Source organism: Diceros bicornis, chromosome 13, assembly GCF_020826845.1.
Source record: "Diceros bicornis minor isolate mBicDic1 chromosome 13, mDicBic1.mat.cur, whole genome shotgun sequence".
Taxonomy (NCBI): Eukaryota; Metazoa; Chordata; class Mammalia; order Perissodactyla; family Rhinocerotidae; genus Diceros; species Diceros bicornis.
This window is the reverse complement of record NC_080752.1, coordinates 54,090,627-54,234,805: the sequence shown is the minus strand read 5'-3', so window position 1 is coordinate 54,234,805 and position 144,179 is coordinate 54,090,627. Positions and strand designations below refer to the sequence as shown.

Sequence of the window (144,179 nt, the reverse complement as noted above, 5' to 3'; positions counted from 1 at the left end):
TACCATCTGACGTTCCTGGATCTGGTCCAGGGTGGGGCGGGGGTACCGCGGTGCCAGTGAGGTCCTGGGAGGTGCCCCCAAAGAGAAGGAAGGATGAGAAAGAACAGACAGAGACGGTGGTGTAGACAGGGACCAGGCATGAGGCAGCAGCGTTCTAGGAACGTGGAGAGGCTTGAGGCGTCCTCTAGACCCCGGCCTCTAGGTCGCCCCCTACCAGGCAAACCCAGACTCTCCCAATTCCCTAGGCCCCGCCCACCACCCACAGCCCTGCCCCGACTGGCCCCGCCCCTTTCATGGCCCCGCCCAGCCGGCCGAGGCCCCCGCCCCCAGCAGGCCCCGCCTCCCTCTTCGCCTCCCGCCAGCCGCGGCTTGGGCTTTGCAGCCGGCGGCGGCTGAGAACCGTGGCGGCTGCGGAGCCGGCAGCGCAGGCGGGCGGAGCAGAGCTGCCCGGCCTGGCGGCGGGCGATGCCCCCGTGAGCCTCACTCGTCGCCCCTCCCCGCCCCGCGTCCCTACCCCCTCGGAGTCCGCCGCCCGCCTGGGACCGGGCCGCGCCTACCGCCGGGTCCGCGGGGCGGGGTCCCGGGGCGCACCTGCCCCGCCTTGCGGAGCCACCTCGGCCAGCGGAGACTCCTCCCTGTCTGGACCCCGGCCCCACCTCTGGGTAAGTCAGTAGGCCTTGCTCGCCTGGGAGTGGACGTGGGGAGGGGGTTGCGGAGGTCTGGGAGACCACTGGCGGGGGGAGGGGGGCTCCAGCCGTGAGGCGCCACGTAGGGATCTGAGTGTGCAGGGTCTAGGGGGCGGGGGCCCGGAGGATGTGCACAGTGTGTATGATGGCTCTGGGTTGGGGGCTGAGGTATGAGAGGGGAGCATGGGGTGTTTGAGGAAGCCTGGAAAATGGGGTAGGGGACCCCAGAGTCTTGAGTTTCTTGCTGATGCTCAGAGCACCTGGGGCCCTGTGCTTCAGCAGCATTGCCTGGCATGGAATTTTTGGAAAGTGCTTAAAATCTCTCCTGGAAAGGGAGCTGGAAGGCAGCCTGCCTTTCTCCCTCCTGCCCGTGCCCTGGTTGAGAAGCAGCCACTCTTTCCTCCCAATATGACACCACTGTGGTGCCCAGAGGACCTCCCCACCCCATGAAAGAAAAGGAGTGGTGCTCACTCCAGCGCTAGGGTGGGAAAAGGGGGCTTCTGGGAAGCTGGGAAAGGCAGTTGGTCAATGCACAGTGGGGAGTCCAAGGTTCAGGAGGACTTGGCAAGACCCTTGCGGGGGGAACCTGGGCACCCTCTCTTTCAGGGGGAGGGTATCTTCACTGGCTGGCCTCCAGGCTGCTTGGACCCATGCTCACATCACCTTGTCTGGACAACCCAGGACTGAGGAGTGGGTTTCTTCCCAGTATCCTGGGCGTCGAAACCCAGGGAGGGCCCATAGCTCCTGTGATCCTGGGTGGGGTGTGCAATGCCATACCCAAGACCAGAGAACAAGGCACTGGGTGGCACTGCCACCTGGGGGCTGTTTGGATGTGGCCCTTCGGAGCTGGGGAGCCTGGGTGAATGCCAGCGTCCAACCCCAGCCCCAGGAGTGTTGTCTGGGTGTGGAGAGGAAGGCTGCTCTCTCTTTGGTCCTGTCGTCTGCCCATGATGACTTCTTAAGTCTAGGGTCCCTGGGTTTGGGCCTGAAGTCGTGGGGAGAGGGCCTTTCTGGGCCAGGCCTGATCACCAAGGGGTTAACTAGCCAGCCCCACAGTTGCTGCCAGCCCCCAATTAGTCTGTAATCAGGCAGCTGCCAACTGTCCCCAGGGGCATGTGGGCAGCCTAATGGGGCATTCTCTTTTGGGGTGGGGTTGGGGAAGGGGTCTGTGAAACCTGTGCTTAAACCAAGCACCATGCCCTTCAGAGCCTGTTTAGGGCCCACAGACCCCTTCCCTGCCCTCTGTGCCAGGCTGCCTGGCGTAGGGACCTCCAGCCCTGGGGTTCGACACCCACCCAACCCTCTGCAGGGTATGAAGCCCAGAGTCGGGCAAACTTGGCTTGAAACCCAGGCGCTGCCACTTTCCAGCTGTGTGCTATTGAGGAAATCACTTGCCCTCTCTGAGCCTCCTGCAGTAAAACAGACCTACCTTCTAGGTCTGCTGGAAGGAGTAAATGAAATGGTGGATTTGAGCTGCTTAGCACAGTGCCTGGTACTCAGGGGAGCGCAGTAGATAACTGCTGAACTCACAAGCAACCCCTGTGCCAAGGACTTGACGGGACAGGCAGGTAGGAGCCAGGTGCTGAGGATGCAGCAGGGACCAAGGTCCCTTCCCTCAGGGCGTGTGGTCTCCTGGGCCAGGCCCTGTCTCTGTCTTAACCATTATCTCTCCCTCCCTCCTTGCTCACAGACACTTTTGGTCTCTGGACATTAATTGGATTTTACTCTGCAGATCCCAGGGCTGAACTGCTACTTTCTGGGCTCCCTCTATCCCTAACCAAGTGCTAAGCTCTGTGGGGTCTCTCAGGGGTCTGGGTGATGTCTGCAGCTGCAACAGCAGCTGGCCCTTTAAGGAGGGAAGAAAACAATTATCCAGCCTGGGCATTGCATCAGCTGGAGCCTGGAGGGTCCCTGGGGAGGGGGTGGGGGGGGGCAGGCTAGTGGTTGATTTCATTAGTGCCATGTGAGAACTCTCACCCGAGTCTGCCCCCCTCCCCAGCCACAGCCTTCTCCCCCAGGCCACAGCAGCAGCCCCAGCCCCAGTGCCTCCCCCGCCCCTACACCGGGAGCACCACCTTGGAGGACTTTGTGCACCCCAGCCCAGTCATGGGCCTGGGCAGAGGGGTGTGTCTCTTACACAGGCCTTTTGCTGACTTGGGGTGCAGGATATGCCTCCTGTACCTGCATTTTGCTGACAATGGGGGTATCTCCCCCATTAGTGTTTGGCTGACTTGGGGAGTATCTCTCCCACACTGGCATTTCGTTGAGCCAGGGGAGGGGTGACTTCTGCACTGGCCTCTTGCTGACAGTGGAGCCGTTTCCTACACTGGTGGTTTGCTGACCCAACAGGAGCTGTGCCGCCTGGGGTGTGTGTGAACTGAGGGCATGGGGTAGAAACAATTGCTGTCTGGTTGGAGGTGAGCTAGCTTGGAACAGTGAGTCATGGGGTAGAGAGGAGACCAGGTACTTGGGCATCAGGCAGACCTGGGTTCAAATCCCACTTCCTCCACTTCCAGGCTCTGTTACCGCTTCAGCAGGTAGCCTCAACTCCTCTGGAAAATAGGAATAATTTATACCCATACTGGCCCACTGCATCTGGAAGGTGCCTTGGGGATTAAATGTAGTAACTGGATGTACAGCACCCAGCCCAGGGCTGGCAGGTGGAGGGCACATATGCTGTGATGATTCTCTTCCCTTTGCAAGTTTGGGCTCCTCACACTTTGAGCTCAAAATGTCTGGACAAGAAAAGGAGGGTTGGGAAGGAGTGGAGTGAAGGGGAGAGAGAGTGCAGGGCCCTCCTGCCTCTGTTGCAGGAGGGTGCATTCAGACACCTGATGTACCAAGATCTATGAGCCAGGCAGCACTGCCTCCATGGAGCCTCCATTCTAGCCAGGAGACGGCCCACAGCAGGTAATTACACGCGTGACGTGTGTTGAAAGGAGGGATTCAGGGAGCCACAGGTGACAGGGAGTTGAGGATGCAAAGAAGAGATGAGGGAAGGGAAACTGTGTGCTAAGGCTTGGTGATGATGGGAACAGGCCTGGTGTGGTCGAGGAGGGCAGCAGTGGTGGAGAGACGGTAGAGAGTGGGCAGGTGTCAGCACACCCAGGTCGGACCTCCCTGGTCTAGCAAGATATTAGACTTGGGAATTATTCTGAGGCCAATGGCAGCCCCTAAAAGGTTTTCAGCAGAGGAGGCAGGGTCTGATTTCCAGAGAGGGTGGGCTAGGGTCTATGGCCCTCAGCCAGAGCCTTTTCTGGAGTGACCTTTTGCCCTCTCCTACCCCCTTCCCTGTGTGCAGCGCTGGTGCCCAGGGAGCAAGTTGTTTATGTGGCTTGCCCCAGGAGGGAGGGGGCCGGTCCCAGTCTCTCCAGTTCCCTCTCTCTGGGCTGAGGTGCATCTCAGCCTTGTTGATGTAGATCATCCCTTGGGGCCAGGTTCTCCCAACCTCCCCAAGGAGCCAGAGGGCAAGAGGCAGGGCTTTGGCACCAGGCTGGCCTATGTTCACCTCCTAGCTCTGCAGTTCATGAGGTGTGTGACCTCTGGGAAGGCACACCCATCTCTGAACCTCAGTGTCCTTGACACTGAGGGTTGATGTCATCTCTCTGTGGGAAAGATAAAATGAAATTCCAGATGGAAATTGCAAAGTTCTATCTCAGTGTCGGTTGGCATTTTTATTGTATCATATGGGGGCTGACACCTCCTCTGAGCCAGGCCCAGGGTTGGCTGGGGGTAGGGGCAGGGCTGGTCCATGAGTCTATGGTTGCACAGGGCCCTGCACTTAGAAGGACCTCACACTTGGTTTAATGTTCTTCTGTCACCATCTTGAAATTCTCAATGATTTTGAACAAGGGGTCCTGCATTTTCATCTTGCACTGGGCCCTGCATATTATATAGTCCTGCCAATTGGGTAGGGATAGGAAGAGCCAGGGAGGGACACAGACCTGCAAATAGTTCCCAGGTGGAGGAGGAGGAAGATGGAGGGCATGACTAACTGTCCCAAGGTGGGTGGGATGTTAATAATAGTAACGTTTATTTAGTGCTTACTGTGTGCTAGGTTCTCTGCTCAGCACTTTACAGACTCATCTTCAAACAGCCCTATGAGGTAGGTACTGTTATTATTTCTGTTGTATGTATGAGACAAGTGAGGTTAAGTGTTTTGGCCATAGTCACACAGCTGTCAAGTGGCAGAGCTGGGGTTCAAACCCAGGTTGTCGGACTGCAGAGCACCTGGGACTTGGACAAGGGAAGTTTTCACAGGAGGAGGGGCCTCCTGAGCTGGTCAGAAGGATAACTCTGGAGTTTGCCAGGAGGAAGAAGGTGTTGTGGGGAAAGGAGGGCTCTCAGCTGGGAAGTGCCTGTGTCAAGGCGTGATGCCTCCCAGGGCTGAGAGAAGTAACCCTTGGCTTTCATGGCTCTGGTTTTCCAAGCTCAGAGCTCCTGGTCACGCTGCCCTCAGCCCCTGCTGCTGCCGTGATTCCTCAGAGCCGCTGGGCCCCCCTTCTCACTGACTGGCCCACTCCTCCCTCACTCCCAGGTCATCTCATTTACTCTCTAAACTTCAGTGATCTCTTCTGGGCTCAAGACCTGCAGATCTCAGTGCTTCCTGGACCATATTTAGATGTGTCACAATCAGCCTCAGGTCCAAACCCAGGTCTCCAGCTCTGCCTGCCAGCACCTGCTCTGCCTCCAGTGTGCCCAGCTCATCTCTGCCACCACCACCCACCCACTTGCTCAAGATGGAAAGCTGGAAGTTCGCCTGGACACCTCCCTCTCCCTCACCCCCACATGCCACAGCCAGTCTTCAGCAAGTCCTGTTGGTTCTGAATACCTCTCTGAGTCCGTCGTCTCTCTCCCTGCCCACCGCCCCATGCCAGGCCACCATCAGCTCTCACCGGGACCACTGCGACAGCCTCCTAAACTGGTCTCCTTATGCTTCTGTTCTTGGCCCACTTCATTTCACTTCTCACACTGCAGCCAGAGCGAACTTCTAAAGATAAATATTTCATTGTATCATTTCCCTGCTTAAGACCTTTCCAAGACTTCTTGGAATAAAAGCCAGACTCTGACGTGTTCTCAGAGGCTCTGTGGGATCTGGAACTTGCCTACCTTTTTGTATCATCTTGGACCATGCTCCCTCTCCCTCAGCTGCAGGACCTGCACACGTGTTCCCTCATCCTGGAATGCACTCCTCCTCCTGGAGCCCTGTTAACTCCTGCTTATCCTTCAGATAGATACTAGCTCGCACATCATTTCCACAGCGAAGTCTAAAAACCAGACACTAAACACCGCTCGCCTCCATAGGACCTCGTACTTCTTCATGACGCTCATCATGCTTGAATTGCTTTCTCCTCGTCTCTCTTTCTCGCTAGACTGTGAACTCTGTGGGGTCAGGAATCTTGTTTTGCCCCAGCACATAGTAGGTACACAGCGAGTTGTTCAGTGAATGAAAGGAACAGATGAATCATTGCTGCAGCATCCTAAATGGCCTCCCTGCCTCCAGGCCTGCCTTCTCCAGTCCTTTCTCCCTGCAGCCCCAGAGCGATCTTTCTAAAACATAAAACTGACCCTGTCACCCCCTGCTACTTAAAATACTTCAATAGCTCCCCATTGCTGACAGGAAAGGCCTCAGCTTCTTAGCGTGGTATTCAAAGCCCTTTGTGATCTGCGCCCGGCTGCCTCTCCAGCCTCGTCTCCCCTGCTCCCCACCACACTTTGAACTCCCGGCAGTTCCTCTAACACGTCAGGCTGTTTTGTGCCTCTGTGCCTCTGCACTTGCTGTTCTCTCCGTCTGTAATGCCTCCCCACTCCTGCTTTGTCCCCCTGGAGAACGTCCATCATTCTTCAAAGCCGGCTCAGCTGCCACCTTTGCTGTGAAGCCTCTGAGGAACCCTTCGGGCCTTCCCTGGACAGAGTTCGCCCACCCTCTCTTGGCTCCGTCTTGATGGAGGCCACAGCTCTTGCTCCTTATCTCCTGTTAAACTGAGCTCCTCCAGTGCAGGCAGAGTGATTATTTTTTCAGGATTGTTCATCTCTGTGCCTCCGGCTCCTGGCTTCTCCCTTGTCTTAATGAGGTCTTTGCTTATATACAGAAACCCACTCAAGCTGGTTTCAGTCATAAAGAAGGGCTTATTATGAGGACACAAGGGATTCCTGGGAACTGAGGGGCAGAAAAGTCATTAGCCTCTGGGAGGTGGGACCTGTAGGCCAGGAGAAATTGAAGCAGCCGTTCTCTGCGCCTCCCTGGCTGCCTTCACCTTTCTATCTCCACAGACTGGGGTTTCTCTGCTTTTCCGGATGCTGGGCCACCTCTAGTTTCTGTATTGTGTCCCTCAGTTCCAGCCACATTCAGAGATAGAACCCAGGGTTTGGCAGATCCAAACTTCCAGGATCTGCTCTGAGTGGGTCAAGTGCCCACCCTGGTCCAATCAACTGCAGCCTCTGGGAAGGAGCACAAAGTTAGACATGCAAACAGGGCTCTTGACCCCCTCAGAGAAAGGGAGGGTCTTTGTTATCTGGGCAAGTCCTTTAAAAGACATCTGTTAGAATCCTAAGAGTGCCAGAGTGGGCCTGGTCCCCTATCCTCCATCTGGACAGCACCTGGAGAGAATGGACCTGGCATTGTGACTTAAAAGGGAGTCTTTCCTGGGGCAGCAATGCCCAGGGCAGCTCTGAAGAACCTCTCAAATATCATTCAGGGGACTGAGTAGAGAGAAAGGGAGATGAGACCCCGAATGTTCTCCCCTCTCTTTGGAGTGGGGACAGAGAGAAGAGGAGGGCATGAACAGGCAAGACAGTTCTCCCTCCCAAAATCATTCTCATCCTCGAAGACTTGACTCATTTCCTTTCCTCAGTGAAGAACCATGCCATGCCTACCACCCCCTTTCCCCAATCAGCCGTTCTTTACCTGCATTAATTCTATTTTTTGTACTTGTAATAAACATTTTTGAGCACTTACTCTGTGCCAGACACTATGAGCATGCATTATTTCATTTAATCGTCACATCCTATAAGATAGGTGCTGTTATTATCCCCATTTTGCCGACAAGAAAACAGGCTCAGAGAGGTGTCATTTACAGGCTAGGGACACAGAGCGGTGTGACTCCGGAGTAAAAGCTCTTAACCTCTCTTAATCTCAGCTGCTTACTCACTGGCCCGTTTGCCTTTCAGGATTGTGAAGGCCTCACAGGCAGAGTCTAGGTTACCATCCTCCCTCTGCTCCCCACTGCCCAGCACAGGGCCAGCCCAGAGCAAGGGCCCCCGACTATGCAACGGATGGATGCAGGCAGAGTAAAAAAGGCATCCCAGGGGGGAGTTGAGGGTCTCCTCTTCATGGACCTAGCCTGTGTTAGCTGTGTGAGTCTGGACAAGTCTCTGAACATTTGAGATCCTCAGTTTTCTGGTTCAGACAGATGATGGGGATGATAATTCCTGCTGTGAGGCTTGTATTAGATGGTGGGTGTGAGGACAATTTGTAGATAAGAAAGAACTGAGGAATTTCTAAGGATTCTTGTTACTGAAATGGACTGTGGCCACAGGGCGCCAGCTGGCCACTGTGTCCAAGCTCCTGCAGGAAATGGGCAAGCCTAAAGCTGCCCAATGTGGAGACAGATACCTTCTGTGAGACCCGAGGTGACTTTCAGTGGCCCATGGACCTGCCATTACCTAGCATTGGCTCACATAGTGGGAAAGTTGGTTCCCTTTCAGCTCTATCAAGTCCAAGGTTATCCCAGGGAGAAGGTGTGAGTGCAGGGCTAGTGTGTCCTTAACAACTGTCCAACCTTGCTGCCCTCCCCTTCTTAGCAAAGAGATCTTAACTGGCAACTCCATGTTGCCAAATTTAATAATACAGCTGCTAAAATTTAATAATATAGCTTTGTTTTTACTGTATTTATTTTACTCTCATTTTCTATTTGTTAAAAGTGATTTTGGCTTTCCGTTTATAATAGTAACACAGAGTTTCTATTTAAAATAAATGCGTTTAAGTTAAAGGTGCCAATTTCAAGAAAGTAACAAGCAGGACAGGAGTATGGAGATTTGGCAGAAATCGTTGAGGGGGCACACGGTGTTATGTGGATAATGCAAAATTAGGAAGTTGTATGGGGATGTCACACATGGGGACCATTGGCCTAGATAATCTTGAAGATCCCTTCCACCTACCTGGAAAATTTGGGGGTCTCTTCCTGCTGTGCCAGCCTACTCCCCTCTTCTTACCTCATGCCCTTGCTTAGGTTTCTATCAGAGAATCCTGCCATGATTGTCCTGCAGACAGAAGAATTTGTGCCACTGTTGCCTCAGCCTGCTTGAGACGGGGGCTTTGCACTTGGAGTGTCTGGATGGGGGTAGGATGCCCCCTCGTCTCTGAGGCAGGCCTTGGGCACTCCTGGGGGGAGCAGGAGCTGTAGACTACACAGTTCTCCTGCTTGCCATGCACAACACAGGCCTCAGGACCTCCTGGAGGGCTGGAGTCCTGGGGAGCACTGAGGCTGTGGGAGCCACAGGTGAGGGCAAGGCTGTCCCTGGAGCCTCATGCCCCAGAGCTTTGGGGTCTCAAAGCTCCCCTTTCCCCTGCCCCACCCCACCTCTTTGTGCCACTGACTGCCTGCCCCTGGGGATTGGGCAGCTACGCCAGGAGGCCTCAGAGGATGCAGAGGATTTATCCACAGAGCCTGAGAACAGGGCAGCCAGGAGGGAGGGAAGTCCTGCCTGCCTACTCCCTGGTGCCACATCCACAGTGGGAGGGCAAGCCTGGGCTCCAGGAGAGCGGGGGGTGGGGGAGGCCTAGATAGCATGGGGTGTGTGCTTGTGTATCTATGGTGAATGTTTGAGGGTCTCTGTGAAGGCATATTGTGTATGAGTGTGTGTGTGAGCGAGTTTAAGTTTGTATGTATGCGTGTGTCTGTAGTGAATGTAGTTCTGAGTGGTATGTCTGAGGGTCTCTGTGAGGGAGTTTTTGTGCAGCATGTGAGTTTGTGCATGTGGCAGGGTGTCTCGTGTGTCTGTGTGTGATATGCATGTGGGTCTGTGGTGAATGCATCTCCATGTAATGTGTGTCTGTGAGGCATATTTTGTGTGTGTGTGTGTGTGTGTGTGTGTGTGTGTGTGTGTGTGTGCTGTGTGTCTAGGTGGCCTGCGTGCTGGGTGTGGTGTGTCCCTGTTGTTTTGTGTATGTCATCATCTTTGTGCAGCGCTTGATGACTATGTGGTGTGTCTGAGTGGCCATGTGAAGGTGTGTGGTGTGCACGCGGGTCCTGGTGCCCCAGAAAGGGTCTGTGGGGGGGTGGGGTGTGCCGGGAGTGCGGTGCTCCTCTGAGGGCGGTGTCTGTCTGGGCTGGAGCCGTGAGTGTGCTGCGTTCCCGGGGAGGGTCCCCAGGGTGGGCGGTGGGCGCGGGCGGCGCCTTCCGGCTTGGCGCGGGCCTGGTAACCGGAGCCCCTTCCCCCATGAAATATTGATCCGGCCGGCGGGGCCCTGGAGGAGGAGGGCCGAGAGCGAGCGCGGCCGGCCGCTGTCCGTGGTGCTGCCGCGTCTCTCCCGGCTGGGGCGTAGGCACTCAGGCTGGGCCGGGGCTGGGAGGAGGAGAGACTACTCCGTCCACCAACACCCTCAGCCCATTCCTCCGAGGATGAGCTAGCCTGTCCCTACCGCCTGTCTGTCAGTTCCGCCACCCCATCTAGGAAGGGGCAACAGGAACGAAATGAGTATTTGGGGATCCAGAATGCCCCAGGGCTGGGGTAACCATACTGCTGGGTTTACCTGGGACAGTCCTAATTTATACCTGTGGTCCTGGTGTGATTGTTAGTGTCTCTGCTCACTCTCGAAAGACTCCTAGTTGGATGATAAGTTATGTGCCCCCCAGCAATAAGGCTTTGCTCCAAAGGCCTCTTCTCCCACCTTCTGGGCTCCGCCCTGGGGGTTCTGTAGCCACATGGGTGTTCAAGTGCTGTCTGTGTTTGCAGGTGGGAGGATTATCTTTCCTGAGCCAGCACTGTAACAAGTGCTTCGGAGCCCTGGCCCCCTTGGGATCCTGCTGCAGCCCAGACCCTCCCCTGTGGATCCAGCCCCCTTCTCCCCCGGTCCAAATTCTGCTTTCCATTCAAGCTGTGCTCTTTTTCAGGCCTGGGCCTCCTTGCCCTCCTGCATCCTGAGCTGGGCAGGCCTCTCTTTGGTCTCCATGTCAGGATGTGCTAGGGCCACCGGATTGGCTGTTTGTGTACTCATGGCATCTTCTCTGAGTTCTCCTGCTTTTAGCTGCTGACTCTCCCTCCTTCAGTGGATTCCATTTTCCTCCTATCCCTAACTCTGGGTATTACCTCTTGCCCTTTCATCACTCTGTCCTCTCCTCTGGTCATTCTTCTTCCTTTTAATACCCTACTTTTCCCTCTGGAGAACACACCTAAATCCTGCCCACTCACATGGCTCTCCTGAGCTCCAGTAAATCTGCTTACCTGCCCAACGCCTCCAGGTGGGAGCTGCAGTATCATCTCAGACTCATCACATCTAAAGTGGGGACTCATCTTCCCTTTAAGCTACTCTGGGACCTCAGGCTCTGCTGATGGCACCATTCAGCCCCCACTCTTCCTGTAAATCACCTTGGATTCTGTTTTTTTCCTCTCCCCAACTTTGTCCCATCACTAACTCTAGGTAACCCCCCAAGCCCTCCCATGACTCCTGGCCCCCCTTTCCTCTGTCCACTTGCACTCTCTGAAGCAGTGCGGCCCTTCCACCTGCCTCCTGAGTGCTCTTCCTGCTGTCAGGCTTTCTTCTGATTCTATACTCAGTGTCAGATTGATCTCTGTAAAACATTACATCTAAGTCATGTCAGATTTCACTCCCTTCAGGATTAAAGCCAAGCTTCTTAGCCTTGCCTTCAGAGCCCTTCATTGGCTGTTGCAAGCCTACCTTTCAGCCCTCTCTTCCACAGTTGTACTTACCTCCTGCTCAAACTGCACTGCTCTATTCACTATCCTCTGAACATAACATTTTCTCTCTGCACCTTCCCAGGTACTTCCCACATCTTACCTCCACCTCTACCACTCCAAATCCCACCTATCTTTTGAAATGCTCAGCAGTGCACTTCCCGGTAATGTCTTCTCTGGTCTCCCCATCCTGAAGTGTTCACTTCTTCAGAACAACCAGAGTATTTTATTTTTACCTTTTAGTGCTTTGGGTGGCCCATGGACCAGCAATGTGGGTATCACCTAGGAGCCTGTTAGAAATACAGACTCTCAGGCTCCACCTGGGGCCCCTGGAACCAGAATCTGCATTTCAACAAGATCCCCAGGTGATTCTTGTGCACATTTAAGTTTGAGAAGCACTGGACAATGCATTCATTGAGTGCAGGATCTTGCTTCTGTTTGGGAGTGGCCTTTGGCCCAGGCTGGGGGTATTCTCAAGTACCAAGTCTAGCAGCTCCTGTTAGGTGACAGGTGCCACATCTGGCCAGATCCCACAAGGTGTGGGAGGGGGTGGATGGTGGAGATGGCCAAGAAGCATGCGTACTCTGCCCGGACCCTTCCCACCTGGAATCTATGCCCCACAAGGCCCCAGGGCTCAAGCTCTGAGTATCTGACTCTGGAAAGCACTCCAGTGACACAGGAGGAATCAATTAATCAATAAAAAAGCAGTTGTTAAGCATATAGCAGAACTTTTCCCTCTTCACAAAACACACAGTGGTGGAAATGTCTATCATTTTAAAGTATGTTTTGAAAAGAAAAATATGTATTTTAGTTTTTTCTTTGTGATAACATTAATACAGTTTCTAAAGTGGTAACTTTAGAAAACACAATATGTCACATGAAGAAAATAAAAGTGACTCACAATTCTACTATCCAGCTATAAATACTGTTGATTTAATGTTTATTTAAGATCACCATTCATTCATTCAATAAATATTTACAGAGCCCTACTATGTGCCAGACACTGGGGACTCAGCGTGAAGATAACAACATGGTTCCTGTTTTTAAGCAGCTCATAGCCAGGAGGTGGGGGGTGGGAGATAAGCACTGAACAAGTTAGGGACAGCAGCGTGTTAGTTTCCTAGGGCAACTGTGACAAAGTACGGTAAACTAGATGGCTTAAACAACAGGAACTTATTTGCTCACAGTTCTGGAGGCTAGAAGTCCCAAATCAAGGTGTTGGCAAGGTTGGTTCCTTCTGAGGGCTCTGAGGGAGACTCTGTTCCATGACTTTTGGTGACAGCTGGCAATCCTTGGCTTGTTGCTGCATCACTCCAATCTCTGCCTCCATCATCACGTGGTGTTCTCCCTGTGTCTCTGTCTTCACATGGCTGTCTTCTTATAAGGACATCAGTCATAGTGGTTTAGGGACCCACCCTACCTCGGGTACGGCCTCAACTAATCTCATCTGCAATGACCCTATTTCCAAACAAGGTCATATTCCGAGGTACTGAGGTTAGGACCTCAACATATCTTTTTGGGGGGACACAATTCAACCCATAACAGGCAGGGATAGTACCAAGTCTGGGGGAGCACAACAGGGAAGACTCATCTGGGAAGACTCTCCTAGGAAGTGACATTCAAACTGGGACTGAGCAATGTGAAGGGATTAGCCAGGCAAAGGTGGCACCACAGACAAATCGGGTTCTCAGAACATGAGGGTGGGGGCGGGCTGGAGAGGAGCATTCCAGGCAGACAGGAGACAGAGTGGCACTTTTGAGGAATGGAGAGAAGGCACGTGGTGCTGGAATACAGAGGAGGGGCAAGAGCATGGGAGGAGCAGGGTAACTGGCTTGTGGGCCTTGGTGAGGAGTTTGACTTTCTCCTGAAGGAAATGGGGAGCTATGGGAGGCTGTCACGCAGGAGTGATTCGTTCTGCTTTGTGAACTGTCTGCTCACAAGACTGAGCTGTCTGAAGGCTCTGTTGTCCCCAGTTCTGAGGGAAAATGTATGGCCATGCCCTCAGGAGCCCCATGGCTGAGAGAAGACACATAGGAGCCCTGATCAAGGAAAGAAGACACGTCCATGCCCCCAGCAGCCCTTTGTCCAAGAGAGGACAAGCCTTGCCCTCAGGAGCTTGTTCTGAACAGGACACAGGGCACACCCAGCTCTGGTCTGCCTCGACCCTTGGGTATACTGAGTCTTTGGAGTGTGGGGGACACAGGCTTGGTTCTGGCTACCCCACTCCCTGCCCTGCCTTGAGGACTTGGTCTGAGAGTGTGTCCAGGGCAAGTGCGTGACCCATGTGGGTCCCTGAGGCGACAGGCCCCAATGCTGGGGGAGACCAAAGGCTAGGTCTTGCAGAGGCCATATCCTCAGCACCCTGTTCTCCCCAAGAGATGTCTGGATATTGCTTTCCTGTGCAAGACCCACCCTCTCTGGTGCTCAACCTGTCCGTTACCACAACCTCAGAGGGCCACCCCTTTACTATGTGTGATAGGAGAGCACCCCCCTGCCCAGAGCTTCCTGTCCCCTCTTGTCTGGGCTGGGCAGGCCAGACTGGGTGGAGGAGAAGTGGGTCAGCTTGGTAGCCATGGTGACAGCAGCTGCTCCCTGCCAGCCTTCTCATCTCCTCACCACAGACCTCACTGATGAGCTCCTTTGTCCGGCCTGCAGAGATAGGGGCCAGGAGGGTGAGATGGGGGGCTGGAGTGTATATGAGTGTGTGTGTTCAAGCTCACACAAGTGCCTGCTCAGAGCTGGTGTGTGTGCCGCATCCAAGGGAACCCACAGATCCCGGTAAGACACTGCCACTTCCCTGCCCACCGAAGGGATGGGGCTTCCTGCCTCTCTGGGCTGGGCAGGGGCCAAGGGGAGGGTGTGTGTGTGAGTGTGTGGGGTGTGTACACACATGTGAGTCTGTGAACACCTGTGGCTGTCAGTGTGGCTGCTTCTGTGTGCCTTTGTGTGGATGAGTATCTTGGGAGGGGGGTGAGTATATCTGTGTACACATGTGATTGTGTCTTTAAGTGTGTATCATCTGTGTGGGACTGTATGGTGTGTAATCACACATTTGAAATTCTGTGCCCTGTGTCTCTTCCTGTGTGTGTGTAGTGTGTGTGTGAGCCTGGTTTGGGGGAGATAAAGGTCACACAACCAGGAGAGGAGCTGGCATAGTGCTCCCCACTTGGGCCAGCCTACTTCCCCCACCACGTACCAGCCCTGTCACCCACCCGTCTCTCCCTGAGGGGGAAAAGGAAAGGCTAGAAATGAGGGAACTCCTCTCCCCTCATGTGGATGCAAGTACTGGCCTCTGACATGGGTGAAGATTGGCACAGGCCATGTGGTAGGCAGCCCTGGTGCTGGAGCAGGGTCAGGGCAGGGGTCTCAAGTGCCAGACCCTGCATCCAGGGAGGGGCCAGGAGCTGAGATGCTGGCAGGGAAGAACACAGCCTCGCGTGCCAGCTCCTATCTCAACTGAGAGGTGCAGGGACTCAGATCCCACACTTATCCTGGGCTCTGGGTGGAAGCATCTAGAGCTGGAGTGGGAGGTGATCCTCTTAGTCTCTGGGGCTCCCATGAAGTGGTTGCACCTGGTGTGCAATCCAGATCAAGAGGACAAACACCTGTGCAGTCCTTTACCTTTGACAAAGGCACCGTTATGAGTGCTAGTAATGTCATTGCCCAAATGAGCATTTAGCATGTACCAATCCTTATTTTGTAATATTTCTTCTAAGATGCTTGAGGCAGGCATTATTAACCCCGCTCTAGAGATGAGGAGTGATAGGCTCAGGGAGTTTGTTAAGGAAATTGCCCTGCGTCATCCGGCAGATCTAGGTTTTGAGCTAAGTCTGCCTGCCTCCAAAGCCTGTGCTTTTAATCACTGTGCTTTCCTGATCCTCATTATCTCAGCTGACCCCTAGTCCAGCCTGCAAAGTCGGGCTGGGTCCAGGTGGCGAGTAGACTCATGTTATAGAAGAGGAGATGGAGGTTCAGAGAAGCTGAGTGACTTGCTCAGGGTCACGTGACTGAGGGTGGAGCCAGGAGTGCCCCCCCACCCCCCTTCACTGCTGGACATGTCACAGTGTCTGCAGAGGGACACAGACCCCGTTGGTCAGGGGGAGGACCAAGGAAGGAAGAATGGGGTCTAGAGCTCCTTAGCAATTGGACCTGGATGAGTCCCTATGTGTTAAAAGTCTTAAAGTTGTGAGTGAGGCTTCAACACCAGCAGTTTGACATTAAAGAGCCTAAAGGCAGTTTAAGGGACCCAGGAGTTTGGACAATTTTACAAACGAGGAAGCAGAGAATCAGACAGTTTAAGAGATTTACTCAAGTCACACAGTTATCTCCAAAGTCGGTCTTTTCACTCCACAAGCTGCTGGAAGACTTTGAGGACAGATGTCTTTGCTAGCCCTTCCTCTAAGCTCCCCTCTTTCCTTCCAGACTCTTATCACATCACCTTCTCCTGGGAGCTACCCTGATTGCCTTCACCTTCTTTCTTGAAAACTGGTGTCTCAGCAGAAGTTAATTGAAGCCTGTGTAAATGCCCTAGGGGTGTGCTGTTGGCAGGGGCACAGCCCCCTGTGATGCAGAACACCACGCTGGGATTCATCAGTTTGGTGAGTTGGAGTTTTCTTCAAGGTGAGAGGTGGGGAGGAAGCACCTGGCAGGTGATGTGGGACCTGGGAGTTAGGAGACTTGGGTTGGAGCTCTGGTTTTGTCACCAACTTTCTGTGTGACCCTGGGTGTCATACAGTTGTGACACCCTGTGTCACATAGAACCCTGGGTGTCATACAGTTGTGACACCCTGTGTCACATAGAACCCTGGGTGTCCCATTTGGGCCCTGATTTCCGTCTGCAAAATGAAAGGCTCAGGCTGGAACAAGGATGGCAGATCACTTTTAACTCATGAGCTGGCTCTCATCAGTTGGTGCTGGAGCACAGTGTGGAGAGGCATTCTGAAGTTAAATCTGCCTTGACGGGAAAGGGATGGATTAGTGATGTCTGCTGTGGGTGGAGGATGGGGAGAGGTGGTAAGAGCCTCAGTTATTTGCCATCCCTTCCAACCTAATAGTCCATCACCCGGTGACAGATTCCTCAGTCTTTCCTTTGGAAAGGGTGGGTAGCTAGGTTCATCTTGGGCTTTTGGATGGCCTCACTGACTCTCAAAAAAGGCTCATTGTCTCGTTAGACACATGGTCAAATGGACCGAGGGGCCCAGGGTGGCCTGGCAGAGCCCTGAGACCTGCTGTCATCAGGATTGAGGAGAGGGTTTGGGGAGCTCTTAGTGTACTGAGACCCCAGGGTAGAGACCAATCATCAAGGGCCGGGAAGAAAACACTGGGCTTATCCTTTGGGGAGCTTTGACAGGAGGGGGGCAGTAGCCCTCCTCCCTGGAGGGTAAATCCGAGCCGTAGTAGTAAATGCTGCTGGAGCAGCAGATGGGAGTCAGCAGGGAGAACTTCACAGTGAGGGCCCCATGACCCAGCGAGGTTCTGGGAGGGTTCCCTTCCTTGGGGTGCCATGAACTGGGCTGGGAAAGGGACAGTCCTGCTCAGAGGCAGGGAATTGTTGAAGTGACTTTTGTGGAAAAGATGTAGTTCATTTAGCCATCTTTTAGAACCACCAGAATATGAGGTGCTGTGTTCTGTGTCCTGCCGGTCCCTCACCGCTCTGGCCCCATCTCTGCCTGCTGCTCCTTTCCCATCCCTGTGGTCTGATAGCTCGGGGCTTGCTGTGCAGTAGGACTTCCATCCTCAAAGGAGCCAGGTGGCCGGCTCTGTCTGTCTCTGTCTTGCCCTTGTTGAGCTAGACTGGCTGCCAGAGAAGCAGCTGGACCCCCAGTTCTGAGCCTGCCACTGCAGTGCGTGTTCACAGACTCTGCTCTCCCAGTCAAAGGACGTTTAGAGACCATCTAATCCGACCCCTTCATTTTACACACGGAGGAGGAAACCGAGGCCCAGAGACGGTGACACAAGGAATCTGTATACATTCAGATTTCACCTCCTGATTCTTAACTGTCCCAGGCTGCCCTACCCAGACTCCTGCACCAAGGGGTCAGGCCCTAAGACCTTGGGTCCAGGGCTTTGCGTCTGGCTCCTCCCATCCTCTTGGGGACGTCCTGCCGGGCTGGGCCCTCCCAGGCATTCGTCAGCTCGCCAGGCCCCCTAGGTGACCTCTGGGTGGTTAAAGATGAGAAAGTGGCTCTGGATGGTGCAGAGCCCTGGATGTCAAGCCATCCGCTTGTCAGTGTCATTCATTATTCATGAGGAAACATGAGCCCCTGGGTTGGCAGGGTCAGGAATTTTGTCCCTTACCCTCTTCCCTTCATTCTCACCCCCTGGGAGTGGTGCTCTACAGCTTCCTGTAGGCTGCACCGGGAAGCGCTCGCTTTTCCAGCCGTGGTCTGGGTGGGGTTTCTGCCGCCCCTTAGATCCTTGTGCCAGCTGTGGGCACCTGGGCCAGAGGGGTTTTTCTTCTCATAGATAATTTCCTGGCAGTTTTTTCAAAGAGCCCAGAGACCCAGGGCAAAGCCTGAGTGGGAGGGATGGGCCCACATCTTTGGGTGAGCTCTGGGTTGAAGGGGCAGGGGCTGCTGAGTGTGTCTATCTCTTTGTGGAAATAGGAGACCTGGGTTCGTGTCCAGGCACTGCCACTTATTAGCTGAGGAGGACGGGCAAGGTCTTAACTTTTCTGAGACTCAACTTTCTCATCTGCGACATAGAGATTACTACATGCCTACCAGAAATACTTTAAAGAGTAAATTAGGCTTATACTGTAGCAGATTCAAAGTATCAGATGAGCCCTGGCCCACCATCCACCAAAAGACCATACAGAGGCCCAAAAAACACATGAACTGGCACTGGAATTGGAAACTGCAGAGAAGAGGTCATCACAGGCCCAAGTCCAGCGGGACTTTACATTAGCTGCCAGGTTGATAGGGGGTGCAGGAGAAATACAATCTGGGGCTCTGCACACGCCACAGGGCAAGCAAGAACAGTTCAGACAACCATAAAGAAAGCAGAACATGGCTTTGACTCATCCCCATGGTCAGTCCTAATTTACCAGCCGGCAGCAGCCGTGCTAGCCAAGACACCAGGCGGCCATTCTCAGCTGTCTGGGGACTGTCTTCCTGGTCAGCTGGAGGGGTGCCTTCCCTTCCCCACCCCCATTTTCCCTCCCCTTTCTACGTCCTTTTGAAAAGCCAGATTCCCTCAGGGTCACAGGCCTGAGGGCAGAGGGTCAAGCAAAGTGCCCTGAGCCCTGGAATGGGGACCTGCCCTCAGAAAAGCACTGTGGGCTGGGACAGAGCTGGGAAGGGCTGGGTGCAGAGCCTGCCGGAGTGGCCATCTTCCCTGTACTCTGCCTGAGCAGAGGAGACCAACGCAGCATCGGACTTTCAGCCAAGTTGTAGAGGCCGACAGAGGAGATCCCACTTCTGTGCAAAACAGAACCCTAGACGCCTGCTGCCCCTCCCCCAGAGTGGCTCCCCGGCGCCCTCTGTCCTCTTCCCTAGCCCTCATCGGAACCGTCATTAAATATTTATTTGCATAATTAGTTATTTACTGTCTGTCTCTCCTCCTGGACTGGAGGCTGTGGGAGGGTAGGACCCAGTGGGCCTAGATCACTGCTGTATTCTTGGCACTCAGCGTAGGCCTGGGAATTTCAGGGGCTTAAATATTTGTTGAAAGTAGCTAATGGGGAGAGAAAATTTATATACTCTGGAAAGGAATTTGGCAATATATTCCAAGAATCAAAAAAAAAGTTGATGCCTTCAGTATCAGGTAGGATGCTTCTGCATGTAACAGAGACCCCTGATCCAAACTGGCGTGAGTGCTGGAAAATACGTTCTCTCCCGTAACTGGAAGAGCAGAGAAGCTAGGCTCAGCGTGGCCCCAGGTCCTTTCTGTCTCCGCTGTGCTGCTCTCAGCAACACTGGTTTCCTTTTAGAGCTGGACCCTCACTAGAGGGAGAGGTTTTGAGGGAAGAAGAGGAGGGAGAGAGACAGAGGGAGAGAGACTCCCACCTCTCTTGTAAGCACGGAATCTAAATCTCCCCCTTAAGTCGGATTGGGCCAACTGAGTCATATGCCCACCCTTGGACCAGTAAGAGTTACCAAGGCGAATGCCACTTACTGGCTTAAACTAATCAGGGTCTGCCTCTAAAACCACGGATGAGGTGGGACCTGGACAAAACCAGCACTCTGTCAGGAAACAGGAAGGGAGAGTGGATGTTGGGGAAGCTGTCAGCAGTGTCCACATTCCCTAAGCCAGACACTCCATTTCTGGGAATCAATCCTAAGGAAATAAGCAGATAAAATCAGTGTAGAAAGATGTTTATTGCAGTGTTGTTTGAAAGAAAGGAGAGAGAGAGGGAGGAGGGGGGAAGGAGAAAGTTGGGCTTGATCTAAGAGGTGGCTGTACTGAAATATTGAAGTCAATGATGCTACCTCCATACAGTGGAATATTACAGTGGCATTAAAACATTTATACAAAGTGTTAATGACATTGAGAAATGCTTGTAAAATGAAAAATACCAGGATATAAAATTGTATTTGTAGTATGAGTTCAGTTATTTTTAAAAATGCGTAGAAAAGAGACTGGGAGGAAATGGGTTAAAATGCTTATAGTGGCTGCCTCTCCGTAGTGCACTTAAAGGTGACTTTTGCCTGCTTCTTTATCCTTTTCTGTACCATCCCTTTCAAGCAGGAGGACCCCCTGCCGTGGTCCACACCAGCTGGAGCCAGCTTTGTTCTCCCTGTTCTTATTATTGGCTGTGAAAATAACAATCGCTAACAGTTACTGAATGTTTACTCTGTGCCTGCCCCTGTTCCAGGCACTTTCACATGCACTAATTCAATCCTTACAACAGTCCTATGGGGTAAGTGCTTTTACTCCTCATTTTGCTGAGGTGTTCCCTGAAACCCCAAGATGTGCCGTCACAAGGTCACATAGCTAGGTTTTACTGCCAAACCAGGTCACTTGCCAGGGTAGCCATGTGCTAATGAGAATAGTTCCATTTATTGAGCCAGACTCTGTGCATGCTCTTTATATTTATTTGTTCGTTTAATCCTTACAACCTCAGAGAGGCCAAGTGACTTGCCCAAGGTCACACAGCTAGGAAGTGGTAGGGTTGCGGTAGAGTAGCCCGGGGTCTGATATGGGACCCTTTTGTCTCTCCCCTTCCCCCACAGGGTTGCCTGAGGCCCTGCTGCCCCGTGGACCATGTTTAACGGGGAGCCGGGTCCGGCCTCGGCCGCAGCCTCCAGGAACGTGGTTCGGAGCTCCAGCATCAGTGGCGAAATCTGCGGATCCCAGCAGGCTGGGGGTGGGACCGGGACCACCACAGCCAAGAAGCGGCGCAGCAGCCTTGGGGCCAAGATGGTGGCCATCGTGGGCCTGACCCAGTGGAGCAAGAGCACGCTGCAGCTCCCCCAGCCTGGTGAGGGGGCATGGGACCCCCAGGGTCTGGGGTGGAGCACCTTGCAATGACTGGGCACCCACGGACTGTCCTCATGCGTGCACACTCCCACACCCACAAACACTAATGTAGTGCTTACCATATACATGTGCTTTTCTGGGTCCAGTATGTGTCCTGACTCATTGAATCCTCATATAACTCTATGACACAGGTGGCGAACACAGAGAAGGGAAGTAAGATGCTCCAAATTACATAGCTAGTAGGTGGTGGAGCCTGAATTCAAACCCTAGCAGTTGGGCTTCCAAGGTCATGCTCCTAACCTTTACACTCTGCTGCCTCCATGCACAGGCTTACATATTAATCAGCGATTATTTATTAAACTGCCACCATGTTCCTGGCACTGTGCTAGATGACACCACAACTTCACAGACACACATCCACAAGATTGTCTCACCTGTAATCTCTGAGTTTCTTAAGTACAAAGAGCCATACAAATGTAGTTAGGTAGTCACAGATATATGTTACAAAGTCACAAGAGAGACGTACACACGCAAAGATGCACGTCTTGCACAGTCGCATAAATAGGGTGCTCAGGTCAGCCGCCCCTATCACCAGGGAAGCACAATACAGTCATTCCTACTGCGTATGGTCACAGATAAAACCAGTCATGCAAATATCACACATCCACAGTCCTGAGTGCAGATGCACAGACCCAGATCACAGAAGCACAGTTACACATGTGCACACACCATGGTCACAGAAACTCGTCACATATGTGTAGGCATGGACCTCACGAAGCCATATTCACACACACCTTAACAGCTACATCCTCATAAATACATTATACTTTCTCAGACACCTAGTTATGGAATCCCAGTCGTGCTCATTCTGGTGGGTGACCCACTTTGTCACACACAGTCGCACCTGGACCCCACATCACAGAGGAGCCAGCAAGACCTCCTTCCTTTGTGGCATCAGCCCAGACACCAGCTGGTTTTGTTTTAAATCTCTTCCTGCTTATTTTGCTCAGAGTAACAACTTCCCCAAGAAACCTTCAAATAGGCAGCTGGATGGGGGTGGTGAGGGGGTGGGGGTGCCAGAGGATCCAGGGAGAATGCTCATCAAGACTCCCAGTTGGGGCTGGGGGTGGAGGACTTTTCCAGGCCTTAAAATAGATTTTTACAAAGCCCTCCACAGGAGCATGTGAGATGGTCTTTTCCAGCAACCAAGCTGCGATGTGGTTTCTGGCTCAGGGAAATGCTAGATGGGGAAGGGGCTTGAGGTTATCAGTGCCCCAGGGTGGGCATGGCCTCTGTGAATATGCAGTGTAGGCTGGCACTAGGGAGTCAGGGAGATGGGGATCTGGGGGTCCAGGAGTTGGGCTGGGAGAGGACCACAGGGTAGGATTAAGGACGGGAGATTAAGATTAGGAGGTCAAGCAGGTGTTGGGCCCCCAGGAATCTGGCTTCAGGAATCCAAGCCCTGCTGATCTCTGGCTGATTCAGCTTCAGACCCAAAGTCTTCTGCATGCCCAAAGTGATTTGGAGGGACAGTCTTCCAAGGCCAGGGCAGGGGCCTGAGTCACTGGGAGACATTCCAATGATCTTCCTGGGCCTGTCCACCTACCTAGACTTCACAGCCAGCAGGCAGGGATTGGAGCAGACGCCAGAAGACCTCCAGCCTCAAGGGGAAATGAATGATGATGGGGCTTCTGGATCACTTTTCTCTGTGGTATGCAAGGGCACGGCTGATGGCCTGGGGCCTGAGCCAGGGGAACTGCCTCGATACCCTTCCAACTGAAGGTTTCTGTGAATCATCCAACCTCTGAACGTCAGAGCAGGAAGGGCCCCTTGAGATCGTCTAGTCCAGTGTACTCTTCTTATCGATGAGGCATCCAAGTCTGGAGAGGAGAAGGCACTTTCCTGGGAGTAGAACTTCAAGTTGGCCTTCAGAGCCACACCCTGTCATTTACTAGCTGGGTGACTCAGGCAACTTACTTTACCTCTCTGAGCCTGCTTCCTTGTTTGCAGAGTAAGGACAATAATACCTGCCTTACAGAGTTGTCCAGGGGATTAAATGAGATAGGATATGCAAAGGCACCCAGCCTCATGCCTGGCACATAGCAGATACTTGGTAAATTATCGGTGTTGTTATTACCCATGGTCATATGGTAGGGCCGAAAAAGAAGTGAGTTCTCTGGCCTCCACAGCTCTGCCCTTGGCTTGTAGCATACTCTTCTCCCATCTATAATTCCTTGTCCCCAATTTTTTCTCCCAGGCCTTGAGGTTGCCAGTGTCCCAGGGTGGAGCCTCATCCTGAGAGGGAGGGTCTGGCCCCAGAGGGATGTATGGGGCTGACTCACCATGGGCATTGGCCCTGAAAACTCCGTTCTGGGAAAAGATCCTAGCAGGGTGCCCCTGCTCCCCCCGGGTGGGATGGCTCAGTTCCCTGCAGTGCTGGGCTGTGTGAAGTGGGGAGGAACTCCTTTCCCAGACTCAGTCTTCTGGGCTCTGGGTCTGCCCTTCCCAGGGGCCTCCTTCCTCCCAGTTTATTGGTACCCTGCATTGGCTTAAGCCCCACCCATCCCCTCCTCTTTGTTTCAAAGCCTCTACCCTAGTTCAGGCCCCATGATATCTAACCTGGACTATTGCCCCAGCCTCCTCTCTAGTTCCTTTGCCTCCTGTCTGCCCCTTCCAGTTTATTCATCATGTTGTCCTAGCGTGGCCTTCCAAAAACTCTCCCTGAAACTTTAGAGAACCAGTCCTGGCTCTGTAACTCCTCGTGGGACCTTGGGAAAGTCTCTTTCCCACTGGGCCTCAGTTTCGTCTTCTGTGAAATGGAGCTGAAAAGACTTTCTCTCAGCTTCCATCTCGATCTAACATTCTTTAAGTTGTGGGAGCAGTTAGGAGGGTGGTGTCAGAGATTTAGGGTCCTAGGACACAGGTGGGTTCTGGCCTGGCCTTAGACTGGGTCCACACAGGGCCATCCTGGGCTGTCCTGGCCCCTGCCCAAATGGAGCTCCTCTTTTCAGTACCAAGGACAGTAGCTCTTCCCACCTTGGCTTGAGGTCAGGATGGGGAGAGAGCTCAGGATTCTTCAGGAGATGCCATGGGGAGTACTGCTGGAGGCTGTGACTCCCTCTCTCATATGTGGTGGGACAGATGGGATGGTTCTTGGAGTCTTTCAGTCTGCACAGAATTATTGCAAGCAACTTGGCCCAGTCCTCTAGAGAGAGGAGCTACATAAAGTTACTGCCCAAATCAACAGGGTTTAGAGACTGGACAGGTATGAAGCCAGCAGAGGAATTTTCTCTGAGGTGCAAGATGTCTCTCCCCATCCAGAAGACATGGAATTTAATCTCTGCTGAGTCACATCTCAAACCAGTGTGGAGTTGGTGGCAGAGAGTGAAAAGTAGCATCTCAGTAGACTAGGAGGCAGTGGGCGTGGGGTCTACCCTCAGCTCTATGAGCGCCCGGACCTCAGGCTCCCCATCCGTGAAATGGCAGAGGTGAGGGGCTAGCTGAGGTCTCTCTAACATTTCAGGATTCTGTGACTCCCTTACCCAGTGGCTCACAGTGGGTTGGGCAGGTCAAAGAAGGTAAATTTTCTCTCAAATGGGTCAAATCTTTCCAAAGCTCTAGAAGAGAGGGGATTGGGGCCATGAAGTGGTGAGAATCTGGCCTCAGCTCCAGGAGTGTATTGTAGGGGGAGATTTGAGGGGAGGGAGGGTAAAGTGCAGTCCCCACAGACCCATCTGTCTTCTAACTGGGTTAGAGAGGATGTGGCAGTTAGGAGCCAGGGACAGGGCGAGTCTCCCCACACCCACCATTAATTGCTCAGGCCTCTATGTGTGGTGGGCCACAAATCATTTGTGGGTTTGCACCGATGTGTGTGAGTGGACAGGTTCAACTCCAAGTGTTATGGTGTGAAGGTCACATGTATGTGGCAGAGTATGTCATGTGTACGTATGACTAAGACCTGATAGGACCATTTGTGACTGTCTGACTGTTGTATGCACATACACGTGACCTTGTATGTGAAATCAGTGTATTCATATATGTGATTGTTGGCACTTGTGTGTGTCTGCTTATGCCTATCTGTGTGAAAGAAATATGAGCTAATGTGACTATGTGTGTATGAGAGAGAGAGACAGATAGACAGATTGATGGTCTCATTCTTCCTGGATAGCTAGCTATTCTAATATCCCAGAAGCTGGGATGGTTTCAGAGAAGACATTCTCCTCACCACTCGCCCACTCCCAGCCCCCCATCCTGTCCCCTAGTGATGCTAGTCCTCTCAGCCTTCCCTCCCCCAGCGGGACTTCCTGAAAGATAAGTAGGACAAAGCAGGAGGAATAAAGTCCCCTTTTTCCCAGGCTGGGGTCTTGAACATCCCCTCTCTGATCCACCATTGGATGTAGGTGAGAGAAGGGGTTGCCAGGGTAACCAGCTTCTCCCTCCCCACTGCTTTCTGGGGCTGTGCTGCGTGCCCCACCCCCAGTGTCTCCCCATCTCTACAGGCAACTCCACTCTTAATTTGCCTGGGCCCCTAACTGGTGACAGCAAATGGCTCCTTTGGTACAGTCCCCATCTGAGCGCCACTTCCCTCTCCATCAAGCTCCCCAGGCAGCCAAGCTTCAGCAGGGGAAGTCCCTGCAAACCCTCAACCCGTCTTCTGCCGCCTCCCTGCCCCGCCCAGGAGGAGAGGGTGTCTAGAGGGACCACACTGCAATGCTGAGGAGGTTGCCATGGAAACCCAGGCAGGATGGTGCGCTGCTAGGAGAGGCAAAGTGCCCCATGTTCTCTGCAAGGCTGAGGAGGGGGGCTGGGGTTGGGGTAGAGGGCCCTCTGAACAGGAGGTGCAGAGACACGGCTGGGCTCTCACCACATAGCTTCTGGGGTTCTTCTGCAGACCTCTCTCTCAAAGCCAAAGTCAGTTCAGGTTAACCTAGCAGTTCCTCTCTCAGTCCTGCTTCCCTAACCACCTCTCCACGTTCAGACCCACCTTGAGAATGAGTGTTAGTTTGAGAGATGCCAGGCTTCACATGGGGTTTTCTATAGGGCCTGTGAAGGTATCAGAGAGGTAGGTTGTGAAGTCTGAGTGGGATAGGGCTCACGAGGGTACCTGGAGGAGGGAAAGCAAATCTGGGAATCCCAGAGAAGGCAAATTTTCCAGAAGAGAGAGGCAGGAACACTTAACCCTTTGGGGCAAGGGCCGAAATTGAGTGGGAGGGTGGCCGTCAGGGGAGCCTGGCAGGCATGAGGGTGAGGACTGAGGGCTGCAGGGCTGGGACTCCCCACCCCCAGCCTCACCCCCCCAACTCTGCCTCCAGCCATCTCTCTAGTCTGCTTTGTCTGCGTCACTGCCCTGAGCAGGGGCAGGGGTCGGGCTGCAGACCGGCTCTAGAGGTCATCTCAGCAATGCCCCTGCCTCCAGTCAGAGCCCTGCCCGTCCTGCCCCCTCCCAAGAGGGTGACTTTGGCAGCTCTCTCAGAGAAGCGACTTCCATGGTCTGACCTTTTTTCCTCTCTGTGCCTCGGGGGGGGTCACAGAAGGGGCCACCAAGAAGCTGCGCAGCAACATCCGGCGGAGCACGGAGACGGGCATCGCCGTGGAGATGCGGAGTCGGGTCACACGCCAGGGCAGCCGCGAGTCCACTGACGGGAGCACCAACAGCAACAGCTCCGATGGCACGTGCGTGCAGCCCACCCCACCATGTTCCCTGCCCTCCTCCTCGATCCTCTAGTCAGAGAGCCAGGGGCGGGGAAGAAAGATTTCCTGGGTTGGTTTCCAGCCTAGATATCTGGGTTCCTCTGTGTCCCTGCTTCCCTCCATCCTCCTCTCCAGGGCGTTCAGTGCCTAGGCCCCAGTCTTCCTATTGCTCCAGGCTGCTGCCTCCTATCCGATTACCCCAGTGGCCCAGGAGCCGTTCATCCCTTCTCTGTGTTTCATGTCTCCCGCCTCCCAGCACCTACACACCTAAACCCCCCTCCAGAGGAGAGGGTTTCCAAAGGAAAAAGTGATCTAAAATCCTTTTAAATCTAAAACCATTGATATGGCTCAGATGAACAGAGGTCTTACCAGTGGCCTTGCTTGGAGCTTAGGGAAGGAGGTTGGACTAGATCCGTGTTTTTCAAACTGTGGGTGGTGACTCAAATAGGCAAGAAGTAAAATCAGTTTAGTGAGTCAAAACCAGCATTAGAAGAAGAAATAGAAAATTTAAATGTATCCTATAGTAAGGATGAATTACCTTGTGAACTTTTGTTTCAGTTTTTTTAATGTATAGATGCGCATAGGTCTGTGATGTTAAATGTATTTATTACATTTGCATGTGGGTTGCAGTCAAAAATTTGAAAATCACTGGGTTAGATAGTCCCTTGGATCTCTTCTAAATCTATGAAAGTGGTTATATGACTAAGATTTTCTGATTCGGCTTCATCAAGGCCCAGGGATGTCAGGATTTTGTGGCTCTGTTATTTGAGATTCTATGATCGTGTGTCTCACTACTAAGCCTAATTCCCTGAATGTGAGTACCACTAGCATTTATTGCATCCTACCATATGCAGGGTATCATTGGGCACGTCAGATCGGTGCTCTGGGATCTACCAGCCACTATCAGACCAAAAACAGTATTTCATTTAACGCTCATTGCAACCCTGAGGGATGTTGGTACTACCATTATCTCCATTTTACAAGTGGAGAAACTGAGGCATGGGAGGAGGGTGAGGTACCTTACCCAAGGTCACAGCTGTTAAGTAGTGGTGGACTTGAATTAAGGCCATTTGACTCTATAACCTTTGTTCACAATCTCTACACTCCCTATACCAAGCTCCTGAAATTCTGTGGCCTTGAGAGTCTAAGTTTCTTTATTTAACCTTCTTAGATCCCATTGTCCTAAGAATGTGCTATTAGGCTGTTGCTGACTGTGGCCAATAAGAGTGGGTGAGCCTTAAAGCCCCTTCCTGGGGAGTAAGGGAGAGACACAGGCCCTCCCTGCAAGATATGCAGCCTGTTTCCCCTCCCTGCCTGTCACCAGCCAACAGAGACTCAAAGCCAAACTGTCCAACAGGGGGTTCATTCTGGGACAAACTTTGATCTGTTTAGCCAGGAGCCTGAGCTGTTCTAGGAGATCTTAGAACTTTATTTGGTCCCTGGTAGCTCATGAGCAGACATGGCCAGCCCTCCTTCATCTGTCTTTCTCTGCTGGCCACACCCAGAACATCTAGGCTTGAGGACATGAATGAGTAGCACATTTCCCTGGATGATAACAACAACAGCAACAATAAGTACCATTTATTGCTTCCAGTTTGGAACTTTTCACATGCCATCTGCCCTAGTCCTCACCATAACCCTACGTGAGTTGGGCATCATCTCCGTTTTGTAGGCGAGGCAAGTCTGTTACCTTGTGGAGCCTCTATTTTCTCATCTGTAAAACTGGATCACAGCTCCTGCCACACAGAGGGGTGGTAGAGATTAAATGGCATAATGCACATGGAACGTTTAGTGTGCTGTTGGCACCTGGCCAACTTTCCATCGTTGTCAGTTTTTCTTGTTACTATTTCCAGGACCCCCATAGTCGTGCACCACCCACCATCAATTGTCATTAATCTCAACCCTGTCATTGTGTTATTTTGGTCTCAGTTGTTGCTTTGGGCACCACCTCACTGTTATTGACTTGCATTTCAAACTTATGGTCAACTAAACCTCAGTTCCTGGAACTTGCTCCAGGCATTGAAATTCCAGGCCTATGTGTCTGGTTCTTGGCATTAACATCCCCTGGTGAGGACACAGGTGCCCAGCAATCCCTGCCTTTTATGAGTCACCTTAGAAATTCTGGTGCCTGAGGATTAAATACCATTACTATGTTATGTTTATTAGTCTCTTTTCTCAACTGACATCAAAGTACTTCTCTTTAATGTGCAGAGATGAACAGTCCTGTTTGTCCCCAGCCAAAGTAGTACACAGAGGCACAGAGGGGCATGCCCAGTGTCCCAGGGGCAAAGCCACCACATCCTGATGTCCAGATACCCTCACGTGCGCCTCTGCCTCATTCTCCAGGTTCATCTTCCCCACCACCCGCCTCGGGGCCGAAAGCCAGTTCAGTGATTTCCTGGATGGGCTGGGACCTGCCCAGATTGTGGGGCGACAGACGCTGGCAACACCACCAATGGGTGAGTCTTCTTGAGGGCGGAGCGAGTGGGTGATGGGTGGCCACACAGCAGAAAGGGTGAGCTCAGTGGGGTCCTGCGTGATGCAGTGCAAGCAGCAGAAAGGAGCCCTCACTCAGGCTTTTGTGCCAGCAAGGAGTCAGCACAGCACTCATCAGTCCCTCCCTCATCAGAGAGGAAAGGGGTCCAGCCCTTCTCTGCCGGCCGGGTGCCCTGCGGCAGCTTTGCAGCACATTCCCTCCCTCACTTCTCCACACTCTCCCACACTCACACCGCCTGCTGTGTGCCTGGCAGTGCTAAGTGCCACGCATAAAACGGTGAACAAAAATTGTCACGGCATTTACGTTCGTGGAGTCTGTTCTGTCACCGATTCACTGTGTGACTTTGGACAAGTCACTTCCCTCCTTTGAGCCTTGGTTTCCTCATCCGTAAGATGAGAATAATAGCACCCACCTTAGTTCTGCAATTTGGCAACAATTATCGAGTTCCTGTTTGATGCTTTGCGTGAAGCATCTCCTTGACTCCTTTAGGAACTGTGTGTTATTTGACTTGTTACTTCTAACAGTGCCTGGCACCTAGAAGCCTTTTAGTAATTTCCTCATCCCTTCCCTGCAGCTGGGAAGTACTTCCTGAAGTCTATACTTGGGCCTCTTAGCTGCAGTTCTGGCTCATTTCATGAGCTCTCAGATGGACCCCTCCCTCCCTCTCTCTGCCTCAGATATTGACTGTGTTGGTGTCAAGCAGCTCCTCCCCAGGCCTAGCTTCCCCAGAGATGCTGCCTCGCCTCTGCCCGCTTACCCATCAGTCTGGTCTGAGCAGTGTCTGACCCAGACGTCTGCACTCAGCCCTCATTTGGACAGTGCTCAACCTTTGACCTCATAGCAGATGAGGAAGCTGAGCACAGACAGTGCCCTGCTGCAGGCCGGGCAGTGGAGCTGAGCGCAGACAGTGCCCTGCTGCAGGCCATGCAGGGATTCCATTCCAGCCAGTACTCTTCCCATTGCACTGCCCTGTCTTCCACGAATGTGCTCCTCCTGGAAGAGGGGTCCATGGGGACCTCAGAGGGTGAGCATCAGCTCTCATCTGGCTCTTGGATTGGATTTGGCTGACTCCCAGCCCTTGCTTTCAGACTCTGAAGGGACTGGGGAGTCTACCTTTCCCAGCCCTAGGCCCAGCCAAGGGCTGGAGGCAGTGAGAAGAGCCAGCCACCTCCACCAGACTAATGCGCCATCATAGCCTAGCACATTTGCATGTGGTGCCCCCTGGTGTCCCAAACTGGGAAGGACAGGTTTACGTTTGCTCCTCTTGTTAGGGATGTTACACTGCGACAGGGGAGCAGATTAATTCCTGAGGCCTCACCCTCTCCCTTCCCCATGGGGAAGTCAGGAATAGCTTGAGGGTGGGGGATAAATTCTAGGATGTCTCCTGAAAGTAGTAAATCCCCATCTTCTCAAGTTTGCAAATAGAAACAATTGCATGATGGCTCAGGTAATCTAAAATGGGTGACTGAACCCAAAGTCTGGCACATTTTAATTTTTCTCCACCAGGCTTATGATTCTGCATCCCTTTGAAGGCTCTTCCCGAGTGTCTAACACCTGATTTCAAATTCTGCTAACCCATGTTGAACAAAGCTAAGACTTCTAGAAATCAGAAATCGAGAAGTCTAGAAATGCCTCCATACACAGAACTTGCCCCAGCTGGATAATCCATTCCATGGGAGCACAGTGAGGAGTTCTCAGTTCTCTGCTCCCAGGGAATCTGCCGGCTTTCCCTCCATCCTTTGGAAAGTGTGCGAGCAGGTCCTTGTTCCCAGGACAGGCCTCATGTTCTGGGCAGGCTCATCTCTCAGCATCTCTTCAAACTGATACTCTTTAAATATTTGTTTGATGTACGTTTAAGGGAGTGGCTGAGGGCTGCTCTATAGGGGAAGGTGAAGAGGAGCCGCTGAGCCCACAGCCTCCCCTCTTTCTTCCTGACAGAGGAAACTCTGTCCCCAAACTTGCCTATTCTGCTCGGTAAAACAGATGCCCAGTCAGTTAACCAGACTTACATGGGAGTTGGGCAGCTGTTTGCTGTTACCCAAGCATGCCCCTTGAGGGTCACGCCCCCACCCACCCCAAGGGACTTATCAAAGCGTTTCTCAGCCGCTTTAAAGTGGTCTCCGAAGAGCAGTTCTGGGGCATGCAGTTTCTCCATCTCATGTCCATTCCCGTGTTGTAGCATCCTCTGCAGATGGGCATTCTGCACACGGCTGTCCGGCCTGCCCCTTGGTTTGGCTCTGCCTGGACTCTCCCTCTTCTCCCTTGCAGGGGACGTGCACATTGCCATCATGGACCGGAGCGGCCAGCTGGAGGTGGAAGTGATTGAGGCTCGGGGCTTGACCCCCAAACCTAGCTCTAAATCCCTCCCAGGTGAGGCAGAGCAGCAGGGAGAGGGGTTTTGGAGAGGGGATCCTTCTAGGGAGGGGTATACAGCTGAGCTCTGGGTCTAGTGAATCCTCAGCTCCCCATTGGTCTAAATCAGTATTCTCGGCGCTGGAGTTGCGGCTTGCCTGGAAGGCCAGTGAACAGGGCTGGGCGGGGGGGTGGGGCATGGAGGAGTCAGTGTTTGAGTCAGTCTCTTCCACCTGCTGTCCACTGGCCAGCTCATCCTGCTCACCCTGCTCTCCTCCGGGATCACCTGGAGGTTAGAGGGTGGGGCAGGCCATAGTGGTCTCTCCTGGACCCCTCCCATCATGCTCTCTCCCATCCCTCAGCCACCTATATCAAGGTTTACCTGCTCGAGAACGGGGCCTGCTTGGCCAAGAAGAAGACAAAGGTGGCCAAGAAGACCTGTGACCCCCTGTACCAGCAGGCTCTGCTCTTTGACGAGGGGCCCCAGGGCAAGGTGCTACAGGTGAGTGTTACGGGCCTGTGGGGCAGGGCAGACTCTCAAAGACTGCAAGTTATCATTGAAGATTTTCTTCATTTATGATTTATCCTGTGCTGGGCACTGTACCAGGTGCATTAATATGCATTCTCCATTTATTTTCACAACCCGGTGCTGTGTTTGTTATTGCCCCCAGTCGATTCAGAAGGAAACCAAGGTTCAGAGGGATAACTCAGTTGCCCCCCAGGTTGCACAGCTGGTAGGGAGAAGCAGAGTTTGACCGCCGCCTTCTCCTTCCACCTGGTGGCTAATGTTTATTGCATATCGGGTCCTCGCCAGGCTCTGTGTTAGCTGCTTTCCAATTGTGATCTCCTTTCATCCTTGAGATGATCCTGTGAAGTAGATGTAATTGGCACCATTTTACAAATGAGGAAGCAGTCTGAGAAAGATGAATGACTTGCCTGAGGTTTCAGCTAGCGACTTGCAGAGCCGAGCTGAGCCCAGGCCAGGGTGACTTTCACCCCAACTACATGAAAGTGACAGCGCCCTTCACAGCAGTCCTGGGAGGGAGGGATCCTCACGCCCGTTTCATAGATGCAGCACCTGAGGCACAAGAGGTTAAGTGGGAACAGAGCACAGTGGAGGTCATCTCTGGGTTCAGTCCTGGGTTCACATTCCAGCTCGATCACTTACTAGCTGTGCTGGTATGTTGTGAAGATTAGACGAGAGATGCATTTGAGGGCCTCACATAGTGCCTGGCACACAGACAGCTACTCATGGAGTATCAGGAGTGATGGTGGTGGCTGCTGGCCTTGCCTGAGGCCACGTAGGTGGCAGAGGAGGGGCTGGAGCGGTGGGGGGTGTGGGGGTGTCTGGGCAGTGCGATTTCTCATTTAGGGCTGTTCCCCTGGGCTGAGGTGGTTCCATGGCAAGGGCCCTTGGAGTTGCAAATGGCAAGAACTGCAGACCCTAGGGTTCTGGGGGGAGGGGCGATCTTGGGTGTCTGTTTTTATATGGATTGGGATTCCATTTTGAAAAAAGGATTCGCCAATAAAAACACAGTTTGAAAATCACAGAGCTAATCTATTCCCCTCTCCCAGTTTTACAGATGGGAACACTGAGGTCCAGTGAGGGCAGGGGGCTTGCCAAGCCCCACGGCACTGAGCAGCGGCAGAGTAGGAGCTGTGACCCAGGTCCTGGACTCTGAGTCTGCTCCTTCCTGGGGAAGGCTGTCATCTGGGATGCTGGGAGGCTCTGGAAGTCAGACCCAGGTTCCAGTCCCAGCTCTGCCACGAATTACTGTGTATCTTTGGGTTAGTTAATTAACCTCTCTGAGCTGCAGTTTCCTCTTTGTGGAATAATAACACTCAGTACCTCTCCCTAGATGGTTGTAACAATTGGGATAATGTCTATAAAGTCCGTAGGACGGAGCCTGGCACATCTTATGTGCTCAGTAAGTTGTTGTCCAAAGTCAGTCTGAGTTCCGGCTCTCTCTGTCCCATCTGTGTCCAGGCAAAACTCGTAGGTACCTGGGCCCACTGCCGAGCCCTGGAATCGAGGAGATAGCTCAGCTCCTCTCTCTTCCTCCCCACTGGCAGGTGATTGTCTGGGGGGACTACGGCCGCATGGACCACAAGTGCTTCATGGGCATGGCCCAGATCATGCTGGACGAGCTGGACCTGAGTGCTGCCGTGGCTGGCTGGTACAAACTCTTCCCCACGTCCTCAGTGGCAGATTCTACGCTTGGATCCCTCACCAGGCGCCTGTCCCAGTCCTCCCTGGAGAGTGCCACCAGCCCCTCGTGCTCCTAAGGACCTCAGGAAGAGGCCGGGATGTGGTGTGGGAAGGGGTGCCTGCTGGCCCCCCACCTCCTCCCCTGTACATAGTCTTCACGTCTTTCTGGATCTTTTGCCCTGCTGCATGCCTGTTGGCTACTGGGCCCATCCCAGCTGGCAGTGGAGACTGTAGTGTGTGTGTGTTTGTGTGTGACCACGTTATATCTGTTTATTTGGCTGGGTATTGTCAGTCTTGGTGACTACATGGGCTGAAGTCCATGTCTTTCTGTGTCTTGTTGAAAAGAAACCCAAAGGAGTGTTGTGTGGACACAACTCCCCGAGTCCAGGGGTGGAAGTGGGGGACGTGGCCATTGGTCCATCCTGCCTGGTCCCATGTCCGGGGCAGAGCCTGTGTGTCCCTGCCTCTGCCTCCTCTTGGTGGTCCCTAGTTAGTCTCTGTCTTGTCCTTTGTCCCACCTTTGCCTCTTCCAGCACTGCTGCTCTTTTTGAGGAATGTAGCGTCCCCGTCGCTGGCCACGCTGAGGGCCCTCTGGGAACCCTGACACCCCTCCTCCCCACCCCAGCACTCTGGCCGCTCTTCCCACTGGATGCACCCGCAGCATGTAGCATGCTCATCTCGTGCCCTGCCCCGGGCCCCAGAGAGCAAAGATGCCCGGGAGCTGAGAGCTTGGGGGTCGCTGTCTCCCTCTGACTGCCTCCTTCCTACAAGCGAAATGTGAGGAGGTCTTAGTTCCCAGGGTTGCTGGCCGCGTACCTTAGAGGGAAGTGCCTGCCTGCCTTAGCATTGTTCTCCACCTCCTGCCTCCCTCCAAGCTGCCTCACCTCTGACATGCCAAAGCAGCTCTCCCAGGGGACCCCAGGAGGTGTGACTGGAGGGTCTTGACACCCAGGAGGTCGGCCTCAGAGGGGATGTTATCTGCCAAAGCAGATAATCCCTGGAGGTACCTGTGTCCTCCCCAGGCCCTGAGGGTGGCCCTGTCCCCCTCTGGGCTCCTCCTGGTGGAGCCTGGCTTGTGAGGAGGTGCTGAGGGCAGCGCTGTTTGCTGGAATTAGGAGAGTGGGGGCTGACTTGCTCTGAGCCGCTGTTGAGAATCCCGTCTAACCTTTAGGGATTAGCTGCATGAAGTCCATCATTTGGGCCTCTATTTTTTTTTTGCTCATGTCCAGACCAGGGTTTCTGTCTGGGAGCTCAGACTTACCTGGGCTCCAGCCTCCTGGCTCCACAGACAGTCTGGCTTTGGGTTCTAGACTGCCACAGTCACCAGCTCTGTACAAGCAATACTCCCCGCTCTCAGCCTCCCTGCCTCCCTGCGCTCCGCCGCTGCCCTCTGGAGACAGGCCTGGCCTGCTCTGTGCACCTCACCTGCCTCTGCTTTCTTCCCACCCTTGTCTAGTAGGAGCTTCCCAAAGCCACTCAAACCCTGACCTGATTTGACAAGGCTGGGCCCTGTTGGTGGAGACCAACGCCAGGACTGGACCTTGTGAGATGTCTGCTGGGAATCCTGAAGTCTGGCTCAGGAATGCCTACATCTGTCCCTCTCCCTCCTCAGGTCTAGGGTGGAAGGTGGGGGGTTGCCTGGGAGACAGACACAGCAGCCCTTGGGTCCATGTCTGGTGGGGAAGAAAGAGGCAGAGGAGGGGTCAGGGTATGGGGCAGGCTCTCTCTACCTCTTCCCCAGACGTCCTCCTGTAGTGCTGCAATGACTGTAAGCCACGCATGGTACTTGAGGCGGGGGAGCTAGCTGGGGGAGCAGTGGAGAGGTCTCAGGGCCTGAGTGCTGGGACTCCATTTGTAACCAAAGCTGGTGGGCATAGAGGTGGGTTCTGAGGGAGGGATGGAGGAGGAAGCTCTCTGGAGATAAAGCCATCTCCACCCAAAGGGCCTCCTTTCTGGCAGGGATCACGTTAGGCTGAAGCCAGATGCCTGTAACCTCCCTCCCAAGGAAACAAGGGGACGGAGCCAGGACCCCACCGGTCCTGCCTGCAGACAAACAGTGGGTAAAGGCAGTAAGGAAATGAACACAATGAGCTCCTGTCTTCTGCCGGAGCCTCCGTTCTTGTATTATCACAGACGGGAACGTGTGTGTGCAGGAGAGGGGGAGGCGGCTCGGTCGTTCTGCAGAAATTCTCTCCCATTGTTGGGACTATAATGCATGCATTTCTCACTTTCTAAAATGAGGCAAAGGGCTCTGTACACTGACCCTAGGGTGAGGAGAGGGAGGAAACTCACTCGCAAAAGGGCATTTTTATGTCCTGGCTATGATGTCTTCTCCTCTAGAGCAGCCACCCTCAGGATGCTGTGAAAATGCTCTACACCTGTGGAGTGGTGGGATTCTTAGTGATTGATCCCCAGGACAGTATAGACATTTGCCTATGTAGCACCGACTGGTGATACCCAGACTATGCAGTCACCCCCAGAGAGTGGGGCAATATCAATGAGGGATATCACCCTCATTCCTCCAGGGGCCCAGGGAGACAGAGAGAGGAGGCAACGAGCACCAGCAGAGAGGCTGCCATGGGGGAGCTGTAGGCTGTGTGCCCGTGCCGCTGGGGGTGGGTTAGTTAGCACAAGGGAAGCTCTAGCCAGTGGTGGGGCCTGACGTGTTGGTAACTTGTCCAACCTGCCTGCAGTCACCCGCTGCCAAAACTGCCCAGGGGTTGGGCCACTCCACTGTTCCTCCTCTCTAATGGGAAGTAATTCCCCCCCAGTTGACTTTGGGGAATTATTCTTTTTAACCCTTTGCACTAAATAAGTTACTCATCCCCACCTGGATTTTCCCCCAAGGGGGTGAAGTTGAGTGAGGCTGACATGTATGTGTGAGGGGGAATGGCTGGTTTTAGGGCCTGTTTCTCAGGATCCTGGACACAGAGGCTTGTCTGAGAAGCTGCTCTGGAGCTGGCCTGTCCAAGAGAGGAGGGAGCATGTGTGTGACTCCTGACCTTCCCTGGGTTGGGGGGCCTCTGTCCTTTGAAGAGGGGATGGTGGGAAGGGAAGGAACATGATCCCCCGCCGAGTTCTCCCTAACCTGGGACCAGCTCACTGCCAGGTACAGTATCCTGGCTCCAAATGCTCCCTTACCCCAGAGGGAACCTCGGGCTCTTTACAGGCTGGGGCTTTTTGTCATTCCAACCTCCTCTGCTCAAGCAGGATTCGTGGAAGATGTGGCAGAGATGGGAGTAGCCCTGTGGCAATGCTGGGCTGTGGGCAGGAACCGTGATGGATGATTCAGAGCACCTGTCTTCACGTTTCTGTCCTGTTCAATGTGTCTCACCTCCTTCATAGACTCCTTCCCCTCAGGGAAGTTGTGATGGGTCTTTGGTATGAATCAGCCTCCAGCAAATGGGGCCAAGTCTTGGTTTGACAAGGGGGATTTGATCCTTCAGGGAAGAATCCTCTCCAAAACTACTCCGCATCCCATTTCTTCCACCACCCAGCTCTCCTAGGAAAGGAGCGTGTGGGAGGCTCTTGGTATGCAGCAAGTCCCAGGCATTGCCAGCATTTCATGGAGCTGAGGCAGAACCTAGGAGCTCCAGAGAGAGGGCACCATGTAGCTCATCACTCTTGGGATTGGCAGTTAGAACACTGAGGTCAAGCCAGTTCTCCCAGGGGCATGACACTCCTCAGGGCAAGCATGCCTGAGCTCTTCTTTACTGCCAGCCTTGAGGAGAGCAGATACCCCCTCCCCTTTTAAAGACAATAGAGCCCTCCAAGGGTACTTCTTTGGAAATGAAATGTAGCACAATGTTAGACTGCATTACCAGGAGCCCTGACATGCAACCAGGGTTCTTGCTCCACGCCCTGCTGCCCAGGAGATGCTCCTCCTCCCCTGGGGCTCCAGAGCTCCTAATACCTCTGATTCCCCATCTTCCTTGGCCCAGAAAGCAGCAGGGCTTCAGTAAGGCTGCTCTTCTGTTTCTCTGATTGCTTCCTGCACTGTGCAAACTCTGTGCAAGACATTGCTGCCTTTGCTTGATGTTATAGACGAGTGGTCCTCCACCCGGGTGGAGGGAGATGGCACATCATTCAGGGCCAGGAGGTTGTCCAGCAGTATCTGCAGTGGCTGTGAGGAGATGGAAAAGAAGAGACCTGTTGCCCGTCGACTCCTCCCTGTCTCTTCCTCTCCTCAGCATTTTCTTCTTCAACATCCTGACACGTAAAGAGGTTCTTTAAAATGCTGCTTCCTCTACTGGATGATCGTTCCCTGAATGATCAGGGAGGAGATGGGAATGTAGACTGGTCCCCTGCCTGCTCCCTCAAGTCTGCTTTTCACTCAGGTCAGAAGAGATTGGGGCAAAACCAAACAATCATGATTGAAGGGCAGGGGAGCCCCATCCCATCAGGTGAGGCCTGATGGGGGCTGGATCAGCCGGGTCTGGCTGGGAAAGGGTTATTTTGAAAGAGTGCCTGAGCATCTCAGAGCAATGTCAGTGATGCCAAAGAGAGCAACTTGGCCTCCTTGGGCACCAACTCTACTGGCTGAGCTGCACAACCGCAGCTCAGGTGTTGGCCTGCCTGATGGTGGGACCTTGTTCTCTGACAAAGGGCTTAATTTTTCCATGTAGCAAAGCAACTCCCTCTCCCCCCAACCCTGAGCTGCGGCTTTTGTGGGCCCAGCAAGGCTGTGCCTGTGAGGGAAGCCACGCTAGTGAGAGAAACTTGCATTCCCTCAGGGGCCTGGATTGGCTTGGGATGAGTGCTCGTTGCAAAGCATGAATGTTAACTGCTTTGGGAAAACTGTCCCGGGCTCTGGCTGGAAACCTGGCCAGGAGGATGGGGGCCTTGGGCCTCCCAAGGAGTTCACGCTGGTGCCAGGAAGCATCCCTGGGACTGAGTTCCAGGGAGTTTGGCTAACAGAAATGGGCCCTGGGAATTCCCCGGGCAACAGAGCACCTGCCCCGTTGGTCAGTGGCCTGACAGCTGGCTACAGGGAATCAAAGGCTGTTATATACAGTTTTGCCAGAAACTGACTCTGCGCAAGACGACTCACTTTGCTGGGCCTCAGCTTCCTCATCTGCAAAATCAGAGCATTTGCTAGTTGCTCCATGGTTCTCTCCAGGTTTTAAAAGTCTGATCTGGAGCTGATGAGGGTTGTGAGCCTGGTGCACCTGGCACCTGGTTCCATAGGCTGGTTTCATCCAGCCCCAGGTGCCCAAGCTGGGTGCAGATCCTCCTTGTCCACGCCCAGATGCTGCCTCTGACAAGAACTCTGGGAATCCTAACAGACTGCTTCCACCTCTGTGATTTGTTCTCCCTCTTTTCTTCTTGTGTAATGATGAGAAATACTTAAGGGTTGTCTACAATGGACAATTTTCAAGGTGCTGATGTGATGTCACAACCTCAGCTGCATCCTGCGTATCCTCACCCGCAGATGAGGCTGGGTCGGTCCTCATTTCTGCTTCTAGACTGACATCAGTGGGAGAGTTGAACATCTGAGAATTTTAAAGGAAATGCTCTCTGATGGGAGGAGGAAGGGAACTTATTTCCCTTCAAAGCATTTTGCTTCTTAAAACCACTCCTCTCCCCAGAATGTCTTTTACCAGACATCATCTCAGCAGGCAGAGTGGCTGCTTCCTTAGGAAAAGTTGGCCTGATTGTCCTATCCACTCCTTTAGAATGTAAATTCACAGGAGGCAGGAACCCCTTTTTTAGAATTTCCAAATACATCCTGCAAAGAAAGAGATAGCTGATAGGGACTGACAAGCACACTGTTTAGATGAGAAGCAATTAGCCTTTTATATCTGTGCTCTATACATTTTCTATGTGCAGCATCTTTCCAAACATTGTTGCTCCTGGGTGGCAGGTGAACAGCTGAGAAGCACTGCCGGCTGTTTCCTACGTTCTTGCCAATTCCCTTGACGAGAAAATTCTTCACATGGCTTCTGCATGTACAGTATTTGAGCAGCAAAAAATGATTAAAATCAGTTTGAAAATGGTCTCGTGTGTCGCTTTCTGTAGACGGTTCTTAATTCTAGGAGAGAGAAAACAGGGTTCCAGATGACTAAAACAGGAGGAGGAGGATGCCTTGGCTGAGAGGCAGAAGAGAGCAGTACATCTCAGAAAAAGCCCTGAAAGATCTGACCTGGGCCTCTCCCTTCTGTTCAGGAACTCTTGCCACAGCGATCTCCTTGGGCCATGGAATCTGACTGGTCCAGGCAGCTTCCCAGCTCTGTCTCCCAGGGTCCCTGCTTATAGGCCGCAAAGCCTTCTATCCCCACACATGAGACAAAGGATGCCCAGAGCCAAAGAGAGGGGAAGGTAAGATGGAGCTAAAGCCACTGCTTTCGACCCACTGTTCATTTCTTTCTGAGCTCTTGGGTCCAGCAGCTCCGCTCAGGCGTATGGCTGGAGCAACCTTGCTTATTTCAGCCACACCTGATATTGGCAGTAAATATTGACTTCCAGTGCTGTGAATTACAGCAGCCATTGACCCCTGCAGCACCGCTTCCCCTCCCTGCCTCAGGGAGGGACAGAAAGGTATGTTAACATTTAGTCACTTCTGGGCAAAGCCATTGTCCCCCCAGGGCTGGGTCTAGGGATGCAGAATATTGATAAAGGAAGTGTAGCAATGTCGTAGCCCTTGCTTGCTGTGGGAAAGGCTGGCATTGTGCATTCTGAGAGCCTTCTGGGGTGACTGCCACTGCTTTGGCTCTGGCCCTTGGCCTTGTGGTTCCAGTGGGCACCATCTCTTGAGAGAAGGCTCATGAGGCCAATATATGAACTCGGGCCCCCCCCCCCCCGGCCCTGAGTTCTTTAACTTCCTTTCCACTTCTGCTCCCTGAGGCATCCCACACACTCGCATGAATTTAAGGACTTCTAAGCTTCTAGCCGGCAAAAATCTTTCAAAAAAAAAAGGACAAAAGAGACAGACAACAAAAACTGAGACCCAGAGAAAGAAATTCTAAAGGATGTTCTTCAGATGGAAGGAATATAGCACATACCTCACAGGGTTATTGGAGGGTTAAGATGAGGTAATATTTTGAAGTGCTCAGAACAGTGCCTGGCACATAGTGATGCTGTGTTTGCTATTATTAAGGAAAATGTTTCTAGGTGGAAGGGCTGAGATGCAAAAAGAAAAAGTGAGCAAAGAAATAGGTTTTAAAAATTACTAAATGTTAACATACACAGATGGTAAAACTATAACTGCTTAATTTGTGAAATTTAAAAATATAATCATGAACTAAAGTATCAGACAATGGAACGTTCTTGAGGAGGCTAAAGACATTGAATAACCTCAGTCTTCCTTAAGTATCCATTCTAAAATCTAGAGTAAATACTAAGAAAATAGAAATAGAATGGAGTATATGCAAAAACCCTGAATACAAAATATGAAATCCAACAGTGTATTAAAAAATGATACAACATAATCAAGTAGTGTTTATCCCAGGAATGCAAGGATGGTTCATTATTGTCAGAAAAATTCATCACTGTAATTCACCACATTCATAGACTAAAGGAGAAAAATCATATAATTATCCTAATACAGAAAAAGCATTTTGTAAAGTTTAATTCTATTCATAATAAAAACTTTTAGCAAATAGGAGGTAACTTTCTTAATTGGATAAAACTCATATACCAAAAAACCTACAGCAAATATTATGTTAATGAAAACACTTGACACAGTTTCTTTAAGACCAATACAAGGAGGCCCGCTATCATTGCTGCCATTTAACATAGTTCTAGGAGTCCTGTGCAATGCCATAAAAGAAAAAATGAGGCAAAGGATTGAAAGAGAAGAGATAAAACTATCATTTATAGATAATTTCATCACTACCTAATTTTTAAAAAACAATCAATTATTAGAACGAATAAGAGCATTCAGCAAGGTTGCTAGATACAAAGTCACCCTACAGAAATCAATTGCATTTTCTCTAACAGCTATAACCAATAAAACAATAAATGAGATATTATCCACAATAGCAATTAAAATTAAGTAGGGATTATTTAAGAATATATAAGACTCCTATGGAGAGAATTTTCAAACTCTGGTAGAAGAGTTGATGATCTGAATAAATGAAGAGACATTCCCTGTTCTTGGATAAGACAGTTTAATATAAAGATATTAACTCTTTCCAAATTATAAATACAATGTAATCTAAATAAAAATTTCAGTTAGTATGTTAAGAACTAAACTAAATCTACAACTTACATACAATAATACAAGTCCATGAATGGTTAAATCAATTTCTGTTTAAAGAAGAGAACACTCAAAAATAAACACATGTCTATCTGGGAAATTAATATATGACAAAGGGGGCAACTTAAAACAATAGGAAAAAAATGGGATGTTTAAAATATGTATTAGAAAAACTGATTCACTATCTGGACAAAGAAAAAAAAAAATTCCTACCTAAACCAAGATACAAAGATAAGCTGTAGATGGTTTAACAGACCCAAAATTGAAAGGTAAGGTGTAAAATTAATAAAAGAAAATGTAAGAGAAATATTTTTCTGAACTAAAAGCAAGGAAGAACTTTTAATGTTTTAAAAGCACAAATCATACATTAAAAACTGTGTAATGTGATTATATTAAAAGTAAGGATTTCTGTTTAATGAAGAACATCATGGGCAAAAGTTGACAGATTGCAGAATGGTAATTTACAATGTCAAAAAATGGCAAGGGATTAATAGCTAGAATATACAAGGAAGTTCTGCAAATCAACAATAAAAAGATAACTTCACTGGGAAAATGGGCAAAGGAAATGAACAGGCAAACTCCAAAAGTTAATATGCATATGAAAATAGCCTCAGAATCATTATAATCTGAGAAATGCAAATTAAAACAATAATGAGATATCACTTTATACCTATAATAGACTGGCAAAAATTAGAAAACTGGATAATGCCAAATGATGACAGAGACATGGAGATACAGTTGGTGCAGCCATTTTGGAGAGCAATCTGACTTTACCCGACCCAATTATTTACAGACCCTATGACCAGTACATTTATATATGGATCCGTTAAAGGGACATGTACAAGGATATTCATTGAAGCATTATTTGTGACGGCGTGTGGTAGGCAGAATAATGCCCCTCTGAAGATGCCCACATCCTAATGCCCAGAACCTGTGAATATGTTAATATACATGGCAAAACGGACTATGCAGATATGATTAAATTAAGGACTTTGAGATAGGGAGATTATCCTGGATTATCTGTGTGGGCCCAGTCTAATCACTTGGGTCTTTAAAAGTGGAAAACTTTTCGCAGCTGTGATCGAAAGGAGATGTGATTGCAGAAGAATGATCAGAGAGGTGCCGTGTGAAAGAAATTAAAGACCTAACTAGATGGAAAGTTAATAATACCATGTTCCTGGATTGAAAGACACATATTGTTAAGATGTGAATTCTCCCCAAATTTATCTCTAGATCCAATGCACTTTCAGTAACAATTCCATCATGCTTTTTGAAGAAATTGACACATGCTGATACTGAAATTTTTTTGGAAATTCAGAAGACCTTGAATACCCAAAGCAATTTTGAAAAAGAACCAAGTTGGGAGACTTCTGTTACCTGATTTGAAGACTTACTATTAGGTAACAATGGATAGACATATAGATCAATGGAACAGAACAGTGTGCAGACATAGACTTACACGTGGCCAGTTGATTTTCGACAAAGATGCCAAAGTAATAATATTTTCAACAAACAATGCTGCAACAACTGGATATTTGAATGGAAAAATATTACTTCACATTACTTCACATTACACAAAAATTAACTCAAAATGGATCATAGACCTGAAAGTTAAAATTATAAAACTTCTAGAAGAAAATATAGGAAAAAATCTTCACAACTTTATGGTAGGCAGTGATTTCTTAGAACATAAAAAGCACTAACACTAAGATAAAAATAAAAAGATAAATTTCATTTCATCAAAATTAAAATTTCTTCTCTTTGAAGAAATTAAGACTCACATGGGCCTGCCCAGTGGTGCAAGTGGTTAAGTGCACATGCTCCGCTTTGGCAGCCCAGGGTTCGCAGGTTTGGATCCCCGGTGCAGACCAACGCACCATGTCATGCCATGCTGTGGTGGCGTCCCATATGAAGTAGAGGAAGATGGGCACGGATGTTAGCTCAGGGCTGATCTTCCTCACCAAAAAAAAAAAAAAAAAAAGACTCATAATAAGAGGACAACTTAATAAGACAACTGAAGTAAAAATGGGCAAAAGATTTGAACAGATGTGTCACAAAAGAAGATATACAAATTGCCAGTTAGTGCACGAAAAGATACTCATCACCATTATTCATCAGGCAGCTGCACACCCACTAGAATAGCTAAAATTAAAGACTGACAATAGCTAGTGTCAGTGGAGATGTGGAGCAGCATTTTTGATGGAAATATAAAATGGTACAACCACTTTGGAAAACAGTTTGGCAATTTCTTATAAATTTCTCATACACTTACCTCACAACCCAGCAATTCCACTTTCAGGTATTTATCAGGAAAAATTTATTGATGAAAATATAGATCCACTCAAAGACAAAAATGCTCATGGCAGCTTTATTCATAATAGCCCAAATTGGAAACAATACAAATGTCTTATCTATCTGTCAGGGTTCAGTCAGAATACAAAAACCACACAGTAATTTGAACACAGAAATTTTCACATTAAAAATTATTAACTGTAGCAAGGGAGTAACTGTGAATGTGTATAGAGAACTCTACAGAATATTTTAAGGCTGAGGGAGACTCCCCAGGGAAGAATAAATTGGAAGGGGGCCCTCTCCTTCAAGCTGGGATTCATACCTTGTTGAAAAACGCATAATGTGATGTGAAGTGTGCTGGGAGCCCAAGCCAGGCCTGGTCCATAGTCTCCAGGTCAGCAGGAAACGTCCCTCTGGGGTACCGGCGGCAGAGGCTGGCAGACAGTGCCCTGGGCGAGTCCAAGTCAAGAACCTACTTGCAGGCAGAGTGGTGAAGGCCTGGGATGCACGTGCCCATGTCTGGAGGGCCACTGGAAACACCCCCCAGGGAGCTGGTGGGCCGAGGCTGGCAGGTTGGCGCACAGGACAGCCCTCTGATTCACCAGCAGGGCAGTGTGAGGCCTGAGGTGCTGAGAGTCCACGATGGGAGGTCTGGATTAAGGTGGGCACTGGGCTAGGCCTGGGGCTGTGAGCTCACAGGCATTGCGTGCTCTGAATGCCCAGCTGGGGCAGAACACTAATCGGTGTTCCCATGCATGTGCTTCTGCCAGCAGTGCAGTCAGAGTAAGAGAAGCAAAGAGACGCACATTGAACCCAGGAGAGAAGTTTCTTCCTCCTGCAGTGTCCCTCCAGCGCCATCTACTGACACAGCTCAATACTGTTCTCACTGCAAAGGAGAGATGCTTAAAGGAGCCGTCCCACCACTGCAAAGCAAGTAATGAAGGGTAGATTTGGAGTTGAGAGGCAACAAGTTGATAACTGTCATATCTAGCAACAGGTGCAATGGAAAAACAATTTGTGGTATATTAATATAATGAGTTACCACTCAGCACTAAATGGAATGAACGACTGATATACACAGCAACATAGGTGAATGGCAAAAACAGCATGCTGTGTGGAAGAAACCAGACACAAAAGGGTAAATACTGTTACATGAAATTCCAGAACACACAAGACTAATCTATAGGGACAAAATGTCAATCAGTGTTGCCTGAGGATTTGGGGTGGATGGTATTGACTGTAAAGGATCATAAAGGAATTTGGGGGGATGATGGAAATGTTCTCTATTTGGATTGTGGTAATGGTTACGTGGGTGTATACATTTACCAAAATGCATCAAACTGTACTCTTAAAACGGATACATTATATTTATATAAATTATATCTCAGTAATGTCTATTTTTGAAATATCATCTGTTAATCAGATCCTGATGGTTGTGTAGGATCTCGACTACCAGCGCCTTCCAAACCCTGCTACCGTGTAAATTCCAGGGTAAGGGCCATTTGAGAGGATCATTGCTTTGACAGGAACATTGGAAACTTTCTCTCTCCCTGCAGGAGGTGAATTCTCAGAGTGGGAAAGCCCTGACGGTCATAGAGGATTATTCTGGATTATTCCTGGGATAAGATGAGATGGTGCGCCCGGAAGAAAGTTACCCAGGAAATTCCAGTCATGGTCTGCCTGAGGGGAGGCCCCTGCACTCTTCTCTAGCCCAGCCATCACTGGTCTTGCATCCTCCATGGTTTGGCCATAGGCCCAGGTGGTGTAAGAGGACAATTACAGAGGGAGTTGCCCTTCAAGACTGGCCAACCAACCAGGCAGGGATAAGGGACACAGGAGGAGCAACCTGCCTAACGAAAAGGAACTTGCTAAAGATCCCAACAGCTTCTGAAAGTACAAGGCATTATGGATTGACGTATAACAGTAAGAACCGTAATTGGTAATACTAATAGTTATAAGAACAAGTTGTGAAGTCGCAGAAGAAGGCTGGCAAACAGCTCCTTCACAGATAAAGCCTATCAATGAGCATTGACCCATTAGCCAATGTTTGCTGGCGCTGGTGGTCGAATAGAGAGTCTATAGTCTTGATTCATATGTGTGTACTTGTCTCAAAACTCCAGAGATTGATCAAGAACATCTACTGAGATTCAGGAAAATCTGTAAAACGTAGGCTGGTTATAAAAGTCTTCACTTCAAGACAGCCAAAAGTTATCTTGCGGTGGGATTGATAAAATTATTTCACTCCCTAGATCTTGGGCATATCATTGGCCCAGGGGAGCTTGCTGAACTTGCCTTATGAATATGTATAATGAACGATTTCTCATCCCAACAAGAACTTTTGTACGTGAATGATGGAAGATTGGACTGGAGCACCCTTTAACTCAGCGTTCCCAGTGCTGGGCACCTAGCCCAGAGAACTCTCACATGGTATCAAAAGTGGGCAAGTAGAAGGATGGTCATTTGGGAATTGTCCGTCATGGTGGAGAGTTAGACGTAAGCCAGGTGTCCATCTGTCACTGGGGAAATGGATGACTGTAACATGCAGGAGACACTCGGCAGGATACAGTGTAGAAGTCAGAAGCACAGATGACATACACACCATAGACAGATCTTAAAAACAGAGTGCTGAGTGCAAAGGTAGTAAACAGAATGAAGTCTAGTGCATAATATCATGTATGAAAATTTAAAATACAGCTCACAAAATAACACCCTATATTTTACAAGAATACATACACATACATATCAAAATATTTTTAGAAGTTTTTTATGGGAGGAGTAGAAGTGAGAAATGGGCATGAAAGTGAATAACTAAATAAAATGAGTGGGGCCTTGCACTGGCCAATGATAAAAGCATGTTATGAACTGAGGAGAATGATGAATTCAGTCCTCTGCTTCTGAGGTTAAAAAAAGTGTTTCCTCATCCCAAGATGAATGTATTCTATGGCCAAATGGACCTCAACTGATTAACATGATATAGAAGCAAACCAAGAGATCCAAACCAAGTCTTTTGGAGTGTATAAAAGAGCTGGGAAAACAGAACACCTCAGGAGCACTCCAGTCACACGGTTGTCAGGCCAAAGCTGCCTTGAACTTCTGTGCTGATCTCTGTACAGGGTTAAGGTGACGGGAACTGCTGGTGCAGGACAGCGTGTGTCTGTGTGTCTATCAGAGGGTCCATGACCTAGTGTTGAGCTGAACAGGGATAATAGGAATTCAGAGTCCACTCACAATTTGCCCTAAGCTTTACTCCCTATGGAGTCTCTTACATAAAAATATTCTGATCTCCATTTATACTTGATGTAAGGAATGGGAATGGAGGCACACACTGAACTCAGGCAGCAAGATAACCAACACATGGCGGTGGCTAAGAACCCCATCTTGGGAAAGTGGCCTTTACCTGAGGGAGGTGCCCCTCCAGGTCGTATGCCTGCTGGTTGTCATCCAGTGTCCCCCATGTCTGCAGGTCACCAGGATGCTGGGTACTGCATGCCCGGGAGTTCTGGAATGGGGACACAAGGCCCCCATGATGGAGTGTGGGAATCATTGGGCCTGGTGAGGGCTGGTTGGGGCAGATGTCCTCGCAGGAGCAGGGGAGGCCTATCTGGGCCCAAGGCCCATGCAGGTAGGGGAAGAAGCAGAGTGAGGAGAGGGGGCAGGGGAAAAGGGAGGGGCGTGGGAGAAGAGTGGAGCAAGTCGGAAGGGGCGGCGAATGGAAGGGAGAGGGAGAGGGGGCAGGCAGGTGGTCGGAGGAGCAGGAGGACAGGCAAGGGTGGAGTTGACCCAGGCAGGGAGGTGGGAAGGGGTGAAGCTGGTAAGAGGAGGGAGACGGTCTGGACACGAGGCAGGAAGAGGACGAGGTTGGTCTGAGTAACTGGTGACTGAGGCAGGCACAGGGTGAAGAGATAGAGAAGTCATAGGGGCAAGAGGCAGGACAGGTGGAAGGGAGGGAGCTGGAAGGCAAGCCGGGGCAGGGGAAGAAGGACGATGAAGAGGAGGTTGAGCAGGAATGAGACAGGGCAGCTTCTTCTGCATGGCTGTCCTTGAGAAATGAGGGTCTGTGTGATGGGTTCAGTGTTCTGCATTCTGTCTTTGCTTGATTCCATTATGACTTAGATTCCATTAAAAGAAAGTCCAAGATTCTATGACATTTTGACTTGGAAGACGCCTTTGAGATCCTTGAGTACAGCTTTCTCCAACTTATAAATTAAGAAAGACAGGCCCAGGGGGTTGTCCAAAGTCACCCAACAGTTAGGGGCACAGTTTGGACCAAATCCAATCCAGAGCTCATAAAAACAATCCCCGGCTGACCAGGCATTGGATGAAAGTGCAGGGCTCTCAGGGAGTGGAGGGGGCCCCTCTGGCCATTAGGGCCCACTCTAGATAGAGGCAATGGAGGTGCCCACTCTCTATCATCCTGCAAGGAGCCTTGAAAGGCACCTTCTATCCCTGTCTAGCCATTGCCAGAACCTGCAATAAGCCCCTCATCTCCCCACCACAGGAAAGCCTGCTGCACATGCCCAGGACAGGGACTGACCGTGAAGGAAACATCAATACTGACCCACTCACCAAGCAATAATTGAGCTCAAATCCTAGCCTGGGGTATGGGAACCTGGTGAGGACGGTCCTAGAGCAGGAGAAGGGGTCGAAGAGTTTAGAGCCTCCTTCTGGTCAATGCATTAAATACTCCCACAACTTTCTCACCTTTTGTCTCATTAGAAGTTCACCAGGTAGGGATGTTACCCCCATTTTAAGGAAGAAGAAACTATGGCCATATAGGGGTAGACACTTGCCCAGGGCCACACAGCCTTGGAGTAACAACACCAGGATCAGAATTCCTGGCATCTGTTCTGTGCTCTTTCCATTAAATGGCTACACTGGGAAATAGGATGGGAACATAAGGGGACATGGACATACTGACAGCAGCCACAGCCACCCCTTCAACTTAGAGTGTTCTTTGAGCCTATGAGAATCTCATCCTCAAAGTCCCACCTTCCTGGCCCTATCCTGGGCCCATTGTCTCTTTGCCACCTACCTCCCACTGCCCCGAAGCCCTCCAACAGCAGGGCCTGTAGGTAACAAGGCATATCCATCAGAATAGGCAGATTATGCTGGTATAGCAAACCCTGAAATCTCAGTGGATTAGCACAGTAAAGGCTTATTTATCATTCACGTCATGTTCTGATGAAGGTTGGGCCACTCTCTTGGGCATTTGCCCTCTGGACAGTGATGTAGGGACATCTTGTACTTATGCCCTAAGGGATACACAGCTTCCAAGGTCACTGGGAAAGGGAAAGAGAGAGCTGGGGGACATCATCTGAGATTTTAGTTCCATATTATTCTTCTAAATATTATTCTAAAATGTTTTTTAATCAATAGGCATTTTAACTTACCAATAAATTTTAATCATTTCTTGTTTACTATTGCTTTTGGTATCCAACTTCTTCTTCTTACATTAATTTTCTTCTACATCCCCTAGTAATTTGTTCAGGGAGGGTCTGTGGGTGAAAATGTATATTTTTGCCTCCACGTGAAAATGAGAGTTTGGTTGAGTTTAACGTTTTAGGTTCAACATTTTCTCTCAGAAACTTGAAACTATTGCTTCACTACATTTTTGCAACCAGTGTTGCAGATGAAAAGTCTGAAGTCAACCTGATGCTTATTCCGTTGATAAGGAATCTGTCTTCCTTATGAATTTTTTTCTTAATCCTTGGTTTCTGAAATTTCACTACAATATTCCTTTTTCCGTTCATTCTGCTAAGTCTTTGGTGAGGTCTTTCCATCTGAGGCTACATCAGTTCTGGGAAATCCCTTTGAGAATTGCTTTGAGAAGCCTCTTTTCTCCAGTATCTTCTCTCCTTCTGGAACTCCTATTTGATGGATGTTGGAACTTCAGGACCTGTCTCTTAATTTTCCTTTGAAATGTTTTATATCTTTGTGTTTGGGAGATACATTTTGAATGAATTCCTTGCCTCAACCTTCCAGTTCATTGATCTCATGTTTACCTGCATCCACGCTGCTAATACGGCCTCCTCTAGTGCATATTTTATTTCAGATTAAGTTTTTAATCTCCAAGCTCTTTAGCTGATTAATGTCTATGATGCTATGTCCTATTTCATCTCTGGCAATACTAACTTTTCTGAAGTCTTGTTCTGTTTACTCTGTTTTCTTGGGGCTTCTCTCTCCATTATGCCTCTCTCTTTTATGATTTTAGAGTTCCTTAAATGCTCAGGATTCTTGTGTACTCTTCTTTGTCACTGACAAGTCCTGTTAGACAATCTAGTTCTGGCTTTTAGGGATTCCTAATAGTTTCTGGGCCACTGAGGAAATCTCCTCTTGGTTACCAGCACTGCAAGGGATTTATTAAAATATTTTTTCTTTCATTTCTATTATTCAGGGCAGAAGAGGAGGGCTATAGTGTTACTAAGCCTCCTACCATGAAGCAAAACCTGTGCTTTATCAGTGTATCCTGTACTATTACTGTATGTATGTATGTGTGTGTGCCCCTCCCTGAACTTTGTGTGTGTGTGTGTGTGTGACAAAGATTAGCCCTGAGCTAACATCTGATGCCAATCCTCCTCTTTTTTCTGAGGAGGATTGGCCCTGGGCTAACATCAGTGCCCATCTTCCTCTACTTTATATGTGGGACGCCTGCCACAGCATGGCCTGACAAGCGGTGTGTCAGTGCGTGCCCAGGATCCGGGCCTGTGAACCCCAGGCCACCAAAGCAGAGCGTGCGCACACTTAACCGCTACGCCACCAGGCCGGCCCCTTCCCTGAACTTTTAATAGACTGCATTAGTCAGGATTCTCCAGAGAAACAGAACCAATAAGATATATATGTGTATTAATTAGTATTAATTATATTACTATTATTAATATATTAATTATAATTATTATTACATTATATAAATATAATATATTACATTTAGATCTATTTATAATATTTTAATTAATATATCAGTGTAACATTTATTATATAGGAATTTATTATAAGGAATTGGTTCACACTATTACGGAGACTGGAAAGTCCAAAATCTTCAGGATGGGCCTGCAGCCTGGAGACCCAAGAGAGCTGATGTTCCAGTTTGAGTCAGAAGGCCGTCTGCTGGAGAATTCTCTCTTGCCTGCAGGAGGGCAGTCTTTCTTTCTATTCAGACCTTCAGCTGATAGGTTGAGGCCCATTCACACTATGGAGTGCAATCTGCTTTACTTGAAGTCCACTGACTTAAAGATTAATTTCATCCCAAAACACCCAGAATAATGTTCTTGTTGATTGTTGTGACCTTCATATATAATCCAGATATTAATCTCTTCTCTGTTTTAGAGGTTGCAAGTGTTTTCTTCCAGTCTGTCATTCCTCTTTTAGCGTGGCTTATGGAGTCTTCAGTAATGCAGACATTTTCATTTTTTATCTAGTTAAGTTTGCCTGCGTTTCATTTCATAATGTTTGTGTTTTCCTTAGGAAAACTTTCCAACCACTAGATTATTAAAAAATATTCTCCTCTTGTTCCCTTAATATTTTCACACTTGGCTCTTTAAGGCAGCAGAGGTAGAGGTTAGGAACACGGACGCTGAATGAGACTGCTTGGGTTTGAATCTTGACTCCCTTACTCACTACGTAAGTGACCACGGGTAAATTATGCAAACTCTCGTGTCTCAGTTAGCTCATCTGAAAAATGAGAACAATACTTACCCAACAGGACTGTTAAAGCCCTATGAAAATATTATTATTACAAAAAATCAACTGGCAAAACAATATATGTGTGACACTATTTCAATAGTCTTTAAAAGCAAAATTTTGTTTCTGATCATAGTCCTTTCCAAGAATATTTATTACCTTATTCATTTCTATATTGTTGGAAATTTAGAATTTTTTCCAGATTTTTAAATTATGACTATGCTGAAATAAAAAGTTTTACATGAATTTTGCCTACTTATTCAACAAATATTTTTTAAGCACCTATTTGATGCCAAGCACTGTTCTATTCATAGGTGATAACAGCAGTAAACAAAACAGACAAAAATTCTTACCATTACAGAACTAACAGTTTAGTGGATAGATAATAAGAGCTAACATTTACTGAGCCCTTACTACGTGACAGGTACTTGACTAACTCATTTAATCCTCATAGCAACCTCATAAGGTAGGTACTATTATTATTCCCATTTTACCGACGAGGAAGAGGAGGCATGGGGAGGTTGACACCCACTCTCCCACCCTCTCCCCCAAGGCCACACAACCAGTAAGCGGCAGCGCCAGGGTTTGAACTCAGGCAATGCAACCCCAGAGCATGAGCTGCAGGCCCTCACTAGACTGTATGCTATATCGGATCTTCTAGCAGTCCGGAGGTGACGTCTGTGAGGGACAGGCTCTTATTTCACGTAGCCAGTTTTCCAAAAAGGCATTGCCGGTTTAGGATTCCATCAATCCTTCAGTCACGCTACCAATTTTTATTTAGCACCTCCTATGTACTGGGGATTCAGTGGGGAACAAGGTAGACACGGTCCGTTGTCACAAGGTGCTTACCATCGAATGGGGACACAAATAAGCAAAAGGTCATTAGAAACCGTGTGATCAGTGCCGATAGGGGAGACATAGGGTGCCATGGAAGCACACAGTGTGCCTACGGCAGACTTGCTCAGAAAAGAGACTTCTCCGGTCACACCTATAAGAAGAATGGGAGCAAGCGGGTCACGTGGCCCAGGCGGAGCATGCGCCCCGCGGCCGGAGCGCGTCTTGAGCTGGCGCCCAGGCCCGAACATTTAAGAACAATTTAGCTGAGCTAAAGGGGTGGGGTTATTATGGCGGCAATGTCCAGGGAAAAGAAGTAACACCGAAGAAGACCTGGTGGCAAGAGAGAGCAATGGAGGCTTAACTGAGTTTACAAGCTCTTGATAAGTGGAGTTTTAGGGAGTTTCTGCACGAGATGATGCTGGGGATCTGAGCCACGGTCTCTTCTGGAAGGACTTGCTAAGCCATCTTCAAGTGAATAGACTTCATTCTGTAAAGGAGGGGGGAGGCTCTGAAAGCTTTTAAGAAGGAGCAAGACATGTTTAGAATCATGTTTTAGGAACACTACTCTGACTTCTGTGTGTGGAATATGTTGAAGGTGGAAGCAGGGAGTTCAGTTAATAAGCTATTGCACTGAATCAGGAGAGAAAAGTTGTAGAATGACCTCACCTGGGGGTGTGGGGATAGAGGGGACAATTTGAGATAAATGAAGGAAGCAAAATGGGCAGAACTTGCTGACTCATTGGGAGCAAGATATAGATAGAAGTTAGCTTAGCACTCAAGTTTCTGGCTTAGGAAACAGGGTGGATTGGGGAATATTAGAAGAGCAGGTTTGTTTGAGGGGAGAATGAATGAGAAGGCGATGCGTCCTGGTTTTGATCTGTTAAGAATCCAGTGCATTGTAGAACATCAGCTGGCATTTGCTGTGTCTGCCAGAAGGTCAGGAGAGAGTTCTGAACTAGGACGCCGATTTGAGAGGCATCTGCAGAAATACACTCTTCAAAAGGTGTGTAGAGTGAGAAGGGACAGCACCTGGGACCAAGGAACAGCATTTATGGCCCAAGACAGACTAAGGAGCCCACAAAGGAGACTAGAAATCAGCCCCCTGAGAGGCAGGAGGAAACTCTGGAGCATGAAATGTCATGGAACCCAAGGGAAGAGAGTGTTTTAAGATGAAGGGAGCAATCAGAGAGGTAAAATAAGGACTTTTTGCATTTAACCAGAGGATGGCGAGAGCGATTTCAGTGCATGGTGGAAGTGGTTGATCAGGGGCTAGGAGTGACAAGTCTCATAGCTCCTCAGAGTACCCACATCTTGTGGCCTTTCTAAGGGAGCTGAGGCAAGCTGCCTTCCACTTGAACCCACCCTGCACCAGAGAATTAAAGATTAGTTCAGTGAAGGATATAATCCATTGAGCTACCCACCCTCGTAGGTATGCTTTAGGAGATTTCAGAAATACTCATGATTGAATCAAGGTGACTGAATTATCAGGATGGCTGTAACCCAGCCTAATCAAGGAACTCCCTAAAGGTGGAGATGAGTAGAGCTGTGCAGAGCACACAGTGTGTTCTTACTTGTAGGGAGAGGCAGCCTTGGTGAGCCCTTGCTCAGCTGGGACCACCCTCTTTGCAAGCCTTGCCCAGCACAGCTCCAGCCTGCTCTGGTGAGTGTCAGCCTGCAGGAAGGGCCTTCCCTTCCGGCTTCCTCTTGTAAAATTATGCTCACTCTGCACATATTTGTTCTTTGCCTTAGGCATGAGAGGGTGCCCAGAGAGGTTATTTTAAGAAATACAATTTCCCCACTCCTTCTGGTTTGAATGGATTTGAATTGAATTGAATTGGAAAGTTTCTCCACTTAGAGAGAAAATGGCAGGGCAGAGGTTATTAAATTTATGATGAGGTGGGTTTTAGGAGCTGCGAGTCAGGATTGCCCTGCCTGCAAGTCAGTTGCAGACACCTGCGATCTGCAACCGAAATATAGGCCTGGAGCCCGCTAACCTCGGGGGACTCGGTGCCTCTGCCAACCTGGGTCTCAGCTACTCTCCCTGTGCTGGGGCCGGGTGGCAGGGAGGGTGGCGGCCCCAACTAGCCGGAGGATGTGTCCCCAAGCCAAGGGCCACCGCGCCTCTTGTTTTGTGTAGAGGCGTTCTCATCTTGTCTTTAGGACAGGGAGCCAGGTACCCGGGCGGGGGCGGAGGGGGCTGGGGAGGTCACCCCTCTCCCTGCAGTCCTCCCATTCATGCGATTTATTCACAGCAAATAAACCGATTAAATAAGACCCTTCGTTCCTTCAAAAACAACAAAAAAAGAAAATTACTCAACACCTACAGCAGTGAGTAACAGCCACAAACCCTACCCTCATGGCGCTGACAGTCTAAGGGAGAAGTTCGATGATAAATAAAGAAAAATATAAAGTCTCTAGTATATTTCATGTTGGCTGGTGCTCTGGAGAAAAATAAAGCAGTGGACAGTGATGGGGACAAATGGGGTGGTTGGGGAAGGCCTCTCCACAAAAGTAGGTGAAGGCGTGAAGGAGATGCTATGTCTTAGAAAACTTGTCATGTCAGTAAACACTACTAGAAGACTCTATCTTTTAACATTTCTGAGGTCAGCATGTATTTATACTTTCTTGCTAGGTTCCTGGGTCCCAGCAGCTGGTTTGGTGCCCTGCTTTCCCCTTCGTCCCTAACTCACCCACCTCTGCACCCTCAGCTCAGGTGCACATGGCCTCTGGAGGCTGCAGACCCAAGAGCCAGAGCACAGGACTCAACATGGAAGGAATCCAACAGAAGTGGCGGATATGGCTTGTGAAGCTTCCCAGATACCTGTCACAGCAGTAGTCTGAAGCTTCCAGAAGCAGCGAGAAGTAGGGAGGCAGACTGCCAGAATGCTTTGAGTGACATATGTAGTACTGGCCATCTGGGCTAACTTGCAGTCCACACAGAGGCACACATGGAGGAGGAATGAGCAGGCCAGATCAGATCGTCTGGCCCGGAACTGGCACTCAGTGAATGCTTCTTAAATAAGTGAATGGCTTCCAATGCAGGAACAGTTACTAAATATTTCCGTCCAGTTAGACTGTCAAGGACAATTCATGGTTGAATGTAAGTCAATTTGAATGGGTAAGTGAAGCTCTGGAAATTTTAAGAGTAAGTGAATAAAGAGGCTCCAAGGACTTTATGGCTGAAGGTTAACAATATTTGGAATGAAATGAATATCAGGATTATACAAATTCATTTTAAGGGTTGCAATTCATTTAACTAGAACAATATGACTAAATTAAGGAAAGCCTGGCTCTGTATCTCAAATGTAGAGAGGTGCTAAAAATTATATTCAAAACTGGTGGAGAGGGAGATTTGAGAGGCTGGGAGAGAGTGCCAGCTACTTGGTACTACCAAAGCTACCTTCTAGGTACCATTTTCCACTACTTATACCATTAAAAAAAGAACTTATTTAATGCTTATTTGTTGTTGTTCTCTCCACTGAGAGTCTTTGAAATAAGGCATGGTTGTCGTTGACGTTTGAGTGAAGGAACTTGGAATTAGAATTGAAGGAACTAAACATAAGAAAGTCATCAAGGATTACCAGGAGCTACATCCTTAGAGACTATTTAGGGGCAGGACAGACCTGGCCTGAGAGATGTTACTCGTTTCCAATTCTGAAGATCAGTATGCAGGCAAAGGGCAGATGAGAAATAGATCAAAAGTCAAGATGACAATCTTAGTCCCTTGAGGGTAACATTTCCAAATTTGGGGATAGGGACAATGGGAGAGGAGAAAGGTACTCCCTAAGTGAACCTGATAGTCATTCCAGGGCTAAGGCATTAATCTGACAAGGTTTAATGCAAACCAAGATTTTAAAAATAATAAAAATAACTATTTCCTATTTAAGAGGAAATTTTAAGTCAGGGGAAAGGCTTGATAAAGAAGTTGCCTGAGCTGCTCATGGGTGAATTTGCCAAGTTTGCTTTGGTATTCCAGATGGCCCAGGCTAGCTGGAAGAATCAGAGGAGGGTAAGGCGAATGGTTTATCTTTATCCTCCATAACGTACCCCTATGGACTGATCAAATTAGTTGCATAATAGTAGATTCTTAAAATAAAAGCTTAGTTGTCAGGATGCAATGGATCCTCCAAAATAGTGATCCTCTCTTTCCCTACCCCCAAATTTCCCACCCTAAGTCCCAGACAAGCGTCCTCGCAAAGCACTTGTTGAGGAGGATTCTTCCGACCATGTCTTGTCTCCACAAGAGACCTCACCCTTAGTTGTTTGCTGGTTTCAGGGAAGCCAAGGTGTTGTCTGTCTTAAAGTGTCATCAAAACAGGAAGGACACCACAGTGCCCTGCCCTTAACAACTGCTCACTCTTTCTGGTCTCTTTACCCCTCCTCAGCCTGTTTTCAGAAGTAGATACCTACTCCTTGTTAAACTCTATTGAATGTCTTTGAAAAAGTATCAGAGCCCATCCTAAGGTTCCCATAGAAAAGCTGGGAGTGGGTGCTGGATCCTGTTGGTTCACTCATTCGTATGGCACCATGTCAAAAAATGGGGGCTTATTTATCACAGGACCAACAGCTTCTTGCTTATAGAGCAAAATGTTCTAGTACCAGAAACATTTTTCAGAGAGAAATTGCTTACAAGTGCACAATTATTTTTATATTCTATAAACAGTAGTTGTGAAACATATTCCTCGGCCCTGAGGCAGGGTGATCCAAGATTGCTTTGACAACTTGGTCATTGCCTGACCATCCTCACAAGGAGAAGCCCTCTTCTTGTCTGATTCCTTTACTTCCCTTAATTACTACCCCAGGAAACTCTGTAAGCATCGGTACCTTAACAGGATGTTCCAGGCCCCATCTTAATTGCCGTGACCAAGATTCTGAATTACCCAGCCCTTAGGAAGCCCAGGTTCCATTTTTCTAAATTAGAAAAGGAGTATAAAGCAGCAGTTCCCAAACCTGGAACTTAGATGCTTAGTCAGGCCTCCTCACAGAAATGCTGAATCACAGCCTCCTGGGGTGGAACCCAAGGTAACCATATATTTAACAAGCTGTAGAGTGGATTCTGATGACCAGTCGCATTTGGGAAGAACTAATACAGATTCAGATAAGAGTATAAATTGCATGTTTATGCCATTCCAATGACTATTTGCAGTAAATAGGCTGATGCCAGAGACAGCACAGATTATTTCAGTGACAGATTGAATTTATGCTGATGTTTCTAATTTAATCATCGTTGCACTAAGGATAATTTAACCATTATCCTACTCTAATATAGGAGTTTCTCAATCTGTTTTTTATTTTTCGTGTATAATAGATTCACTCCAGACTCCCCTTATCAAGTTGTATACAGTCATGCACCACATAATGACGTTTTGGTCAATAACAGACCACATAGATGACGGTGGTCCCATAAGATTAGTACCATACAGCCTGGGTGTGTAGTAGGCTATACCATCTGGGTTTGTGCAAGTCCACTCTACGATGTCTGCACAGCAACGAAATCACCCAATGACCCATTTCTCAGAACGTATGCCCGTCATTAAGCGATGCGTGACTGTATTCACACACCAAACCATGCTTAAGGCTGTTTGAAGTTTTAGAAATAACATCATTTAAAAGCTGAGTTGTGCCTACTTCTCTCCATCAGTTTTCATTTGCCGTCATCACCCATCTCATCATGGGTGATGTCATATAGCCATTTGCTAATATTTCCTTGGGCCATTTGATGTGCATTTTCAAGTCTCTTGGATTTTACTTCCTACTTCAGTCAATTTATTGGCAAAAATTTCTGTATCTAGTGGATTCAGCACACTAGTAAAGGTGCCACCTAAGATTTTGTTTCTTTCTCTTAACCTTATGCAAACATCCCATAGAGCAGTAATTCTCCAACTTTAGTTGGAGAACCTATAAGGGGAGGAGGAGCTTTTATAAGTGCAAATCCTTGGTCCTCACACCTACAGACTGATTAAGTAGACATGGGATGAGGCAGAGGAATCTGCATTTTTAAAAGTTCCCCCCAGATATTTATGTACACTGAAGTCATTGTGCCCTAAATACTAAGGTATTATTTACACTCTAGTACTCACCTTAAGTAATTCTGATATATGTGGTGATATGCAAACCACACTTTGAGAAATAAAAATACTCATGTGAGAGACGTTAAAGTGGAAACTTTCACACATCTCAAGACAAGATTTTATGAAACACATAGGACATCATTACCCAGGAAAAGTAGCATTGTGGACCTACCTCCATGATCACTTACATTCTTAGCAGAATCTTGTACCACTGGATGAGTCATGGTATGAACCCAACTTTTCATGAGGTTTTTTCAGTCTCATTAGGGGCCCAGGATGTCCCATAGAGATCATTCTTTCCAACTCCTTTTTTTTTTGTTCTTTACAAACAGCACCTTAAGGTAACTCCTTCTATATCTTGTAACATTAACTCTTGACAAATAATATTTTTATTTAAATTTCATTGAGGCTATCAGTATGATTTATGTCTTATGTGTAATTTTGTTACGAGTTTTAAGGCTCTAGGTAAACTTTTCCCCGCACATTTAATTGTCACATTTATAGTGGGTGTCTCTTCTGCGTGTCTGTTACTTGCAGTTTTGACATCCTTACTATCACACTGATTATATAGGATTTCTCTTCTGTGTAGGCCCTACTAAGGGTGAACATTTCTTTTCTGACTGAAGTCCATATCACATTCATTAATAGCAATTTTCTCTTGTGTGGATTCTCTGATGAATATGAAATTTTGAAGCCTGAGAGGAGCCCTTACTGCGCTCATCACGTTTATAGGCTCTCCCTCCCCTGTGGACTCTCTCATGAGTGCCAGGCTTTGCACTCTGAGAAAAATTCTTACCACACTTACCACATTGATATACTTCCTCTCCCGAATGGAGGGTATAATGCAGGAGGATAGTGGAGCGCCTGGTGAAGCCCTTACCACGCTCACCACATAGATATGGTTTCTCTCTGATATGGTTGACTCTGATGAATGCGAAGATCTGCAGCTCTACAATAACGCCCACCACCTTTGCCTCATTTATAGAGTTTCTCTCCTGCATGGACAGTCACGTGATGGCAAATATTTTAGTATTGGCTGATACCCATAACCCACTCGTCACATTTGTAAGGCCCTTCTACTGTGTGAACTCCAAGATGAATTCTGCTGAAGTTCTTAACACATTCTGCACATACACAGTGTCTCCTCTGTGTGGATTGTCTGATGAACTCAAAGATCCCTACTCCAGCTGAAGCCCTTACCACACTCAAACATTTGCAAGGTTTTTCTCCTTTGTGGAATGTCTGAATTTGAAGATAGGTGCTAAGGGGTTCAGCTCTATCTGAGTTATTCATGTATATATATATGAATTCTCTTCTCTGTGAATTATTTTTATCCTTGTAAATTTGAGCTATTATAAAGGATTTTTCCATAGTTATTACAAATTTAGGACTTCTCTTCTGGGCAAGCTCTTTCATGCCTATTCATGACAAATTGTGACTTCCAGTTATAAATTTTCTTCTACCTATGTACACAGAGTTGGATGGAGGTTACTTAGCCATTAGGTAATGGAGAGCCATTAGGTAATGGAGAGTCTTGCTGTATAAGGTTGGGCAACAGTTGACCTTGGAGCTTCTCTGAGCAATGTTCTCTGGGAGAGGGCCCCCTCCCCCCTCATTTTACTTTTCCTTCAACCTTTTTCTGGGTCTCAAAGTATTCTTTGCTGCTTGGAGAATGAATTTCTTCACTCACATAGGCTTTTACACAAGGCCCTGAGGGGGCAGATTTCTCAGTTTTTCAAGGTAGACATTCTTGATTTTCTTGGTTCTCAGAATCAGCTCCATAAAGATTAACCTCATAGTTTTTGCTTCTGCAAGTTCTCCTTCCCATCTATGATAGGGGAAAGATCTTGTTCTATGTTCCTAGAATGCTCCCCTTGAAGAGTCATAATGTAGTTGTGACTCCCAGTTATTTGACTGTCACCTTTTCCTAGATTTGCTGGCAAGAAAGCTCTTTCTGTAAAAGTTCCTAAAACTCTTTTACTTGAAGATTTCCTGTATAGTTTTCATTCCAGTCTTCTGTGAGAATCAATGAGGGCAAGTAAGTTTCCCGCACCCACCTCCTCAGAGTTTACTATTTGAGAATAGGAAGATAAGGACTTTTCCAGACAAGCCTGGGTTCAAATTCTGACACCATCACTTTTTACAGTATGACATGGGACATGGTATGAAATCTGTCTGTAACTTAGTTTTCTTCTTCAGTAAAACAGGAATAGCAACCTGTTTCCATGACATAGGGCTATAATAACGATGATGAATGGTTTCTATTATAAAACATACTTGCACAATGGCTGGTACATGAGAAATACTAACAATACCGATTTCTCTTTCATGTTCTTATACTGCAAAGGAAGTACAGAAGAAGAATGAAGAACGTGGCTCTGGAGCCACGAATGCCTGGTCTCAAATCCTTACTGGCAGTGTTACTTTGTATAACTTCTCTGTGCTTCAATTTCCTCATCTGTGTAGAGGGGATGATAATGGTACCTGCCCGTCAGGATTGTTGGGAGGATTAAATTAATTAATATAGGCAAAGCACTTCAGATCACACTTAGTATGTGGTTAACATGCAATAAATGCAACTATTATTCTCCTAACTTCGACTATTTCTTCCTCTACCACTTTCCCATCTACTTCTATAGTATAAAAAAAAAAAATTCAGTTTTCAAAAGTCTAGAAGATAAAGTCTTTCTCTAATATAAAATCTCTATGCAGGTCAAGGGCTCCCTATGTACTAAAGTTTATGCCTCACTGGTCCCAAGCAAATGTGCTCTGCTTCAGTCAAGTAGGGTCATCTCTAGGATGTGTGGCTGTCTGGGCAAATATTTTTTGCAGAGCCTGTCTATATAAAACATTTGATTAAAAAAAATAGATTAACAATTTCATGGGCCCATGTGAAGCATAGTGATATATCAATGAAGATTTAGAATGGGTAGAGAAGAAGTATTTACGTATTTATTGTCTAATCAGCGCCCATGAGTCTTCATAGCGTCCGGGCACCATCTCTCCTCTTCAGGTTCAGGAACCATATCTTCGTGCTTTTTATTGTCAAATGTACTGTTCCTGGCTAATCTGTATTCAGACCCTCCCCCTAAACCCTAACCATGGCAACCACTGATCCGTTCTCTATTTCTTTATCTTTGCCTTTTCCAGAATGTCATATAAATGGAATCAAACAGTATGTAATCTTTGGAGACTGGGTTCTTTTACTTAGCATAATGCATTTGAGATTCATTCATGTCCTATCATGCATTAATAGTTCATTCCCTTTTCTTGCTGGGTAGTATTACACTTTGTGGATACCACAATTTGTTTATCCATCTACCCACTGAAGGACATTTGGGTTGGTTCCAGCTTTGGGTGATTATGAATAACGCTGCTATAAACATTTGTGTACAGGTTTTTGTGTGACTCTAAGTTTTCATTTTTCTAGAATAAATTTCTAGAAGCAGGATTGCTGGGTGATATGGTGTATGTTCAACTTTTTAAGAAACTTCCAAACTGTTTTGCGGAGTGGCTGTAACATTTTGCGTTCCCACCAGCAATGTGCAGCTATATCTCATTTTATTGTGCCTCGCTTTATTGTGCTCCATGGATATGTATTGTATTTCTTACAAATTGAAGGTTTGTGGCAACCCTGCATCGAGCAACCATTTTTCCAACAGCATTTGCTCACTTGTGTGTCTCTGTGTCACATTTTAGTAATTCTCGTGTCTCTGTGTCACATTTTAGTAATTCTCGTAATACTTCAAACTTTTTCATTATTATTATATTTGTTATGATGATCTGTGATCAGTGGTCTTTGATGTTACTATTGTAATTGTTTTGGGGTGCCACAAACTGTGCCCATATAAGATGGCAAACAATTGATAAATGTTGTGTGTGTTCTGACTGCTCCACCAACCATCCAGTCTCCCATTTCTCTTCCTCTTCTCAGACCTCCTGATTCCCTGAGACACAACAATATTAAAATTAGGCCAATTAATAACCCTACAATGGCCTCTAAGTGTTCAAGTGAAAAGAAGAGTTGCACGTCTCTCACTTTAAATCGAAAGCTTGAAATGATTAAGCTTAGTGAGGAAGGCACATCGAAAGCCAAGAAAGTATGAAAGCTAGGCCTCTTGCACCAGACAGTTAGCCAAGTTGTGAATGAAAAGGAAAAGTTCTTTAAGGAAATTAAAAGTTCTACTCCAGTGAACACATGAATGATAAGAAAGCAAAACAGCCTTATTGCTGATATGGAGAAAGTTTTAGTGATCTGGATAGAAAATCATACCAGCCAAAACATTCCATTAAGCCAAAGGCTAATCTAGAGCAAGGCCCTAACTCTCTTCAATTCTGTGAAGGCTGAGGTGAGGAAGCTACAGAAAAAGAGTTTGAGGCTAGCAGAGGTTGGTTCCTGAGGTTTAAGGAAAGAAGCTCTCTCTATAACATAAAAGTGCAAGGTGAAGCAGCAAGTCCTAATGTAGAAGCTGCAGCAAGTTATCCAGAAGATGTAGCTAAGATCGTTAATGAAGGTGGCTACACTAAACAACAGATTTTCAATGTAGACAAACGGCCTTCTATTGGAAGGAGATGCCATCTAGGACTTGCATAGCTAGAGAGAAGTCAATGCCTGGCTTCAAAGCTTCAAAGGACAAGCTGACTCTCTTCTTAAGGGCTAATGCAGCTGGTGACTTTAAGTTGAAGCCAGTGTTCATTTACCATTCTGGAAATCCTAGGGCCCTTAATAATTATGCTAAATCTACTCTGCCTGTGCTCTAGAAATGGAGCAACAAAGCCTGGATGACAGCACATCTATTTACAACATGGTTTACTGAATATTTTAAGTTCACTGTTAAGACCTACTGCTCAGAAAAAAAGATTCCTTTCAAAATATGACTGCTCATTGACAATGTACCTGGTCACCCAAGAGCTCTGATGGAGATGTACAATGAGATTAATGTTGTTTTCATGTCTGCTAACACAACATCCATTCTGCAGCTCATGGATCAAGCAGTAATTTTGACTTTCAAGTCTTATTATTTAAGAAATATATTTTAAAAGGCTACAGCTGCTATAGATGGTGATTTTTCTGATGGATCTGGGCAAAGTAAATTGAAAGCCTTCTGGAAAAGATTCACCATTCTAGATGCCATTAAGAACAGTCATGATTCATGGGAAGAAGTCAAGATATCGAAATTAACAGGAGTTTGGAAGAAGCTGATTCCAACCCTCATGGATGACTTTGAAGGGCTCAAGGCTTCAGTGGAGGAAGTAACTGCAGATGTGGTGGAAATAGCAAGAGAACTAGAAGTAGAAGTGGAACCTGAGGATATGACTCAATTGATGTAATCTCATGATAAAACTTTAAAGGATGAGTAATTGCTTCTTAGGGATGAGTAAGCAAAGTGGTTTCTTGAGGTGGAAACTATTCCTGGTGAAGATGCCGTGAAGATTGTTGAAATGACAACAAAGGATTTAGAATATGACATAAACTTACTTGGTAAAGCAGTGGCAGGGTTTGAGAGGATTGACTCCAATTTTGAAAGCAGTTCTACTGTCAGTAAAATGCTACCAAATAGCATCACATGCTACAGAGAAATCATTCATGAAAGGAAGAGTCAATCGCTGTGGCAAACTTCATTGTTGTCTTATTTTAAGAAATTGCCACAGCCACCCCAGCCTTCAGCAACCACCACCCTGATCAGTCAGCAGCCATCAACATCAAGGCAAGACCCTGCACCAGCAAAAAGATTATGACTAAGATGATGGTTAGCATTTTCTAACAATAATTAATTTTTAAATTAAGGTATGTACATTTGTTTTTGTAGTCACACTTAGTGACTACAGTATAGTGTAAATATAACTTTTATATGCATTGGGAAACCAAAAAATTCACGTGATTCACTTTATTGCAGTGGTCTGGAACTGAACTCGCAATATCTCTGGGGTACACCCATATGTGAGTTCCTGTTGCTTTGCATCCTTGCTAGCACTTGGTATTGTCAGTACTTTAAATTTTTAGTTCATCTAAAAAGGGCGTGTGGTAGGAAGCTTCTGACATGGCTCCCATGGTATTCATGCGTCCAGGCAATCACACCCTTGGATAATACCCTCCTCTTGAGTTTGGGCTGGATCTAATAACTCATTTCTAACAAACAGAATAAGAAATACTAAGCAATATTAATTTCCTTTTCATTTTCTTAAACTGAAATGATTATGGCAACAGTGATGAGGTGTTACTTCTGTGATCAGATTACAAATGACTATGACTTCCATCTTGCTGGTCTTCCCTTTCTGCTCTTCTTCCAAGCTTGCCCTGAGGGAGACAGCCACCTGGCAAGGGACTGAGGACAGTCTCCAGCCAAGAGCCAGTAAGGAACTGAGGCCCACAGTCCAATAGCCCTCAAGTAACTGAATCCTGCCAATAATCATGCTCAGAAGTTGATCCTTCTCCAGTTGAGCCTTTATTTGAGACTGCTGCCCCAGCCAATAACTTGACTGAAGCCTGAGAGAGACTCTGAAGCAGAAGACCCAGCTAAGCTATGCCTGGATCTTTGACCCACAGAAACTGAGATAATAAACATATGTTGTCTTAAGCCACTAAGTTTTGGGGTAATTTGTTACAGAGCAATAGATAACTAATACAGTGGGTAATGATATCTCATTATGGTTTTAATTTGCATTTCCCTAACGACTATGACGTTGAGCATCTTTTCAGATGCTAATTTACCATCTGTTTATCTTCTCTAGTGAACTGGACAGTCCATTCAGTCCATTCATATTATTTCTCCTTTTTTTTAATTGAGTTTTTTTATTGTTGAATTTTGAGAGGTTTTTTAAGGATATATTCTAGATATATTCCTTTGTTATGTGTCATACAAATGTTTTCTACTAGTCTGTGATTTGTCTTTCCATTTCCTTAGCAGTGTCCTTCACAAAATAAAAAAGTTTTTTTTTTTTTTAATTTGTTTATTGCAGTAACATTGGTTTATAACATTGTAAAAGTTTCAGGTGTACATCATTGTACTTCTATTTCTGCATAGATTACATCATGTTTAAAAAAGTTTTTAATTTTGATGAAATCAAATTTTTTTCTTTCATGAATTGTGCTATTGGTATCATATCTAAGATTTCTGCTTCACTAAGGGTCATGAAGATTTTCTCCTGTTTTCTTCTAAGAGTTTTTAGAATCTTATTTCTATTTTTTTATTTTATTTTATTTTTTTTAATTTTTAAATTTTTTTATTTTTTGTGAGGAAGATTAGCCTTGAGCTAACATCTGTCGCCAATCCTCCTCTTTTTGCTGAGGAAGATTGGCCTTGGGCTAACATCCGTGCCCATCTTCCTCCACTTTATATGGGAGGCCACCACAGCATGGCTTGACAAGCAGTGTGTCAGTGCGTGCCCAGGATCCAAACCCCGGGGGCTGCCACAGTGGAGCGCACGCACTTAACCGCTATGCATTGGGCCGGCCCCGAGTTTTTATAATCTTATGCTTTACATTTACATCTCTCATCCATTTTTTAAAAATAGCTTTATTGGGCCGGCCCCGTGGCTTAGCAGTTAAGTGCGCGCACTCCGCTACTGGTGGCCCGGGTTCGGATCCCGGGCGCGCACCGACGACGCACCGCTTCTCTGGCCATGCTGAGGCCGCGTCCCACACACAGCAACTAGAAGAATGTGCAACTATGACATACAACTATCTACTAGGGCTTTGGGGAAGAAAAAAAGGAGGAGGATTGGCAATGGATGTTAGCTCAGAGCCGGTCTTCCTCAGCAAAAAGAGGAGGATTAGCACGGATGTTAGCTCAGGGCTGATCTCCCTCCCCCCCCCCCAAAAAAAGCAAAGCAGAACCTTTGCTCTTTAAAAAAAAAAAGCTTTATTAAGATATAATTCACATACCATACAATTCACCAATTTAACATGTAAATTCAATGTTTTTTAGTATATTCACAGTTATGCAACCATCACCACAATCTAATTTTAGAACATTTTCATCCCCCCCAAAGAAAACCAATACCCATCAGCAATCAATCCCCTTCTCCACTTCACACCCTTAGCCCTATGCAACCACTAATCTACTTTCTGTCTCTATAAATTTGCCTATTCTGAGCATTTCATATAATTGGAATCACACAATATGTGATCTTTTGTGACTGACTTCTTTCACTTAGCATATTTTCAAGGTCCATCCATGTAAAATGTATCACTACTTCATTTCTTTTTATAGCTGAATAATATTCCACTGTATGGATATACTATATTTTATTTATCCATTCATCAGTTGATGGACATTTTGGTTGTCTCAACTTTTTAGCTATTATGAATGCTGCTGTATGAACACTGGTGTACAAGTTTTTGTGTGGATATATGCTTTCATTTCTCTTGGGTATACTTAGGAGTGGAATTGCTAGGTCTTTTGGTAACTCTGTTTAACTTTTTGAGGAACTGCCAAATTGTTTTCCAAAGTGGTTGCACCATTTTACAATTCCACCAGTAATATATGAGAGTTCCAACCACCACCACTTGTTATTATCTTTTTGATTATTGCCATCTTAGTGGATGTGAAGTTGTATCTCACTGTAGTTTTGTTATAATCCATTTTGAGTTAATTTTTGTATACAGTGTAAAGTGTAGATCAAGGTTCATAGTTTTGCATATGGATGTCCAGCTCTAGCACCATTTGTTGAAGATTGTCCTTTCTCTACTGAATTGTTATTGCACTTTTCTCAAAAATCAGTTGGTTTTATTTGTGTGAGTCTATTTCTGGATTTTCTGTTCTGTTCCACTATTCTATATGTTATCCTTTTGCCCATATTACACTGTCTTGACCGCTGTAGACTTATAGTATGTCTTAAAATCAAGTATGAGTCCTTCAACTTTGTTCTTTTTCAAAATTGTCTTTGCTAGTCTAGTTCCTTTACCTTTCTATATAAATTTTTGTTTGGAATGCATTAAATCTATAGGTCAATTTGGGCAGAACTGATATCTTAGCTGTATTGAGCATTCCAATCCATGAACACGGTATGTCTCTTCATTCCTTTAGTTCTTTTTTCATCTTTTTCATTAGCACTTTGTAGTTTTTAGCATATAGAACCTGCACATAGTTTGTTATTCTTATTTCTCTTTCTCTTTTGGAGCTATTACACATGGTACTGTTATTTAAATTTCAATTTCCAATTGTTCATTGTCACTGTATAGAAATACAATAGATTTTGTATAGTGATCTTGTATCCTGCAACCTTGCTAATAAACTTATTAGTTCTAGGAGCTTTTTAATAGATTCCTTGGGATTTCCTACATAGACAATCATATCATCTGTGAATAGTTTTACTTCTTCCTTTTCAACCAGGATGCCTTTTATTTTTCTCTATCCTTATTGCATTTGCTAAGACTTCCAGAGCAATACTCAATAGGAGTAGTGACAGGAGACATTCTTGTCTTAGTTTCCAATCTTAGGAGGAAAGTATTCCATCTTTCACCGTTAACAATGATGTTAGCTGTAGTTTTATGCAGATGATCTTTACCAGACTGAAAGTTCCCTTCTATCCCTAATTTGCTGAATTTGTGTTATGAATGGGTGTTAAATTTTGTCAAATGCTTTTTCTGCACGTATTGATATGATCATGTGGTTTTTCTGGTTAAGACTATTAATGTGGAGAATTACATTGATATTCAAGTGTTGAAACAGTCTTGTATTCCTGGGATAAACAAACACCATTTGGTTATGTGTCATCTTTTTATATATTGCTGAATTTGATTTGCTAATATTTTGTTGAGAAATTTTTGCATCTATGTTCATGGGGGATATTGATCTGTAGTTTTCTTGTACTCTTTGTCTACTTTTGATATGAAGGTACTGCTGGCTTTATAAAGTGAGCTAGAAAGTATTGCCTCCATTTTCTGGAGGATATTGTGAAGAACTGCTGTTATTTATTCCTTAAATGTTTGGTAGAATTCACCAGTGAAATCATCTGGACATACAGTTTTCTTTTTTAGAAGCCATGAATTAGATTTCTTTAATAGGTATAGGATTATTCAATTTATTTCTCCTTGAATGAGTTTTGGTAATTTGTGTCTTTCAAGAAATTGATCCATTTCATTTAAGTTGTTGCATATATGTGAATGGAATTGTTCATAGTATTTCCTTATTATACTTTTAATGTTTGTAGGTAGAGTAATGATGTCTCCTCTTTCATTCTTTATGTCAATAATTTGTGTCTTCCCTCTTTTTTTATGGGTCAGTCTGGCTAGATATTTATCAACTTTACTGATTTTTTTTGGAGACTCAGCTTTTGGTTTCATTGATTTTCTCTATTTTTCTATTTTCACTTTCATTGATTTCTACTCTTACTTTTATTATTTCCTTCTGCTTTCTTTGAATTTATTTTGCTCTTCTCTTTCCTAAGTTATCTAAGGTGAATTACCCCATTTTGGAGACTGCATAACCATAATACCAAATCCTGATTAAAGTAGTACCAAAAAAAAAAAAAAAAAGGAAAAAGAAAAATAAAAGAACCATACAAAGCTATAGATGCAAAAGTTACATATAAAATATTTTATTAAAAATAATTAATCACATAAAATAATTAATAGAAAAACCAATATTATGATATCAATAAATGCTGAAAAGCCATTGGCTCTCATTCATTATTATTTTAAAAAATAGGTACTATGTTCACATCAAAACTATATTTAAATACAAAACAAAAGAGTACAGAAAAGCCTCACTCCCACTCCTGCTCCTCCAGACAACCACTTTATTCATCCCTTGTTTATCCTTCCAGTGTGACCTTATGCAAATATGGATATATATTCTCATTCCTTTTCATACAGAAAATGTATATATTTTTATACAATGTATATTTTATACAATATATATTTTTATATACACGCACATACACACATTGTTCTTCACCTTGCATTTTTCATCTGATAATATATCTTGGAGATATTTCCATTTCAATAAGAAAATTTTTGTTACTTTTTATTACAGCTGCATACCATTCCACCATGTGGATACAGTTTATTAAACTAGTTTTCTATTGATGGACATTTGTGTTGTTTTCTATTTTTTACTATTGGAAACAATGCCAAATATTTTCAAAGAACATGTGCAGGTGTATCCGTGGGATAGATTCTCAGTAATAGGATAACTGGATCAAAAGGTAAATGTATCTATAGTTTTGGTAGATATCGTCAAATTCCTCTCCAAATAGGAGTTGATCTATTTTGCAACCTCCCCCACAATGTATGAGAATGCCTATTTCTCTATAGCCTCACTGACAATGGGTTTTTTAACTTTTCAACTTTTTGCTAATCTGATAGCTGGGAAATGGTATCTCAGATTTTTTTTCTTTTTGTGAGGAAGACTGGCTCTGAGCTAACACCCATTGCCAATCTTCCTCTTTTTGCTGAGGAAGATTAGCCCTGAGTTAACATTTGTGCCCATCTTCCTCTATTTTGTATGCTGGATGCTGCCACAGCATGGCTTGATGAATGGTGCGTTGGTCCATGCCTGGGGTCCGAACTGCGAACCCTGGGGCCGCCGAAGCGGAGTGCGCGAACTTAACCACTACACCACCAGGCCGGCCCCTCAGAACAACTCCTATTGTTTCCTAAAACCCTCCTCCAGGGTCTCTCTTTCCCACTCGATATTCATTCATTCATTCATTCATTCACTCAGGGGGATTCAACAGAATATGAATGAAGGCAGACTGGAAAAAAATAAAACTATTTCATGATCATACATAACCCACTGAGTTGACACTCCATCATAAACCAGTTATATTTACTTTTGCTTCATAATAGTTTGATAATTTATAAGAGAGATATATATATATATCATTTTGTAATTAAAGGAATCAATACTGCTGTCAATAGGGATTGGGAAGCATTAGAGACTGCTTGCAAAATCCTAAAAAGCATAAAATAAAAAATAAAAATAAATCATCCACTGATATTGTTAATATATTAGTGTATTTCTTTCCAGTTTTTTCCTCTATGTGTGTGTCTTTATATCTGCTATGTTATGCATATTTCCCTAAGTCATTAAAAATGATCCACAAACATCATTTTTCTTGCTGGAGAATACTGCATTATACAGATATATTATGATTTAGAAAAAATATTTCTGTTATTGTAAAGTAATCCTTTCCTTATTTTTAAAAATAGTAGAAATAACATGGTAATGCATACCTTTTATACATAATGCATACCTTTTATACATAATTCATCTGATGTTTTTTTCCTTAACACAGATTCTTAGATGTGAAATTTCTGAGTCAAAAGGCTTAGACATTGTAAATGTTTTTGATATATATTGCCAAACTGTCTTCTGGAAAGGATGCTGCCAAAGTATTAAATTCACTGAAATGCATTTATTAGAAAATAAGAAAGGCTAAAAATAAATAAGCTCTAACCATGTAACTCAAGAAGCTAGGAAAAAAAGATAAACCTAAAAGAAGTAGATTGATATAATAAAGAATAAAAAATTAATAAAATAGAAAATAGCATTGTAGGGGGCTGGCCTGGTGGCATAGCGGTTAAGTGTGCGCGTCCCACTTTGGCGGCCCAGGGGCTGCGGGTTCGGATCCCTGGCACGCACCGACGCACCGCTTGGCAAGCCATGTTGTTGCGGCATCCCATATAAAGTAGAGGAAGATGGGCATGGATGTTAGCCTAGGGCCAATCTTCCTCAGCAAAAAAAGAGGAGGATTGGCATCAGATGTTAGCTCAGGGCTGATCTTCCTCAAAAAAAAAAATAGCACTGTAGAAGCACAATGTATCCTCATTAAGAAACATATAAGTAAACCTACATCCAGATACATTTAGTAAAATGGCAGAACATTTTTCTGATTTTCAGGATTTTGCAAAACCTCTTTAAAAATAAAGAGGCAATCTTAAAAGCAACCAGAGAGAAAAGACAGACTGTCTCAAAGGGAAAAACAATTAGGCTAATAACAGAATTTTCATAGCAGCACTAAAGGCTAAGGAACTGCTGAATAAAAATAAATGTCAATTTTGATTCTATACCCAGCTATGCTATAATTCAACAGTAAGGGAGAAATAAAGAATTTACTACTCTCAGGCACACTTGCTAAAAAACTACTGAGGATTTCATTTTATTTACATAAGAAACACTTTTATAAGGCTCAGTATGTACCAGGCCTTATTTTAATCATTCTACAAGTATTAATTCATTTGATCCTAATACTAACCCCAAGAAGTAAATAATATTATCATTCCTATTTTTCAGAAGGAGAAATTGAGGCACAAAGAAATTAAGTGATCTGCTCAAGGTCACATAGCCAGAGATCAATAGAGCTGGATATCAAACCCAGGCAGTCTGGCTGCAGAGTTGGTGCTTGTAACTACTACACAATATGCCTCTGCTCTCAGAGGCTGAGGAAATAGAACTCAGAAGGAAGGAGGAAATGCAAGAACTAGTGGAAAGAAATTGGCAAATGTGTATGTTAATCCAAACTTGTACTGGTTATTTACAGCAACAATAATAGTGACAATTTGTTGTTGTTGTTGTTAAAAACACAATGAAATTAAAACCATAAACAACATAACATGTAATATGGGAGAAGGAGAAAAAGAGTTAGTGTTCTTTATATTGTTAAGGAGGGCATAATACAGACTTTAAACTATGCGTGTTAACATAAAACAAAAAGAGATAAAATTTAACTACTAATCTTGTAGAGGCAAATAAAGGGATAATAAAGAAAACATAATCCAATGGAAAGAATGAAAGAGGAGAAAAAGAAAAAAACAAAACCCCCAGAATCTCAACCCAACAGATTTTTTCAAGGATTTTGACAAGCTGATCCTACAATTTATATGAAAGAATAAGGGGCTTTAAATAGCCAAGACAATTCCTATAAAGCTGAAATAGTCAAAAGTGTGTTATTGGCACAGGGGTATACAAATAATTTATTAAAAGAATATCTATCTGATAGCTTAGAATAGGACAGAAGTTAAAATCCATCAATTAGTTCTAAAACATCAGCATAAAACAATCTCAAAAATCTCAAAAATGTAATAGGAATTTATTCAGTGAATAAAACAAACTGCAAAAAGATAATATACAATATTATATAATCTATATAAAAATTTAAAATACCATGGACATACAGGTCATAAGAAAAAAAAATAACAGGAGTAATACACAGTAACTTAGGCATAATGGTTACCTCTGAGCAGAGTTCACAGAAAAGATAGAGCATGAGGCTTTAGCTGTATCTGTTGTTTTTTTCCTTTAACAAAAATATCTGAAGGTAATATGGCAAAAATCTTAACATCTACTTAATCTCAGAAGTGAGAAAAGTTATTATTTTCTGAACTTTTCTGTATGTCTCAAATATTTTATACTTAAAATATTTTTTTAAATCTAAAAACAGAGAGAAAGAAAAAATATAAGGGAAGAGACAGAGAGGAAAACAAAGAGGAAGAAGGAAAAGAAAATAATATAAAACCTCAGAGTTGTGAGAATTTTATTAATACCTTCATTCACCGATATTTGAGTGCCTCCCACGTGCCAGCTGCCATTATAGTCCTTGAGGATAACAACTCCCTTTCCTGACTTAGGCCAATGGGCCATGGAAGCCCTCTTAAAGAGCCTAAAAGTCTTTCTAATCATGGATAGCCTTTCCTCTGAAATGGCTGCTTAGGGAGCACAGAGTAGAACACATTGCTCTTAGGTGAAGGATTTGATGGAAATGTTGACAAACTTTCTCTCTTCTCTACCCAGATTTAGTGATGAAACTTGGTCACTGACTCTTCCTAACCTCCACTGGCTCAGGTCCTCCCTCTTCATGGCCAGGCCCCCAGGCTCTGTCTCTGATTAATTTATGCCTCCTGAAGGTGGTCAACCTTATTATTGCCTTCATACATGTTCCTTTCTTCCGTTGGACGGATAATGGTCCCTCCTACCTTGGCCCACCTGGGGAAACGATGGGGCACAGAGTTGCCTTCCACAGCCCTTCTCAGCAGTTCCTCTCCCCCTGGACCCAAATGGCCCTGATGCCAATGGGGTCCATCTCTACCCACTACACACCACTCTTTGGCCAGCACAGACCTCCAGGGAGAGCCCTGTACTGGGGGTCAATACACTTGCTAGAGACTTTGGAGAAACCTGTGGGCTGTCCACCCCACCATCCCATGACCTACCTTCCAGGTACTGTTCTTTTCCTTTTCCTTCTAACCATTCCCTACCCTTTCAGAACTGCTTTCCTCTCCTCTAACTCCCTTCCATAAACCCTGACCCAGCCCCTTTCTTTAGCCATCTCTTCTACCCTGAAGATGCCTCACCTGGTGATTTCTACAATCCATGGTGTGAGACACCCAGCAGCCTGGTGACATGATGGACAGGGAGACACTCAATTAGGGCCAGGAGGCTTCTAGCCTGGAAGGGCACTCTTGCCAGGTAAGGGGCATCTTTTCCAGAGGCAGACCTTGTTAGTCACTGGTCCTAGATAACTCACCGGTTATGTCTAACATATGCCTCTATGAGATGAAACACACAAAAAAAGAATGGCTACCGCTACCAGATTCTAGTGGAGTCAATCTTATGTAGACGTGGTCAGTCCAAAGCCCAACACATAATTTCATTAGGGTATTCATAGGATCTTTTTTTCCTGAAAAATAATTAGATACATGTTTTAACGTATGAGTTTTGACCAAAGTATTTTTACAATGGACAGTTTTGGAGGTTGTGGATTTTTATGTTAAAGATCTGTATTTTTAAATTTACTACACTGATTTAATATGATATCTCTGATTAAGTCCATTAGTATATTTGCCAGGTTAAGAAGATTTGTCTCCTGCAGGGATTAACTCATGATGAAACCCATGATCTGACTGAAATTTTTACCACAACATGTTTTTTAAAAAGGTTTCAACATGTGGACCTTGAAGCTCTTACCACACACATCACACGAACAGGAGTTCTCTCCCACATGGATTCTCATTCAACTAATATTTACGGAGTGGCTCCTCATGCCAGGCACTGCGCTAGGAGCTGGGGACACAATGGTGAGTGAAGCACGCATGGCTGCAGTCTCACGGAGCTCAGAGATTACAGAAGGAACGGACTCTCTGGTCAAGGGTGAGATATGCACTCTAGAAAAAGTTCTTGCCACATTCTCCACACTCGTAGGGTTTCTCTCCCACATGAAATCTGATGGATGTGAAGACTTGAGCTCACTTCTCACATGCACAGGGTTTCTACCCTGTGTAGACTCTCTAATGAACGGGAAGGTTTGTGTTGTAACTGAAGCCTTATCACAGGTATCACATTTAATGGTTTTTCTCCTGTGTAGACTCTCTGAGAAGATCTGTGTTCCAAACAAAACCTTTACCACACTCAGCACATTTGTAACATTTCTCTCCTGTGTGGATTTATTGATGAGCTCAAGGTTAGCACTCTTTCCAAAGCCCTTACCACATTTACCACATAAAAATGATTTTATCCTGTGAATTCTTCCATATACTTGAAGATCTATGCTCAGAAGAAGCCCTTATCACACACACCACATTTGTAGAGTGTCTCTCCAATTTCACTCTCTGGAGAATGTGAAGATTAGAGCTGTGATTGAAGTCTTGATCACACTCCTCACACTTAAAGGATTCTCTCCTGTGTGGACTTTCTGATAAGCCTGAAAGTTTGTTTTAAGAGTTTCACATTTAAACAGTCTCTCTTGCGTGGACTCTCTGATGCACTTGGAGATCTATGCTTTCACTGAAGCCCTTACCACACTTATCACATTTGTCCAGTTTCTCTCCAGCATGGACTCTCTGATGGATGCGAAGATTGGAGCTCTGATGAAAACCCCTGCCACACTCCTCACACTTAAAAGGTGTCTCTCCTGTGTGAACTCTCTGATGAACTCGAAGATTTGTGTTGTAACTGAAGCCTTTGCCACATATACCACATATGAAAGGTTTCTCTCCAGTGTGGACTCTCCGATGGATGCGAAGGTTGGAGCTCTGATTGAAGCCCTTGCCACACTCCTCACACTTAAAAGGTTTCTCTCCTGTGTGAACCCTCTGATGAACGCGAAGATTTGTATTATAACTGAAGCCTTTGCCACACGTATCACATACGAAAGGTTTCTCTCCAGTGTGAATTCTCTGATGATAGCGAAGGTCTGTGCTCCGACTGAAGCTCTTGCCACACTCAGCACAGTTGTAAAGTTTCTTTCCTGTGTGGAAAAGGGGATGCTTTAAGAATGAGACAATGTTTATGACAATGAAAAATATGACTGTTAAATTAAAAATCTCAATGGAGGCTGCAAGTAGCAGAATATCAGACTGAAGAATGTGGAAAACTATGTTAGTCAATTAAAAGATCAATTTGAAGAGCTCTCCCAGGACTCAGAGGAAAAGGATTTAAAAAGTGAAATTATGAGAAAAATATTAAATCATGAAGGACAGATCTAGAAGATCTCATCTACACATAAGAGATCCAGAAGGAGAAAACCAACAAAGGAGAAATAACAAAAATGTACTTAATCTGAAAGAGAATTTGATTCTTCTAGATTGGAAGTATTCCCCCGTACCATTTAAGAGTGCTGAAAAAAGACGTACCAATATATGCACATATCTGCATATGCAGATCAAGAAAACATCTTATAAGCATACAAAACATTAAAAAAAACCCAACAAGTTACTCCCTTGAGAAGAGAATAAGATTGGCAGGAGACAATGGTACAATGTCTCTAGAGTCCTGAGGAAAAAAACTATAGTCAAGAATCCCAAACCTAAACCAATGATTACCCTATAAGGGCAAAAAGAAGATACAAAAAAAAAAAAAAAAAAGTGAAGATGACAAAAATTAGTCAAAACAAAAAATGAAAAGGGAGGGGCCAGCCCGATGGCATAGTGGTTAAGTTCGGCACACTCTGCTTCAGCAGCCCAGGGTTCACAGGTTCAGATCCTGGGCATGGACCTACACACCGCTCATCAAGCCATGCTGTGGCAGCGTCCCACATATAAAAATAGAGAAATATTGGCACAGATGTTAGCTTGGGGCCAATATTCCTCAGCTGCCACCCCCCAAAAAAGAAAAGGGAGACATGAAATAGAAAAAGTAGAAATGAGGGGCAGTCCGGTGCCATAGTGGTTAAGTTCGCGTACACTGCTTTGGTGGCCAGGGGTTCACAAGTTCGGATCCTGGGCGCAGACCGATGCACCGCTTATCAAGCCATGCTATGGTAGGCATCCCACATATAAAGTAGAGGAAGATGGGCACGGACGTCAGCCCAGGGCCAATCAGCCTTTGCAAAAGGAGGAGGATTGGCAATGGATGTTAGCTCAGTGCTAATCGTCCTTGCAAAAAAAAAAAAAAAAAAAAAGATATGAACAATGAAATCAGTAAAGCTTTTTCTCTTTTTCCAACAAAATCTCATGAAATACCAAGGGAAAACTTCCCTGAGCTGAAGGATTCAGAGATGAACAGGCTCAATGACTGGCAAACATGATTACTGAAAAAAAACCCAATCACACATCTAAGCATGTCCTGGTAAAATTTCAAAATTCTAGGATAAACTGAAAATTCTAAATGTTTCCAGAAGGGAGAGAAAAGAAAAACAGGTAAAATAAAATAAAATAATAAAATGAAATGAAATAAATAAAATAGGAGAGAATGACTAAATGAATGAATCAGATTGGAATCAGCAATATCAGATGCTTAAAAACAAAGAGAATTGCTAGGACATTCTCAGGGAAAATGATTTTTAATCTAGAGGTCTCTACTCAGTCAAACCACTGGTCAAGAGTGGGGTGAATATACACACCTTTTCAAACATGCAGGGACTCAGAAAGTTTATCTGAAAATAAAAAAAAAATTCCAAGCAAAAGGCAGATGTGGGATATAAGAAATTATGGAAAGAAAGGGCTCCCATAAAAATTACGGCTAATTTAATCCTGAGGAAACAGAGGTACAATGTAAAAAAACCTGATAACTATAAATGGTTTCAACAAAACAGAGGATATAGGGAGAAGGGGTGTGTGTGTGTGTGTGTGTGTGTGTGTGTGTATCAAAGCTAAGCAAAAGCATGTTAATGGTCCTGTCTTTTCTGGAGACTCTGGAGAATGGAAACTTATATTTCCATTTACGTACTATATTTTGGTATTTATATACTGATTAACACTTGCTACGGATTGAAAAACATAACTTTTTTTTTTTGGTGATGAACATTGGCTCTGAACTAACATCTGCTGCCAATCTTTCTCTTTTTGCTTGAGGAAGATTGTCCCTGAGCTAACATATGTGCCAGTCTTCCTCTACTTTGTATGGGGGTCACTGCCACAGCATGGCTGAAGAGTGGTCTAGAACCTGTGAATCCAGGTATCTGAACCTGTGAATCCAGGCCACCGAAGTGGAGCGTGCTGAACTTAACCACTAAGCCACTGGGCCAGCCCAAAAAACATAACTTTTAAAACATGTTAAAATCTTAAGGGTAACTAATGGAAGGATAAAAATAAGAGGTTGAATTTCAAAACAATAATAGAGGGAAAAAGGAAAGAAACAAGAATTCATTTAGAACTTCCAAATAATAAGGGGGGGGCCTCTTAAACAGAATTCATAAAATGTCAAGAATCAAACCACTTAAATGACACACTAGAACAGATGGATCTAGTAGATATATACAGAACATTCCATCTAAAAACAGAAGAATACACATTCTTTTCAAATGCACATGGAACATTCTCCAGGACTGATCACATGTTAGGCCACAAAACAAGTCTACATAAATTTAAGAAGATTGAAATAATACCAAGCATCTTTTCTGACCACAATGGTATGAAACTAGAAATCAACTATAGGAAGAAAATCAGAAAAGCCACAAATACATGGAGATTAAACAAAATGCTACTGAACAACGATTGGGTCAATGAAGAAATCAAAGGAGAAAGCAAAAAATACCTGGAGACAAATGAAAATGAAAATACGACATGCCAGAATTTATGGGATACAGCAAAAGCGGTTCTAAGAGGGAAGTTTACAGCAATACAGGCCTATCTCAACAAACAAGAAAAATCTCAAATAAACAATCTAACAATGCACCTAAAGGAACTGGAAAAAGAAGAACAAACAAAGCCCCAAATCAGTAGAAGAAGGGAAATAATAAACATCAGAGCAGAAATAAATGAAATAGAGACTAAAAAAACAATAGAAAAAATTAATAAAACCAAGAGCTGGTTCTTTGAAAAGATAAACAAAATTGATAAACCTTTAGCTAGACTCACCAAGAAAAAAAGAGAGAAAGCTCAAATAAGTAAAATCAGAAATGAAAGAGGAGAAATTACAACAGACACCTCAGAAATACAAAAGATTATTAAGAGAATACTATGAAAAGCTATACGCCAACAAATTCGACAATCTGGAAGAAATGGATAAATTCTTAGAATCATACAACCTTCCAAAACTGGATCAAGAAGAAATAGAGAATCTGAATAGACCAATCACCAGTAAGGAGATCAAAACAGTAATCAAAAACCTCCCCAAAAATAAAAGTCCAGGACCAGACGGCTTCCTTGGTGAATTCTACCAAACATTCAAAGAAGACTTAATACCTATCCTTCTCAGACTCTTCCAAAAAATTGAGGAGGGGGGGAAGCTCCCTAACTCATTCTACGAAGCCAACATTACCTTGATACCAAAGCCAGACAAGGACAACACAAAAAAATAAAATTACAGGCCAATATCGCTGACAAACATCGATGCAAAAATCCTCAACTAGCAAATCACATACAACAATACATTAAAAAGATTATACACCATGATCGAGTGGGATTTATTCCAGGTATGCAGGGATGGTTCAGCATTCGCAAATCAATCAACGTAATACACCACATTAATAAAATGAAGAATAAAAATCACACGATCATCTCAATAGATGCCGAGAAAGCATTTGACAAGATACAGCATCCATTTATGATAAAAACTCTGAATAAAATGGGTATAGAAGGAAAGTACCTCAACATAATAAAGGCCATAAATGACAAACCCACAGCTAATATCATCCTCAATGGTGAAAAACTGAAACTTATCCCTCTAAGAATAGGAACCAGACAAGGATGCCCACTGTCACCACTCCTATTTAACATAGTACTGGAAGTCCTAGCCAGAGAAATCAGGCAAGAAAAAGAAATAAAAGGGATCCAAATTGGAAAGGAAGAAGTGAAACTCTCACTATTTGCAGATGCCATGATTTTATATATAGAAAATCATAAAGAATCCACCAAAAAACTTTTAGAAGTAATAAACAAATATGGTAAAGTTGCAGGATACAAAATCAACATAAAAAAATCAGTTGCATATCTATACACTAACAATGAAGTAGCAGAAAGAGAAATTAAGAATACAATCCCATTTACAATTGCAACAAAAAGAATAAAATACCTAGGTATAAACTTAACCAAAGAGGTGAAAGATCTGTACACTGAAAACTATACGACGTTGCTGAAAGAAACTGAAGAAGACACAAAGAAATGGAAAGATATTCCATGCTCTTGGATTGGAAGAATTAACACAGTTAAGATGTCCATACTTCCTAAAGCAATCTATAGATTCAATGCAATCCCTATCAAAGTTCCAGCAACATTTTTCACAGAAATAGAACAAAGAATCCTAAAATTTATATGGAACAACAAAAGACCCCAAATAGCTAAATGAATCCTGAGAAGAAAGAACAAAGGTAGAGGTATCACATTCCCTGATTTCAAAATATACTACAAAGCTATAGTAACCAAAACAGCATGGTACTGGCACAAAAACAGATACACAGATCAACAGAATAGAATCGAAAGCCCAGAAATAAACCCACACATCTATGGACAGCTAATCTTTGACAAAGGAGCCAAGAACACACAATGGAGAAAAGAAAGTCTCTTCAACAAATGGTGTTGGGAAAACTGGACAGCCACATGCAAAAAAATGAAAGTAGACCATTACCTTACAGCACACACAAAAATTAACTCAAAATGGATTAAAGACTTGAATGTATGACCTGAAACTATGAAACTTCTAGAAGAAAACATAGGCAGTACGCTCTTCGACATCAGTCTTAGCAACATATTTTCAAGTACCATGTCTGACCGGGCAAGAGAAACAGTAGAAAAAATAAACAAATGGGACTACATCAAACTAAAAAGCTTCTGCACAGCAAAGGAAACCATCAACAAAACGAAAAGACAACCTAACAATTGGGAGAAGATATTTGTAAACCAAACATCTGATAAGGGGTTAATCTCCAAAATATATAAAGAACTGATGCATCTCAACAACAAAATAAATTACAACCCAATTAAAAAATGGGCAAAAGACCTGAACAGACATTTCTCCAAAGAAGATATACAGATGGCCAACAGGCACATGAAAAGATGTTCAACATCATTAACTATCAGGGAAATGCAAATCAAAACTACAATGAGATATCACCTCACGCCCGTCAGAATGGCTATAAATCATTAACTATCAGGGAAATGCAAATCAAAACTACAATGAGATATCACCTCACGCCCGTCAGAATGGCTATAATTAACAAGACAGGAAACAACAAGTGTTGGAGAGGATGTGGAGAGAAGGGAACTCTCATACACTGCTGGTGGGAGTGCAAACTGGTGCAGCCACTATGGAAAACAGTATAGAGATTCCTCAAAAAATTAAAGATAGAACTACCATATGATCCAGCTATTCCACTGCTGGGTATTTATCCAAAGAACATGAAAACACCAATGCGTAAAAATACATGCACCCCTGTGTTCACTGCAGCATTATTCACAATAGCCAAGACTTGGAAGCAACCTAAGTGCCCATCAAGGGACGAATGGATAAAGAAGATGTGGTATATATACACAATGGAATACTACTCAGCCATAAGAAATGATGAAATCCAGCCATTTGTGACAACATGGATGGACAATGAGGGTATTATGCAAAGTGAAATAAGTCAGAGGGAGAAGGTCAAATACCATATGATCTCACTCATTAAGTAGTAGATAATAACAACAACAAACAAACACATAAAGACAGAGATTGGATTGGTGGTTACCAGAGGGGAAGGGGGAAGGGAGGAGGGCGAAAGGGATAATTAGGCACATGTGTGTGGTGATGGGTTGTAATTAATATTTGGGTGGTGACCATGATGTAATCTATGCAGAAATAGAAGTATAATGATGTACACCTGAAATTTATACCATGTTATAAACCAATGATACTGCAATAAACAAAAAATTTTTAAAAATTAAAAAAAAAAATGTGAATGGGCTAAATTCCCCTTAGAGTCTTAGAGACTCCAAGATTAGGTTAAAAAAAATCTAGCCATATTCAGCTTGCAAGAGACAAAAATATACCAGGCAAATGCTAAAAAGAAAGCAGATGAGCAACATTAGTGTGTGACAAAGCAGAATTCAAGGCAAAACACACTAAACAAGACAAACGTATAATCCATTAGTAGAATATAACAATCATAAAAAAATTGTCAAATCCAAAATCATTGCATAAACCTTTTAAAAACTCTAAGCAGATATGTACATAAGAATATTAATTGCAACATTATAATACTGCCAAACTGGAAATAGCCTAAATCTCCATCAAGAAGAGACTAGTCAAATGAATTCTAGTGTTTCTGTACAAAGGAATACAGTCCAGCTCTTAAAAAAGGATGAGGTTAAAAAATAAAAAGAATGAGGTAGATCTGGATATACTGATGTGGAATCATGTCCATGATGAACCAGTGACTAAAAAGTAATGAGGTTACAGAATGGACAGAAAAATAGATATCTGTGCCTCGGTTTCCTCGTCTATAAAATGCAGATGATGTTAATATCCATCTATCTCACAGGGTTACTGTGAAGATCAAATCAGTTAATTCCAGTGAAGTACTTTGAACAATGGCTGGCATACAGATATTTCCATTGGGGGGTGGGTGTTAAAAGCCTTAGAAGATACATACACTTTGACATAACAATTTTCTACCTCTAGAAAGTTGTCTTAAGGAAATAATCAGACAAATGTACAATAATGTAGATTAAAGCACCATTTAACAGCAAAATAAGAGGAAAGGAGACATACATTCAACATGCTATGATCTGAATGTTTGTGTCTCCCAAAATGAATACGTTGAAACCTAATGCCCAAGGTGAAGGTATTAGGAGGTGGGGCCTTTGGAAGGTGATTAGGTCACAAGGGTGAGCCCTCGTGATTGGAATTGGTGCCCTTTTTAAAAGAAGCCCCACAGAGTCCACTAGCCCCTTCCGCCATATGAGGATACAAAGAGAAGTCTGCCACACGGAGACCATACTGGCACTCTGATCTTGGACCTCCAGCCTCCAGAACTGTGAAAAGTAAATTTCTGTTGTTTATAAGCCAGCTGGTCTGTGGTATTTTGTTATAGCAGCCCAAACGCACTAAGACACAATAATAGTGGATTGTTTACTGAGTGTTATTCCTCCAGATATGCCCAATGCTTGCTCCCTCACTTCCTTCAGATCCCTGACCAAATGTCACCTTACCAGAGAAGCCTTTCCTGATCACACTCACTCTACCATTACCCCCACCTTTCCTCACCCTGCTTCAGAGCACTATCATCATTTGATATATACATATTTACGTTTCTCTATTGTCTATCTCTCTCCCCACTGTAAGTGCCACATGATGAGACTTTGTTTTGTCCACTGCTGTATCCCTGGTGTCTAGAACAGTGTCCATTATAAATATTTAATTCAATTAATAAATGTTTGGATAAATCAAGGTATTTCCATACAATGGAATACCATGCAGCTATTAAAATGGATAGGGATTCATGGATGGGCTTCAGGGAGTTGATGAACCTCCTGAAATACATATAAAATTTTGTATGCAAAATGTACTTCTGTTAACTTTTAGGGGTAAGGATCTTCTGAGATTGGTGAGTCAGAAAAGATAAAAAAATAGAAAGATGGGCACAATATATTAAGTGTAAAGTGCAGATTACAAAAGTATGAATTGTATAACACCATTTTGTATAAGTACATATTTACATATGTGTATATATTATGTATCAGAAATAATAACGGAAGTGTACACATCAAATCTTACAAGATGTTTTCTGTGGTTTGTGGGTTTGATTTTTTTAACCCCAACCCCTTTACTTTGGTTTTTTGTTTTTGCTGCAGTGTTTTGTTTTGTTTTTTAATAGACTTTATTCTATAGAGCAATTTTAGATTCACAGCAAAATATAACAGAAATGGAGAGAGTTCCCATATGCCCCCTGCCCATTCCCCTTTTCCCTCAACAAACCTCCCTCACTATCAACATCCCTCGACAGAGTGGTACATTTGTTATAATCAATCAACCTACATTAACACATTATCATCCCAAATCCAGAGTTTACAATAGGGTTCATTCCTGGTGTATGGAAAGCATTCCATAGGTGTTGTATAATGACAAATGTATAATGACATGTATCCACCATTACAGCATCATACAAAATAGTTTCACTGTCCTAAAAATGCTCTGTGCTCTGCCTATTCATCCCACTGCCCCTCTAACCCCTGGCAACCATATTTTTATTGTCTCCATAGTTTTGCCTTTTCCAGAATGTTACATAGTTAGAATCATACAATATATAGCATTTTCAGATTGGCTTCTTTCACTTAGTTATATGCATTTAAGTTTGCTCCATGTCTTTTGATGGCTTGATAGCTCATTTCTTTTTAGCACTGAATAATATTCCATTTTTAATGGAATATATTTAAAAATAAAATGGGGAATGGAATTTCATTAATCATCTGTATTTTCTAAGATTTCTTTTTTTCCCCCCCAAAGCCCCAGTAGATAGTTGTATGTCATAGCTGCACATCCTTCTAGTTGCTGTATGTGGGACGCAGCCTCAGCACGGCCGGAGAAGCAGTGTGTTGGTGCGCCCCTGGGATCCGAACCTGGGCCGCCAGTAGCGGAGCATGCGCACTTAACCGCTAAGCCACAGGGCCGGCCCGAAAATATATTTTTTCAAATCCAATTTTTATAATTTTGTTTACATTTAAGATGATGAGCTCAACAATTCACAGACTTCATTCAAATTTCACCAATTTTATATGTACTCATTTGTGAGTGTGTGTACTTATTTCTACAATTTTATTACATGTATAGATGTGTAACTACCACAGTCAAGATATAGAACTGTTTTGTTTTTTTTTTATAATTTTATTTATTTATTTATTTTTTCCCCCAAAGCCCCAGCAGATAGTTGCATGTCATGGCTGCACATCCTACTAGCCCCTGCACATGGGACACGGCCTCAGCATGGCCGGACAAGCGGTGCGCCAGTGCGCGCCCGGGATCCGAACCCAGGCCAACAGCAGCGGAGCGCGCGCACTTAACCGCCAAGCCACGGGGCCGGCCCAAGATATAGAACTGTTTGATCACAAAGATCCCTTGTGTTACTCTTTTATAGCCAGATCCTTCTCACTCCCCTTCTCCCCATCCCTAATCCCTGGCAACCACTAAGCTGTTCTGCATCTCTATAATTTTGTCATTTCAAGAATGTTATATAAACAAGATCATATGGTATGTAACCTTTTGAGACTGACTTTTCTTTACTTAGCACAAGTCCCTTCAGATCTATTCAAGGTGCTGTGTGAATCAATTGCTTGTTTCTTTTTACTGCTGAGTGTTCCATAGCATGGAAGTACCACAGTTTGTTTAACCATTCACCAACTGAAAGACAACGATATGAAAAGGTTTTGATTTGAACTAGAGTTTTAAAAGATCAGAGTGATTGCCATATGAAAAATAGGCTGGGATGAGGTAAGGGAGGAAGGAAGACCAGGTAGGAGGCTATTCAACAATGAGAGAGGCAGGGCGGTTGATTAGATTAGGGTAACAGCAGTGGAGGTGGTAAGGAGTTATTCGATTCTGGATACAATTTGAAAGCAGAGCTGGCAGATTTGCTGATGTATTGATTTGGAGGTGAGAGAGAAAGGAGTCAGAGATGACTTCAAGGTTTTTGGCCTAAGCAACTTGAAGAGTGGTGTTTCCGTTTTACTGTGAGGAAGAAAAGACTAGCAGAAAATCGAAAGATGGTAATTCCTACTTTACAGACAGGCAAAGAATAAAAAGACGATGAGTCAGTGAGAGTGTGAAGAGTGGGAACTCTCATGATGGGATATAAACTGACTCAAACTTCTCAGGGGGCAATTTGATAGAAAAGTAAATATATAATCTCTGATCCACCAATTCCCCTTCTAGATATTTATTCTATAGAAACACTGGAACAAGTATCCCAAAATACATGTACGAGGACATTTATTTCAGCATTATTTATAACAGAGAAAAATTGGTATCTTAAATATCCATCAATAAAGCATTGGTTAAGAAGTTAATTTCAGTACATCAATATATCACACAATGGAATATGATACAGCCATTAAAAAGAATGAAATAGGTTTAAATATTTTGACATGTAAAGATATCTAATATATTATTGACTGAAAGGAAAGTTGTAGAACTCATTTCTGTAAAATAAACAAATAGATAAATACATGAACAGACATAAAATAAATATATGTGTGAGCTATATATTTTCTGCCTGCTTATATGCAAATATAAATAGAAAGTAGCCTAAAAGACACTTTTTACTTTATGTGCAATATACTTTGTTTTAATATTTTTCTAATTGAAAAGTAATTACAGGGAGGGGGGAGGGGGAGTGACTGTTTAATGGATATGGGGTTTTCTTTTGGGGTGATGAAAATGTTTTGGAACTTGATAGAGGAGGTTATGTAATAAATACCACTGAATTATACACTTTAAAACAGTTAACTTTATATTATGTGAATTTCACCTCAACAAAATGAAGAAAAAAAAGACATACATATGCGGGGGCCGGGGGGCGGGGGGACTCAGGTTTTTACTTAAGTAGCAACATTTTTCTTTCAATAGTGATTTGGACACTCTGATATCTGACTCTCAAGCCCTCGCTTAGTTAAACGCTTTAAGAGCCGACAGCTTTTAACAACCAAGGAAACAAAAATTCTTGAAGAGTAGTTGTCCTCACCCACTGAGACCAGGTTGCCATAGATCTCCAGCATCACCTCTTTGTACAGGGCCCTTTGTGCAGGGTCTAGTTGCCCCCACTCCTCCTCGGTGAAGTCCATGGCCACATCCTTGAATGTAACAGGTTCCTAAAACACCAATGAACAGTAATGAGCAACCATCTACACCAGTGTTCGTGGTACAAAGGGTAAACTTGGCAACACTGAGAAAGGAAGACAGAGTCAAAGGGACTTCAGAGCTCTGCCCCGAGCCATAAGGATAATTAAAAGAACAATAAGAAAATTTAAAAGATACATATACCTAATGCAGAGGCCCACCAACCCTAATAATACAAAGGGCTCTTAAAAATCAATTTAAAAAAGATATAACGCTCCAGTTAAAAATGGACAAATGAAAAATGATCTGAATGAGTACTTCCTAGCAGAAAAACAACTGGCCAATAAACACATGAAAAGATATGCTGCCTCACAAATTATCAAAGAAATGGACATTCAGATAACAATAAGCCATTATTTTCCCCATCCATTGGGCAAAGATTAAGACTTATCATACCCATTACTAGTGAGAGTGTGAGCAAATAGGCACCCTCATATACTGTTGAAAGGAGTATAAACTGGTACAAAATTTTTTGGGGAACAATTTGGCAATATTTATCAAACATATTCTTTGATCCAGCAATCGCAATTCTACAAATTCATCCTCACTAAGATAACTAATGACTTCCTTGCTGATAAATTCAATGCAAAGTTTTCAATTCTTTTTATGCTTCATTCCTTGGCATTATTTGGCCCTGTTGACACAAACTCTTCCTCAAAACTCTCTCCTCCTAGTCTGGATATCATAGTAATCTGGTTTTTCTCCTACCTCTCTGATCACTCTTTCTCAATCTCCTTCTCTACTCAACTCATCAATGTTGGGGTTCCCTGGGTTGGAGCCTAGGCCCTCTTCTCACTCTCCCTGTGTGATCTCATCTATCCTGATAGCTTCAAATGCCATCTGAATACTGACATCTCTCAAATGTACATTGGTAGACAAGACCTCACGCCAGACCTAGAGTTCCAGACCCAGCTATCTGCTTGATGAACATCCAGGGTGAAGCACAGTGCCTGATCTATAACAGATAATCAGTCAGTATCTACCAAGTGAAATAAATCTCCACTTGGATGTCTCAAAGGCATTTAAATCAACATGCTCAATTCTGACTTTATCTCTCTTTCCAAACCTGCTTCTCTCCCAGTGTTCCCTAACTCAGGAAACCACACTTCCAACCACCCAGATATTCAAGTCAGAAAAACAGGAGTCATCTTGACTTCCTCTCTCTCATCCCTCATATCTGATCCATCACTAAGTCTTTTGAAAGGTCTCTTTTATCTCTGCTGCCACCACTTGATTCTGACCCACCATGATCTCTCACTTCTGCCTCCTAATTGGTCTGTACCATCTTGCCTTCCTGCAACATAACCTCTACTCTGGCCCCTCTTTTTGCGCCCATTCCATAAATATCTGTGTTCTTCAATGGTCTTCTCTGATTATCTTCTTTTTCTTTTCTTCTCACATATTGACCAGATGATCTCAACCAAGCGTATGACTTTAATGACCATATACATGGTGACAACACAGAAATTTGTATCTTTAACCTGGGTCTGTCTCAAACCTTGATACCTGCCTTCTAGACTTCTTTAACTGGGTGTCCCACAGGCACTTCAAACTGTCCTCTAACTCCCCCCTACACACACACACACACACACACACACACACACACACACACAGCCTCCATCTCCTCTGTTCCTTATCTCAGTGAAGAGTATCACCATTCACCTAGCTGTCTAAAACTTGTTTCAGCCTTAACTATTCCCCTTTCCCTTATTCTCCACAACTATACACAGACCCATAATGTTATATATATGTTTTAGACCCATACTTGGAGATGTCCATATTCTTTATACACTTACTTATCTACACAGCCAGGTTCCATTACATTTCATTTCAAAGGTATATTTTCACATTAAGTTCACTGAATGCTGCCTAACTAGGCAGGCTAACGGATACTTTTATTATTAAACAAGATCTATCATTCTTTTTAGTAACCCAGCACCTTTAAACACCTGTCCTATGTCTAGGGAATTCTTCACCTTATGAATTTGTGTGTCCCCAAGATAGAAGCCAGAAACTAGCTTGCCATCATCCCTTGTAGCTTGGTCGGCCAACCAGCTGCATTTGCACAAGTCTTTAATTCAGAAGCTAGTGGCTGGAAATGGTAAGGACAGCAGCAGAGGCAACCAGCTTCCTGAAGAGTAGAAGCAAATGTTCTAGGGGTGGTGTCTAGGGTCCCGGGTCAGCAGTGCAAACTGTGGTGTCTGGCCCAGCAGCAGTGGTGTCTCCACTGGGACAGTCCAGCTATGTGATTTGGGCATTATTCCAAACTGTGTGGCTTCCAGGCCTGTCTCTCTGGCTGTTGAGGAGATTCTATGAGCTACCAAATATCCTTCAATAAATTCCTTTTAGCTAGAGTGAGTTTTTGTTATTTGAACCTGAGAATTTAGACTGATACCGGTAGCACTAGAAAATCTATTACATATATAACCATAACAAGTGAAAGAGGAAAATCCATATGATCATCTCACAGGATGGCAAAACAGCATTTAATAAAATAAATCAACTTCTAATTTAAAAAGACTTTTAAAGAACATTGGTCTAGGTACCTGGGATACATCAGTGAAATAAAGAGTCAAAATATAAACCCAAATGAGAATAACAGATATCAATATGCAATGATAATATTTTTAAACAGTAACTATTTGCTTGGGAGTTCAGAACTCTTCTGATAGATCATATTGACAGTTTCTTGACTCCTATTTTCCTGAAATGGAAAGTTTTCATTTGAGTAGGAAGATGTCATTCCTATTTTCAAGCAAACCTGTAGGTTCTTAGACTATCTTACAGACTAACTACTACTAAGTGTAAACACAGCTGCATTCATACCTGAATAGAGTGGACAGGTATTAAAATGCCCTTGATAAGAACTGGCAGTTTTGGCAATAGGCAAGCAGGTGTCCTATGAACTGAAAAAGATTTTCTGGGATTACTTAAAAGCTAGTGCTTTTCTTCCCAATTACTATAAAACGTCTAATATGAATAAGGATGTGATAAATCTTTTAGTGTGGTTATTTGTATTTATTACGGTTCTAAGAAGAAAGACTAAGTTGTATCATGGGAAGACTCTAAGAATGAAATTCAATGTCTTTTGTAAAGCTTTGAAATAATTCAATAATGATTTGTTAGTCTTGAAATTCAAGCATCAAATCATTCATGCTTAGTCTATAATAACTGTAACTCTTATTTTCTAAGAGTACATATATGTGACAAAGGTACACTTAAGACGTATGTTCTAGATACCTATCCACTGTCTTAATTCTGTTTCTCAATCATCACAAACTTATTTCCAATATAAAACATTCATCATAACACAGTGAATTAATGCAAAATTGCTAAATCTAGAGATACAGCAACTTTAAAACAAAGCTGATCAAAATAAATTCCCAGTAATTAGGCATGTTCATACTGCAGCACTCATTTTCAATTCTTAATTATCAGAAGCTTTTGGGAACTGGCTGTAAAAATGAAAATATTCAAGTTGGTCTTGAATATAGGGACATTGCTAATATTTTGACTTGGTCTTGAATATTGGGAGATTGACAATATTTGTTAAGGAATTTGTTTTACAAATTTACTCAGGTACATACATAAAATTGGATTTGTTCTTAGTCAATAATGAATAATCGCATCAGTTACATTTTGTTATTTTCTAAAATTTATTCCTAAATATAATAGAAATGTATAGAAATGTAATAGAAATAACCTATATAGTAGGTTTAAATGCCTAAACCCACAGTTTTTAATGCCCAACCCAAGGTTGTATTTCAGCTATTAAAGAAGAAGCAACCTCAAGTGTATATATGGCTGTACCACTACAGATTAAGCTGAAAAATCATTTGCAGTGTTGAAATGTTCCCATGTCTATAATGATCCTACATACGGTGAGTAGGACAGGCACACTTAAGTTAGCTGCCAATAGAAATGAAACCTCTCAGCCTATGATCTATTTGCTCTTATGCAAAGAAAGTACAATCTCTGGTTTTTCTTCATATTCCTTGCTTCTAGAATGTCTCTGCAATACAGTTGTACTATTTATTCACTTGGCTGAGGATTTTTTCCACATGCTGCATATTCTTTTTATATGATTAAAAAAATACACTAGGAACTCTGAGTCTGTAATCTAGCCCACTAGTTTGATAGAGTGCTGGCTTGTATTTCTAGCCTAGACACTTAAATTATGACTTTTTGCCTAGGGTATGTATTGATATAATTACCATTCATCTATGGAAAGAAAATTTGATGATAAAACAACAAACATTTCAAATAACCCCCTCCCCCTGCCACTGCAAAGAGAATCACATTTCATTTGCTTTTTTTTTTTTTTTTCTTTTGGTGAGGAAGATCAGCCCTGAGCTAACATCCATGTCAATCCTCCTCTCTTTGCCGAGGAAGACTGGCACCGAGCTAACATCTGTGCCCATCTTCCTCCACTTTATGTGGGACGCTGCCACAGCATGGCCCGACAAGCGGTGCGTCGGTGCGTCCCAGGATCCGAGCCCGGGATCCGAACCCGGACCGCCAGCAGCAGAGTGGGCGAGCTTAACCGCTATGCCACGGGGCCGGCTCCTCATTTGCTACTTTTTTTCTGATAACAAAAGTGCTAATTATTACAGAAAATAAGAGAAAACTACAGAAAAGAATACAAAATATATAATCACATTGCTCCAAAATAACTACTACAGCAGTCCCTCCTTATCTGCCCGAGATACATTCTAAGACCCCCAGTGGATGCCTGAAAGCATGGACAGTACCAGACCCGATATATACTATGAGTTTCCTATAAATACATACTTATGATAATGTTTAATTCATAAATTAGGCACAGTAAGAGATGAACAACAATAATAAGAAAATAGAACAATTATAACAATATACTGTAACAAAAATTACCATAGATCTTAGCAACCTCAGCATATGATTCTTTTTCTTTCCTGATTAAGTCAAGAACTTTTACCTTTTCACCTACAGGAAGCACTTTATGGCTTTTCTTCGGCATATATGAATTGCCAGCATCACTACTCTTGCACTTTGGGGCCATTATTAACTAAAATAAGGGTTACTTGAGCACAAGCACTGGGATAGAGAGACAGTCATCTGATAACCTAGACCTCTACTAAATGACTAATGGGCTGGTAGCACATACGGCATGGATACGCTGGACAAAGGGATGATTCGTGTCCCAGGAAAGAGGGAGCTGATGGCAGAAGGCAGGAGATTTCATCACACTACTCAGAACAATGTGCAATTTAAAACATATGAATCGGGCGGCCCCATGGCTTAGCGGTCAAGTGCGTGAGCTCCGCTGCCGGCGGCCAGGGTTCGGATCCAGGGCACGCACCAACGCACCGCTTCTCCAGCCATGCTGAGGCCGCGTCCCACATACAGCAACTAGAAGGACGTGCAGCTATGACATACAACTATCTACTGGGGCTTTGGGGGAAAATAAATAAATAAATACATAAAATTAAAAAAAAAAAACATATGAATGGTTTATTTCTGGAATTTTCCATTTAATATTTTGGACCCCGGTTGACTGCAGATAACTGAAACCATGGAAAACAAAACCGCAGAGAAGGGGGGGTGGACTACCGTATTTACATTTTGGCATATATATGTAAATTTTTAAAATTAAGGATATTCTTTACCTCTTTTTTTAACATTTTTCAATTAAAATATCATGAACATTTTCCCTTATTAGTAAATATTCTCCTACATCTTGTTAATGGCTGCATAGTGGTTTATCTTATGGATATATCATAATTTATTTAACAATCTCCTGGTATTGGACACAAGTTGCTTCCCAGTTTTCACTATTATAATGATACTGCAAGTTATATCATTGTATTTAAATTTTATGCATTTATCAGTTCTTTTTCTTATGGAAAATTCCTTGAAGTAGAATTGTTAGGTCAAAGGTATAGGCATTTTAAAGACTTTTGACACTTATTTCCAAAAGCCCTCCAAAAAGTTTGTAGAAAAATGACATTTAATTTAACAGTTTTACTAGACATCTCTGCCAATTTGATAGGTGGCAAAAAAATTCATTATATTCTAATTAACATTTCTAATAGAAATATTTTCTAATAGAAAAAATTCATTATATTCTAATTAACATTTCTTGGATTACTAGTGAAGTTTAAAAATACTAAACCAGATGGTAAAAATATTTATAAGTTTTATAGGTCAACACCATTATTTTAAAAAAACAAGGAATTTCACCTAACTAGAAACAAAGAACAAGGAATACTCTTTTCCCCACAACTGAAAAGGAAAAATAAAACAAAACAACCCAGTGAACTGAGAGCAGAGTGACAGTCAGTTGGAAGGGATAAGGTTTGCCCCTTGGAGAGATGCCAACAGCAGCACTGCTATGGGATATGGAACCTTGTACCAGCTGCAGGGTGGGGAGCTTAGCTTAACCTGGGACCTCTGAGGAAATGGAATCACCCCACATTAGGAGCAGAAGCAAATTCTCTCTGGAGATAATTTCCCATAGGACTCATATCAGTGAGCTCACAATTAAAGTCACCAAAGGTGAGAATCAGCAGAAAACAGATTTAGACTACCAACAATTATAGATATTTAAACTATCAGATACAGAACCTGAACAGCAATACATGAATTATTTGAAAAAATAAAAGATGCAATTATAAGATGATTAAGCAAAGAAATTATCTAGAAATAACATGCAATTGTGAAAAAAATAACAAATGGAATGCCTAAAGATCATTAAAAAGGACCTTCTAAAGAATGTATTCTGGGAAAAGAAAAGTGATTCCAGAGGAAGGGCTGAGATACAAGAGGGAATAACAAGCAAATAAGTGGTAAATATATATGCAAATCCAAATGAACATTGTCTGTATAAAATAATAATTCTCATAATATCTAAGTTATTAAGTTTAAAAGACAGAACTAAAATGCAGAAAACAATAGCTTATAAGTCAAGTGGGGATGTGATCAGTAGTAAAGAGTTTTAAAGTCCTTTCATTATTCTGAAAGGCGTTAAAATATTTAAACTCAGACTTGCAAATATGCATGATAAAATTTCAAGGGTAACCATCAGAAGAATAGATATAGGTTATAAATTTCAAAGAAGTACAGAGGGAAAAAAAAACCTCTCACCACCTAAAAACCAACAACAACAACAAAGAGGTAAGAAAGGAGGAAAAAAAAGGAAAAAAAGGACAAATAAAATATGTAAGATAGTATAAACACATCAAATAGATCAATAACTACACTAAATGCAAATAGACTAAACTTGCCAGTTAAAAAGGCAGGGATTATCAGATTGAGGGGGAGAGAGGGAATTCAGCTATAAACTGTTAACAAAAGATACACCTAAAGCATAAGGTCATGAAAAAGCTAAAAGTCAAAGTATGAAAAAAGATAAACCATGCAAATAATAACCAAAAGAAGGCTGGAATAGCTATACTAACATCAAACAAAATACATTTCTAAACAAAAAGTATCACTAGTGAAATAAAATGTGACTACATAAGGATAAAAAGTTCAATTCTCCATGAAGACATAAGAACTCTAAAGTTTTATGTACCTCATAAAATATCCTCAAATTACATTTTAAAAAATGGAAGTACTACAGAGAGAAATTGACATATCCACTACTCAAAGAGATTCCACACATTTTTTCTCAATTTTTGATGGGTCGAGCAAAAAAAATAAATCAGTAAAGACACAGAAATTTTGAACAAGTCAGATCTTATGGACACCTATAGAAGTTGGCACCTTCTGTTAGAGAATATACATTCTACTCAAGCACCCACGAAACACTGTAAAAACTGATCATAAAGGCCATAAAGCAATTATTAACACCAAAAAAAGCGGAGACTTGAAAGAGGTATGGAAGCTCACCACACACTCCAGTCTTCCCTTTAAGAAATATAAAGCTCACCTCCTTCAGGAAGTCTTCCTCAATCACTGGGTGCACACTGATTTTTCCCCTCCTCTAGCACAGACACCACTGACTGCAGTCCTCAAACTGGCACTTAAGTACAGCTTCTTTTCATTTTATTTAATGTATACATGAGTAGTAGAGTAGTCCTCCCTTACACGTAGTTTCACTTTTTTTGGTTTCACTTCCCACACTTTCAGTTACCCAAGGTCAACCATGGTCTGAAAATGTGAGATGGAAAATTCCAGATATAAACAATTTGTAAGTTTGAAATTTCGTGCCAGTTCTGAGTTGCCTAGCGGCCTGCCTGGAACATGAGTCATCCCTTTGTCCAGTATATCCATGCTGCAAACACTACCTACCCATTAGCCTGTCAATTAGGAAAAAACATAGTATATATAGAGTTGAGTACTATCCATGGTTTCAGGCATCCACTGGGGATCTTTGAATCCCTCCCCTCGGATAAGGGGGGACTACTGTAATCTCTATTTTATACATGGATATATTGATCTCCCCCAAAGAAACCGCACACTTTGAAGTAAGAACTGCATCTAAGTCAATTTGTTTTGCTCTTACAAATGAGCACAGAGCAGCCATGACTAAGTAGAGAAATGAACAAGCATCATGTTAGGTACAGAAAAGACCAAAATTAAAGAAGGGCACCAGGCAAGAAGGGAGCACTCCCTTTGGAGTTCTTCATTTCACAGATTAGGCCCAGTCCTCTAGATGTGGACAATTTAGGCTCCGTCCCTGGATAAGAAGACTTGTCCATGGACAACATGTACATCAGAGGCAATAGACCTAGAGATGAATCCTGGCTCCACCATTTAACAGCTTGGTGAACTTTACACGTCTCTACACCTCACTGAGCCAGTTGCTTCATCTGTAAAATGGGAATAATATCCACTTCTCACAACTGTTGTGAGAATTAAAAGAAAAATCAATGTTGAGTATATCTAGCATGCAGTAAGTGCTCCATAAATGTTGGTTTCCTTCTTTCCTAAGGAAGAAAGAGGAACTTATCTTTTTCCTCAAGAGTAGACACCTTCTGGACTGAAAAACAAAAACTGCACCTCACCTGGGAATTGGTCATCTCTTCTTCCTCTTGGGCAAGGTCAGGGAGCTAAGGAGGCAGAGCTGGAGGAGAAAGGAGCCATGAGACACCAAGCCTGCCTTGCAGCTTGCAGAGTGGCCAGCTGGGACAACTGTTTCTGCCCCGCCTGAACTATTCCCTCAACCACCCTGCCCTACAATGCCTTCTCTTCTCCACCCTATAGATTGTTCACCATCTCAGGTAAATCGTCTCCCCTCTATTCTGAGTCAAAACCTCCATGGTCTCTCCCTGTTCTCTGAAAGTGGCCACCTGATCCAAGCCTTGCTAAGTAACCTCTGCAGCCCCAGCAGCTCCAGAACCCCTTCCACCTCCAGACTCCAGCCTTGCCTCATAGTTTTGGCAGGAGGCCTCAGGTCACAGGTGTGTCTTCTCAAGATGGGTACCAGCTGCCTGTGGAGCTGCAGCCTTCATTCGTAAGAGCATGGCTTGTTCCTATGGGCTCAGGAACAGCTTTTTCTTGGCTGGCATTTTTCTCCTGGGCCCCAAATCTCTGTACCCCCAGCCAGAGTCCCACAGTCGGAAACCCAGCTAGGCTCAAAGTTACACTAAGCTCCTCCCTGGATACATACCTGGAGGAACTCAGGCTAGGGACCTCTGGACACTGGGATTGCAAAGCAGGCGACTAAACACTTAAGGAGAAACCTGAGGCACCAAAGCGTGGAAGCACCCTGCACACACTGCTCCGTGAGGGGAGATACGCGGCGGACCCGCTGCTATCCAGGGATCGCGGCCCCGATTTGGGGTGCTCACAGCCAGGAGCAGCGGGGCACAGGGCTGCGAAGACAAGGCTGGAGTCTGATGGAGAAAGGGACGCTGAAGTCTTTCGGGTAAAGTAGTCCTCCCTTACCCGTAGTTTCCACTAATGTTCCTGCCTGCGGTGAGTAGAGCTGGGTAAAGTGACCACTTTAGAGAACCTGGAAGCATCCGACCCTCCACAGCCAAATCGCGGGCGCCACACTTTTTGGGACCATTGCTCCAGGAGCCCCAGATTTGGGGTTTCAAGTCCCTCAATCCCACCCTCACTCTGGCCCTCTGATCACCATCTCCCCGCTGACCTAGGAGCGCCTCCAGTCTTGCCGCGAGTAACCGCGGGCGCTGCGAATAGCCGCCGAGTCTCACCTGCCCTGAACCTGGACGCAGGGCCAACTCCGCCGCCCGGCCGCACTGCGCCTGCGCGGAGTGGGCTCGCGGCACCTCCCACAAGCCCGTGCGGCGCGCCGCTTCGGGCAGCTCGGCTGCCTCCTGGGTTACTTGTGCCGCCGGCCGGTGCTGCGCTCGCTTTCGCGGTGTGGCGTGTGGAGACTCCACTTTCAGCCTTGCCAAGGGTAGAAAAATCACTTTTTAATTTTATTTCCTGGGATCCTATAATGGGAGTGCCGACAGCCTCCTTCCTTCCGAGGTAGAAGCTCGGGCTGTACGGCGGAGCTCCAAGCGCGGCGGGCGGGGATGACTTCTTCCCCTCGCACTTCGGAGTCTGGCTGCTTAGGGGTTGGGGACTCAGAGAGGGGAGAGGGACTGGTGTCTCTCACTTGGCCTGTGGCCCCCCTGGAATGCCACCGCACAGGCGCTTCCGGGCGGGCAGGCGTTCTAAGGCAGGGTCCCCAGGGGCTAGTATCTGCGGCCCTCCCGCGCAATTCTCTGATGGGTAGCTCCACCCCAGTGTGACCCCTTCCAACCCTCTGGGTCCATCCCCCGCCCCCAGGTAGTGTACTTCACGTGGTGTCCACTTGGCCGCCCCTCTGTCTGCCTTGCTGTTTCTATACAGGCTTTCAAGCTGCTTCTTGCAAGTAGCCCCAGTCTCCATGGGGGAATCTCTTGGAATCCTTCTCATTCGATTTTTGGAGAGAAATACCAGGGCATTCTCCTCCAGGGCTGATTCAAGACTCTTCTGATTCCCACTCCGCCCCTCCAACCAATCTTCTAGTTATATGAGGTTGTGGGTGTGGGTGGAGCAGGCCTGGGAAGATGGTTGAGGATAGAGAAATTGGTTTGGTCACCTTGTAATAAGTCCTGGAAGTGGAGAGGTTGCCTGGCCCACAGTTATTTGTGGCTCTTTTTATAATGTAGAGTATTTGATGGTCCTCACTTGTTGATCCACGTTTCCATCCTGGGCTAAAGGACAAATCCTGCTTAAGATCTGTTAGAGTTACATCACGTTCTGCACATGGATGTATCAAAAATTGTAAACTGTTCTACCATTGTTGAAACTGTAGCTGTGGTAGTCAGCACCATTCGCAAATATTCTGGGTTTCCTCTTCTCCTAGTAGGTGGTAGAATTGCAATTTCCCATTTCTTGGAAGTTAGTGGTGACAATGTGACTTGTTTGGCCACACAATATGAGCAATGTAATGTGTAGTATTGTAATGTAAAGTGTGCCACTTCCAAAAGGAATCTTTTAAGAGCTAAGGCACAATTTGTCATGTTTTGTTACCCTCTGCCCCAGAAATTGTAATGTTCAGTGTGGCAGGCAGCCTCTAAAATGGCCTCCAATGATCCCTTCTCCTGATATTCAAGCCCTTATAATCCCCTCTCCTTGAGTGTGGGCTGAACCTAGTGACTTGCTTCTAAGGAACAGAATATGGCAAAAGTGATGGGATATCACTTCCAAGATTAGGTTACAGAAAGACTCTGGCTTCCATCTTGCTTGCCCTCTTTACCCTCCCTCACTCCCTGACTCTAAGAGCAGCCAGCTGCTTTGTTGTGAGCTGTTCATGTGGTACATGGGGAGGTCTGTGTGGCAAAGAACTGATGTCTCCCGCCAGGTAGGACCTGAGGGCTGCCAACAGCCACATGAATAAGTTTGGAGGTGGATCTGCTGAGGCCTGCCAATCACCACATAAGTGAGCTTGGAAGCATGTCCTTCCCTCAGTTGAGCCTTGAGATGACTGCAGCCCCAGCCGACACCTCAGTTGAAATCTTAGACCCTGAGCCAGAGGATCCAGTAAAGCTATGACCAGATTCCTGACCCACAGAAATTGTGAGATAATAATTGTTTGTTGTTTTCAGCTACTAAGTGTTGGAGTCATTTGTTATGCAGCAGTAGATAACAAATACGTTCAGGATGATTCCAGAGTGAGGCAATGTGGAGTTGAGTCCCCAGCCTGTCCAGTATGGGCATGTGTTATGGGTGAGAAAGAAATCTTTTTTATTATAAGCCACTAAGTAGATTTGAGGGTTGGTTGAGTACTGCACTAACCTATGCAACTGTAAATAACATAATGATAAACATCGTTGTACATAAGTCATTTACCAAGTTTCTAATCTTAAGACAGATTCTTAGAAATGGAATTGCTCAGTCAAGTGGTATGAAGTTTTAAGACTTTTAATGCACATTACCAAATTATGGTCCAAAAGGTTATGCCAATTTACATTTCTACCACTGAGGAGGAGTTTGATTCACCAAACCCTGACCAGTTTATTTGCCTTGCAATCATAAGCATATATGTTGATGTAAAAACCTGTTCATTCCCCCTTCGTAAGTATTTTTTAAATGTGATGCTTTCTATCCCCCAGTACCACAGTCTTGGTTGAGGCCTTCGTCATTCCTTATGTGGCCCACTGCAATATTCTACTACTGGTCTTGCTTTCTCTAATCAATCTGCCACACAGCTTGCCTAAATGATCTTTCAAAAAATATTAACCTGATCATTATTCTCCTGCTTGAACTACTTCAATGCCAACCCCTGTATTAGTTACAGTAGACTAAACTGCTGTAACAAATAAACCTTATAATGCATTGACTCAGGAAAAATAGAAGTATATCTCTTCTTCATTTCACAGTCCAGGGAGGTGGTCCATGTTGATGGGCAGCTCTTTTCTATGTGGTCATTCAGTGACTATCTTTGTCCTTTCAGGCTGCTATAACAAAATACCATAGAACAGATAACCTATAAACAGAAATTTATTTCTCACAGTTCTAGAGGCTAAAAGTCTGAGATCAGGACACTAGCATGGTCGAGTGAGGGCCTTCTTCTGGGTGGCAGACTTTTCCTTGTATCCTCAAATAGGGGAAAAGGTTAATTAATTCTGTGGGGCCTCTTTTATAAGGGCACTAATCCAGTCATGAGGACTCTGCCTTTATGACCTAATCACCTCCCAAAGATCCCACCTCCTAATACCATCACCTTGAGCATTAGGTTTTCAACATTTGGATTTAGGGGAGGCACAAATAATCAGACCATAGCAGTGACCCAGACTGACAGTGGCTCTGCCTTCTTCAACACATTGCTTCCAAAGTTGCTCTGACTGACACATTCTAGTCCCAGAGGAGCATCTCCACTACCACTTTAGTCCAATACACCATCATCTCTTGTCTGGACTCCGAGGCAATTGCCTCTTAACTGGTATCCCTGTTTGCCCTCTTGCCATTCCTGTAGGAATATATTCCCTACATTCAGCCAGAGAGAACTTTTCAAAAGTAAATGAGACTATACCACTTCTGCTCAAAATCTTCAAAGCCTCCTCTTTAGGTGTCCTGAGACCCAGTTCTAACGTGTGTGTGGTTGGTGGGGGAGAGGGTCAACACACCAACAACAGGCAATGCTTCAACACCAGCTTGGTGTCCTACAATCCAACTCAACTCTGACACTACCCAGAGATAGTGTCAGATTCCACCGGTTAAGTGTTCAGTACTATAAGACTTCCCCCCACCCGCCCACTTCAAAGGTCAGTTACAAGACCGGGTTGTTACCTGTACTTCTGACCAACTGGCTATAAATTAGAGGTTCCCAAGACCCCTTCCTTGGGTTCAATTAACTTGCTGGAGTGGCTCACAGAACTCGGGAAACCTGTTTACTTACTAGATTACCAGTTTATTATAAAAAGATATAACTCAGAAACAGCCAGATGGAAGAGATGCATAGGGCAAGGTATGGGGAAAGGTCTCAGAGCTTCCACACTCTCTCTAAGCTTGCCACTCTCCCGAAATCTCCATGTGTTCACCAACGTGGAAGCTCTCCAAACTCTGTCCTTTTGGGTTTTTATAGCGGCTTCATTACATAGACATGATTGAGTAAATCATTGGCCATTGTCAATCTCTAGCCCCTCGCCCCTCCCCAGTGGTGGTGGGGGAGGAGGGGACTGAAAGTTCCAACCCTCTAATCACATGGATGGTTCTCTTGGCAACCAGCCCCCCATCTAGGTTACCTAAGGACTTTTCAGAAGTCACCAATGAGGTGACACCTCATAACAAAAAAGGTGTCTTACAACAAAAGACACTTTTATTTCTCTTATCACAGGAAATTTCAAGGATTTTAGAAGCTGTGAGCTAGGAACTGTGGATGAAGACCAAATATATATGAGAAATATATTTTGATCATCTGAATGACCAAAATATATTTTTTATAAATCACAATATCACACCTTCCCATCACATTTAGATTGAAATCTCACATAATCTGGTACCTGTCTAATGCAGAAAACTCATCTCCACTTCACTGCTCCAGCCACACTGGACTTCTTGCTGATACTCAACAGGCCAGACTCAGTCTTGCCTCAGGACCCTTGCATGATCTTTCCAAGTCTCCCTCCATCACTGCATTCAGGTCTCTGTTTAAAGGTCTCCTCTTTCCAGAGGACTTCCTTGGCCACTCTATCTTAGTTTCCTATCACATTCAATCTCCTCACAGGTTTTTAAAAATATTTGAATTATTAATATCTGAGATTACATCTGATTATTGTTTTTTGAGTTCTCTGAGTGCTGATATCTTGCCTTTTTTGCTCACTGCTATATAATCAGTATACAGTCAGAACAGGGGTCAGCAGTCTACACCCTGAGGACCAAATCTGGTTTGCTGTCTGTAAATAGTTTTATTAGAATACAACCACACTCATTCGTTTACATATCTGTGGCTGCTTTCATGTTACAGCAACAGAACTGAGTAGTTTTAACAGAGACTGTATTGCCCACAAAGCCTAAAATATTTAATATCTGGCCCTTTGCAGAAAAAGTTTGCCAGCCTCTGGTCTATAGCAGTTAATATTGATGCATCAGCTTTCTGTTATTTGCCTAGTGAATCTTGTTTCATTCCTTTATTTTTCATCCTTTCTCTATGATTTGGCTTCAATGGTCTTGCTTTCAGTTTATATTTAGATTTAAAAAATAATCTGATAGTCTCTGCTTTGGAAAAGTATGGGTTTTTAGGCTCTCTTTTGTTAAGACAAAAGGAGGAGGAATAAAAAGTATCTCCTTCTCCCTCTTGATTAAAATATAATGAAGACAGAGAACCTTGATGCAAATGAAAGAGTCACTTTGACCTTAAAGATACTCTGTACTGCTGCTGTGCTGTGAAAGGCCTTGCTCAAAAATAAGACAAAATTCATCCTTTCTCTGTCCAACAGAAAGTGATTAACTCTTGGAGTGACATCAGCATCATGGTGGAGTGACTTAGACTCTCCCCCCTAAGATACAACAAAAAGGACATTCATATGCCAATAGAGGACATTCACACAACACAAAAGATGTCAGAGAGACCCACGCAGCCATATGCCTGAAGGTGGAGGTGCTGGAACCCCTGGAAGAAGTGGAAGGAGGTAAGGAGATCCCTTCTCCCTCCACAATTGCAGCGACCCTGGGCCCTGGATCACGCGGCTCTCGGGGGGGGGGAGGGGTAGCCCTCTGCGGGAACACTGTTGCTCTCCAAGTTCCCTCACAGTGCATGGAAAAGCCCCACACAGAGGTGACTAAGCTACTGTGGGGGTGTCTTCATCAAGCCAGCACCCTAGGAGAGTAGATAGCAAGGGCAGAGAACACCCCTGGGATTGCACAGGGTAAACAAAGTGCCCCTCCCCCCACCCAGCACTCCAGCTCAGCTGGTTGGCCAGAGCGCCCTCGCAAAGGATAGAAAACTAGCAGCTGGGAGCGACCCGGGGTGACAGTGGCCTCAGAATATACAGCTCTTGACCGCCACCCAGTGGTGGCAGGTGGAAGCTGCGAACAGATACTACCGCTATGCAGAGGCACAAATCTACAGGGTCAAACAGTATGAAAAAATATATTAAATCTCCAGACCAGAAGGAAAATGACAAGCACTCAGAAATCAATCCTGAAGGCACAGAAATTTATGATCTAAATGACAGATAATTCAAAATAGCTGTCATAAAATATCTCAACAAGTTACAAGAGAATACAGATAGACAGTTCAATGAAATCAGGAACTTCTTCACAAGAGATTGAAAGTATAAAGAAAAACCAATCAGAAATGTTGGAGATGAAAAAGACAATGGATGAGATAAGGAAAAATCTGGAATCCCTGAACAACACAGCTGATATTATGGAGGACAGAATTAGTAGCTTGGAGAACAGAAATATAGAAATGCTTCAGATGGAGGAGGAGAGAGAACTAAGGCTAAAAAGAGATGAAGAAATTCTCTGACAAATATCTGACTCAATTAGGAAATGCGACATAAGGATTATAGGTATTCCAGAGGGAGAAGAGAAGGAGAATGGAGCAGAAAGCTTGTTCAAAGGAATAATAGCTGAGAACTTCCCACACTGGGGAAGGAGCTGGAAACACAAGTGGAAGAAGCCAACAGAATTCCTAAATATATCAATGTAAGAAGACCTTCTCCAAGGCATATAGTAGTAAAGCTGGCAAAAGTCAATGACAAAGAAAAAATATTAAGGGCAGTAAGGCAGAAGAAAATAACTTACAAAGGAACCCTTATCAGGCTTTCAGTGGATTTCTCAGCAGAAACCTTACAGGCTAGGAGAGAGTGGAATGATATATTCAAAATTCTGAAAGACAAAAACTTTCAGCCGAGAACACTCTATCCAGCAAAAATATCCTTCAGATGTAATGGAGAAATAAAAACTTTCCCAGATAAAGCTAAGGGAGTTTATCACCACAAGAAAGTGATTAACTCTTATACTGATTAAACATGTTTACTGCCTTACTAGTTGTACTTAATTTCTAGACTTGAAAAAATTATTTGAAAACAGTTTTTACCTGAGATAGTATTAGTTTATGAAGTAATTTAATATCACCAATTTATCTTCTCTTTTCCTTCCTTTCTCCAAAAAGGTACCAGCTCTTTTGATTTGGGATTGGGGGAGAGCACCTGATTATCTGTGTTTTGCAACGTAAGTTATAAAATATTTCTGAGAGATTAAAAATTAAAAAAAAAACCCTAAATATATAAAAAAAAAAATTGGTATTCCTCACAATAGGTGATTTAGCCCATTTGCATTTATTGTGATTGGTGATATACTAGGACACATTCCTGACATTTTATTTTTGCTTTCTGTTTACCATGGCTTTTCTCTGTTGCTTTAGTTTTCCTTTCCTGTTTTCTATTGGATTTACAGTTCTCTTCATTCCCTTTTTTCTCTTTAGTGATTTGCTGCAACATAGTCTATTTCTTTTAGTGATTAGCCTAGAATTTTTAACATGCATATTCAACAAAGTATAAAGTTAGTATCTCTATCCTTTCCCAGAACAGGGACTTGACAACACTTTAACCCTGATTCCTCCCATTTTTCCAATGTTATTACGTAGTATATTCATTTCACCTATTTCTAGTCCTCTTCCAAATCAGTAATTATTTAAATTACTTACACTCAACATAAATTCAAATTTACCAACATGTTTACAATTTGTTTTATCATCAGTGCCTCTTGCGTTCTACTCTTTCCTTCTCGAGTGGCTGATGTTAATGATGCTTTTCTCAGGAAAATGAGATTTCAGGTGATATTTTCTTCATCAAAATTTTTTGGTATTCTATATACATATATTTTAATAAGCAGATATTATATAAGCATAAAAATAAACCTATCATCATATTGGAAAAAATCAACCTAATGTCTGAGTATAAACACTTTAAACAAAGAAAAGGTAGCATATTAGCGTTCCTGTTAGAAGGGAAAAAAGTGAAAGTAAAAATATCTCAAGGTGTAACATTCGAGAGGGAAGGAAGGTGTGAAAAAGGATATTCTGCTTACATTATGCATGACTGTTTCAGATGGTTTTTACAACTAGACAAAGGCACAGACTTCAAATAAAGAAAAATGGACTTTTGGGCTTCTAAGATCATGTTTGAGCTGAGTGTAAATAACATTTTGGTTTCTTCTTGTCAAAATAATGTTTTGGGGTTGAGATCTTACAAGAAAAGAATGAAGTCAATGGTAGAAAGCTCCCCATGTAGCAATATATGTGTCCAGTACTAGAATACTAGGTGTTAAAGAAGTCCGGAAATGTGGGAAAACAATTTTTTATTGTTCTTTTTTCAGATTAATGGTCATACCTATAGCTTTAAGTATAGAAGTACTTTGCCCACAAATGTGTCTGAGGCTGAAAGAAAACATATTAAACATATTATTTGAAAATAAAATGTTATCATTTAAAAATTTTCTTGCTGCATTATTTACAATAGCCAAGACATGGAAGCAACCTAAATGTCCATTGATGGATGAATGGATAATGAAATTGTGGATTATCTATACAATGCCATAAAAAGGAAGGAAATCTTGCCATTTGTAACATCATGGATGGACCTTGAGAGCACTATGCTAAGTGAAATGTCAGACAGAGAAAGACAAATACCATATGATCTCTTATATGTGGAATCTAAAAAAAAATAAAACAAAAACCAAACTCGTAGATACAAAGAACAGGTTGGTGGTGGCCAGAGGCAGGAAGTGGGTGGTGGGCAAAATGGGTGGTGGTCAAAAGGTACAAAATTCCAGTTATAAAATAAATGTCATGGAGATGTAACGTACAGCATGGTGACTATAATTAATAATACTGTATTGTATATTTGAAAGTTGCTAAGAGAATAAATCTTAAAAGTTCTCATCACAAGAAAAAATTTTTGTGACTGTGTGGTGATGGACATTAACTAGACTTACTGTGGTGAACAATTTTTTTTTTTTGGTGAGGAAGATCAGCCCTGAGCTAACATCCGATGCCAATCCTCCTCTTTGCTGAGGAAGATTGGCCCTGGGCTAACATCCATGCCCATCTTCCTCTACCCTATATGGGACGTTGCCACAGTCTGGGGTGACAAGTGGTGTGTCAGTGCATGCCCAGGATCCGACCTGCAAACCCTGGGCCACTGAAGGGGAGTGCGCACTTAACCGCTGCGCCACCAGGCCGGGCCCGCTGTGGTGAATATTTTACGATACATACAAATATCAAATCATGTTGTACAGCTGAAACTAATATAATGTTATGTGTCAATTATATCTCAATGAAAGAAAAGATAAATTAAGCAATATATTTTTTAAAAAGAAAAAAATATGTTCAAGAAAGTAAGACACTAAAATAACTTGTGATCACAGGAATAATTAACAACACAGGGTCTTGGCAGAGATAAGAGAGTCTTCCAATTATGTGTAAATATCTAGTGCTCCTTGTAACCCTATTTTATTCAATAATGTATATGATGTATTATAAAAAGAACTTTAAATTCACTTGATTACTTAAAAATAATTTACATACTCAATTATTAGTAGACATGATTTTCTGCACTCCTCCAAATTAATCTCAGAATGTTGCTGCTGACCTGTGCATTTGCATATGTACAACAGCGCAGCCCAGTTTTTCCTTCTCAAATGTGAGCTATAGACCCATGAATTATATTTGAATTAGAGGGATTGATGGTTGACAATGACTTGGTTTAAATAGTAAAATAATAATAATGACTTGTTTCGATTTTCAAACATCTGTTTAATTTTGATTCATTATGGTTCATACTTACCTAATTCTTTTACTCTATTAATTCTGACATTTAAGAAAGGGAGCAAACAGTTTAATTCATAGAGCACAGATCATAATGCCAAATAAAACTCCCAGGTTCCTTCTTAATTTCAGTCTGCCACCTAGATGCACCAGGCCCCTCTTTTTAAAGGGGTCTCACATCATTCTGGCAGCAATGAGACACGTCCTACTCCCTAAAGGAGTCTTCTTGCTGTCTTAAAGTTTGGATTTTCTCAGATGCTATTACTGCTAAGGACGGGAGCTGAGAAAGAGCTAGGAGGAGAAGAGTAAATGTTAAATAAAGCAAAATGACAGCTTTAAAAGAAAATGCGAGAGGGCCGGCCCCGTGGCTTAGCGGTTACGTGCGTGCACTCCGCTACTGGCGACCTGGGTTCGGATCCCAGGCGCGCACCAACGCACCGCTTCTCCGGCCATGCTGAGGCCGTGTCCCACATACAGCAACTATAAGGGTGTGCAACTATGATATACAACTATCTACTGGGGCTTTGGGGAAAAAAAAAGGAGGAGGATTGGCATGGATGTTAGCTCAGGGCTGCTCTTCCTCACAAAAAAAAAAAAAAGAAAATGCGAGAGAAGACAGTCAAACTTGAGAAAAGCTCCCTGAGTTTATAATTAAGTCACATGTACTTTTGTGGTTTGCCAAGAGATTCAGTGTAAATTTAATTAGCATACAATCTTAGTGTGAAAACTTTGTGAGATAAGGCTTAACTTAGATCTGATGGATATTCAGAAAATCACTCTCATTCATAAATCTTTACTCATCATCACCTTGCAAAAATGCTAATGAGAGAAAAACAATTGCAAGTTCACTCATTTAATCTGAAAACTTATGCTTGAAAGAGAAAACCTGATTTTGTGACTTCAGGTTCAGGGTCAATGCTGTCCCCAAGCTTCACAACCACTGAAGAAAGGGCTTAAAAACTTTTTAACATTATCAAGCAACACAAAGTGAAATACAGAATTTTCACTTAAATCATTGTTAGTTCATGTGTTTTTAAAGGGAATGCACAGAACTTGCATAATGTCAAATTATAAAAGAGTTGCTAAGCAGCTCAAGGAAGCAGAAAAGCTGTTCAAATAGCTCGATATGATACATATGCTAGTCACCTATAAATTTCCAAACAAGCCTGACATATCTCTGAATCAATTTCTAAAACAAAAAAAGTAATAATTGATTTTCTTCCAGAAGTCTCTGCAAAGTATCATGATGCCTAATTTTTCTAAACTAAGTACCCCACTTATATGCTGCCTGAGCTAAGCTTACTCCTACTTATGTAGCTGTGCCAGTGAAATAGCATGGCTTTTATTTACATGACTGTTTACCTGAAGAAATGCCTCTTTTCCTGTACTAAGTGCTTAGAGTAATACAGAACGCAGATGCTTGCTTTCTTCAGTGTTAGGTTGACAGGATTAAATACACACACACACACACACACACACACACACACACTTTGGTGTTCTGCATAGAGAAAAAACATATTACACAATGTCCTCAGCTGAGCAGAGGCAGTAGAAGACTTCCTAACTGTCCTTGACTTCTGTTATTTAAAAGGAGGCTCAAAAAGGCTCAGTAACAACTGTCACAACTATTTATAGGTGCCAGGAAATGGTTAAAGTTCATAGCACTGAACTTCGTTCTGTATAACTATATTATTTCACTTATAATTGACAATTCTGCATATGGTGATTTTAGGCTTTGAAGAGACGAGGATGGTGTTTACTAGAGATTTTAATGGATATAATTTGGGGGGGAGGTTGTTTTGTTTTAAGTTTTATTTATATATTTTTATTGTGGTAAAATATACATAACATAAAATTTACCATTTTAACCATTTTTAAGTGTACAATTCATTGGCATTAAGTACATTCACAATGTTGTGCAACCATCACCATAACAGACATAATTTTGTATAATGTGTGCAGCATATATTTCAAACCTATGACTATACAAATTTCTTAAGCAATGCAGATATTTGTAATAAGGTGTAAAAATCATAAATCAGGGGCAGTGCATATATGTAATAATAGTTAGTCTGATGCCCTGTTTATCCAGTTCTTCACAACTTCCTCAGCTTTATACTATACAGTAAAGTTGTTTATTTATAACTCAAAATTTTCTGTAATCTTTTCAATAAAATTAATAATATCACAGAATATGAACTTCAGAACATGCTTTTCCACATTTATTCAACTGTCAGGGTTTTTCTCATGATGAATTCTTTACTGCTTTATTAAAAGGCTAATTTTAAGTTTTCCCACATTCACAAAGCTTCCATGTTTTTATGACTTCTTTGATGGAGAATGAGATGTGTCTTCTTGTTAAAAGATTTCCCATATATGTTGCATTTGTTTTGTTGCTCTGCTGCATGGGTTAAGTAATGTTTAAGGAGATGTGACTTCTTGATGAAGGCTTTGCCACATTCAGTACACCCATGGGGTTTCTCACCTGTATGAATTCTCTGATGCATGACAAGCACTGATGAGTCTGCAAAGGCTTTGCCACATTCTCTACATCTATATGGTTTTTCTCCTGTATGAAACCTAGAATGTTTATAAAGAGATGAACTGCACTTGAAGGTTTTCCCACATACCTTACATTCAAATAAGTTCTCAAGTGTATGAGATTTCACATGTTGAGTAAAAGAGGTGTTCCAAGTGAATGATTTCCTGCACTGACTGCATTCATAAGGCTTCTCTCCACTGTGAAGTCTCTGGTGGACCATGAGTTGTGCTTTATGCATAAATGCTTTCCCACAATCACTGAACACAAAGGGTCTCTCTCCACTATGAATTTTTTGGTGAACTGCCAGGTGTCCCTTACTGTTAAAGGCTTTCCCACAGTCATTGCATTCAAAGGTTTTTTTTTCCTTGTATGCTTTTTTTCATGTCTAATGAGATGAGACTTCTTTTGGAAGGCTTTCCCACATTCACTGCATCCAAAAGTCTTTTTTCTTGTATGCTTTTTTTCATGTCTAATGAGACAAAACTTGTTTTTGAAGGCTTTTCCACATTCCTTGTATTCATAAGTGTTTTCTCCAATATAACTTTTATTATATCTAAGTAAGTGTAAATTAGGTTGCAAACTCTTTCCATTTGATTCATATTTATGTTATTTTTGTCTTGAAGAAATAAAGTTTATACTCAGATTATAATTTTGGACTCTCTCCTTGATCAGTTTTTTCTTGAAGGTGAACATATCTTGGTTCAAAAAATTGTCTTTGCTTCCCTCTTGTTTCTCTAGCTCATCATCAAGTAAGTAGATAACTTCTAAAAAGGAGTAAAATGAAATATTCCCAGTTACTTCGTCCAATATCATGTTATAGAAAGAAAAATTTTAAAGTCTATTGTTCCAGGCATGGATGCCTATTCTGCCCACTTCTATTCAACATAGTACTGAAGTCCTAGCTAGACCAATTAGGTAAAAAAAAGAAATAAAAGGCATCCAAATTAGAAAGGAAGAAGTAAAAGTATCTCTGTTCACAGATGACATGATCTTATATGTAGAAAACCCTAAAGATTCCACAAAAAACTATTAGAATAAACAAATTCAGCAAAGTTATAGGATACAAAATCAACATACAAAATTCAGTTGCATTTCTACACACTAAAAACAAACAATCCAAAAAGGAAATTAAGAAAACAATCCTATTTACAATAGCATCAAAAAGAATAAAATACTTATGAATAAATTTAACCAAGAAGGTGAAATACTTGTACACTGACAACTACAAAACACTGCTAAAAGAAATTAAACACAAACAAATGGAAAGATATCCTGTGTTCATGGACTAGAAGATTTAATAGTGTTAAAATGTCCATCCTACCCAAAGCGATCTGTAGACTCAAGGCAATCTCAATGGCATTTTTTTGCAGGAATAGAAAAAACAACTCTAAAATTCATATGGGACCACAAAGGACTCCAAATAGCCAAAACATTCTTGAGAAAGAAGAACAAAGCAGGATGCCTCACACTTCCTGACTTGAAACCATATTAGAAAGTTACAGTAATCAAAATATGGTACTGACATAAAGACAGACATATAGACCAATGGAACAGAATAGAGAGCCCAGAAATACACCCATGCGTATATGGTCTTCAACAAGTTGCCAGGACTACACAATGGGGAAAGGATAGTCTCTTCAACAAATGGTGTTGGGAAAACCAGACATCCACATATAATAAGAGTGAAATTGAACTCTACTCTTATATCATACACAAAAATCAACTCAAAATGTATTAAAGACTTAAACGTAAGACCTGAAGCTATACAAGTCCTGAAAGAAAACATGGGGGAAAGCTTCATAACACTGGTCTTGGCAATGATTTCTTGGATATGACACCAAAAGCACCAGTAACAAAAGCAAAAATAGACGAGTGAGACTACATCAAACTAAAAAGCTTCTGCAGCAAAGGAAAGGAAAGGAAAGGAAACAATCAACAGAGTGAAAAGGCAATCTACAAAATAGGAGAAAATATTTAAAAAACATATATTGGATAACAGGTTAACATCCAAAACACATAAGGAACCCCTATAACTCAATAGCAAAAAAGTGGGCAATGGACTTTAAGAGGGCTGTCTCCAAAGGAAACATACAAATGGTCAACAGGTATATGAAAAGATGCTCAACATCACTAATCATCAGGGAAATACAAATCAAAACCACAATACGATATCACCTCACATCTGTTAGGATGTCCATTATCAAAAAAACAGAAGATGATAAGTGTTGGCAAGGATGTGGAGAAATTGGAACTCTTGTGCGCCCTTGATGGGAATGAAAAATGGTGCAACCACTATGTAAAACAGTATGGAGTTTCCTCAAAATATCAAAAATAGAACCACCATAGTATCCAGCAATCCCACTTCTGGGTATTCATCCAAAAAATTGAAAACAGGATTTCCTAGAGATATTTGCACTCTCATGTTCATTGCAGCATTATTCACAATAGCCAAGAGTTGGAAACAATCTAAATGTCAATTGACAGATGAATGGATTAAGAAAATGTAGTATATACATACTTTAAAAAAGAAGAAATCCTGTCATATGATACAATATGGTTGAACATCAAGGACATTAAGCTAAGTGAAATAAGCCAGTCACAGAAGAACAAATACTGCAAGAACAAATACATGATTCCACTTATATGAGGTATTTAAAATAGTCAACTCATAGAAGCAGAAAGTAGAATGGTGGTTGCCAGGGGCTGGGAGGAGTGGGAAATGGAAAGTTGCTGTTCAATGGGTATAGAGTTTCAGTCATGCAAGATGAAAAAGTTCTAGAGATATGCTGTACAACAATGGGCATATAGTTAACAATATTGTACTGTATGCTTAAAAATCTGTCAAAAGGGTAGATTTCATATTATGTGTTTTTTACCACACAAAAAAGTCTCTGGTTTCAGGTCTCGTTTCCCATTCTGGACAACAAAACAAAAGAGAAATCTGTATTTGCCCTGCCCCTGGGCTTTAAGAAAAAAATCGCTGAAATGGGGGCTTCTGGAAAACAACAATGAGAACAAGTAGCTTTTTCTATTTATAAATGTGACTTTCCAACCTGTGAAAGATGATGAGATAGGCACAAAGTAAAGTTATAATGATGACTTAGGAATTTAAAAAGGACTCTTAACGATGCAGACTAAGCTCTAGAATGCGGTGAGCCATTTCAGAGGAATGAATAACTGGGGTAATCAGAGAACAAGGAGATAAAGGCTTTATGGGGAAATGAGAAGAGGTGGATTGGTCTGGAGAAGTTTGATTTGAGTCAAGGTCTACAACATCTAAAATTTAAATTATTCTGTTAGGACACTCCCTAGTCTCTTTCATGCACTTCTCTTTCTCCTTACTCATTCTGCACAAAACCACCAAATGAATTCTGTCAAACCATTAACTCCCTTTTATCTATAGGCACATTCCTATATCCTCTCAAACCATCCAAACCACAGTTGAGGCATATTTGTAGAAAGTTCCCCAACTGCACTTCTAGCTAAGATTCATTCTCCAATGCCTACATACACCCAGGAACACAGAGGCCCAGCAGAACATTTAAAAGAGACCAGACTTAGGGCAAGCCCCCGTGGCCTAGTGGTTAAGTTCAGCACACTCTGCTTTGGCAGCCCAGGTTCGGTTCCTGGGCGTGGACCTACACCACTTGTCTGTCCATGGCCGTGCTGTGGTGGTGGCTCACATAGAAAAAGAGGAAGATTGACAGCAGATTTTAGCTCAGGGCAAATCTTCCTCAGCAAAAAATAATAATTAATTAATTAAAAATAAAAGAGATCAGACAAATTCCTTTTGCTTCTATCATCAGTTATTTTCTACTAGTTGATATGAATTTGTCTTAATAATCTGCTTTTTATAACCTCTTTCAATCTGCCAGATATATTAGCCTCCAGAACCCTGCTTTGCCCCTGACACCACACTCTTCAACTCAAATTTCACATTTTGGTTTCTACACTTAGGGCTTCCATTAACTCTGGGGACCTGAAACACAAGACTCCTAGTCTTTACCAACCTTTGCCTGTATATACTTTGTGGTTAAGAAGGTTAATTCTGACTGTTACCATGACGCCACACCATGTCCAATGCAACATTATCACTGCCAAGCTCAAAACTCTACAAACGGTAAGTCCACTGATATGATAATGTTAGGAAACATAGATAATTCTTCACTATTTCTGAGATTTCCTTCTTTGAAGAGCAAGTCTTATTAGTGCAACGCTCTGGACTCCTTTATCATTCCTTATTTCTGAAATCCACACAATATTACTGCATTATAAGAACTAACTGTATGGAAAAGATCTCAGATCATGTGGAGGAGGGAAGAATGAGGATTTTAGGAATTAAGAGAACAAGGCAAGGACCTAGATAAAACCGGCAGTGCAAGGAGCCAGAGGAGAGAGGAGAGGGACATCCCTCCACGAGAGCTGAGCAGAGAGAAAGAGCAGCTGTGTGGGGAGAGTGAAAGTGAAGGTGTCATTTGGGGACATGATGATGCCATGTCAAGTGTCCCCAGTCACTTCCAAAGGTGTGTGGCTTTTAAGAGGTGCTTCCTGAAAAGTCTTTCAAAGGTGCCTGTCCCTCAGTGACCACCTGGGATCTCAATTCCAAAGACTCCTGTCTACCTGGTTTTCTCACTCACCTGGACAGCTCCAGTGTGAACTCTCTCCCTTCAGCATCCATGGCTCTTGTCCTTGCTTCACCTTGAAGATCACTTTTGTTTTGGTCATTGGACCCCCTGTTCATGGGAAACAACACAGAACTGGAGACAAAGTGCCAGGGACAACCAACTACCTCACAATTCAGGTCTGCCTCCTTGAGTCTCAGGGCCTGTAAAGGATGACAAATGGGCTTTAGAATAGAAAAGACCCTTGTCCTTTATTTAGGACGTAGAAGCATAAACACACTATCTGTTTATGCTTAATCTCAAAGGGGTTAAGAATCTGACCACTAACATTCAGAGCCGAATTTATTAATGCTTCAGAATGGTCAAAGCTTTCACAAATCTTAAAGGAAGGGCACTATTAATACATTCTGAGTTACACAGGGAAGTTGTCCTTTCCCACTGAGATGAGGTTTCTAAAGTTCTCCAGCATCACATTCCAACACAGTTTCCTCTAAGCACATCCCAGCAGCTGCCACTCCTCTGGGGTGAAGTCCACAGCCACATCCTGGAATGTCACTGATCCCTGTAACAGCACATTCATCTTCACCCAGTAGTGAGCACCACTGGGGGATGTGGAGGGCATTCAGAGCAAGTCCTCTGATTATGTCCATTGTTCAGAGTTTGCAATAAGTTATATAGGATAACTAGAAACTACTACATACTTGATTCAGGATTAAAATTTGTCAGAGAACAAAATCATATTAAACCATATACATTCATACATACATATGGAAAGAGGGAGAGAGAAAGAGAAGGAAAAAGAGAGAGAAAATATTAAGTTTACTGAGCATTGCTTTGGCCTCATGTATTCTGCTTGCATAAAGGGACACCAAAAAATGGTCATATGAAAACTGCTACTGCATGTGTAACAAATCTCCTATATAAACTCATCAAAAATTTTTCCTTCATAATAAGTGCCAAGAAAACATTTATCTATGGAATTGTTATACCTTATTCTCTAGGACAAGGCCAATAATGTCACTGATCGTTATCTTTTTCTATGACTAACAAGATCAAATACAAATTTGCATCTCAACATTACAAACTGTATGCAGACCCTGTGGTCACCATATCAATTTTGTAGCTCTGTTCAGTTTAACTTTCAATCTATATTTTTCCCGTTTATATTCTTAGTATTACTACTTTTTGACTTTAATATATGGATTCTTAAAAGTCACTGCAAATTCACCAGAAAACGAAGTGGAATTGGAATGAAGAAATGACTGGATAGATGGACGTCTTGCCTGGAAAATGGTCATTTTTCTGCTGCTCACAGAAAAGAACACATATCTATGAAAACAAGACTGGGGGGAGTATTAAAAGTGGACAGGCTGTGCTTCCAGAACATGGACTTCCCTGACTTGTTTGAAAGGTCTTTCTTCCACCAATAGCCTTTTCTCTAGCTGGCATATGGATACTTATTTCCAGGCATTGTTCTAGATGTGCAGTAGTGAACAAAGCAGACAAAAATACCTGCCCTCATGGAGCTAATGTTCTATTTTATTAGATACTAATAAGTGCTATGGAGAAAAACAGCACAATGAAAGAGGATAGGAAGTAGTGGAGGGTTGCAATTTTAAATAGAGTAGTCAAGGAAGGCCTCAAGGAAGAAAGGAAGGAAGTGACCTGAAGGAAATGAAGTTGCAAACTCATGCCAGATGAAAAAGAGTTTTAGGTAGAGGAAACAGCTAGAACAAAGACCTGAGGCAGAAAGTACCAAATATATTTAAAGAACAGCAAGGAGGGCCATGTGCTTGGAGATGGGAGAGTAACAGAGAGGTAAGGAGGGGTGAGAGCCCAGACTGTGGAGGGCCTTGCAATCAATGTAAGGACTGGCTTTTCCTCTGAGAGAAAATAGAAGCCAAAAGAATTTTGAGCAGAGGAGTGGCATGATCTCAAGTTTTAATAAGATCACTGTGGCTGCTGTGTGGAGAAAAAACTAGAGGGGAGCAAGGGTACAACCAGTTAGGACGTTATGAGAATAATCAAGAAGTGAGATGATGGTGGCTTGGACCAAATCGTAGCAGAAGAGGTAGTGAGAAGTAATTGAATTCAAAGTCTAATTTGAAGGGAGAGTCTATGGGATTTATTGCAGATTGTATGTAAGGTATGAGAGAAAAAGGGGACTCAAGGATGATTCCCAAGTTTGGGGTCTGAGCAAGTGAAAGGATGGAATTGCCATCAGCTGAGATGGAGAACACTGCTGGAGGAGCACATCTAGAGAGAGAGAGGGAGATCAGGACCTCAGGTTTGAACATGTTGAGTTTGAGATGCTATTACAGACATCCAAGTGGTGAAGTTGGGCAAATATTCTTGAGTTCGAAGAAGACGTCTACAGGAAATAAAAGTGGGAGTTATCGTTATATAGATTTTAAAACCATCAGACAGATGAGGTTACCAATGAAGGGAGTATAGAGAGAGAAGATGTCTGAGGAGTGAGCCCTGGTATATTTCCAAGTTAAAAGGTTATAAAGATGAGAAGAAATCAGCAAAGAGACTGAAAGGAAAATCAGGGAACTAGGAGGAGAACGAGGCGAGTGTGGATCCTGTAAGCCAAGTGAAAAAAGTGTGTCGGAGAAGGGAGTGATACAGTGTGTCCAAAACTCTTGATAATTAAGACTGACAATTTATTATTGGGTGTGGCAATTAGAATTTATTGGTGACCTTGACAAGAACAGTTTCAGTGGAGTGGTATGGGGAAAAGCCTATCTGGGGTGGGTTGAAGAGACCATGGCCTGAAAAGTCTAGATTGGGGGAATTTCAATAAGACAAAGAACTGGTTTCTTTGGCAAAAAATTTTCAAGAAGGAAAAAAAAAAAAAGATGGAAGGAAACCTATAGATTAACAGATTTAGAGTTAAAACAAGCGTTCTAGTGAAAATTTGATGAAAAACAGGATATTATTTCCCCTGCTAATTACTTAATTACAAAGGGAAGAATGGTAATTTTACAATGGAGAAAACTGGTGGATGCCACCTTAACCAAGTGATCAAAGTTAAAATCACCAATAATGAGACAAGTCGACACTGTGTCTCCTCACATGAAATTCTGAGAACAGTATCACTTCTGTGATATACTTGCCAAAAATGCGTGACTTGAATCTAATTATGAGGAAACATCAGACCAAACAAAACTGAAGGGCATTCTACAAAATAACTGGCCTGTACTCTTCAAAAATATCAATGTCGTGAAAGAAGTTGAAAGGCTGAGGAATTGTTCCAGATTAAAGGAGTCTAAAAAATATGACAACTAAATATAGCAGGTAATCCTGGTTTGGATCCTGACTGGAAAAAAAATTTATTAAAAAGAACATTATTGGTTTAAATGCAATGTCATATCTTGGATTGGGTCCTAGAACAGAAAAAGGACATTCATGGAAAAACTAGTGAAATATGAATAAATGCTGGAGTTTAGTTAATAGTGATGCACCAATATGGGTTTCTTAGTTGTACTCTGGTAACATAAGACGTTAACATTAGGGGAAATAGGTGAGGGGTATATGGGAACTCTCTATACTATCTTTGAAACTTTTTGGTAAATCTAAAATTTTCCCAAAATTAAAATTTTATTTTAAAAAGAACATTATTGAGACAATTGAGGAATTTTGTGGATAACAGATTAGGTAATAGTATTATATCAGTGGTAAATTTTTTGATTTTGATAATTTAACTGTGGTTATGTAACAGAATGTCCATGTTCAAAGGGGTGAAATGTTAGTGGACATCTGCTCAGCCCCACTTCTTCCTTCTTTTGGTAACAGACCATGTTTTCCTTTGGTGGGGCTAGATGTCCCTGTTACATGAGATCTTGGTGGTAATGTAAATCAAGTTTTCCTGCTCTCCTGCCAAGGGGTGAACATGTTATCCACTCTAGGCTGACACCCACCCAGGAATTTAAATATTTAATAGAGTGAGTGTATTCTTTTGCTAGGGCTGCCATGTTACCGGGTCATACCCAGGTTCTTTACCCGCCACACAAGAGGGGCCAAATAAAACTGGAATGCCAGGCTTATGGCAAGGAAAGAGTTTTTATTTCTGGTGACATCAGCCGGGAGACAAGGGCTCTCAAATTTGTCTGGTCTCCCTGAAAGATGGGAGGCAAGGGTTTTAAATGTGAGGACTGTGACTGCTTTTAGGGAGGGGAAGCCCGTGGCCTTGCTGGTCGGCGCTTTCCCACCAGCCTGCTTTTGGCCTTGTGAGGCTGCTGATGAGGATGGCGGATAAGGGAATCAAAGGTGGGTGTCCTTGGTTGTCTGTCTCCGTAGTGGGTGGTAGATTCTGGTGCAAGAAAGCCAAGGAGTTGAGGTCTGAGAAGCATTAGCTTCTTGATATTCTCTAGATATCAGTTTCTCTGTAACAAAACTTCAAGGGACCTGTAACTGGGGCCGGCCTGGTGGCGCAGTGGTTACATGCACACGCTTCTCTTTGGTGGCCTGGGGTTCGCAGGTTCAGATCCTGGGCGTGCACCGATACACTGCTTGTCAAGCCATGCTGTGGCAGCGTCCCATATAAAGTGGAGGAAGCTGGGCACGGATGTTAGCCCAGGGCCAGTCTTCCTCAGCAAAACAGAGGATTGGCATTGGATGTTAGCTCAGGGCTAACATCCTCACACACACACACAAAAAAACCAAAACAAAGGACTTGTAACTAGCCAAAATGTTAGCATGAGGCCACCTGGGCTCTAACAATTTGTAACTTCTATTTGCCTTGTGAAGTTCAGGGATAGGAATGTTTAAAAAAACGATATTTACATATGAATGTAACTTAGAGAAGCAGGGAAAGAGGATGAGTGCTTTTGGTTTTAACCGCATATATGCTGGGTTTAATGGAAGGGAACCGATATCAGGGCCAGCATCAATAACAAAATACCACAGACCAGGTGGCTTCAACAGTAGAACTTTATTTTCTCACAGTTCTAGAGGCTGGAAGTCCAAGGTTTTGGCAGGTGTGGTTTCTTCTGAGGCTCTCTCCTTGGCTTGCAAACAGTCTCCTTCTTGCTGTCTCCTGTCATGGTCTTTCCTCTGTGTGCATGTCATGTTCAAATTTCCTCTTCTGATAAGGACACTAGTCAGATTGGATTAGGGCCCACCCTACAGACCTTATTTTAACTTAATTACCTATTTAAAGACCTTATCTCCAAATATGGCTACATTCTGAGGTACTGGGGGTTAGGGCTTGAACATATGAATTTTAGAGGAGACACAAGTCAGCCCATAACAGTGACAAAATGATGTAAGGTGATTGAAGCAGAGTTATTCCAGAGGCAATACTTTGTTGTAGTAAATCAGAATTTGTAAAAGAAAATCTGTTGGAGACAAAACTTTTTCTAGAGAAATTACGTTTGTGAGAAGGATTGTTTTTAGATGCATTCCTGATATTAAAAGGGTCTTCAGGCTTTAGAATGGATTGAGTAATTAAATTGAATTGAGTTCGTTAGAATTGATTGAGTGGAGTCGTGGTCAACAGTTTAATTATCAGAACCCCCAAATCTCAGTGGCTTAAAACAGCACAGATTTATTTCTAGCACTTGCTACACATCCATTGCAATACAGCATGGGGCTCTGTCCCTTGTAGTCACTCAAGATGCAGCTGGAAGAAAAGTCACCATCTTGAATGTTGTCAGTTGCTGTGCCAGAGGGAAAATCGAGCTTTGAGGGGTCTTGTATTAGCAATTAAATTCTATGACTGGGAGTAACACGTCAGCTTTATTTACTAATTAATGGGCCAGAACTAATCCCTTGGCATCATCCAAACACAAAGAAACCAGGAAATTCTATCCTACCAAGTGCCTAGAAGGTAGAGAGTTAGAAATATTTGGTGAATGCATTAACAACCACTTGTCACCAAATATTCAACTCATGCTCCCTCCTGATGGCAAAATACAGTCACCTTCCCAATGGAGAAACCCAAAAGTCCCATTCCGTCACAGTGTCAAACTCCTAAGTTCAGGATTTCTAGGTAATGCACAGTAGTGTATAAATAAGAGGGTGATACATGGTAGTCTTTTCATCAAGTCCAGGTGTGGCTCCTCTTGATCTGAAGATCTGTGAACTAAATGGCCAAATTTTCTGTAGCTCACACAACTTGATCTCGAATAGGGCAAAACAGAGACAGAATGACCACAACATACACTCCCATTATGAAAGGTGAAAAATGGAAGACACAGTAAGTCCATTTTAACTCTGAATACAGCACTCCCTTGCGGTGAGAAATGATCCTTGTGTAGGTCTTGGTTCTCCTTGTCCATTATTCTCCATAGCCCTTGGCTCCCTCTCTGGGAATTTCTTCCTTTTCCATTATCCTCAACCCCATCTAAAAAAGGCTTTGGAGAATATGCCCCCTGTGCAGCTTTCTTAGCCCATTTTCTGCTTGTGGACAATTGGGGCTCCCAGAGCTGTTTAAAGTCTTGAATAGTTGCAGTCTCTTATAGTTCAGGTAGTACAATTGTCTCAAAGACTTCTACCCTTGTGATTCCAGTCAGCCCCAGGTGTCTATAGCCACACCCACAGCTCTTTTCTGGATATACTTTTTATATTTACTACATTTATCTTCTTTCTTGGCCCCAGGCCTCTCTCTCTTTCTCATCTTAATTCAAGTACTTTGAGGCTTTGAGGGGAGAAGCACACCTGTATTTAGTCTTGGCTTCCCACCTCCAGCTATTTTACTCGTTGAAGGTATTTATGAGCATCATAACATTAATTGGGTATTTTCTCTGAGAAATCTTAAGCTGTTGAGAAGTTTTAATAATGTATGTGTCAGCCATAACCTTGATTTGATCCTTGCTGCAAGACTGAGTTTTATTCAGTTTTTTTTCCTCAGCAGCTCTCTCGGTTTATCTCAGGGAATGAAAAGCAGTAAATGAGCCCCAGTGTCCCCCTCGGCTGGTGTCATAGCAGAGCACCTGTAGCTCCTGCAGCGTTTGCACCTCCTGCTGTGCCTGGCTCCTGCTGTGCGTGGTGGCCAGCAGCACCCCTCGGCTAGCAGCTGCCCCTGGCCTCCCATAGCAGTTCTTTTTTAGCACATTTCTTCTGTGATCCACCTCCCAATAAATAGCTCACTGCCACCACCACCCCTGCAACGTCTCTGCCATCCAGTGAGCCACAGCTGAGGTCTTACCACCAAGGCCTGGAGCTCAGCACAAGCTAGGAGAGTGCTCTTCCTTCAGACACTCTATCTGAGCCCTAGAGATAGTGGCTTGTCCTTATACCTGTTATTTCTATATTCTTTAGAGTTCTCTTTATGTCTTATCAGCCAGTCCCTTGTTATTCCAATTCCATTATACAGTCCCTCACTGCATAATGACGTTTTGGTCAAGGACAGATCGCATATACAATGGTGGTCCCATAAGATTAGTGCCATATAGGCTAAGCGTATAGTAGGCTATACCATCTAGGTTTGTGTAAGTACACTCTATGACGTTCGCACAATGATGAAATTGCCTAATGATGCATTTCTGAGGATGTACCCCAGTTGTTAAGGGATGCATGACTGCAGTTAAAAATTCTTATATTAAACTTTCCCTGTGTGGTTTCTGTCTCCTGATTGGACCTTGATTGATACAGACATTAAGCGAAAAAAAAACCAAGCAAGGTGCAAAAGATTATATATAGTATGCTACCTTTTATATAAGAAAAAAGGAGAAAGAATATATACTAATAACATATATGTATACGTATGTGTGTGTGTGTTTGGCAGAAAGAACCTAGAAGAATAAATCAGAAATTAATGAAAGTGATTATCTATAGGGTGGGTGGTAATGGGATGGAGGAAATATAGTTTTGATTTTTGAACCTTGGAAATATTTGTTTAAAAATAAATTAGAGGGGCCAGCCCTGTGGCATAGTGGTTAAGTTCAGTGTGCTCCACTTTGGCGGCCTGGGTTCACGGGTTCAGATCCCAGGCACGGACCCACACCACTCATCAGCCATGCTGTGGCAGTGACCCACGTACAAAATAGAGGAAGACTGGCACAGATGTTAGCTCAGGGCGAATCTTCCTCAGCAACAAGTAAATAAATAAATTAGAAAAAATAAATAAGAATTCAAATACCGTTTCAATATTTATATTGCATTATTTTAATAAATGTTGTTTGTAGAGATAATGCTATTGTGGTCATGTGCTTTAAAATGAATCCTTAACTTTTAGAGATAGGTGCTGAAGTATCGTGAATGAAATGATCTAGTGTCTGGGATTCACTTAAAAAATAATTTGAGAGTGAGTGGATACTAGGAAAGGAGATAGAAGAAATAAGATTGGCCTTGAATTGCTGATTGTTGAAGTAGGAGATATGATGGGAATTCATTATACTGTTCTCTCCACTTTTGTGAATGTTTGAACTTTTTCATAATCTAACGTTAAAAATTAATTACCTAAAAAGAAAAAACCAAAACTGTAAAATCAAATACAAACAGAAAAAAAAGAACCTGTGTATTAAATCAGTAACAAACATGCAAAGAAATGAAGCAATTTAAATAACTTTGAACAGAGTACATAAAACATACAATATTGGTACTGTAATTTCTCTCCCCTACTCCTGTCCCTCATCTGAGAAACTGCAAACTGTACTTAAGACAACAAGAAGTGTGTGGAGGGCTCCAGTGTTGCGTGTATAGTGGGAGATCCACTTGCAAGAGCAGCTGCATAGGTCAAGGTGGCAACAAGTGAGCAGTGGTCCGCTCTAACTCACTGGAAATCAGATGCTTTTAGTTTGCAAAGGAAATTATAAAAAGATTCAAGTGCTTCTAAAAACATTATAACAGGTCATTGTTTATTTCTCATCTTCGGTGAAGTTTAACTCATTTGCAGTTAATGTTACTATTGATATGCTTTTATGTATTTCTGCCATTATTTTTGCTTTCTATTTATCATACCTTTTTCCTGCAACTTTCTCCTTTCCTGTCCTCTGTTGGGTTTATTGAGTTTTCATTATTCCTCTCTTCAGATTTATAAGTTACACATTCTATTTCTATGCTTTTCTAGTTACCCTTAAATTTTTTTACGTCTTATAAGGCCTAAACTTTCTGTCCTTTTTGAGAACAACACAAGGACTCCAAACACAGTTCTCCCTTTTCCACTTCTTCTGTTTCTTTTCATTATACTTTTTGTATTTGATTTTTAAAAATTAGCATATATGATGTAATCAGAAAAAATGAACAGTTTCCTTGGGGGAAAAATGCCACTCTACCATCTATGTGTAAAAAAAAGAGAAAGAGGGCATTTTTGAGTGATCTTTTTATAGAGTAAAAAAAAGAAAGAATATCTCAATGTATGACAAACTCTTAGAGGTTGGAAAAATTGGAGGATTTCTCACTTAGATTGTGCACAGCTGTTTCAGCACAGAGCACAAATAGACTAGGGAGTGCTGGGAATCCGAGATGTTTGGATGGAGCTGAGCATAGTTTTGGTTTTCTTCTTGCCAAAATCTTTTGCAGCCTAAGAAGACAATGAGGTCAGCGACGAAAGCTCTCCAGGTGGCAGTTTATATTTGTCCAGTAGTGGAAATATATTTTAACTTATTCTACTGTATTCCTTCTTTCACTTAAGGAAAGAAACAAATTAATTTGTGGAACCCAGATTACATGCTTCCTGATATATTACAATTAAAACTCACTTGTTTATTTATTATTATTTTTTTGAAGTCACATTGGTTTATAACATTATATAAATTTCAGGTATACATATTTCAATTTCTGTATAGAATGCATCATGTTCACCACAAGTCTAGTTGCCACCTGTCACTGTACAAATGTGTCCCTTTCACCTTCATCCTGCCCCCTTCTCCTCTGGGAAGCACCAATCTGGTCTCCATATCTCTGTGTTTGTTTGTTTGTAACAAACTTCCTTGTTCCATTTCCTTATTCCTAGAGCAAACCATTGCACACTTCTTGCCACCTTGACCTACATGGCTGCTCTTTCAAGGGGACCTCACATCATGCTGGCAACAGTGGAGCCCCCAACTCCCTCCTAAAATGTTTCCTCTTTCTGTAGTCTTAAGTAGTTTGGAGCTTCTCAGATGAGAGGCATGGGCATGGGAAGGGAAGATAGGATGGGAATGGTAACCACTAAGTAGGGAAAAATGAGGATTTTATGTAGGAAATGAGAGAAAACTGTTGACCTGAAAAAAATACAAGTCCTGGGCTGGCCTGGTGGTGTAGCGGTTAGGTGCATGTGCTCCACTACGGGCAGCCCGGGGTCCGCAGGTTCGGATCCTGGGCGCGCACCGACACACCGCTTGTCAAGCCATGCTGTGGTGGTGTCCCATATAAAGTAGAGGAAGATAGGCACAGATGTTAGCCCAGGGCCAGTGTTCCTCAGCAAAAAGAGGAGGATTGGCATGGATGTTAGCTCAGGGCTGATCTTCCTCACACAAAAAAAAGAAAAAGTAGAGGAAGATGGAAATGGATGTTAGCCCAGGGCCAATCTTCCTCAGCAAAAAGAGGAGGATTGGCAACAGATGTTAGCTCAGGGCTAATCTTCCTCACACACACACACAAAAATTGCAAGTCCTGTGACTATAAATACCTGAAGAATTTCCTGGGTAGCTGGCAAACTGATTCTGAAGACAATTCCAAAAGCAAGAAGGTTCCAGAAACTGTTGGAATGATTGCAGAAGTGAAAGTAGCATGTAGCCTCCTTGTTAAAGATAGCAAGACTGACTTTATTCAGGACCATCACAATAGGTATAGGGACCACTGCAATGGGATTTTAGTCGGGGAGATAGATTGGGCTCAACTCCAAATACAGCATGGGCAAGTGGGAATGTATAGCCAAGGAGCAGGGTGGGGGGAAGGGATGGAAAATTACTAAAGGAAACATCAGGGGTAAGAAAGGTTCTGGCTAAATCAACCTAATGGAATTCTTGCTGAAGACAAGCCAGGGTGATCACACGTCACCTGAAGGAACTGATCAGCTATCCAGAGTGGGGGTTCTGGTTAGAGTGAATTAGCAGGGTTCTTGCTAAAACTAAATTTTACAGGGAGGTGCACACATGGGCCCAGGAGAAGCCTGAGGAGTCTGACTAAAGTTTGGTCAAGCAAAGACTCTTTGTCAGCAGACAAGATTTAATTTAGATCCTTAAGTTCTAGTATGCTTGTTCAAAAAAGCACTATCATTTATTTATAATCATTACTCAACATTACTCTTCAAAAAATGGCTAATGAAGGAAAAACAATGCAACAGAGTTGTAACTGAGCTTAAAGCTGAAAGGAAGAAGCTTGATTCCTGAATTTAGGTTCAAGCTGTTTTGTCATCACTCAAGAAAAGGCATAAAGATTTTTTTGACATTATCAAGGAATATTGCAGACAGCAATAAAAACTTGAGCTTAAATAATGGATGGTTCATCCTTTTAAGGGAGAACTTAAAAAAGTGTCATATCCCAAAGTGAAGTTGCTAAGCAGAAAAACTTGCTCTTTGCAACTCGATTAATGCTGCCTATGCTGTCATATGGAAAATTCCAGGCACCCCAGAAGCTAAACCTGTATCAATTACTTACCAAAAAAACCCAAAAACCAGACTCAAAAACTTGCTCTCTGAAAGTTGCAAAGTATCATGACACCACTTTACTAAAATCAAATACAGATGATACCCCAGTTAAATACTACTTGAGCTATGCTTACATCTTATGTAGATACACCAATGAAAAACAGGAATATCTGAGTGCAAATGTCTTATTTACATACTTATTTAAATACTTCTTTTCCTCAACAAATACTTACTGTAATACAGAATACAACTGCTTTTCCCCTCTCAATTGGCATCTTGTTAAATTTTTTTGTTTTGGTGTTTACATACATAGGAAAACATTTTTATAATGAGTTTTATAAAGACGAGACTCTCAGATTCAGTAACATTGCCATGCCCACTAAAAGTGCCAGCAAATGGATGAAAATATTACTGAAATATATCATACAATATATTTAACCATTTTTTCACTTGCATAGTATTGTTAGGATTGGAAGAAAAAAATGGTGATATTTACTGCAGAAACTTAATAGATATAATGTATAAACATATTTTATACTCACACTTGTATAATTTATTATAAAAATAAAAAATCAGAGATGGTAAATGTATTGATTCCTTGATTAAGTTATGCTTACTTTCCAAGCTCTATGCTCTATTATTTATAATTCAATGTTTTCTGTCATCTTTTCTGTGAAAACTTTATCAATTCCAGAACATGATTGGCATTGATTATTTTTTATGGGGATCTACTCTTCCAAATTCATTCAAATTGATGGATTTCTTCTCACCATGAATTATCTGCTATTTAATAAGATTTAAGTAATATTTAAGGCTTTTTCAAATTCATAAAGTGAGTATTATGTATGAATTTTCTGATGTACGATAAGATTTGACTTCTGGGAAAATGCTTTCCCACATTTGTTACATTCATAAGGCTTTTCTCCTGTATGAGTTATCTGATGTCTAAGGAGATGAGACTTCTTGATGAAGGCTTTGCCACATTCAATACATCCATAAGGTTTCTCTCCTGTATGAATTCTCTGATGTGTAACAAGCACAGATGTGTTGCCAAAGGCTTTGCCACATACGATACATCGGTAGGGTTTCTCTCCTGTGTGAAATCTAGAATGTTTATAAAGGGATGAACTGTACCTGAAGGTTTTCCCACATTCCTTACATTCAAATGAGTTCTCGAGTGTATGAGATTTCACATGTTGAGTAAAGGAAGAGTTCCAAGTGAATGATTTCCCACACTGACTGCATTCATAAGGTTTCTCTCCAGTGTGAAGTCTCTGATGGACCACCAGTTGTGCTTTATGCATAAACGCTTTCCCACAATCACTGCACACAAAGGGTCTCTCTCCATTATGAATTTTCTGATGAGTTGTAAGGTGTGCCTTCCTGCTATAGGCTTTCCCACAGTCATTGCACTCAAAGGGTTTTTTTCTTGTATGATTTTTTTCATGCCTAATGAAATGAAACTTCTTTTTGAAGGCTTTCCCACATTCATTGCATTCATAAGCGTTTTCTCCAGTATAACTTCTATTATAATTAAGTAAGTCTAAAGTAGGTTGCAAGCTCTTCCCATATGATTTACATTTATATGATTTTTTTCTTGTAGGATTAAGACTTGTGATCATATTATAACCATGGAGTCTCTCCATAGTCAGAATTTTAGTGAACGTGAACAAAACTGAATTCAAAAAATTGTCTTTGCTTTCCTGGTGCTTCTCTGATTCATCAACACATGGGCAGTCAGCCTCTAAAAAGGAGTACAAAAAAATATTCCTAGTTAATTTTTTCCATCAACATGTTATAGAAAGAAACTTATATGATTTCAAATCTATTCTCTCATTTTGAAACAAATCCTGTATTTGCCTTGCTCCTAAGCTTTAAGAATAAAAGTGTTAAAGAGGGAATGGGAGCAGATAAATGGCAATAATGAGAACAGATGGCTTAACTTGTGACCTGCGGAAAGACAGTAAAATAGGCACAAGATACAGTGAGTAGGGTACAAAGGAAGTCAAAAGGTTGCTCAACAAGGGTGCATGGCTAGCTCATAGAATAAAGAGAGCCCATTAGAGCCCATGGAGATCTGATTAAGGGATAGGGTAACCAGGGGAACAAGAGACAAGGGAATTGAGGGAAAATATCACAGGACAGACTAGATTTTGAGGAGACAGATCAGAATCAGAGGTCTTACAACCTAATTCCTAGATTACCCTGGCAGCATAGCTCCCTGTTTCCCTCATTCACATCTCTTTTTCCTCTTAATCACCTGGCACAATGTCAGTTCCCTTCAGGAGCATTCTTATATCTCCAGCCCTCTAACCCCCCTCAAAACCAGAGCTGAAACGTATCTGTAGACAGGGCTCCAACTCTACTACAGCTTGGATTCATTCTTACATGGACTTGTAAGCCCAGGCACACAACTGTCCAGCAGGTCATTCAAAGGCAAGTCATCCTTAGCCCAGGCACAGATTCTGGCTGCTTGCTATCATTTTTATTCTAGCTGGGTTTCTATATATAACAACTATCTGTCATATTTGTATTTGATAAGTACTGTTTTTACATCCTCTTTCAATCTGCCTAACAAACTAGTCCCCAGAAAGCTGCTTTGCTCTTGAAGTCACATTTTTTCACTATCTTCAAAATCCTATAAATCCCAAATCCATTGCTCCATTAAAAAAAAAATAAAGAAATTAGGGAGAGGAGGTTATAATTCCCTACTCCTGAGTTTCCTTCCATGTGGAGTATTAGTACAACACCCCAGCCTCTTGCTCCATGCCTTATCCTCTTCTGTGGAGCTGGACTGAGTAGTGAGCTACACAGCCATCAGTATACATTTCTTTATAGAGTGGTTCTAAGTATGAGGATTCGGATTCTGTCTTCTTTCCCCTCTACTTCAACCAATGGGAAACAGCATCCTGTCATACCTCTACCAATGACAACCAACTGAAAAATCCAGGGTAATCAGCCTGGTGAACAAAGTTATGCAATATAATGAATTTATTCATGGTGTCTAAGCATGCATTCCACTAGTCCTCAACAAATACGTTCTGTTCCAAAGATTCTAGAGTAAATAACTTCAATCTTTTTGTCATGTTCCTTCCCCACCTTAACTTTCCCTCCCTCATCCTCTGTCATCCTATCTAGTACTTAGATATTCGTTAGGGAGGAGCCATTGTTCCATGATCTCAAAAAAGACTCCTCCAATCTTTGCATACTTTAAGTTCCATTTTCTCTGAACTTCTAAGATAGTCACCACTGCTGCCTAAACCATTCATTTTGACAATTAACTAGAACAAAACTACAATGTTATTGTGCATTGAACAAATGTGCTGCACTTGTCAAATTTTAAAATATTTTATATGGCTATGTTTTGCCTTTTCAACTACAATTTACATGCCTGAAAAATGGTAATGGATTTTTTTTTCTTTGCTTTCTTTGAATCCTTCTCAGGAGACATTAAGAAGCTTTGTTGAATGAAAGAATAAGAAGCATCCCCCACAATGGCTGACTTTACAACAATGAATTAACGAAATGTTCACTGAATGCCCATTATGTGCTCAGCAATAGTATAAAGGAAAAAATGATATAGGGCTTTCTCTTCCAAGTGTTATCATGAGAAAACATGCCTTAAAAGCCATAAGGCTTAAAAAAATATAAGATAGTATATGTCAAGTTTTTATGATGGAGCCATAGTAGAGTTGGGATGGGAATTCAAAGAAGGTACAGATTAATCTAGGCTGGAGTTACCATGAAAGAAGAGAAAACTGAATCCAGACTTAATAGCATGCTGGTTTTAGTTAGGTGGAGCACACCAGAAACAAAAGGACTGATGAAGAGAAGAAAACTGTGTACAGAGGACACTAAAAGAGCCAAATTGCCATGGAATAGGGACAAGATGGACAATTCTGGATAAACAAAATGGGATCACATTAAAGAGGGCCTTAAAAGCCATTTAAATTTCACAATACAGGTTATAAAGGAATAACTTATGTTTATTTGTCAGGAGAGTGACAAGAAAAATGAAATAATTTGGATAAATCTTGCAGGAACATCTAAGATAAACCAGGAAACAGAAATGGCAATATAGAAAAATAAACAGCCTAGACACCATATCAGGAGTTAAAATTCATTTGGTTTATGTCAGTAGAAGCTCGGGTCCCAGGGAATCTAAAGTACACTTAATTGGTGTCTTAATCATTTAAAACATACTTCTTTTATGGGCTCTGTGGAAATGGAAAATCTTATTTTGAATCAGTCTGAGATAAACAATAGTTGAAATCACAGGCAATAAGTCACAATAATATTTAAGGAGAAACTCTTGAGAGAAAAACAACCAAATTGCTTACCACAGTGATTTTCAGATTGCAAAGCAGCAGGCCAGTTATTATCCTTTATTGTAATGTAAAGATAAAGGTGAAGGTTGAAGAATATTAAAAATTGGTTACCATGAGAAAACAGAGAATAAGGCCAAGTGGGGTAAAATTATGGGAATGGAAAGTTGGTGAGGCAAAGATGCTAGAGATGGCATAAAACAAATAACTTTAGTCTTTACAGGGATGAAGTTTCTGAGGGAGTTACTGTGGAGAGAAGTTCAGAAGATGGAAGAGAAGGCAAGAAGCAAAAGATGAGTAAGCAAGAAGAAAGGGTGAGGGCAGATTAGCAAGGAACCAACCCAAATAAAGTTGGAGAATTATTACCAAGTGAAGCAGAAAGATGCACTAGAAAGTAGATTCCCCAAGTTAGCAGTGAGGCTAAAGATGAGCAAGGTGGGGTACACAGGTAGGGTATATGATACAAGAAAAGGAATGAGTTTAAAACAGAAAGGAAAATAATTAGGAAGAACATAATGTTACTAAGCGTTTTGAAATAAAAACTAACAAATGCTGAACGCTTACTATCTGCCAACTATTTGAAGGGTTTTGCATGTAATAAAGAAAGCTGTGCTACAAAATAATTAGGTTAGACAGTGACTGGTGGAGTAAGACTTCAAATCCACACAATGTGATTACATTATACGGACTAACTGTATGGAAAAGATCATGTGGAGGAGGGAAGAATGAGGATTTTAGGAATTAAGAGAACAAGGCAAGGATCTAGATGAAACAGGCAGTGCAAGGAGCCAGAGTAGAGAGGAGAGGGACATCCCTCCACACGAGAGCTGAGCAGAGAGAAAGAGCAGCTGTGTGGGGAGAGTGAAAGTGAAGGTCTCATTTGGGGACATGACGATGCTATGTCAAGTGGACCCAGTCACTTCCAAAGGTATGTGGCTTTTAAGAGGTGCTTCCTGAAAAGTCTTCAAAGGTGCCTGTCCCTCAGTGACCACCTGGGATCTCAATTCCAAAGACTCCTGTCTACCTGGTTTTCTCACTCACGTGGACAGCTCCAGTGTGAGTTCTCTCCCTTCAGCACCCACGGCTCTTGTCCTTGCTCCACCTTGAAGATCACTTTTGTTTCGGTAACTGGACTCCCTGTTCATGGGAAACAACACAGAACTGGAGACAAAGTGCCAGGGACAACCAACTACCTCACAATTCAGGTCTGCCTCCTTGAGTCTCAGGGCCTGTAACGGATGACAAATGGGCCTTAGAACAGAAAAGACCCTTCTCCTCCATTTGGGAAGTAGAAGCATAAACAGAGCATCTGACCCCTAAAGGGATCAGACCAATCTCTGACCCCTAAAATTCAGGACCAGACTTATTATTGCTTCAGAATGGTCACAGCTTGCACAAGTCTTAAAGGAAGGGCACTATTAACACATTCTGAGTTACACTGAAAAGTTACCACCCACTGTCCTTACCCACTGAGATGAGGTTTCTAAAGTTCTCCAACATCACATCCCAATACAAGGTTCTCTGATCACAGTCAAGCAGCTGCCACTCCTCTGGGGTGAAGTCCACAGCCACATCCTGGAATGTCACTGATCCCTGTAACAGCACATTTATCTTCAAACTAAAGTGTGTATCATTTGGGGACTTGCAAGAGAATCACGGCAGCTTCTTATGATCATATCATGTTCACTGCTGAGTTTTCAGAAAGTTACATATGATAACTACTGTACACTTGATTCAGAAATATACTTTGTCACAGAAACAAAAATCTTATTAAAAATATTCAACTAATGCCAAGACAATTCAATAAGAGAAAGAATAGTCTTTTTAACAAATGGTGTTGGGACAACTGGATATCCACATGCAAAAGAATGAAGTTGGACTCCACCTCCCCTACACCCCTCACATCATATATAAAAATGAACTCAAAATGGATCAGAGACCTAAATGTAAGAGCTAAAACTATAAAATTCGTAGACGGAAACAGGAGTAAATCTTTGTGACCTTGGATTAGGCAGTGGTTTCTTAGATATGACAGAAAAAGTATAAGTAACAAAACAAAAAATAGATAAATTGGAATTCATCAAAACTTAAAAATTTTGTACTGCAATGAACACCATCAAGAAAGTGAAAAGACAATCCACAGAATGGGAGGAAATATTTGCAAATCATATATCTGATAAGAGATTTGCACATAGAATGTAAAAAGAAATCTTACAACACAACAATAAAAAGACAACTCAATTTAAAAATGGGCAAAGGATTTGAATAGACGTTTCTCCAAAGACATATATGGTCCATAAGCACATGAAAATATATTCAAGAGCATTAGTCATTAGTCAAATGCAAATCAAAACCACAATGAGATTATCACTTCACACCCACTAGGATGGCTAAAATCAAAGACAGACAATGACATGTGTTGGCAGGGATGTGGAGAAAATGGAATTCTCATACATTGCTGGTGGGATTGTAAAATGGTGCAGCAACCATGGAAAACAGTTTGGCAGTTTCTCAAAATGTTAAACGTAGAGTTACCATATGACCCAGCAAGTCCTCCTAGGTATATACACAAGAGAATTGAAAACATACGTTCACAAAAGAAACCTGTACACAAATGTTCATAGCAGAATTATTCTTAATAGCCAAAAAGTGGAAACAATATGGGTATCCATCATCAGATGAATAGATAAACAAAATGAGGTATATCCATATGATGCAATATTATTTGGCAATAAAAAGGAATCTACAACATAGATGAGCCTTGAAAATACTGTGCTGGGTGAAAGAAGTCAGTTACAAAAGATTACATATTGTATGGTTCCATAAAATGTTCAGAATAGGCAAATCCATAGAAACAGAAAGTAAATTAGGGCTGGGGAGGGGAGGAATGGGGAGTGACTACTAACAGGTATGGTGTTTTCTTTTGAGGGTAATGGAAATGTTCTGAAATTGATAGTGGTGATGGTTTCAAAATTTGGTGAATATACTAAAAACCACTGAATTGTATATACTTTAAATGTGTTGATTTGTAATATGTGAATTATATCTCAATATTATTTTAAAATACTGCTTATATGTTCATTCATTCACTCATAAAATATTTAATGAGAAACTACCAGATACTGTACTAGTGATACAAAAATAATAAAATTATTACTGCCTCAGAGATCTTACAATCTATTAGACACTACAAAGTAAACACATAAGTACAGTAAGATGTTACAAGGGCTATAAGGTTAATATGCCAGACTCACATAACCATAATAAAATAGGAAGATATGTTTTTTTTTTACATGATAACATATATCCTCTCAACCATAAAGCCAAAACCATGTTTGTTTAAACTGAAATTTAAAAAGCATGTGGTTACATGTCTATCACAAAGAGACAGTTAAGACCATATAGAGCAGGGGTCAGCAAACTACAACCCATGGGCTGACCTCCTGTTTTTGTAAATACAATGTCACTGGAACATAGTTACACCCATTCATTTACTTCAGTTGAGTAGTTGCCACAGAGGCTGTATAGTCTTCAAGCCTAAAATATTGACTATGTGGCCCTTTAAAAAGTTAAGAGACTAAGTAGGGTTTATCCCAGGAATGCACAGATAGTTCAATATTGGGAAATGTATTAGAAATTCTCTAAACTGCTATGTTAAAGAAGACAAAACATAGGATTTTATTGACAGCTATAAAAAAAAAGGATATGAGAAAAAATTTTTAATTTATGAAAACAATCTTCACAAGCTAAATATGCTTAACTTGATTAAAAACAAAACCAAAAAACAATTATATGCCAGAATACAAGAGGAAACAGTGAAGCACTGGAAGTATTCCCATTAAAATTGGAACAAAAAAGATTCTGGCTAGCAATTACATTCAAAATTATAGTTACTAGAAGTCCTGTCCATTGCAATAAGACAAGAAAAAAAAAATGGAGACTTACGTATTGGGCAATAAGGGACAAAATTCCATTTGAAGAGTATATGACTCTCTACCTAGAAAATCGAGAATTGGGGCCAGCCCAGAGGCATGGTGGTTAAGTTCATGTGCTCCACTTCAGCGGCCCGGGGTTCACAGGTTCAGATCCCGGGCACAGACCTACACACTGCTCATATCAAGCCATGCTGTGGCGGCATCCCACATACAAAATAGAGGAAGACTGGCACAGATGTTAGCTCAGGGACAATCTTCATTAAGCAAAAAGAGGAAGACTGGCAACAGATGCTAGCTCAGGGCCAATCTTACACACCAAATTAAAAAAAAAATAAAGAAAATCTAGAATCAACTAAAAAACTCTTGGACTTAATAAGAGTTCTGTAAGTTGATATAAAGTCAAATAGACAAATTCATACTTTCCTATACACCAGAATAGCCAATTAAAAAATATAATGAAAAAAGATCTGTCCCATTGTCAATATCAACTTAAACCATATGTAAGAACAAACATTACAAGAAAGGTTCAAGAATTACAATAATAAACCTATAAAAATGTAATGAAGGTCCTATAAGAATAACTGAATAAATGGAGGACTCATTATTGAAGTTATGAATTCTCTCCAAATTAATCTAAAAGTGTAATGCAATCACAATAAAAATACCTAACATACTCTTTTATGGACCTTGACAAGCTGATTTTAAAATTCACATGGAAAAGGAAATGCTCAAGACTAGCTGGAGACTCTGTAAAAGATACAAGGTTTACTTATGGATGAACATTTAAAAGTCTATGTACCTGGACTTACAAATTGAGTTCATATAGTGCTGCTTGGCATTATGTTCTCTGCTGACTCTAGGGACCACTCTAAGAAAGTTATAGGAAATCTGATGTTATATTTATCACAGGGTTGTTGCTGTGAATGTTATTCTAACACTATCTCTATGAAAACTCATTATAAGACATTTTCTTCAGAGAAGTGTGGCAGGAAAAACTTTACTTATCTGGGGAATTGTTTTGCTTTATCCTCATGGACAATGCCATTACTTTAACTTGTTGGCTATCGACTTTCTATGATTGCCAAAAAGATTGGCTACACATACGCAGCTCAAATTTATTCCAACTATGTGTACACCTTATGACATGGATATCAACTTATCAATTTGCTAAATTCCCTTTTAGATCTGATTTATTCAATCTACGTTTTCCCTGACTATACATTTCCCTTTTATGTGGATTTTTCAGAGATTTAAATGACTGAATAAAAGGATGTCTTACCTGGAAGTTGATCATTTTGTGAAGCTCTTGCACAGAGATCTATAAAAGTAGAAATGGGAAAGAAAACAGAAAGATATTAAAAACCAGGACTGCAATGTAGAACCCTGCTCTCGCAGAACAGAATCACCCACATTGCAGCCTCCTAAAATGCCACCTAGTGGGAGAATGGCATTTCCAACAAGTCAGAAAAGTCCATATTTTATAAGCACCAATCTCTTAATTGTGATTCTGTTATGAATATATGGAGTTTAGATACGGATGTTGTACATTTCTGTCCTACTGGTCTAACAGCAAGTCATTAACCTTTGAACCAGTGACATTTTTTTTCCCTCCCAGAAATTTAGCCGAAGAAAATAATAGTGAATGAGTTAAAAGACTAACTAAAAGCCTGGTCTCTCAAGCTCAGTATCTCTGGAAGTCATTCCTTCCTGTTTTTCTCTGGTCTCTCCTCTGAAGCTGGGGTAAGAGATCTCAAATTAGGTTGGGCTTTCTTGAGAAGGCTGGATCCAGGGACCCAGGAACAATTTTTTTTTTTTTTTTTAAGCTGGAGCCTTCAGTTTAGCCTCCAAATCCGTTTCTCTCTCTCTCTGGGAACTCATCATCTCCAATGAGCCCAGTCTGGGCTTTTTGAAATTCCAACCAGCACTGTTGGGGCCCTAGAAAGGCTAAAATGTGCAAGAGGGACTCACAGCTTTATTTACACATTCTCCCCTGAAAGATCTGCAGGTTCACCAAGAGACTCCAAAAAAAAAAAAAAAGACAAATTGAAATTTATGCAGCATTCATTGCTCAAATATTTCAAAAGGAGAATAAATCCAACTCTGTTTTTTGCAGGGTGCTGTCTTGCAAAACAAGATGAAATTCGGAGATAACATTTACTTCAGATGATTGTTGTGAGAATGCCCTAAGCAGAGTGCATAGCAGTTTCTCTAGAAATACTTTCTAGATCGCTTGAATTGGTTTAATATTTCCTGTGGCAGTCTGGTAGGGCCAACGGTGCTCTTGTAACCACGAAAGGTAGAGTTTGATGCACAGACTCCTACAGAGTCACCTTTACCTACAACGGCAGGGATGCAAACTGAGTCTGCCCCAACCCCACCTGGGATCTGGAACCCACTGAGCGGCAGTCGGAGCTGTGCTCTTGCTTTCTCTGAACTACTCCTGAATTGGACACGACCCACACACCCAAACACGAAGTCATCGCACGTGGGGGTTGTGAAGTTTTATCTTCAGTTGGGTAAGCCAATAAACCTGTCCTGCTCTTTCTCCCCGCCCTTCCCTTACGTCCTCGGAGTCCCACAGTCATACCTGCGAACCTTTTACCGCCAGGCTCCCAGCTCCGGCTCTAAGCCCGAGATCAGGTTACAGGGATCTCCCAGAGAGGCTCGGGGAGCAATCCCTGCTCTCACTTCACGGAGCGCTGGTTCGAAGATTACAGAATACCGGTTACTGCCCCACTGCGCGTGTGCGGAAGTAATTGCCCACCCAGAGTTCCCAGCCTCCCCTGCGGTGCAGGCCATCCATCGGAGACTACATTCCCCATAAGGCTTGTGGAGCTCGTTTCCGGAAGGCGTCTTTGCGGAGAGATTCCTGGGGTGGTGTCTCCTGGGCTGCGCTGAGAGCACACGCTCATTTTTAAAAGGGAGGTGGTTATATCGTTTTCGTTAAAAAAAAAATAGACATCAGAATTTTTAATACTAGCAAATCTAAGTCAGCAGTATGCTAAGAGAATAATTTACGCTTACTCAGTTCGATTTCTTCTAGCAGTGCACTAGCTTAGGTCAGGGAGATGAAGAGGACCAAACAAAGACTGAGAAGTAATAATCCGTGAGGTAAATGGAAAAGTAGGAACGTTTGGATGTGCACAATCAAGGGAAGAAAATATTTCAAGTAGGAAGTGATCCACTGTGTTGAATGGTGCCTATAGGTCAAGAAGGATGAGAACTAAGAATTGACCATTGGATTTAGCAATGTGGAGGTTGTTGAAACATGCCATTTTGGCAGTCTTGGAGGTCTGATGAGAGTTTGATAAGAGTGGGGTGAAAGAATGGGAGGAGAGGAAGTGGAAAAAGCAAGTATAGACAATACTTTTAAGAAGTTTTGCTTTTTTAAGATGAGCAGAAAAATAATGCTGCTGTTGCATATGGATTTTGGGTCCAGAATTTTTTTTTTTAAAGATGGAAGAGATTACAGTATGTTTGTACCCTAATTAAAATGATACAGGAGAGAGGGGGAAATTGACAATGCAGGAGAGACAGGACAGTTGCAGGAGGAAAAGTCCTTGAGAGAAGGAATGGAATCCAGTACACAATTGGAAGGCTCTGTTCTAGATAAGAGTATGAACAATTCATCCATTGAAGTAAAAGGAGAGGCAGAGTTTACAGGTACAGATGTAGATAGGTGGACAGATTTGGTGGTGGGAGAATGAGGATGGCCTCTTCTGTGTGCTTCTATTTTCTCAGTGAAATGGGAAGCTGAAAGTGAAGATAAGGAGAAGGTATTCAAGGCTTGAGAAGAGAAAAGATAAATACTGTATTACATTGATTCTAATACACAATTTTTTCCTATTTCAACATCTGTGTAATTGCTATCTTGCAAATGATGGCATGCCGTAGTTTAATTGGCAACATTTTTTTCTTTCTTACTAGTACATAAAATAATAATGTATTTTATAATCAATGGCATTTGACATTCTAATGTTATTTAGGAATATGGGAGAGTGAATGGATTAAGGAAATGTACTATTGCCTGGCAATTAAGAGCCCACTTGATGCTAGTAGCCATTGACTTTGCTGGCATTTTCAATCTCATAAAGACATATTTTTATATCTCATCTTTAAAAAATCCTTTCTTGACCTATAGCCCACTTGAACAATTGCTCCGTTTCCTAGCTTTCCTTCATAGAAAATTTTTCTGAAGGGTTGCTTCTTGTTGCTGCCTACATTTTCTCACGTCCAATTCTCTCTTCAGTCAACTTTAATTGGTTTCTTGACACTGACTACTGTCCTGAAACTACTCTTGTCAAGTTATCAGTGAAATTCCAGTTGAATCATTAAAGAGACTCTCTCTGTCCTCACCATATTTGACCTCAACAGCATTCAACAAAGCTGAAATACTTCCTTATCTTGGTTTCTAGAACATCTCACAAAAGGTAGTTTCTCCCACGTCACTAAGACTACTCCTCTATTTCCTTTGCTGAATACTCTTCCTCTGTTCCACTTCCAAATGTTGGAATACTCATGGGTTTGGCCTTGGGCCTTTTCTTTTTGAAATTTTTCTCTAAATGATCTCATTTGGTCTCATGGCTTTAAATATGATTTATATGACAATGGCTTACAAATCTATATCTCCAGCCCCTACCTCTCCCCTGAACTTCAGACCCCTAATTCCTTCTGCCTACCTGAAATCTTCCCTTGGATGTCTAAAAGCCACTTCCAACGTCACATGTCCGCATCAAACTCTTAATTCCTGCCCTCCTCCCCAATGTAGCACTTCTCCTAGTTCAATAAATGTACCATCAACCACCTGGTTACTCAAAAATTTAGGAGGCATCCTTGATTTATCTTGTTCCTTTCCCTCTCTTTCTCTCATAGTATATATGTTTTATGAGGGCATATATATTTTTTGTTTTTGTGATATTGTGATTTATAATAAGAAACATATTTGGACTTCATCCCCATTTCTAGCTCAGAGGTCCTAAAACTCTTGGAATTTCTTAAGTGCTGAGAGCAATAATACTATCTTTTGTTATATGAATGAGGTGACTTTTGGACTGCACCTAATGATGGGGGCTGGGTGCCAGGAGAACCAACCATGTGATTAGAGTGTTGGAACTTTCAGTCCTCACCCCCACCCCTGACCTCTGGGGATGAGAGAGGGGATAGAGGCTGAATCAATGGTCAACGATTTAGTCAATTGTGCCTATATAGTGAAGTCTCCATAAAATACCAAAAGGATGGTTTTCAGAGAGCTTCTGGGTTGGTGAACATGTGGAGATGTGGGGAGAGTGGTGCGCCTAGAGAGGGCATGGAAGCTCCATGCCATTTGTCCATACCTTGCCCTATGCTTCTCTTTCATCTGGCTGTTCCTGAGTTATATCCTTTTATAATAAACTGGTAATCTAGTAAGTAAAATGTTTCTCTGAGTTCTGTGAGCTGTTCTAGCAAATTAATTGAACCCCAGGAGGGCGTCGTTGGAGCCTCCAATCAATAGCTAGTAAGTCAGAAGCACAGGAGACAACCTGCACTTGCAATTGGTGTCTGAAGGGGAGTTGGGGGGTGGGGGGGGAAGTGTTGTAGGATTGAGCTGTTACCTGTGGGATCTGACACTATTACCAGGTATATAGTGTTAGAATTCAGTTGAATTGTAGGACACCCAGCTGGTGTTGGAGAATTGCTTGGTGATGGAGAAAAAACCCACACATTGGAATTGGTGTGAGTAGAATCTTAGTTTTATTCATGACTATATCTCCAGAGCCTGGCACATAATAGGTGCTAAATAAATATTTGTGACTAGTGAATAAATGTGAAATTGTCTATAGTTTCATCTCCATAAATGCATCATGGAACTTGTCTAGCTCAGGGTCTTGAATCTATCGATCAATTTGGAGAGAACTGATATCTTAAAAATATTGAGTTTTCTGATCTATGAACACGGTATATCTACTCATTTATTTAGGTCTGCTTTAATTTCTCTCATCAATGTTTTCAGTGTACAACTCTTGCATATTTTTTGGTCAGATTTATCCCTAAGTATTTCATATTTTTGATATTATAAGTTGTATTTTTAAATTTCCATTTCTGATTGTTTGTTGTGACTATGTAGAAATACAATTTATTTTTTAATATTGATCTAGTAGCTTTTTAAAGATTTCCACAGGATTTTCTACATGGACAATCATGTTTTCTGCAAACAAAAAGTTTTATTTTTTCCTTTTCAATCTGGATGCCTTTTATCAATTTTCCTTGACTTATTGCACTGGCTCTATACACCATTACAATGATGAATAGAAATGGTGACAGGGGACATAATTGCCTTTTTCCTGAACTTAGGGGAAAAACATTGTCTTTCACCACTAAGTATGAGCTTATCTGTAGGTTTTGTGTAGATGCCTTCCATGAGGCTGAAGAAATTCCCTTTCAGTTTTAGTTTTCCAAGAGTTTAATGAAGAATGGTTGGTGTATTTTGTCAAATTCTTTTTTTTTTTTTTGCATTTATTGAGATTATCATATGGTTTTCCAAGAGTTTAATGAAGAATGGATGGTGTATTTTGTCAAATTCTTTTTTTTTTTTTTTTTGCTTTTATTGAGATTATCATCTTGTTTTTCACTTTTGGTCTATGAAAGTGGTGAATTACATTGATTGATTTTTTTAAATATCAAACCAATCTTGCATTTGTGGAATAAACCTCACTTGGTCGTGGTGTATTGTCCTTTTAATATATTGTTGGATTCTATTTGCTAAATTTTATTTAACATTTTTGCATCTGTGTTCATGGGGCATATTGGTCTATAGTTTTCTTTTCTTGTAATATCTGGTCTGGGTATCAAAGTAATGGTGGTATCATAGAATGAGTAGGGAAGTTTCCCTCCTCTTCTGTTTTTGGAAGTTTGTGTAGACTTTAGTATTATTTCTTCCTTAAATATTTGGCAGAATTCATCAGTGCAGTCATCTGGGCCTGGAGTTTTCTTTATAGGAAAGTCTTTAACCACAAGGTTAGATATAGGGATGTTCAGGTTATAAATTTCTTCTTGAGAGAGCTTTGGTAGTTTGCATCTTCTGAGGAATTTGCCTATTTCATCTAAGCTGTCAATATATTGGCATAAAGTTGTTCATAATATTCCTTTATTCTTCTTTTAATATCTGTGGTATTTATAGTGATGTCACCCCTCTCATTCCTGATATTGGTCATATGAATTCTCTCTTGTTTTTTCTGATCAGTCTGGCTAGAACTTTATCAGTTTTATTAATCTCAAAGAACCAGCTTTTGGTTTCATCAGTTTTTCTGTGTTATTTATGTGTTCTATGTCATTGAATTCAGCTCTGATGTTTATTTCATTTTTTATGCTTCCTTTGGGTTTCATTTTCTCTCCCTTTCTTAGTTGAAGGAGGACACTGAGGTGAGTAATTTGAGATCTTTCTTCTTTTCCAATATAGGCTTTTAGTGGTATCAATTTCCCTATAAGTACTGCTGTATCCCAGACATTTTCATATGTTATGTTTTCATTTTCAATCAAATCTAAATATTTCTCATTTTCCTTGTGATTTCTTTATTGACTCATAGGTTACTTAAGTGTGTTATTTAGTTTCCACATATTTTTTGATTGTTCAGATATCTTTCTGTTATCAAATTCTAATTTAATTCCATTGTCATCAGAGAGCATACTTTGTATGACTTGCATCCGCATAAATTTATTCACACTTGTTTTATGGCCCAGAACATAGTTTATCTTGGTAAATATTCTGTGTGCACTTGAAAAAAATATGTGCTCTGCTTTCGTTGGGTAGAGTGTTGTATAAGTATTAGATCAAATGGTTGATATTGTTGTTCAACTCTTCTATATTTTTACTAATTTTGGCCTCTATCATTTATAGAGAGAGGGCTATTGAAATCTCATGCTATGATTGTGGGCTTGTCTAGTCCATTTCTCCTTGTATTCCTAGCATTTTTTCCCTTCTGCATTTTGATGTTCTGTATTAGATGCCTAAACATTTAGGATTGTTATGACCTCTAATAAACTGACCCCTTTATCATTAAGTGTCCCTCTATATCCCTGGTGTATTAGTTAGAGTTCAATCCAGAGACAGAAACTGCAAAGTATTTTGAACAGGGAAAGTTAAATATAAAGAATTATTAATTGGCTAATAAAAAGCTCTGTAAAGAATACCCTAGAGCTGGGGAGGGTCCTTCCAAAAGGAATAAACTTGGAAGGGGAGAATCCTTCCCAAGGCTGGGATTCAGGTGAGGCTATGCTTGAAGCCCACTGAATGACAAAGTTTCCTGAGTTGTCACAGACCACAGCTGATGCACAATTGACAATCCAAGGCTGTTGAGTAAAGAACCACTTGCTGGAATGCTGATGAGATTTGCTAGGAAACTGCCTGCAGGGTTAGAGTTGACTTGCTGGAAAGCCAGCATGGACTGACTCACGGAAGCATGGACAGGACTCACAGGAAAGCCTCCCAGAAGCCACTTGATGAGAGGGTGGTTGTTGTTGACTCACTGGAAAGCTGTCACTAGTAAAAGGCTACGAAGTGAATTGGGGCATCCGTGGAACTCATTAGCTGCCCTTGGGAGTGCTGAATTCATAGGATGAAACCGTTCACAGGGAGGTGCTGCTTGCCTCTTGAAAATGCTTGAGATGGGGTGTGTGCAAGGAGAACTTGTTCATGAGGAAGTACCACCAGATACTTTTGGAAACTGCTGGAGCAGGTTGGAAGTGGGGAAGTTAGCCAGGTGCCACTTGCTGCTGGGGCACTACCGAAAAAGACATCACCCCGCAAGAGCCCAACCAGATGAGCATACTGAAACTAGGAGAGAAAACTTCTGTATTTGTCAGTATTCTCCAGAGAAACAAAACCAATAGGGGAGATATAACTATCTCTATATCTATCTATCTATCCATCTATCTGTCTATCCTATCTATCTATCTATCTATCTATCTATCTATCTATCTATCTATCTATCTATCTATCTAGAGATTTATTATAGGAACTGGTTCAAGCAGTTATGGAGGCTACGAAGTCCCCCAATCTGCTGTCTGCAAGCTGGAGAACCAGGAAAGACAGTGTGTATAATTCATTCCAAGTCTGAATGCCCAAGAACCAGGGAAGCCAATGGTGTATTGCCCAGTCTGAGGCCAAAGGCCTGAGAATTGGGGTAGAGTGGGCATGCTAGTGTAAGTCTTGGAGTACCAGGAGCTCCAATGTCTGAGAACAGAAGACGGATGTCTCAGCACAAAAGAGAGCAAGAAATTTCTCTTCCTTCACCATTTTTGTTCTATTTGGGCCCTCAACGGATTGGATAATGCCTGTCCACATTGGTGAGTGCAGTCTTTTTTACTCTGTCAGAATCCTGATTCAAATGCTAATCTCTTCTGGAGACACCCTCACAGAAATACCCAAAAATAATTTTTTTTCCAGCTATCTGGGCATCCTTTAGCCTAGTCAAGTTTGACACATAAAATTAACCATCACATCTTCCTCCTCCAGTGTACCTCCAGTACCCTCTACTGACAAGGTTTCTCAAAGTAGTGTTAACATAGTATATTTTCTTCAATTCTTTGAGTTTTAATCTATTATTATCTTTATATTTAAAGTGAGTTTCTTTTAGGAAACATGTATGTGGGTCTTTCTTTTTTATATAATCTGGCAATCACGGCCTTTTAATTGAGATCTTCAGAACATTTACATTTAATGTGATGATTGATATGACTGGTTTAAATCTACCAACTTGCTAAGTGTTTTATATTTCTCCCATTTGTTCTTTATTCCTTTTTTCTTGCCTTCCTTTGGACTGAACATTTTTTATGATTGCACTTTAATCTCTTTTGTTGGCTTATTAGCTATATATCTATATTTTGTCTCTTTAGTGGTTGCTTTCAGGTTTATAGTATACAGCTTTAACTTATCAGGCTATCTTTCAAGGTGTATTATACCACTTCACTTACCAGAGAATAAGAACCCTACAGCATGTCATGTTATATGTCAATCATATCTCAATTTAAAAAACAGCTTAAAAAGAAAAAGAAATTTACAACAGTAAACTTTCATTTCTCCCTTCCTGGTTTTTGTGCTATTATTGTCATACTTCTACATATGTTATAAATCCCACAAAGCACGCTATTATCATCACTTTAAATAGGCAAGTTATCTTTTAAAGAGATTTAAATAATTTTTAAAGTGTTTGTATTTACTCATGCAGTTACCATTTTCTCTGGTCTTCTTTCCTTTGTATATATCCAGATTTCCATTTGGTATCGTTTTCCTTCTGCTTGAAGAACTTCCTATAACATTCCTTCTATATAGGTCTGCTTGTGATTAATTCTTTCAACTTTCCTATGTCAATAAGTCTTTCACTTTCACTTTTGAAAAATATTTTCACAGCATAAAGAATTCTAGGTTGACAGTTTTAATTTCAGGACTTTAAAGATATTTCTCCACCACTTTCTCTGGCTTCTATTATTTCCAAAGAGCCATCTGCTGTCATGTTTTTTCTTTTTTCCC

General features: G+C 43.0%; 4 protein-coding genes and 1 long non-coding RNA gene across 11 annotated transcripts; 2 read left to right on the top strand and 3 right to left on the bottom strand.

The window, feature by feature from the left end:
* Positions 1 to 432: 432 nt before the first annotated feature.
* Positions 433 to 39,784, top strand: RIMS3 (regulating synaptic membrane exocytosis 3). Of its 2 annotated transcripts, XM_058553810.1 has the most exons (8): positions 433 to 662; positions 16,026 to 16,201; positions 20,777 to 21,024; positions 26,555 to 26,696; positions 29,061 to 29,173; positions 31,480 to 31,581; positions 31,926 to 32,065; positions 33,637 to 39,784. In XM_058553810.1, the coding sequence occupies exons 3-8, from the start codon at positions 20,808 to 20,810 to the stop codon at positions 33,847 to 33,849; spliced, it is 927 nt and encodes a 308-aa protein (XP_058409793.1). In that variant the 5' UTR covers positions 433 to 662; positions 16,026 to 16,201; positions 20,777 to 20,807; the 3' UTR covers positions 33,850 to 39,784. The 2 variants fall into 2 exon arrangements, with proteins under 2 accessions (XP_058409793.1, XP_058409794.1); XM_058553811.1 differs by lacking the exon at positions 16,026 to 16,201.
* A 29,921-nt stretch (positions 39,785 to 69,705) lies between these two features.
* LOC131413206 (zinc finger protein 239-like) lies at positions 69,706 to 97,196 on the bottom strand. Of its 5 annotated transcripts, none has more exons than XM_058553805.1 (4): positions 97,074 to 97,196; positions 96,021 to 96,079; positions 86,879 to 87,005; positions 69,706 to 76,036 (listed from the first exon to the last, which is right to left on the bottom strand). In XM_058553805.1, the coding sequence occupies exons 2-4, from the start codon at positions 96,033 to 96,035 to the stop codon at positions 75,519 to 75,521; spliced, it is 660 nt and encodes a 219-aa protein (XP_058409788.1). In that variant the 5' UTR covers positions 96,036 to 96,079; positions 97,074 to 97,196; the 3' UTR covers positions 69,706 to 75,518. The 5 variants fall into 5 exon arrangements, with proteins under 5 accessions (XP_058409788.1, XP_058409787.1, XP_058409791.1 ...); XM_058553804.1 differs by having other exon boundaries at positions 97,112 to 97,192; XM_058553808.1 differs by lacking the exon at positions 97,074 to 97,196 and adding an exon at positions 96,904 to 97,058.
* A 91-nt stretch (positions 97,197 to 97,287) lies between these two features.
* On the top strand, positions 97,288 to 106,638 carry LOC131413205 (uncharacterized). Its single transcript, XR_009221900.1, has 4 exons — positions 97,288 to 97,381; positions 102,396 to 102,587; positions 104,078 to 104,740; positions 105,283 to 106,638. It is a non-coding gene; the product is annotated as an uncharacterized LOC131413205 (long non-coding RNA).
* Positions 106,639 to 108,952: 2,314 nt separating this feature from the next.
* LOC131412364 (zinc finger protein 684-like) lies at positions 108,953 to 113,999 on the bottom strand. Its single transcript, XM_058551948.1, has 2 exons — positions 113,912 to 113,999; positions 108,953 to 109,646 (listed from the first exon to the last, which is right to left on the bottom strand). Exons 1-2 carry the CDS (start codon positions 113,997 to 113,999, stop codon positions 109,033 to 109,035), a joined length of 702 nt encoding a protein of 233 aa, XP_058407931.1. The 3' UTR covers positions 108,953 to 109,032.
* Positions 114,000 to 122,338: 8,339 nt separating this feature from the next.
* On the bottom strand, positions 122,339 to 136,400 carry ZNF684 (zinc finger protein 684). Of its 2 annotated transcripts, XM_058553802.1 has the most exons (5): positions 136,263 to 136,399; positions 134,955 to 134,993; positions 131,207 to 131,333; positions 130,782 to 130,877; positions 122,340 to 127,159 (listed from the first exon to the last, which is right to left on the bottom strand). In XM_058553802.1, exons 2-5 carry the CDS (start codon positions 134,967 to 134,969, stop codon positions 126,255 to 126,257), a joined length of 1,143 nt encoding a protein of 380 aa, XP_058409785.1. In that variant the 5' UTR covers positions 134,970 to 134,993; positions 136,263 to 136,399; the 3' UTR covers positions 122,340 to 126,254. The 2 variants fall into 2 exon arrangements, with proteins under 2 accessions (XP_058409786.1, XP_058409785.1); XM_058553803.1 differs by lacking the exon at positions 130,782 to 130,877 and having other exon boundaries at positions 122,339 to 127,159; positions 136,263 to 136,400.
* Positions 136,401 to 144,179: the final 7,779 nt, after the last annotated feature.

Excerpts from the sequence above, each read along its gene's own strand:
- RIMS3 (XM_058553811.1), top strand. The coding sequence starts at position 20,808 with ATGTTTAACGGGGAGCCGGGTCCGGCCTCGGCCGCAGCCTCCAGGAAC. Across the intron at positions 29,174-31,479 it reads GCTGGCAACACCACCAATGG|GGGACGTGCACATTGCCATC; the intron begins GTGAGTCTTCTT and ends TCTCCCTTGCAG. Across the intron at positions 32,066-33,636 it reads CCCAGGGCAAGGTGCTACAG|GTGATTGTCTGGGGGGACTA; the intron begins GTGAGTGTTACG and ends CCCCACTGGCAG.
- LOC131413206 (XM_058553805.1), bottom strand. Across the intron at positions 76,037-86,878 it reads TGGCAACCTGGTCTCAGTGG|GAAAGAAACTTTACAACTGT; the intron begins GTGAGGACAACT and ends TTTTCCACACAG.
- LOC131412364 (XM_058551948.1), bottom strand. The coding sequence starts at position 113,999 with ATGACCAAAACAAAAGTGATCTTCAAGGTGAAGCAAGGACAAGAGCCA. Across the intron at positions 109,647-113,911 it reads TTCACACTGGAGCTGTCCAG|CATACAAGGAAAAAAAAACC; the intron begins GTGAGTGAGAAA and ends CATGAAAAAAAG.
- ZNF684 (XM_058553802.1), bottom strand. Across the intron at positions 130,878-131,206 it reads TAGAAACCTCATCTCAGTGG|GGAGTCCAGTTACCGAAACA; the intron begins GTAAGGACAGTG and ends TCCCATGAACAG. Across the intron at positions 127,160-130,781 it reads CTCACACTGGAGCTGTCCAC|AGGCTGACTGCCCATGTGTT; the intron begins GTGAGTGAGAAA and ends ACTCCTTTTTAG.